At 44.7% G+C, this 144,179-nt stretch overlaps 1 protein-coding gene across 1 annotated transcript; it reads right to left on the reverse strand.

Moving 5' to 3' along the window:
• Nucleotides 1-7,200: 7,200 nt before the first annotated feature.
• LOC147633532 (uncharacterized) lies at nt 7,201-102,180 on the reverse strand. Its single transcript, XM_086806632.1, has 5 exons — nt 101,443-102,180; nt 58,745-58,912; nt 58,067-58,309; nt 8,442-8,598; nt 7,201-7,882 (listed from the first exon to the last, which is right to left on the reverse strand). Exons 1-5 carry the CDS (start codon nt 101,907-101,909, stop codon nt 7,829-7,831), a joined length of 1,089 nt encoding a protein of 362 aa, XP_086662758.1. The 5' UTR covers nt 101,910-102,180; the 3' UTR covers nt 7,201-7,828.
• Nucleotides 102,181-144,179: the final 41,999 nt, after the last annotated feature.

A 144,179-nucleotide genomic window follows, 5' to 3' on the forward strand; every position in this document is an offset into this window, starting at 1 on the left:
CTAGGGTAACACAAGCAAAAAACTCTAGCTCTAGTAAGGGTAAATATCCCATGGTAGAGAGACACAAGAATGTGTGACCCGAAAAGATACAATACCACAAGAACCATGGTGAAAAAAATCATGATACAAAAGAAACTCCCATAAATGTAGGTGAAGATAATACACTAACATCTAAAAGCCTGTGTTCCCAGATATAGCATATTCCCAATATAAATTGACTTGGAACGAACCTCTCAAAGAAAATCTCAATGGATGGATGTAAAAAAGTTACCTTCCACATTTGGTATGAACACTAAGAACTTCAAAAACTTTCTTCCACATTTGGTATGAAGACCATTAAGGATAAGAATTACAAAACTTGTCTTCACATTTGGTATGAAGACCATCAACAAGGACTAAAAATTGCAAAAACCTTGTCTTCCATATTTGGTATGAAGATCATCAAGGACAGCGAATTGCAAAAAAATGTCTTCGCATTTGGTATAAGACCATCAAGGACCAAGAATTATGAAAGCTTGTGTTCCACATTTGGTACGAAGACCATCAAGGACCAAGAAATGTAAAAAACTTGTCTTCCACATTTGGTATAAAGACCATTAAGGACCAAGAATTGCTAAAATCATACCTGGGAACAAAAAAATTTAAGTTATAGTGTACGTGTAAAACTCATATCGTACAACATACGATACCAATTTTAAGTCTTCCAAGTTTGTTTGTGGGAAGCATCAAAAAACACTAATAGATTGCCAATTACTCATTAACATCTAATCTTCACATTTGTTATGTATTTAATCACTCCATTCTTTAGAGTCTACACCATGGGGTACTTATTTGAGACTTAAAGTTCTTAGAAAACATGGCTCAATACTTGTATTCAATTGGTTCCCTTGCTTACAAATATCTTTCATTCTTCATCCCATCCAAATAAAAAGCTGTTTTTCATGTATTTTTCTTAAAGCATTCTCCAAACCAATTCTTGTACAATACACAAGCACGTAGTTTTATTAGCGGTGTGAGTCTATCAAAGCCATCCTACACCATTCGGCCTCCTAGGCCAACATCCCATGTGGATACATGAAAGTAATGAGCCTAGGCTACTCAACTATGGCTACTTGTAATGTGGGCCATACATACATGAACTAGACAGTGCTCAAATATTATAATATGAGGGTAGAGCATTGATATCCAACAAAATCTTGTTTATAAGCTATGCAAGGTATTTGTTTTTACTAGTCCAAGTTTGCTTTGCAATTGCAATCAGAAGATATTTATGTTCCTTTTGAAGCATCTACGTATAATTAAGAAATGTCAAGTGTATAGTTAGGCAAGCACAAGTTAATCTTTTGTAGTTAATAACACACAATGAATAAGATTCTCATGGATAGAAATTGCACAGTGAAAAGTAAGCAAAAGATGAAATTTTCCCTTTTATCTGTGAACATTGGCAGCACCCAATGAAAATGCAATGATGCACGAGGTTAAAAAAATTTCATGCAAAGAGGACAGTATCAAAGTGCACATCATGTAGAAAAAAAAATGGTGTACAGATGAGGTATGCATGGTAAGCAACATTTTACTATGAAGTGGTCTTTGCATGCAGATTTTAAGATTGCCTTAGTCAAAAGGATTCAAAGAGACTTTTGCCATTGAACATACTGTTACTTGCCTGCCCGGCCTAAGTTAGAATGAGTGTCGAGGAGGACTTATCAGTTATACCCACATTGAGCTGTGCTCCAAGATGGTTCTTCCATCTGGTCACTCACTCTCCTAGTTTTCTCTACCAGCTCAAGCACACAAGATGGCTGACTCTCTCACTCACTCTCACATATAAATGCAAGTGAATGATAAGCATAACATACAATGGATCTCTCTCTCTCTCTCTCTCTCTCTCTCTCTCTCTCTCTCTCTCCCCACATTCGAGCATGCCCGACCCCCCAACATCTCGGACGCCAGGCACGATCCCCTCATCAGCTCTAGATCCAAGACATGCTCCACCATCATTTCCATGTGACGTAGCTGAGGGAGACCTCTCAGCCATACTCATTATCCCCATGCTTGATATTTTGGAGAGTGGTATACTACCTATAGGGGGCTAATGCTCCTCTCATGTTCCATGTTCCTGGTATTCCATGATGAGATTACATGGACAGTCCCTAGTGAGATAGCATCCGTTTGAAAATGAATCATGGGCGTCTATAATAGAACTTTGCCTGGAAAAACAAAAAGAGACCATGTATCAACGAGGGCTCAGTGCTAAGCTTTCTTGTAGGCAGAGTTCACGTAAATAAGAAAGAACTACCGGTATGTGTCTGCGAGTGTGCGTGCGTGCGCGTTCTCTTCTTCTGTGTGTTAAGTAGTTGTAATCGCGACCCTGTCGGAGGTCTCTCTGCACTGCCCGCGACCTGCTGAAGGGGCTTTTCCCCTGCTGTCGAACCCCTCCTCAGGGTCCCTCTTGGCTCCCCCCCTTCCTTCTCTCGGATGGTGCCTCCCTCGTGTGTGTGTGTGTGTGTGTGTGTGTGTGGGGCCGGGGGGGAGGGGGGGCGGGGTAAGCTGTGTACAGCAATTTCCTGAGAAAGGTTTTCAGCTCCATCTTTTCCATGACTTCTTCCGAAGTGCAGAATTCTGTTGTTTACAGCAGAGATCATGAAAGGCGTGTTCGTTCTTCGAGTGTCGAAGCCAAGCGTAGGCAGACTATGGTGCAGGACAGTCGCCCTGATGCCGTTGATGCACAAATTGTTTTTGATGCCATGCATCAGGGGTTTGCTGATATTTGCAAGGCTTGGAATAAGGAGCTGAAAGTGTCTATTGCTTTGCCCACTATCATTTTGCCCGTCAGCGATTTGCTGAGAATGCAGTCATCTTATTCTTCCTGGGAAAATGCCAAATGCTAATGATGTGGCACAATGGTTGAATGTTGAGCTCAAAGCATGTGCAGTCGATGGTGTGTATTTTGGTTTTTATGAGGTGTTATGCTCTGAGCCGCGCTTTAAACAAATGCTATTGGAAAAATCACCCATGTATGTTGGTGCTGAAATGATACATGTTCTGCCTTGGTCCCCCACAAAAGACTATCAAGGTTTGATTTGCCATAAATTTCCGATCTGGGTGGACATGATGGAGTTCCCTAAATGCTTAGCGGATGCATTGCCCATGATCGCTACTAGCCTTGGCAAAGTCATTTTCCCTCAACAAAATGGGAATGGGAATAGGTTTTGCATTCTTTGGGACACGGATGTTCCCACACCTCCCTTGCTTATGTTGCAAATAGATCGCATTACAATGGGTCTTGCTTTTTTTTAGTTGAAATGGGGTATGTTTGCTGGAGCTTGCTTTAAATGCAAAACTTTTGGTCATATGGCTTCGGAATGCCCAGATGCTCGTTTACAGCCACCTGTTGCTGCCATGCACCCCTCACAAGCAACTCAACCCACTCAAAATCAGCAGCCTCAAAAAGGCAAATCCCCCTCCTCTATGGATCAACCCCTTGATAAGGGCAAGGGCAAGGGCAAGGTGGTTGCAACAACTCGTGTTTCTTCTCCTCCGGTTAAAACCACTGACAAATCGGATGCTTTTGCATGGCAGATGCCTGACACGTGGTTCCTACTCGTGACTGGAGTGCTTCCGTTCCTTTGACTGGTCGTTCCACTACAGCTGAAGTTAGTGGAGTTGGAAAATTATGGGCTGCAGTGGTAAAATCGGGCACTATTCATGATGTTAATATGTATGAGTTGGTACATGTTGCTATGGCCTCTGATTCGCTTACTCCTCTGTCAGGAGATACAAGGAGTCAGACACCTATGCATATCGAACCGTGAACTCCTTATCCTACATTGTAAATATGTACATACGGTTAAAATGCATCAGCTTTAATGTACAAGGCCTCTGTGATCGGAATTGGAGGCTCTTTTGGGCATATGTGACTATTATGCATCCGCATGTAGTTTGTGTGCAGGAGCACAATCAACACCTCTTTGCTGGACGACATGGTGTTTTTGCTGGTTATCAAATATTTTATGCTGGGCAACATGATTTTTCGGGCCCTTTTATCATGGTAAAGCATGAGCTGCAGCCATCTATTGCATATAATGATCCGTATCCATTGGCTCATAGCGCCATGTCTCATTAATGGCCAGATTTATGAATTTGCTCGTGTTTATGCTTCACAGACCTCTCTCAAACAGGCTGAGTTATGGCATTCTATTTGTGCTTATCCTTGGGTTGCTAATGCTTTTCTCACTGGAGACTTCAACAATTCTCCGGACTATGAGTGTAACTCCTTTCACCATTCTCACATGCTGCGGGCTGAGTGTGATCAATGGAATCGGATGCTTGCGGTTTTGCATGGTTCTGATTTATGGCGTCAACTTATGTCAACCACTCCTGGGTTCACTTTTCGGCATAACACTCTTACGCATTATTCGGCAAGACTTGATAGATGGTACTCGTTGAATGCAACTCAATATGATGCCTTCACATGTAAAATATGGATTGACCATACACTGTGTCATTCATATCATGCCCCGCTGTGGATTGCTTTGTACTTTGGGATGCACACTGATGATCTTCCATTGAAGTACAGAAGGTTGATTCTCATAAATAACAATTATCTTACGCATGCTTCTTTTGCTGACTTGGTCCATTCGGCTATCCAGCCTCTTCTATTACAAATGCATGACGACATAGACAATGCTTGGTGTAATTTTGTCTCTCGAATGCAATTGCTTATTCGTGATTATGGAAAATTCTATATGGGTGCTTTGCGCAAGCGTGTTGCAGAGGCCAAAAGACTTGTCCAGTCTTATATTGAGCTTAACCAATACCGCCTGTTGACTTCTGATGAGAATGTCTTGCTAATGGATGTTGAAAGCTGCCTCAAACAAAATGATATTCACAAGCTCGTGAAATGGCAAGTTCACGCCCGCCAAAAGCCATTGCTTGACAAGGGTTGCTTATCAAAAGCTTTTTTCATTGCTTGACAATGGTTGCTTATTAAAAGCTTTTTTCATTGCTTGACAAGGGTTGCTTATCTCGGCAGAAACAAAGCATTGTTCGCATTAAGCTTCTGGGATGATACTTGGACTACAAACAAACAGCAACTTGCTGATCAATGTCACGCTCATTTTAGAGCATTGTTTGCAGCTCCACAGCCTCTTTCGGATGATGCTTTAGCAGCCCGTACCCTATTACTGCATGAGGTCATGCCAATCGTCTCTCATGATGAGGCACAGACCTTGGAAGGCCTTTTACACTAAAGAGGAATTGCAGTCTGCTCTTACATGCTTAGGCAAATGGGAATCCCCAAGGCTGGGATGGCTTGACAACAGAATTTTTCCATGCTTTTTGGCCCACTCTCAAGATCCCTTTGTTGTGTTTGACACCCATAAGCTATGGGGGATGTCCTTCCTACATTAGGATTCCTCCAATAGCAAACCCATGTTACCCGCTTATTGGAAAGCAGGCTTGCTGAAATTATTGCCCAAAAAGCAACTCAACGAAATTCTCCAAGACTGGAGACACGTCTCGCTTATGCCTGTTGTGTACAAACTGCTTACCAAAATGATTGTCAATCGCATTAAGGGCATACATCACTCTGGCTTGCATCCAACGCAATATGGCTTTGTTCCTAGAAGACAAATTATGGACAACATAGCAAATGCTTATATGGGCATTGAATATGCTAAGTATATTGCGCAAGATGTCATGATCCAACAGGTTGACATTGCAAAAGCATTTGACATTGTCCATAGGGACTTCATCACTGCGGTCATGGACCGATGGGCTTTGGTCCCAAAATGTGGAATGTGATTTACTGGTTATATGAAGATGGCACATTGGTGAGCTTTCGGCCCCATGGTCGCTAGGTAGATCTGCGAGGCAAGGTTGTCCGCTCAATTCACTACTCTATGCGATTGCTATGCATCCTATGTTGTTATATATGGACAAACTTACGCAGCAAGAAAGCTTGCATGGTATTAGGATGCCCGACAGCTCTACTTTTGTCATTTTTGGGCTTCTGGGTTGTCCTTATGCCACTTCTTTGATTACAACTTGGCCACGTATCCTTTGTTATCTACATTGGTCTTGTAGGCCTCCAAATAAAGGTAACTCCTTCCGCACTCGGAGCATTCATTGGAGTCGGGCTTTTCCTTGACCACTTGCTTTGGATCATCCTCGACGAGCCTATCATTTATCAGTATTGGGTATCCATTGTGTGCACGATGTTGTGGATGAGCATGGCATGGTTTTGTCTTTTCCTAGAGCACTCCAGACTTGTCATTTCGGAATGCACCACCGTCTGATTTGGCATGAGATTATTCAGCTATTGGAGCCCTTTCAGCCAGTGCCTCCTCTTGAGACGGTTGATGCATTGCAGGATTGGTCTTTTGATCATCAGCAGCCGGGTTATCCAATTGTTCCATTTTATCTCCTCACTGTCTCAAAGGCATATCGCTTGATTATTCCTCCACCTTGGATTGTGGATCATGGGACCAGTCTTTGGCATATTGACAAGCCGTTGTCTTGGTGGCGACTTACATTAAAAAAGGTATATGGAAATCCAAGATGCCACTCAAACAACGGGTTTTCCTCTAGAGATGCATTACTGGCGTGCTTCCCGTAGGAGCCTTGCTTGCACGTCAGCATATTGCTCCAGCTCTTTGTCGTCGATGCTTCCACACTGCTGAGAGTGTACCTCATATAATATGGACATGTCAGCATTCTCGCGACTTTATTCACCGCCTCTCCAGCTCCTTACAGCTTCGTTTCCCTCGCCATCAATTTGGGCGCCTTTTTGGATCTTTGGTAGATTGACTTCGGACCTTTCAGAGTTCATGCTTTTCTTTGACTGGACGCGATTCTGGGCGTTGTGGGGGGACCATCTACTTCACCCAGAATCAGCTCCACTTTTGTGGTGACCCTGTTCCACCTTTTCCCCATTTCCATACTGCTCTTTTCAGGTCTCTCCGTGATTGCTTCGATCTCGGAGAGCTCTCCCTTCAGCAGTTTGAGGTATTTTCACACTGTTTTTAGCTCCTTATTCATAGCACCACCCACATTGGGCGGCTATGAATGTACAGTGGCTTCACACTGTTTTCATTAATATATAGTGGCTTAACAAAAAAAAAAGTACGTGCGTGTGCGCGCACGTGCAAGGTGGGTGGGTACCTCAATAAGCAACAAAAACCATGCTGAACAACTTGATGACTAAAAGAATTGATCATGATAGAATCGAGCATGAATGTTAAGAATGAAAGAATAACCAGAGTCTACATCAATGATGTAAAAACCCTTTCTGATGGATTGCAAAGTTTTTGTCTGTGCACGTCCGAACACCAACAAATTTTGACATTGGCAACCTGCAAGATTGCGCATTCATCTTCCAAGTACATGCCTTTCAAGCAGCATCATTACTACAAATCAAATGCAAACGCCTTCAACCTAACCATATGGAGGCAAAGACTGTAGCAGCTACCACTGCAGAAATGGTTCCAAGAATGGCAAACGTTCAATGCATGCTCTGCACCACACACGGTACTGTGGACCATAATTGAATGACTGAGATCATAATCCGCAGTTGCCCAACAGCACTTTTGCAGAAGCCGCAAGCAAGAAACTGTGACTGAGTAGCATCTTTTCCAAGCATCCATGCATCCCAGGAGTACCAAGCATATGATGAGAATGGTATCCTTCAGGCTGATAACTGTTAGGCAGCTTCTGTTAGTACATTACGAAGTACTGAAGGTCAGACTGATAACTGTTAGGCGGCTTCTGTTAGTACATTACGAAGTACTGAAGGTCTTGCTGACCAGTGCACAACTTTTCCACTTGACTAGAAAGAATCCTTGAGAACAGCAGGGACATCTTGACTTGCAGTAGGAGACAACTGCAAAACACAACCCCGTCCACTTTGTAACTGATTTCTAATCCATATGCATTAGCCATAGGACTTGGTCAAAAGTTGTTTCTTTGCCTCTTAACTAGCCAGATATGATGAATGCATTCAAAAGGCCAGATCTGATGAAAGCTTTTAAGAGAAATCAGACTGAATGCCAGAAATTGTGCATGCACATGTCCATGGGTACTGTGCACGTGTGCCTCCATGTGCCATGCATGCAGGTGTGCATGTTTGTGTCCGCATGCATGTACATATGGATGCATGTGTTTAGGTGTTGTAATGAGCCTGTAGGGATGTGCACATGTACCTTGCAGGTGAGTGTGCATGCATGTGTGCGCGCGCACATGCACATGTGCACAAGCGTGTATGAGAGTGAAAGTGTGCGCGCATGTGATGCTACTTGTGCACATGTGCACAAGTGTGTATGAGAGTGAAAGTGTGCGTGCATGCGATGCTACTTTTGGATCTACCCAAGGCATCTAAACTCAGTTTCATATTTATTTATTTTTTAACCAAAAAAAGAATGGGTGCTTCCTGAGTGTATTACAAGTATAGAGTTCTTTTTCTGCAATGCGCCATAATCCAATTGTAGTGCTTCCACCTCATCTTGCATATGCTTGATTTTATCTTGATACTGTTGCACTTCTTCCCTAACCTCCTTTAACTGAGTTTCCATCTTCCAAAAAGCACCTGGGGACCTCTCCCTAAAACAGAGAACATCCCACAATATCACTACTACTATCACAAGTCCCAACTCTTGAGACAAAAAAATTTCTGACTTTATATAAAAAGAAACGAGACCACCGCACTAAGTTCCAGATTTTTGCAACTCTTAAGTCCACCAACCAAATTCTCTTGCACAAAACCACATGTAATCTTATGAAAACACAATGAACTCAAATATTTATTCAAAATTTCTTCAAACTTGTTTGTTGTAATTCACATTGGAAAAGCAAAACACATCAAAGGCTCAATCTGATACAATGTCTTCATCTGAGGTTTGAAAAACTATCATTTTGATTTAAAAGGTATGTGAATGAGCAGTTGAATTGAGACATCCATGGGCTCTACTAATCCAGATTCTCTGGCCACACATGAAGCAAACCATTTCCACATGCAGAAGTTGATCCGGAACTTCTTATGGGCCGGCAGTGATGGGAGGCCTGCCCAGGCCAAGGTGGCATGGCCCACGGATTTAGCCCAGCTTTTGAGGGTAGATTTGCAGCCAGCTTACTCCGAGCTTGGGAGCACCTCAGGCCGGCCCTTAGGCAGCTAGCTCCAGTAGCCTCAGAGGAGCTTCTTCGGCAGCCACTGATTTGGAACCCCTGGTCCGTTTACCCAGTGGCTATATGTTGGGGGCCCAACCTCATGTATCATGGGGTGCATTGAGTACAAGACCTCCCAGGTCCCTCGGAGATTGGCTAGCACACAGGCAGCTTCCCCCACACGTTCAAGAGAGAGGCCTGGCAGGGATCTGGGGTAGAGACAGACTCGACCTCGGCATCGACTCTTTTATTCCTCAAGAGTGGCTGACATCCCAGACCCAACCCCCCCACGCTGGCTAGGAGGGTTTACTAGGCATGATATTCTATTGAAAGTCCATGGGGCGGATGAGGGTTGTGGTTTGCTCACTTTTTCTATTGGTCCCAATGGCAGATTAGAGACATCAGAGCCTCCCTTGGAGGATTTCAGTGGTTGTACCTTACAGAGGGTGAGGGTGAGGGTAGGCTCGAGTGGCACATAGACCCCCCGCCGGCAAAGGTGGCCAGAGAGAGACTCTGGCGACTATGGCATTGGGAGAGCCAAGCTCACACGCCTCCAGTGGGACCCGGGAGAGTGGACGTGGCGTGATCCTACTGATCGGGAGGAGACTCTGGATGCCCCCTTTTTCACATACGGAGCGTGGCTAGGCCGCAGGATTCAGATGCCAGAGATTAATGGCACCCCGGTAGCAGCAATACATTAGCAGTCACAGGGCCTCTCCCAACATTTTCTCACGGATTTTTGGAAGAGGCTCTGGGACAGTTTTCGGCCACGAAAGATCACCCTCTTTCGTTGGCTGATGATACACATGAGCTTGGCAGTTGGCACGTGGCTGGCCATTGGTGGTCAACCAATAGCTTGCCGAGGTGCAGCCACCCGCAGGAGTCTCAGCGACACGGCCTTTGGGATTGCCCAAAGGCTCAACAGGTTTGGCAATAGATTCTCCTTATCTTCACGATGGACGGGACTTCGGCCCCCGTATCATTACATGGGGCATTGTCGCTTGGGCAACAGAGACTATGGTTGTCAAGGCTTATGAGGAGGATGGTGGAAGGCTTGCCTTTGAGGTCTCTCACCTCCGCATTTCTACAGTACCAGTCATAGCCCCATCTACTGACCACTAGAGACCGGGCTCATGTCAAAGATGGGAGATTTCCAATAGCATTGCAACCTGGCACATATGGAGAACTAGATGCAGTGAAGCCATTGAGGGTACCCACACTCCACCTCTCTCTCTCTCTCTCTCTCTCTCTCTCTCTCTCTCTCTCTCTCTCATAATGTCTCCCAAGGGGTACCAAAAGAGCTAAGAAGGTGAACTCTTGGTCATGGTGGGATGAAGTGGATGTCCTTGAACAGGGTGTTGGAGGGGGAGCTAGGAGATGGAAATGTTGCTATTGCAACATTACCAAATTCACATGAGCCAACCGGGTACGAGGACATCTTCTTCATGAAGTTGGTCAAGAAATACAGCCTTGTGGAGCCATCCCTACCGAGAAAAAAAGGGAGCTTGAAGCCAAGCATAATGCTGTCCTTTTTCATGCTCCCCCTACAAGGACCCTTCACTCTGTACAGCTCCTTCCAATCCCTCTCAACCCATGAACTTCTCTGCATCAATTGCCTCCTCTTCCATGCATCAACCACCCCCAAGAGGCACCCAACGCACTCTTGGGGCAGGCAAGCTTCAGGAGAGCTTTCTCTACCACTGACCATGTATTCACTTTGAGATGTATGATTGATCAGGCCAGAGTGAGGAAGAGAAAGCTCTATTGCTGCTTTGTGGATATCCGCAAGGCATTTGACACAGTACCACGAGAGAGGCTCTTTCAGCGCCTGCAGTCTCTTGGCATACCAGCAGATATGACATGGGGCATCTATGCATTATATGAGCAGGTTTTTGGGCGAGTCAGATGTCCAGGAGGTATGTCCGAGACTATTGCTAGTACCATTGGTGTGAAGCAAGGATGCCCACTTTCCCCCACGCTATTTGGGTTATACATTGATGAGGTGGCTGACTTCATTACACGGGGAGGCGGAGATGGAGTTGATTTAGCAGGTACCTCAGTACATATTATGCTCTATGCTGATGATATTGTATTAGTGTCTGAGTCTCCAGGTGGTCTACAGCAACATCTACATGCACTCGATGATTTCTGCACACAGAGGGGTCTTACTGTGAACCTTGGGAAAACCAAGGTTATGGTCTTTCATACATCGAGACAGGGCAGGAGTCAGCTGACATTCACTCTCGCAGGATGCCAAGTGGAGGTGGTGACATCATACGTGTACCTAGGGGTTACCTTCTCTGCAGCAGCCACACGCTTCACCATGGGTTCAACAGCCAGAGCTAGATTGACACGGGGATATGCAGCATTGGCTATGCTAGAGAGACAGTGCCACCAGGCGCATTTTCAGGAGCCCCGGACGAAGGGGTGGCTATTTGACACATTAGTCACACGGGCATTGATGTATGGAGCAGCAGTATGGGTGCCAGGCCTTGCTACCCATTGGTGGACACAGATAGAGAGACCACAGGCCCTCATGATGGCACGCATGATACGCAACAAACCGTCAGTACCTCATGACATTATCCGAGCAGAGTTTGTTGCGCCTCCTATGATGGTAGAGGCCATATTTCAGACTATATGCCTGCTAGACAGATTCAGAGAGATGCCACAGGACAGATTATCATATAGAGCTTTTGAGGCATCTAGACAGTTGGCTGAGGCAGGAGACAGAGGATCATGGTATGCACAGGTCACACATTGGTTCTCACAGCATGGCCTAGACATGGATCATCTACCACCATTCCAGTATGACAGGGATGCACCACATATCCGTCTCTCTCATAGTGAGAGGAACAGAGTATTGAGACAGGATCTATGGCAGCTCTATACACGAGAGACATGGATATCGCCTACACAGCCTCTTCCACCGAAGATGCTATACTACAGAGATCACTTGATGAGTATCACTGATGATGGATTTATAGAGAGGCCTAGATACATGGAGGGCTTTTTACCACACGGCTCCCGAGTGGCTATTGGTCAGCTCAGAGTTTCATCACACCGATTGGAGATTGAGACTGGCAGAGCACCACGGATCCCCCGAGAGGAGAGGGTATGCAGATTGTGCAGAGAGGAGGTGGAGAGTGAGAAGCATTATGTATGCAGATGCAGAGCATATACAGCCATCAGAGAGAGATATCCCATTTTATTCAGAGAGCCACATTCCCTACGCCAGATCTTTGAGGCAGCAGACCACTGGGGAGATACATTCTAGACATACACCGCCACAGAGAGACATTATTACAAGCTCAGACAGCTCCAGAGGGGGGGTGACAGACACAGATTACTACATTTTTTCAGAGATCCATCCCCCTCCCAGCCCCTACACGGCAGGGAATTACTCTCCAGAGAGCAAAGACACTTAGAGCCCGCAGGAGACAGAGGACACCTGGCTTTCGGACACCACGCCTATACCAGAGAGAGATGACAGAGATCAGAGCTCAGTTTCACAGAGAGGGTGCGGAGCGACTGGCTCGCTTCAGAGCACACCTAGGCATGTTCTTCAAGGAGCTGTGGGACACCCCCTTCACTGATGTATACCATTTTATACCCCCAGTATGGTACAGGATGGAGCTAGCTAGGTTGCATATCATGATTGTATACTCCATGCATATAGCTTTGCATTCTCCTAGTAGTAGAGCTCCATCCCCTGCACACCCAGAGTCAGCTTTTTTATTCAGTAATTTTTCATTTTGTTGGGATGACAGAGGATACCCCATACAGGTACTCCGATTTGTCTCATAGGCCGAGTTCGGTCTTTTGGAAGACGTTAATAAAATCTTTCTTTCTTTCTTTCTTGCTACCTCTTGGAATCCATGCAAAAGAGAAGCAGTGGATGCACCTATTGCAAGGGCTTTTTTACCATGACCATATTGCATTCAATGTAGCAAGGTCTCCCTACTTCCAGGAAATGGTTTGCCTCATTGCTGAGGTTGGACCTATCTATACTCTCCTCTCCTCGGAGCAGCTCAGGTTGCTAAAGGAGAAAGAAGCCATTGATCTTGCCATGCAAAATGTCAAAGAAGGTTGGCAAAAGAATGGTGTCTCTGTCATTAGTGATGGATGGATTTAGATCTAGAGTTCTAGGGCAATGGGCAAGAGAGGGATAATGAAGTCTCTGAAGGTTGGGATCTTATTCTTGCGAGACTGGTTCCAGATGCTGTGGTACAAAGAGCAATTAGAAGCCGGCTCTCCTTGTATACGAGCAAAGCTAGAAAGTTCGGTTCTGCAGATGCACAAGCGGACATGACACGTGGGAGAGCCTCTTTGGTGGGAGGATTATGGAGCAGCAACTCTAGATCTTCAACGTCTTGCCATCCGCATTCTTAGTCAGAATGCAAATTCCTCTCCTATTGAGCAATTGGAGTGTCTTTAGCCATGTTGCCTCGAAGAAGAGGAACCGCCTATTAACAACTAGAACAAATGATTTGGTGTATGTGGAAACCAACTTGCGCCTTTTGGCTCAAGTTGCAAGTGGTAATCTTGACAATGAGAGAAGCATATCATGAAGGGAGATTCGGATTCAGATTTTGATAAGCTTCCAACTTCACCATCTCATGATGCAGTACGAATGAGAGTTTGGATGATATTCTAAGCTCTATTTGACATTCTCCTTTTTAGAGTGCCTTAATAGCTCTTTGTTCATTTCCTTAGTTATCCAAGCCCTCTGTTGTACCCTTGTTTTCTTCATGAGAAATCTATGAACATGGCTAGCTGCTGCTACTTTTGAAAATTGTTCTCTTTGAAGTTTTTCCCTGTTTGTGCGCTGTGAATTTATTGCATTCTTTACTCTATTTGTCTATCTTGTAACTTGTTTGCAACATAATTAATGTCTCATTCCTATCTAAACTCTATCTCATGATGGCGTGTCGTTCACGTTCCCATTTCGAGTCCAAACGTCCCCGTTCCCCGTTCAAAAGTCTGGGCCTCGTTCCTGTTCCCGTTCCCGTTGCACATTCCATGTGACTATGGGCCTCTCTCCCCCTATATGAAAAAGCCTTCTCCTCATAGAGCGGCCAACCGGAGGAGAAGTGCATCTTTCTACACCTCTTGACTATTTGTTCCCGCCCCGGACATGGAGGCAAGTTTGTATCTAGCCCTTTGTGGCTGTTTTTATTAAATAATAGAAGGATCTTTTTCCTAGGAAAAAAAAATTTTTAAAGCTCGGCTCTGATACCACTGTAACAGGCTCTGATACCACTGTAACAGGCTTTTCCCATAGATCTTGATAATTGACTAAATTAAAAAAACAATGATGTAGATGGAATGCAAGCCCAATTTGCATCTGTGATTAGTGTGTGCTCTTTTACTGACCTAAGGACCAAAGATGGGCTTACGACCCCCCCCCCCCCCGCCCCTGGCAGCGCCTCAAGGTTAGTGTGGAAGGTTATACCCTTTTTTCTTAGCAACATTAACTATGAGGTCCCTATCCTATCAAAACTGTTATAAGGCATCTAAACGTTGTTGCAGTTCCTGTTGAAAGTGTAATTGAAGCACTACATCATCTGCATAATTGCCATGGTCTCATAGACCCTTGTGGTCTTTTATAAGACGATTTTTCTTTCTTTCTACTAGTATAGAGGTAGCCCCTCCAAAAGAGGTAATAATATCAGTCAATTGCAAAAAGTACACTGGAGAGTCAGCCACCCTGTTGTACAATGAATTCCTAAATTGTGCATTCTTCAATTGACCTACTCATATAGTGTCATATTGGCCCATAACAATAGCTCCTCTGCCTCTAGCTCCCTCAGTCTACTGATGGATCAAACATGAATCTGTCTAACTTTGACTATCTAACTTCGTGTAATTATATTTTCAGGAAGGTTAGATATTATTTAGTTGCTTTGTGGATTTTGGTGCTAGCTTTTTGGCTTGTTTGCTGCCTTGCAATGCTTTATTTGGGATCCTTGCTATTAAATGGGAGCAGTACTACTAGGTGAGCCTTGCTTTTGAATCAACATCTTTCAATTGATTGTCAGTGTTAACCTTATGTACATGCCCACAAGGTATTATCCTAGTTGCCCAATCAAGAGATTGTGGGTTCAAGCTTATGTACATGCCCACAAGCTATGTTCCTAGTAGTCCCAATCAAGAGATTGTGGGTTCAAATCCTATTGGATGACATTTCCCTCCTGATTCTAATTCTCGTTTCTGAAATGGAAGCAGCATCACGAAGTGTGTTGCTTTTGGCTTGTTAGAATTTCTCATAATTGATTGATATTCCTACATGTCCTCGAGGAATTAATTGCATGCTTAAGGCTCACATCTTCCAGTACGGAGATTCTGGGTTTAAACCCTCTTGGAGGACAAAAATGGCTGGCAGGGAGCATGAAGAACCCTAATACTTGACAAAGTAGCTTCTTAGCTACTTAAATTGGCCTCATCATTGAGTACCTCTTCTAATTATGCACCACATGGCCCTTCTTGGCAGCAATACATTAAGCCCCATTAGTAACATTTCGTCTTTGTACTCTCTTTGATCAACAAAGTTTGAAGATTGCTTTCCTTGATTGGGAAAGTTTCTTCCTCTTTCCCTTGCTTGTTGCTTGATATGGCAATCACTTTTAACGTGTGCTTATTTTCCGCAATAAAAAGAAGGATCTTTGCTTTAAAATGCATGGTCAAAACTTCCTCTTTCTCTAGAGGCGTAAGATAAACTGTATCTTTGTCGTTGACCTTGATAACCAAAAGAGTGTTGGATCAATTGGAAGGATTTTTGAAATTACCTTTTCCACGGCCTCGACCTCCTCTTCCTCTTTGAAAGTTTGATCCCACATTGCATGCTTTTTCACTCCCTCTTAAACTCTTGGGGTTCATCTACATAGAGCTCACTCTTCTTGGAGTACAATGCCTGAAACTTCTTCAAAGGATGGAGTGTGCTGATAACATTAGAGCCCTACACAAACTTTTATAACTGGGAGGTAGAGCATTAAGTGTACATGTTACATGTTCACATCAGAAACTCCATCTCAAATTCCAAGCAAGTCATCACATACATCTTTAAGGTTTGTCAAGAAAGACACCGCTGTCTCGTCCTGTTTCATCATCATTATGAAGATGTTGCTTCAAGTAAAGCAACTGGGTTGTATTCATTGCTTCATGAATGTTGTGAGGGGTATTCCAAGCCTCCATTCAGGAATTGGCTAAATCTATTTGTGAAATGATATGGTCCTGCACAAACATACTAATCTAACATGATGCTCTTCAGGCTCTTCAATCAAACTTTTGTTGAAGCTCGGCCCTAAAATTTGCTCTCTTCGGATGTAGGCTCATCCCCTTCTACTGAGATCCCTTCTTTGATTTCAATCACCCCCTACTTAGGTGTCTTCCAAACGGGCATCAAAGGTCTTCTCTCTAGACCTGTGGTGATCTCCAAAGATCCCTCAAAACCAACAAGTTTTTTATTCTGAACTTCCATACTTGATAATTCTTACCATTCAATTTACTATTATTAGGCAACATTGATGCTTTCATCCATCTTTTTGACTCTCTTCACTAGAGCGAAGGTGCAAACGAATTCATCTTCCCAACAATATTTTATGAACATCTTGAATATCTTGTCCAGTAACAGGCCGACCAGCACCTCTAGCATGTATATAAGAAAAAGTCATCATTTGCATTCATTACATATCACCTTTTGAAGAAGTTAGAAGTCAACATTAGCATGTAGAAGGCCAGAGGTCACCCCTTTGGGATAGACCAACAGCCTTGAAGATGTCCAGATGTTTTTGTCACCTTTTTGTAATATAATACTAGAAAACCTAACACCAACTCTCTCTCTCTCTCTCTTCTCACCTCTATCTCAATCATGTTTAATTAGCATCTTGTTCTTAATCAAGCTTAGGACTATGGATTAGTACAACAAGGATTCCGCACATGTAACGTTGGTATCAGAGCATTCACACTTAGCCACTAAGCATAGTCCCAAGGAGGTGCACAGATCCAACAGAAGAATGCAGATAGGGTAGCATATGGAGTGGTCCACAACAGGTGAAGCTAGAGGAAAGCATTCTTTGGGGATATGTACTCATAACCAGTACATCATTAAGCTCTCAGATCAGTTCCGAAGGCCTAGCGACAAGCATGATCAGTTCCAACAAGTGACCCGCCATAGTGTTAAGGGAAAGGGATAGCAAGCATGGGGACACTAGTGGAACACATGCTCGATTCTTCAACAAGACTTGGAAGTGGAGACCACAAGTGGAAGGTATTCAGACAAAGTGTCAAAGCAAAAGGTCAAAGTCAAAGCATTAAGTCAAAGTTAGTAGTCCAAAGAGGAAGGATGACAATGTCCACCCTGCATCGAGTTTAACAAGAGGAGATGTCACGTGCACACCCATGCCATGGCTTAATCCTCAGCATGAACAACATAATCCGTGTTTAGGACAACATCAGCATTGACATCATGGAGGGCATGGGAACCCAATCGGCACCCATAAGAAGGCTATCATACAGCAGTCACGACAGCCATCAGGGGGACCCAAGCCAGCATCATCTAGTCAGCCAACAGTTGGACCCTACCGGAAGCTCACCATTTAAATCGGACCGAGGGTGGTCAAGACCTCGGCCGACCTTGCTACGCGAGACGTCCTCCATTGACTCTCCATTAGCTGTTGCAACTTTATCTGATTAGGTCTCCACGACCTCATTCACAAGACGGTCAAAATGCTTCCCCAGCATTCTTGACATAAGAAAATCATTTAGAAACATGTCATAAATACAGTTTCTATGACGAACAATCGTCTTTCCATATTGTTCCACTTCAATTCTCATTTATTTCATATGTATTCCCATTCTCATCACATCATTTTCCATCTCATCACATCTTTTCTCATTTATCCGCATCAGATCTCATCAACTCGCATCTAGCAAGGAAGTAAGCTCAGCATTTAAAGCGATATTTTATGAATATCTTGTCCAGCAATAGGCCGACCGCAATCTAGTAGGCCGTTCAGCACCTCTAGCATATATCTAGATAAATCCAAGAACATGCCCAATCCAGTAGGCCGACCAGCACCTCTAGCATGTATATAAGCAAAAGTCATCATTTGCATTCATATCATATAACCTTTTGAAGAAGTTAGAAGTCAGCATTAGCATGTAGAAGGCCAGAGGTTGCTCCTTTGGGGTAGACCAACAGCCTTGAAGAGGTAAAGACATTCTTGTCACCTTTTTGTACTATAATACTAGAGAACCCTGGCACCAACTCTCCCCCGAGAGGAGAGGGTATGCAAATTGTGCAGAGAGGAGGTGGAGAGTGAGGAGCATTATGTATGCAGAGCATTATGTATGCAGATGTAGAGCATATACGGCCATCAGAGAGAGAGATCCCATTTTATTCAGAGAGCCACATTCCCTACGCTAGATCTTTGAGGCAGCAGACCAGCGCATACTGAGGAGATTCATTCTAGACATACAGCGTCACAGAGAGACATCATTACAAGCTCAGACAACTCCAGAGGGGGGACAACAGACACAGATTACTACATTTTTTCAGAGATCCATCCCACTCCCAGCCCCTACACGGCAGGGAATTACTCTCCAAAGAGTAGAGACACTCAGAGCCCGCAGGAGACAGAGGACACCTGGCTTTCGGACACCACGCCTATACCAGAGAGATGACAAAGATCAAAGCTCAGTTTCACAGAGAGGGTGCGGAGCGACTGGCTCGCTTCAGAGCAGACCCAGGCATGTTCTTCAGGGAGCTGTGGACACCCCCTTCATTGATGTATACCATTTTATACCCCCAGTATGGTACAGGATGGAGCTAGCTAGGTTGCATATCATGATTGTATACTCCATGCATATAGCTTTGCATTCTCCTAGTAGTAGAGCTCCATCCCCTCCCCCACTCATTGTACTTATTGCACACCCAGATTCAGCTTCTTAGTTCATTACTTTTTTATTTTGTTTTGATGACAAAGAATACCCCATACAAGTACACCGATTTGTCTCATAGGCCGAGTTCGGTCTTTTGGAAGACGTTAATAAAATCTCTCTCTCTCTCTCTCTCTCTCTCTCTCTCTCTCTCTCTCTCTTAATCATGTTTAATTAGCATGTTCTAATTAAAAAGGCTTAGGGTTGTGAATCACTACAGCAAGGCTTCCGCGCATGCAACAAAACTTGGCGCCAATACACACGGAATACGTATCATGCGGGCTTCCTCTTGGGGATTCTCTTCCCTTTGATTCCCATCTTCGAGCTCTTGGATATGCTCGACCAACTTGTAATTGAGGGCAAGGACTCTTTGTCAGAATGCACAACAGAAAATGAGACTACTGCTGTGAGAAAGAAAACGCAGAAGTGTAGAGAGAGAGAGAGAAGTTGTATAAACTCTGCCATAAACACAGATCTGGTACAAACTGGAAGTGGAAGGCAAGGGTGGCATTTATACCACCCTATGCTGCTGGTCGGCCAGCCCAAAAACAGCCGACAACAGCATAAATGTCCACGACTAGGATAAAGCTAGTCAGCCAGCACATATACAGTCGACCAGGACAAAAAACACAGTTGGCCAGCACAGAGACAGTAAGCCAGAACCAGACAGCCCCCACGACCAAAAAATAGGGAAAAACATAGAAAAAAGGGGAAAAATGGAGAGAACTCCAAGGCAAGCACACCACAACAGAGGCCCTCACTAAGCAATATGGTACAGACAGGAGATGATTGCTAACACCCCCTCTCAACTCTTGGATGTGGAACCAACCCCAGTGAGCTGGAGTGCTGAGGTAGACTTTTCGTGAAAAGGTCTGTCGCATTGTCCTCCATTGAACAATAAACAAGCAAGATGTCACCAACCAAAATCTTCTCACGAACAAAGTGATATTGTATCTCTATGTGCTTGGTCTAGGCATGGAAGACCGGGTTCCGAGCAATAGCTATACAGCTTTGGTTATCGCACTGGATGATCGTGGGTTCCTTCTGTGGAAACCCAATCTCGCCAAGTAACTTCCTTAACCACACAACCTCGTAAGCAGCACCATAAGCAGCCCGATACTCTGTCTCTGTAGAAGACAAGGCAATAGTTGACTGCCTCTTGCTGCTCCATGAAATAGCTCTTGAGCCAAGGGTAAATCTGTAGCCTGATGTAGATCTCCTCGTGTCTGGATCTTCTCCCCAATCCGACTCACTCCAACCTTGAAGTCTGACTCGTCCCTTCATTCTCTCTCTAGTGTCATAGAAGAGTCTAAGATCCTTCGCTGCGTCCCAATGAGTCTTCAAAGGTGTCTGCATAAATGAGCTCAACAGCCCCACTAGAAAGCTCAAGTCCAATCTGGTGTTCAGCAACCAAATCAATGAACCAACAACCTTCCGATACAAGGAGGCATCAACTTGCTCACAAGATCATTAACTGTAAGTTTGGTGTTTGGGTCCATTGGTGAAGAAATAGGCTTGCAGTTCTCCATCCCAAAGGTCTCCAGCAACTCATGAACATACAAGTGCTGAGAAACAAAGAACCCCCTCTGGGTCTGCCAAATCTCCAATCCCAAAAAGAAATAGAGTAAGCCCAAGTCAGTCATCTCAAACTCCTTTGACAAGGCATCTTCATCCCAGCTATGTACTCCACATGACCGCCAATGAGAATGAGATCATCCACATAAAGGATAAGCAACGTGACCAAACCGCGTTCCCGAAAGAGATACAAGTTAGGATCTGCAACTGATATCTGAAAACCTGTCCGTAGAAACAAGGAATCAATCTTCTGATTCCAAGCCCTGGGAGCTTGTTGAAGGCCATACAAGGCCTTCTGTACCTGTAAACCATCCCCTTTGATCCCGGAACCTCAAAGCCTGGAGGTTGCTTAACATACACCCCCTCCTGTAAGTCACCATTAAGGAACGCAGATTTTACATTCATCTGATACACCGACCACCGCTAAGAAGAGGCAAGGGCAAGAACTGTCTAAATCGTGGTCATCCTCGCTATCGGTGCAAAGGTATCTGTCACCATTTGGCCACCCAATTGGTCTACCCGTGCTTTCTCATCATGTATGTACATTGGGCTGGTGTCCATGGCAGTTGTATATGCCGGGGATTGATGCCACTCATGTGATACTGTGGACTTGGCTTTTCGTTGGAACTTGTGCCTCCGTATACATGCCCAGAAATGCTTGGTGGATTGGTGTTCCAATGGGTCTGGTACTTACATGTACTTGCCTGGAGCACGTCTATTTTGGTATAGTCTCATGAACGGAGATTGTCCATACCAATGCTGCATTGCATAGCATCTTTATGTGCTTGCTTGCAATTGAAATTGCATGCTGTTTTCATGCTTGCTTGACCAATGTGTAGTTCCGGGTAAGGGGACGCCCGCCCGCGAACCGTGCATGTGAAACTGTCTGCTGACATGGTTATGTGGCATGTGACACGTGGTAAGTATTGGTCATAAACCTAGCCTTAGGGGTTAGCACTAATTTATAAGTGAGTTTGTACACACTTCATTAAGTTTTGGGCGACATACCCAATGTCCACCGCCCAAACCTTATCCCCTTTGTACAAAGGGAGTAACCAGCCATGTGTCCACTCTAGCTTGCTCCACACTCATTGTGGTTGGTGTTCCGCGGCCAGAGTTGGAGGATGGGGAGCTTTTACCCTCTACTAGGAAAGAATGGGACGCTTAGGCACAGTTATGGGATCGTGTCAATGCCTGCGTGCGTTCTTTCATCTTCCTTAATTGCACATCCCAGGTGATTAATTATATCAAACACATGACGTTGGCGAGAGGGATTTGGCAGCACTTGGCTTCTCTGTATACCACGGTATCACCCATGAACCGGATTTCCTTGGAAGTGCAGATGCGAGTGATGAATCTTGCAAAGTCTTCGACGATGCCAGAGCACATCAACAAACTCCAGGCTCTTCAGTAGGAGGTTCTTCAGGCTAGGAAGGAGATATCTTCAGAGGACATGGCCATCACTTTGCTGTCTCATCTGACTTCTCAGTACTCAGCTTTCTATTCCTCTTTGATCACTAGTGGGAGGCTCAACACCATCACATGGGAGGAGCTTGTGTCTACGGTCTTGGACCAGGAAGAGCGTTTTACGAACCCTGCACAGGGTGGAGGTTCTGAGGCCTTGACTGGCCAGCGGTCCAAAGGCCACAACAAGGGCAAAGGGAAGTCTTCACAGGCGAAGTCTTCCGAGTAGGAGCCCGTCTCCGATCGTGATGCCTTGAAGGCAGAGTGGACCTGTAACGATTGTTGCGAGAAAGGTCACTATTGGAGAAAATGTCCTCAGCGGAGCACCGAGAAAGGTGCAAATTCCTCAGCTGTAACTGTGAAGACTCCAGCTTTTGTGCACTTGGAGATTTATGGACCCTGGAGTTTCATCTTGTTCGAGTAGGGAGGCGGTTGGACTCACCGCTAGGGATACTCGGGAGTGGATTCTAGGTAGTGGTGCTTTCAGGCACATGACTCCTTCCCGAGAGTCATTATAGGATCTTCAATGGCATACATGTCACATTCTTATTGGTGACAAGTTCACTATCCCTATTCATAGTGAGGGTAGGTTGGAGATCGTTTCCGATGGCAGAGGGGAGAAGCATTCCTCCCATGTACTTTTTGTCCCATCCCTTGGTTTTCATCTTTTGTCAGTGCATGAGGTTTGCAAGACTAGCATATGGGTGGAGTTTGATGAGCATTTTGTTGCTCTCCGGGACAAAGCAACATGCCAAGTTGTATGGGAAGGAGGAGTGGAGAATGGGATTTATAGACTCTTAGCACTCTCTCTTACAAGTTCTGAGTTAGGTGATTTGTTTTAGTTTCGTCATGACCACTTGAATGTGGATACGTTGCGGCAAGCTTTCTGGGACCAGATGGTGGATGGCTTGCCAGATGTTGGTAGCAGGCAGAGACATTCTTGTTCTTGTGTTCGTTAGTCAAAGGAGCCTTTACAGGTAAATTATGCTTTGATGTCTCTTATCATTCGGGACAAAGAGCCCACTTCTGTTAAGGAAGCTCTTTCCCAGGAGACTTAAAGGAAAGCCATGCAAGGGGAACTTGAAGCCATTGAGAAGAATAATACTTGGGAGTTGGTTCTGAGGCCATCAAAACGGTCAGTCATTGGTGTCAAGTGGGTCTATAAGACCAAGTATACGTCTGATGGGTCGGTGGACAAGCACAAGGCCAGACTTGTGGCTAAGGGCTATGCTCAGCGGCTTGGCATCGACTATGAGAATATTGTAACTTGGTTGAACACAATGCTAATCAATACACTTAAATACACTAAGATTTGATGGACACTTTCTCAAATACAAGAAGTAAATTGCTGAATTGACAAGAGACACACAATGAGCCGGAACGGCCGACCCCTCCCTCAAATAAAGTATATTAATCTTGGGAGAATCAAGTACATAGTGTCATGGGCTTTTCTGACCAGATTTCCATACCAATGCAAATATGAATACAGTATTGCAAACAAGTGGTTGTCGATGTAGACTTGCAATCCACACTACCCTCTCAAGTGCCCATGTTCCCTACCATCTGCTCTCTATTGTTCCACCAACACATGGTAGCAACAAGCTGCAAGAGAGCACGCAGGACAAGAGAACACCACACAGGGTATGTGGTCTTGTAATCCGGTTCCTCCCTCTTGCTACTTGCTCCCATATTTAAGCATAAAAGCTTACCAATAGTAAGTAGAGTCGATGACAACAGAAGTCTTCGCGATGGAAGTCGTTGGAGTGTTGAGATCTTCGATTTGTCGCATTTCTTCACTTGCGACAAAAGTCTTCAAGAGGATGAAGGGAACCTTGGGAAAGCTTCCCCTATGGTTCAGCTTGAGAAAGGAGGGCTGAAATTAGGGTTTTTAGCAAAAAGACCAGAAATTACAGCAATAAAGATAGCTGTTTTGCTGAATTTCAGTCATTGGGAGTGTGTAGGAGAGTGATTAGCATCCGGAAACACTCTTGGAAGCCTGAAAAACACCTTAGCAAGCTTGGAAATGGACTAGGGAAGGAGAATTTGCAGAAAAATTAGCTCAACGGCCCTCATGAAGGAGGCGCCCATCTCTAGAGAGACAAGGAAGGGTGAGGTGGTGAGTTGTCCAGTGGAGCCAATCGGCCAGCACATATACAGTCGGCCAGGACAAAAAAATACAATCGATCAGCACAGAGACGGTCGGCCAGAACCAGACAAACCCCACGACCAAAAAATAGGAAAAAACATGGAAAAATTGGGAAAAAATGGAGAGAACTCCTGGGCAGGCACACCCACAACAGAGGCCCTCACTGAGTAATATGGTACAAACAGGAGATGACTACTAACACGCTTGTCCTCACCTCAACTATGCCAGTGTTCCACGCCACAGAGCTCAATATAAAAGCTTATGTAAGAGAAAGAGAACCAAAAACCTAAGTCCAAACTTCAAACACAATGATGGTGAAACCATTGAAAGAATTTTTACAGCAAAAAAGGTGTAAAATCAAAGAGAAAAAATGAAATACCTCAAATGGCATAATAGGATGTTACAGGTAAACATTACTTATTTAAGGCCCAAAAACTGAAATTTCTGTAAACTTGCACCTTATTGCAAATCTTAAATCTCCGAGCTCCAAAATCATAGGCAGCTCAAACTTTGTAGACAAGATGTCCTCTACAACTTTGTAAAAGAAAGATTCTTCAAAATATACACTGTTTGAGAGTAATACACCTTTATTTTGTTACCTATTTTTTGGTATACTATTTCACAAAGAATCTTGAGGTTAAAAAAGGTGACGAGCTTAGCAATAGAATGGGGAAGGTCTTTCTAAAAAGGGTTTAGAAAGATGTTGAATAGATAAAGAAATCCAAGCTTTCTACTAAAGGCTAGTCCTCTCCTACAACCTAAAACTATCAAGGAAGCAAGAAACTCTAACCATCTACCCAAGATCACAAAAAAGATGAATACCATGCTAAAGCTCTTCTTTCATACAGTACCCATCAAGCTCTTATACCAATTTGTTGGAAGGGGCTCATCAAATGAATACCATCACACTTGGCTCACTCAATCTCGTCCACAAATATTTTTTGAGGGCAAGGATCTGGACACTGCCATATTGATATGCAGAGGTGTGGCCCAACATTGCATGCTAATGGATATTCCTCATACATAGTATAGACCACCTCTGTAGAGGATTGATACTACCTGCGAGATCAATGCCAATATCACAGCTTGGCAAATTTGGAGGGCTAGATGCACAGAGTGTCACCATTTGGTCCATTTCCATTTCTGGAGCCACTTCTATGGGATTGTCACTCCATAGAGCGGCCAGATTTGTGCCATGTTCACATGGGGCCAAGCCAGTGTCCCATGTGAAAGGGCTAGTTTTATGGTGACACATGGACGGGAGCCAGATCAGTGCCACCTGTGTGTGACCAGTGCTGCGTCACATGGACGGGAACCAGCTTCGTGCCACCCGTGTGTGATTTGCTTCGTGCTGTATGGACGGGAGCCTGTTGGTGCCACCCATGTATGGCCAGGATGGTGTCTTATCTATGGGACTGTCACTCCATGGGAAGACCAAGACATATTTATTTATATCTATCGCGCCAGTTTTGTGCCCGACAGGAACCTCTTTGTACAAGTTTCATGAAAGGGAGATTTCGCCCATTATTTGTGCACATGCATTTAAGCTTGCATGCATAAATTTGTTTTTGCATGACTTATTTGCGTGTGTCTATCTGTTATGCCATGTCAGTACACTGGACGGGGACGCCCCCAGTGTACCATGGAGTGTTGTTTGCTGACTTGGTGGTGTGGCGTTTCATTTTGGTCTTTTAAAATGGTAAAATCCATCAACTAGAGTGAACCTTAATATTTATAAGGTATAGTGTTCACACCCATTTTTAAATAGGGGGTGGACATTTGCTTATGACCGGGGGGGAGGGGGGGGGATGCAAAAGATGATAAGTTGAATTAAGGTTTTTTTTTTGAAGGCGACAGCTGCCCATTGGTGGATCACTGAAAAAGCCCACCAAAGACCCCATTTGCACTTGGAAAGAGTTTAAGGACAGATTTTATGCCCAATTTTTGCCACCAAATGCAGAGCATACACTCACATTAAAGTGGGATAGACTTGGTCAAAAGGATAATGAGAGTGTGCAGCAGTATGTGAGCAAATTTTGGAAAGTTTTGCTCGAGGTTACTCCTTTCATGCTGTCACCAATTGGCCGACCATTTGGTCCATCTCCAGTATGTGTCTCGTTCACTTGAGGCCAGGCCAATGCCTCATGTGAAGGGGCCAGTATTTTTGCTTAACATGGACGGGAGCCAGACTAGTGCCACCCGTGTGTTAGCAGGATGGTGCCATATGGACGGGAGCCAGACTGGTGCCACCCGTGTATGACCTGGACTATGTTCTATCCATGGGATTGTCACGCCATGGAAGAGCCAGTATTTGTGCCGTGTCTTGCCTATGGGACTGTCACTCCATAGGGAGGCTCGTGCCTCGAACTGTCTTACCTATGGGACTGTCACTCCATAGGAAGACCGGGATTTATGTTTTCTGTCATGCCATTTTTGTGCCCGACAGATGTATTATACTTATTCCATGAACGGAAGATATGTCCATGATACTATTTGCACATGCATTCATGTTTTGCATGTTTGGAACTGTTTTCGCATGACTTGTATTCTTGTGTTTGCCTGTTTGACGTGCCACTTACTGAGCGGGGACGCCTGCCAGTGAGTCGTGAGGTTTGCCTGGTCTTCTGACGAGTTTTGTTGCGTGTGAACAGGTGGTAGGTGTATTGCACTTGTTTGTTTAATAGCTTTCTTTCTAACCTTTAATTTTATAAGGTTGTAAGTTCACATTCATTTAAAAGTGGGCACCCACGTGTGGGCCAAGGTGGGGAGGAAAACCCCACACTTAACCCTTTATGTGTGGGGGTGGGTGCATGGCCACCTACCCACACCCCACCTTGAGGCTGGCCGCCCCCATGCAAGCGTGGGGAGCCAGCCAGCTGTGGTCGTGTGCTTCCTCTCCAACACCTACAAAGAGGCGACCATCCTTCTGCTCACCATCAGACGACTGTGCGCTTCCTCCTCCTCAGGCTGCGCCACCTCCACCTCCACAGCAGACGGCTGCCCAACAGGCGACTGTGCTTTCCACAGCAAGCTGCTCCTCTCCATAGGCGGCTGCTCCCTCTACTCCCCAGGCGGCTGAGCCACCCCAGAGGTGGCTACTTCACCAGGCGGCTGCTCCCTCTACTTCCCAAGCGGCTGTGCTCTACCAGCAGGCTGCGCTCGTCAACTGGCGGCTGCGCCTCCTCCTCCTCCCTTGCAGCAGGCGGCTGCGCCTCCTCCTCCTCCAGGCTGTGCTTCCTCTCCAGCAGGTAGCTGTGCCTTTTGCAGGCGGCTGCGCTTGCTCTCCAGCAGGCTGCGCCTCCTCCTCCTCCTTTACAGGCGGCATTATCTCCTCCACAACAGGCGGCTGCGCCCTTTTCTATAAGCGGCTGCGTGCGGCTGCGCCCTTTTCTGTAAGCGGCTGCGTGGGGCTACGCTCCCCTCTTCAGGTGGCTACACCTTCTACACATTGTTTGGTACTGTATTCATCTCAGTTGTACATGGACACCATCTGGTTCATTGAACCCATGGAGCATTGTATTTGTTAAATACTCCCAATAATATATCATATATTGAGGGGGGGGTCAGCCCGTTCCGGCCCCAATGCTGGTGTCCATCTATCAACATTTTATTTCATTTTAAGTTTCAGTTGTTATTAAGTTGTCCATTCAAATTGTGATATTTAAGTTGTGCTATTACGCGTGTGGGTGTCCAACGGAGTCTATTCCCACTTGACGGGATCGGTTTCACATGCAACTCTCCGAGGATGAAAAGAAAAGAAAGATTCTTTCCGGGTTGCAACCAGCCTATCGTTCGGGCATTGAATTGCACCCGAAACACACTCTTCAGCAGCTTATAACATCCGCTCTTGCTACGAAGCAATTGGTACTCAAAATCAAGCAAGATCAAGGTGGTTCCAAGGACAAAGAGAAGGCTGTCCCAAACCTGCAAAAAGGTGGACAGCCACCTAAAAAGAGCTTCCGGGATGTCCAGAAAGGAGGTAAAGCTGAAAATACCTCATCCAAGGATCATGGGCCAAAGAAGAACTAATTTGGCTTGACCCCGAGCAAAGGGAGCAATATGCAAAGGAGGGGAAATGCTTTTCTTGTGGCAATAAAGAGCATATGCTTGGACAATGCCCCAACCGCAAACAAAAACATCAGAACAAGCAACCCAAGGTAAATGTGCATGCAGTTTCCGATGTGCAGGGAAGCACGCAACATGATGGAAAAGAGAGGATGGTATGCAAAGCATGGGGTCAAATCAAGGATCAGCCCGCTCTATTTATGTTTGATGATTGCGCAACAGATAATTTCATCTCTACCTAGATGGCAACCGCCTTGGGCATCGAGGTTGAGGACATGGGGCCTCAAATTGAAGCAAAAGCTGACTTTGTTGGTAAAGAGGTGCAGGTTACCCCACTTATTGGGAAGTTGCGCATACATATTCAGGGAATCTTGATCATGAGCATTTCTTGGTTGCCCCACTTAATGGATGTGATGTATTGCTTGGCAAGCCATGGCATCATAGGCTTGAGCCCCGCAAAGAGTACAAGACAAACAAGATTTCCTTTATGCATAGAGACCGCATGCATGTTATTGATGCTAACAAGGAAGGGGATTCTATCCCAGTTGTATCTCACATCCAGATTAAGAAAGCAATAAAAAAGAGTCTTTCTGCGTACTTGGTTTTTGTTCGTGATAGCATTGAACCAAGTCATGAAAATGTGGATGTTTTGACTCAGGATAGACTGAATTTTCTTCATGCATACAAAGATTGTTTTGCTGATGCATTGCCAAGTGCATTACCTCCTCAAAGGTCCAAGGATCATCGCATAGATCTTGTGCCAGGTAGTTCTCTACCTAACAAACCCGCATATCGTGTGAGTGCCGCACAAGAAGAGATCATGAAGCAGGTTGATAAGCTTTTGGAGAAAGGTTTGGTTCAACCAAGTTCCTCACCTTATTGCTCCCTCGTGCTTCTTGTTCAAAAAGAAAGATGGGTCATTCCGCACGTGTGTGGATTATAGAGCTCTATATAAGCTCACCATCAAGAATAGACATTTTGGATAAGCTTGATGGCTCGGCTTGTTTCAGCCATATTGATTTGAAGAGTGGTTATCACCAGATACGAGAGGTCCCACAGCATGTCCACAAAACTGCATTCAAGATGGCTTTTGGATTGTATGAATTTTTGGTGATGCCTGCCTTCTGAGGGCCTAGGCGATGAGGAGCGCCTGAGGCAGCCATTGATCTGGAACCCCTTGATTCGACTTCCCAGTGGCCATATGGTTGGATCGCAGTCTCACGTGTCGTGGGGCCCGTTGATCTCCGGCCCAACCCAGTCCCTAGACTACTGGATATGTTTTCAGCAGCTGCCTCTAGAGGCTCACGAGAGGAGACTCAGTGGGATGAGGGGCAGAGAGTTGATGAGACAGGACATTGAGGCGGCCATCCCCCAGGAGTGGCGGACCCGAGTACAGGACCCTCCACCTCCGCAGTGGATGGGCGTCTTTACTCGGCATGAGATCCTTCTAGCGGTCTGCGGCACAGCGGAGAGAGTCGCCCCACTCACTTTCGAGGTGGGAGAGGGTGGCCAGCTTCAGAGGACACGACTAGATTTGGATGAGCTCCAGGGTTGTACTTTTCAGAGGCTGCGGGTGGTCGGCTTTCATCAGAGACAGTGGCATGTAGACCCCTCACCCGCCTCGATAGGGGAGGACTGTTCTTGGAGATTATGGGCTTGGGACAGCAGGCCTCTTATTCGCCTTCAGTGTGGTACGAGAAACAACTATGCTTACTGAGCGGGGACGCCTGCCAGTAAGTCGTGAAGTTTGCTCTATCTTCTGACGAGTTTTATTGCGTGTGAACAGGTGGTAAGTGTATTGCATTTGTTTATTTCTTAGCATTCTTTTTAACCTTAATTTTTATAAGGTTGCAGTTTCGCACTCATTAATGAGTGGGCACCCTTCCCAGTATTTCATAGTACTTTTAGAAGGGTGGGCACCCATTTTGGGCACCCACGTTTGAGTCATGGTGGAAAAGGGAACCCCTCATGTGAGTGGGGGTAGGTGCATGGCCACCTACCCACCCCCCACCTTGGAACCTCTGGAACTGGCCGCCTCCATGCAAGCTAGGGAGGGCCGGCCAGCTGTTGGACGTGTGCCCTTTCCATCATTCATAGGTGATCCTCCTCTTGCTTATAGACGGCTATGCAGACACCACCTTCTGCCGGATCGGACTGCACAGGCGACCTCTCCATCGCTTACATATAGGCGACCTTGATCTTGCTCACCAAGCGGCTGTTCTCTTGCCTTGCGGGTCCTCCCACTCTTCTCTGGCCAATAGGCAGCTGCGCCCAGACACCTTTCTCTGGCCAGCAGGCGGCTGCGCCCAGACACGCCACTCTCTGGCCGGCAGGCGGCTGCGCCCAGACACCACCTTCTTCATCTTGCCCTGCAGTCGGCTGTCTTCTTGCCCTGCAGGTGATCGCGTGCAGAACCTCGCTCCTCTCTGGCCAGCAAGCAGCTGCGCCCAGACACCACCCACTCCACTTTGCTGGCGGCTGCGCACAGGACTTCTCTCTCTCTTGCCAGCAGGCGGCTGCGCCCAGGTGTCCTTCTCTAGCCCTATGCAGCTGCACTTAGGCGCCTCTGATATTTGTTCTCCCACTAGTGAGCTACAGGCGACTCTCTCACCTACAGGCTGGCAGCAACAGCTGTAATAGAGACTTCTCCTTTCATACGTGGGTGCCTACAACTTCTGAAGGCCATATCCATTATTTTGCAAGGTAAGTGGATTGAGATTTAAGCAAAGGTCTTTGTGTAAATCTTATAAGGGATACTCTCTGTTGCTAACACCCGTTCGGTGCCGGGTAGTCCAAGCTTCTGGAGAACCACGGTCCATGGGTGCCGAGATCGGGAGAGCCAAGCGTTAGTACGGGAGCGCATGTTTGTGCGTGGTCCTGGAACACGGACAAGAGTTAATAAACTAGCCGGACAAGAGTTAATAAACTGGGCCGGACAAGAGTTAATAAACTGGCCGAACAAGCGTTAATAAACTAGCCAGACAAGAGTTATTAAACTGTGCCGAACAAGAGTAAAAATTGGGCCGAACAAGACTATTTTGCTAAAAACTAATGGGCAGCAGCTTTTTTTCTGCACACTGGTCTAAATTTGGAGGCAGTCCACACTTTTGATTATGCTGAGACTGGTCTTGAAGCAGGCACTTGCAGGCTGTTCAGGGGCTGCGTTGAAGATCTCTCTCTCTCTCTCTCCCACGTGTGTTTGGCAAGGGTGGCTGATCAGCAGTTGACAGGGCACCAGGCACAGCTCTGATTATTTTCTCTCTCTCTCTCTTTCGTGTGAGCATTGGAGGGCTGAGGACTGGACAGCAGTGTGCAAACTGAAGATCTCTATTTCTCTTTTCACCAGCTTGCGACTGTTTTAGAGTTGAACACTAAGGGTTTGGCAGTTTGGAGGGTGGAAACAGAGCAAGATTGTGTTTTGTTCCTTGTTTGAGCTTGAGGCTATGATCACGAGTCAGCTAGATGCGTGGCCAAGGCTTTTCTATTGCACTGTCTTGGCAGATTAGAGGAGACAACAGTGTGTTGCTTTTGTGGGTCACAAATCTATGTGTATCCTCTATGCTAAGAGGTCCAGAGGGTTGCCAGATTGGACATGCAAGCTCTCAAGCCATGACTGGCTATGTTGTACTCAGTTAAACTTTTCTTTTGAAATTGAATAAAGAAATACCGAGAGGGGCGCCAAGCTTTGGGGCCAACAGGTGCGCCTCACTCTAGCTCCCCAGTGTCTTTGTGTTTTAGCTTGCTGAATTTACAGTTTTGAGAGAGCGTGTTAAATGTTTGCTTACTGCCCTTGGGATTCTTCTGAAGGCTGGTTACAAGGATCCGTTGCCGGGACATATCATCCACTTCTTCAAGAGGGTGAGCTCATGGTTGTCTCAGGATACACGCTGCTGTAAAAATCAGCAAGATGTCAAGAAGCTATGAGGACTGGGAAGATGAGGAATAGGACTCCTCTCTTGTAAGAGAAGTTGAGCATGAACAGACTACTAAAGATGAGGAATAGGACTCCTCTCTTGTAAGAGAAGTTGAGCATGAACAGACTGCTAAAGATGTAGCGCAGTCAGATGACTCCGGGACGGGCAAGAGTGGATATGCAAAAGAAAGCAACCGATAGTCACGCGCTCTTTGGAGTTTGCATTGGGTGACTAGATGCTTTTGTAGTGAGGTAGCCTCTTGTTGGCAGTTACCAGTAACCATATCACTGAAGGATTCATTGTGCGTCATGTGAGTCTACTTGGACCTTTCTGGGATGAGATGTGCTTACGGATGTATCAGATGCAATCCTTATGGTAGTGGAAGAACGTCATGCGGTTCTTATACCAGGAGCAGATACCGGCACATGAGGAAAGGAAGGCTCAAGGCAAAGTTTCCTATCACTAGCCCATGAAGTTTATAAACTTTTCATTGATGGATGCGATATGGATGGAGGAGGGTGACTTAGCAGATTCACCTTGCAACTTTGTCTTCGAGGCTTTTCGGTTGGAGCCAACTCTTGTCAAGGCTCCAACCGAAAAGCTTGTCGAGCCAACTCTTGTCGAGGCACCAGGTAATGCTTTTCGGTCGAGCCGACTCTTGTCGAGGCACCAGGTAATGCTCTAGACCCATGCTCAGCTGAACCTGTATGAGCCGACTCAGGGATTGCAACTTTGTCTTCAAGGCTTTTCGGTTGGAGCCGACTCTTGTCGAGGCTCATACAGGTTCAGCTGAGCATGGGTCTAGAGCATTACCTGGTGCTCACGAGGAGGGTGGACAAGCTCAAATTGATATCTATAAGTTGCTTGGTGTTTCATTGCGTATTCACCCAGGGTACTGCATAGCTAACACTATATCTGCTTGTTGGAACTTCTATGATATTGTGTTCTAGACACATGAGATGGTGGTTGAGTATGGTTCACAGTCGCGCGCACCCTGAACTATAGCTGCAACTATAGATATCTCTGCTGACAGGAATGGTTTGCAGAGATAGTGTTTGCCTTGAGAACTAGAGTATGACTGAGGAAGATTGGGACGCTAATCTTTTTCATATGGTTCTGGCACAGGGTTGGTCAAACACTTCGAGACTCCACGGAGGGCGTAAGTCTTGCGAGCAGCTATGGAGTTAGATCGAACTATATTTATACATGTATACGTACACTTCCTGTGGTAGTATTGTATTTTGCTGCCATTGGATCTTGGTATCAATGAGAATACATGGGGAATACTCCGGATTGTGTTGTATGAGGAATATATGTGGTTATGATACATCAGGTACTTTAGTATGTTCAAGGTGTACCACTAGTTGTGGGTCCTGCGGGATGGCCATATGAGAAGTGGATAAAGCATTAGACTGGATATATGTATTAAAGTACCTACTGGATGTATGTTTGGATGCATTGAGTGCTTTCAGATGCTCATGATGTACCACTAGTCGTGGATCTTGCGGGATGGCCACGGGCGTAAGGCTTGCGAGCAGCTCTTAGATAGTGGGTAAAGCATCTTGAGGAGCATGTTGCTTGTGAAAGTGAAAGCATATGTGTGTCGTAGACTCATATGTGGAATGATACCTGGTTTTGTTTTTGGCTAACTCAGGTTATATGTTTCCACTTGGTTTTAGACTTTTACTGCAGGTTTTAAAGAACGTAGCAAGAGACCTATGTCACTTGGCAGTGACAATGTGGCCATATTGTGCAGGATGATTTGGTGTCATCGTATGGGCACAATTGAGGGCTCGTGCTTTTGTCATATGAGCAGTCTTTGCTTGTGGGATCCTTTGCCATGCTTTTGAGTGCAATCGGGGAATGCCGTCACTCTGTGTATTGTCGGCAATTATATGTTTGCACAGATCATGGCTATGGAAGGGCAACAGGATGGAGCAATGGCTTTATGACAAGGACTGCTTTTGGGCAGTTTGTTACAGCTTGCCAGGGCTCATGTGTTCATGATCATGTAGGATTCGGTTGTGCACATGAGTTGTGGGCTATTGTATATGCTGATGTTGTGGGAAAACAGCTTTGTTTTGGGACTCCTTATGGGCTGTTTTGGTTGGCTGCAAGTACAGCTGTGTGCATGGGTTTTTGGCCGCATGTACAGGGTCACATGGATGTGTTTCTTGGCATGGAGGTGATGCAAGCTCGTATGGGTGGCATGTACATGGGGCATATTGCTTTCTTCCTGCTTGAAAGGAACAGAGGGACCTCCAGTTTTGGGCATACCCATGTATCTCAGTTTTGGGGCAGAATTACAGCCATACATATTCAGTTAGAACTCTCTTGTTTGTGTACCGTGTTGGTACTATGTTTAAAAGGGTGCTATGGATGCTTTCACGTGGGGGACAAGACAAAGGTTTCATGCTGGGTCAAACCAAATGTTTCATGGGAAACAGGTCATTGGATGCACGCTGGAACATGTCTTTGCTTCGCGTGGGAAACATGCTTTTGGTTTTTCCAAGAGATAGGTCACATGCAAGCAGTGGTTACACGCATGGACACATGTTTGGTACAGCCTTGCTGCTGATTGGACAAGGGTCAGGGAATCCATGGTTAAGATGGATAGTACCCTTGGAAGGCAGAGATGGATGGTACAGGTGTGTCTATTGTATGATATGTTGTGCTGTGATATGAGTTCTCTTTTGGAAACAGATTGAAGTCCTTTTTGCTAGAGATAGAAGCACTCGATGTCTCACGATGTATGTTGTCCATAGGGTGACAAACTATGGACAGTCGTGGTATCTTGATCGTGGGAGAAAGCTTCTGTTTGCAGGACTCAATGCATGAGAGTCTTTTGACTATGGGTAAACTATTGTTCAGCAGGATGCAATCAGGGATGCTTGCTATTTTTCAAGAGGGGGGTATGTCAAGACCCTGTGAAAGTGTGCAGCATAAGTGTGTTTGGGCCGGACAAGTGTGGACAGAGAAAGTTATTAAACTGGGCCGGACAAGAGTTAATAAACTGTGCCGGACAAGAGTTTATAAATTGGGCCAGACAAGACTGTTTTGCTAAAAACTGATAGGCAGCAGCTTTTTTGTGCACGCTGGTCTATATTTGGAGGCAGTCCACGCTTTTGATTATGCTGGGGCTGGTCTTGAAGCTGGCACTTGCAGGCTGTTCAGGGGCTGCGTTGAAGATCTCTCTCTCTCTCCCCCCCGCGTGCTTGGCAAGGGTGGCTGGCCAGCAGTTGACAGGGCAGCAGGCACAGCTCTGATTATTCTCTCTCTCTCTCTCTCTATCTCTCTCGTGTGAGCATTGGAGGGCTGAGGACTGGATAGCAGTGTGCAAACTGAAGATCTCTATTTCTCTTTTCACCGGCTCACGACTGTTTTAGAGTTGAACACTCTGGCCCTTTGTGAGAGGAAGGGGGTGGAAACAGAGCAAGATTGTGTTTTGTTCCTTGACTGAGCTTGAGGCTATGATCATGGGTCAGCTAGATGCGTGCCCAAGGCTTTCCTGTTGCACTGTCTTGGCAGATTAGAGGAGACAACAGTGTGTTGCTTTATGCGACACAGATCTGTGTGTATCCTCTATGCTAAGAGGTCCGGAGGGTTGCCAGATTGGACATGCAAGCTCTCAAGCCATGACTGGCTATGTTGTACTCAGTTAAACTTTTCTTTTGGAATTGAATAAAGAAATACCGAAAGGGGCGCCAACCTTTGGGGCCAACAAGTGTCGCCTGAGTAGGAGCACTCTAGCTCCCCAGTGTCTATGTGTTTTAGCTTGCTGAATTTACAGTTTGAGAGAGCGTGTTAAATGTTTGCTTACTGCCCTTTGGGATTCTTCTGAAGGCCGGTTACATGCACCTTCAATCCATATATAAGTAGAAGTTATCATTTGCATTTGCAACCTTTTGAAAAATCTTAGAAGTCAATAGAAGCATGTAGAAGGCCTTCGGTCACCCTATTGGGTAGACCAAGGGCCTAAAAGCTGTACAGACATTTAAGTCACCTTTTTATACCATAATATAAATAAAACCCTAACACCAACTCTCTCTCTCTCTCTCTTCTCTCCTCTATCTAAATCATGTTCACTCAGCATCTTGTTCTTAATCAAACTTTGGGTTGTGGCTCAATACAACAAGGTTTCCGCACATGCAACACCCTCAAAGAGCTCACCCAATCCTCCACCTTCTCGTGGCCATTCCAAATAGGCCCACTCTCATTGTGGGAAAAGCTGACATAGTCAAAAAAAGGTCCAGGAGCCCATCTTCTTCATCAAGCCTTTCATCTTCCTCATCTTCTTCTTCTTCTTCCCCTTCTACGTCACCCTCTCCACGGCACGGAAAGAAAGGGAAGAAAGGTAAGCGAAAAGCTAAGGAGTTCAAAGAAGGAGGACGGACGGTGCGGTTTACACCATATGATGGAGCATATGGTTACACAAACAAAGTTATCTACCAATTTGATATTGCTTTTGGTTCCGGAGTCATCCAAGATTCACATGCCTAGTTTACATCTTACGGAGATAGCCAATGCATGGTGGGGTACACTCATGGTTGAGGGAACATCTCCCAAGAAATGGAAGGACTTCAAGAAGCCGTTTTATGATCAATTTTCACCTAAGAAGTTTGAAGATGATGTGCATCTTGCATGGGAAAGATTGCAAATGGAAACAGGTGAGACGGTTGATCACTACAATAAGAAATTTTGAGATGCATATCTCAAGATTACTCCTTTTAAAGAGATTTCTCACAAGTCTTAAGAAAGTATTGGGCCGGTTTACATGACAACATTGGAGATTTTGTGAATGTACGTCCGAATGATACCACCCAAGATTTGATGCATTCAACTTCAATTGCTACAAGGGTCTACATGGTAGATGAATCAAAGAAAAAGACAAGTATTGGAGATCAAAAGTCTTCGGTACTCGAGAAACTGAGAACTCCAAGAATAGGTTTTAGCCTATGAAGCCGAGGGGCATTCCAAACTCCTACAAAGGAAAGCACAACTTAACCAATGAGCAAATAGAGGTCTACCGCAAGGAAGGAAAATGCTTTAGATGGGGAAAGAGGGGCACATGTTGGCCCAATGTCCGGATCGTCCTAAGGAACCTAGAGAGCAAGTAAAGTCCAAAGAAAAGTCCAAGCCAGTGATTGGTGGGATTCCCGATGTATTTGGAAACACTTCAAAAATTGAGGCTAGAGAGTTATGCCTCTCTTGGGACAAAGTGCCAGATAAGAATGCTCTAGTGTTTTTTGACATGGAAGCCACACATAATTTCATTTCCATATAGCTTGCGGAATAGTTGGGTATCAAACCCAAGGAGTGTTCGATGTGAAAGGAGATGCACTGCACAGACTCACAGACAAAATAGTCAATGCCTTCTCTCTGCGACTAATCGAGCCTTGTACCAATCAACGGAGCCGTCAGGCTTCCGCTTTAGCTTAAACACCCAATGTTACATGCGGAAGCTCTGGGAATCTTCTTTCAGCCTTAACACATCCTAGAACAAGCTGATGCAAAAACACAAACAAGAGAGAGAGAGTGAGAGAGAGAGAGAGAGAGAGCTAAGTATTCAGTATATCATATGGTACAAAAAGGTACAACTGTTCTTGCAGCCCTTGGCTGCCTTCTTGAAAAGGTAGAAAACCCTAAATCTAAGATCCTACCCTATGACCCAGCCAAACAAAGGGCTGAATGAGTCAAACATTGAGCAAACATGCCTTTTTATAGACTGGAATTGACACCATCAACTGGCCGAGTGCTGGCCGGCCAGCTAACTGAACAAAAACCTGACTTATGCTACAGCCGATTGGACATCCACTTGTAGATCCTGGCCGACAACCCGTCCATGTCCACAACTAGTCAATCCCCTGCCAAATCAGCAACACCTGCTCCTAATCTCTGGTTCTAATCAGTCTTTATCTGTTTGCTCTCCTTAGGATTGGATCTGGGCTCAGCCAGTGCATGTCTTGCACATGACATCCCCCTCTGGTAAACTTGATGATGGGATTCCAATCCATATTCTTGGATGATTGTCATCATCCCATTCTATTCCCGAAGTCCCCCTGTCATCCTGCCTACTCTGGCAACCTTTTCACTAAACACTCGGCCCAGTCTCCAAATCCACTCTAACTCTGATGAAGATCTATGCATCTGTTCCATCCAGTCTCCATTCCATTTCTGCCTTGTCCCTAAATACTGTCTTTGGTCTTCTTTCCTGAGAAATGAGTCTAGCACTCTCACTCCACCCCTTGGAGGATCAACCTCCCCTAGAACCGTTGCCTGAATGCCTTTCCTGGTGTGTCCCAAGTGGCACCCGACTCACAGGACTGCCATCCCCTTGGGCTTTGTGGAACACCACCAACCAACCTCCTGGGAGTTCTTCCATGTCTTGTGGTCCTTGCTTTGGGCCTCGTACATGTGCACTTTCATGTGCCTTGGGCTCGTGCACCTTCATATGGGACTGAATCAATGTTGAGCCTTGCTAAGCTTGATGCTCTGATACCAATGTTACATGCGGAAGCTCTGGGAGTCTTCTTTCAACCCTAAACACATCCTGGAACAAGCTGATGCAAAAACGCAAACAAAAGAAAGAAAGAAAGAAAGAAAGTTATGTTAACGTCTACAGAAGACCCCAAGGGCCTATGAGACCAAAAGTAATACAATGGTACCATGGATATACTGAGCCATGGAAAACTGAAAGAAAAAGTAAAATGAAAACATCTGACAGTACATGTGATCAGCAGATGATCCTGTGTAGAGTGAGATACGCCGTGATCAGCTAATGTCAATACCGTCTCAACCAGAACCGATCTGATGGTGGAGTGAATGTCAGGCAGCGTGACATGTCGGCAAAGAACCTCATGAATCCGTCTCTGTGTGGTAGGGGTTCGTGATGCTCTGGGTTGGGGACGTCTGGCTCACAGAATGGATCGAGCTCTCTCACTAGGAACTCCTCTAGGGCGTGGAGCTGGAGCGTGGGAACGGGTAGTGGACTCTAATGTCGTAGTAGAGGAACTGTTGTGGGCAGTAGATTCCGATGTGGATGTATGTACCAGAAAGAAATCTGTGATGGCTCTCTGTGAGGTGTCCTATCAGAGCCGGGGCTGTCTCTCAACATGCTGCCTCAACACTACATCCCTCTGTCATCTGAGCTCCATCAAGTACATGCCCAAGCACCTCTGATCCTCAAACTGTATCACCCGTGTCAGCTCTCGGAAGAGGCAATGGAATCTCCCCCGTATCTCATAGTAAGCCGGGCAATTGAGCATATAATGGGCCTCATCCTCTACTGCTCCTGTGATGCATACTGTGCATGTCCTCTTCTCATGTGGGATATCCTCAGCTCTGCTAGGAGGCGGTGGGAGGATACCTTGAGCTAACCGATCGTGATACGCATGGCATGTGACATGTGTATCTGTATGTATCCCGGGATCTCAACAAATCCATCCTCGGAGAAATAGGTACAATTGTTCTTGCAGCCCAAGGGCTGCCTTCTTGAAAAGGTAGAAAACCCTAAATCTAAGATCCTACTCTATGACCCAGCCGAACAAAGGGCTGAATGAGTCAAACGTTGAGCAAACATGCCTTTTAATAGGTTGGAATTGACACCATCAACTGGCCGACTGCTGGTCAACCGGCTACCTGGACAAAAACCCGACTTATGTTGCAGCCGACTCGACATCCACTTGTAGATCCTGGCCGACAGCCCCTCCATGTCCACAACTAGTTAATCCCCTACCAAATCAACGACACCTGCTCCTAATCTCTGGTTCTAATCAGTCTTTATCTGGTTGCTCTCCTCAGGATTGGATATGGGCTCAACCTGTGCATGTCTTGCACATGACAAGCATGCTTGCTGGCAGGCAGATCACATAACTCCCATGCATCATTTTTGGCAATGGAGTCGAACTCCAAATGCATGACTGAAACCCAATTGTTATCTTCCACGGCATCAAAGTGAGAAAGCGGTTCCTCATTCAGTGTGGTAGCGACAAGGGCTGTGCCTACAAAATGAGATGCATATCTAAAGGCAGCTCGTGTCCGTCCTGGCAAAGGTTCAGCAGCTTGCTGTCATGCAAGGTAGCCCATAACCAACACGGAATCCGCTGTCAATCACAAATAGCTGCATCCTCTTCAATTAATGCATTACTCAAGGCGTCCAAATTAAAGGGTTGTTGATCCGGAGTAATAGGGATATTGTTGGACTGTTGAATCTGCAGATGGGCAGTAGCAACAATGGGCTCAGTCGGAGCCAAGGCGAGCTCAAAGGAGTCAACACCAATACCAAACAAAGGCAACAATGTATCAAATACATCCAGAGCATCAATGGATGGCTATAGCCGACAAGAAAGCATAGCTTTAGATGCATATTCATCAAAGCCATCTCTGGATACAATCAGCTTCCGATTGGACGGAACATATAGCCAATATCCTTTGCTCCCACTGCTATACCCCACAAAGATACATTTCAAAGCCTTTGCTTGTGTTATGTAGGTACATACACATAAGCCAAACAGCCAAAAACGCGCATGAGTAATGACTGGAATTCTACCATTCCAAGCTTCATAAGCTGTGATAGATTTCAAAGCCTTAATCAAACAGCGGTTCAGTACATAATTGGCACACATGACTGCTTCAAGCCAAAACCTAGAAGGCAGATCCTTGCTTTTGAGCATACATCTGGCCATTTCCATGAGTGTCCGAGTCCGACGTTTAGCCACAGCATTCTGTTGTGGTGTATAAGAAGTAGTACACTGATGAGAAATGCCATGGGATAGCATGAAAGCAATAAACTCATTTGACAAATATTCCACCCCTCTGTTGATACGCAATGTCAGCAGCTTATTATTGCAAGCGTTTTCAGCAAGAGGAAGAAACTAACGGAAAGCTGAAAATGGATCCGACTTGACCTTAAGACCATACACCCGGCAAAAGCATGTGTAGTCATCAATGAAAGTCATGAAGTACAGATGTCCGCCGAAAGAGGGAGCCCTCATAGGACCACAGAGATCACTGTGCACTAGCTGCAATGGGCGAGTAGTCACATGCGACGCGAAATGTGGACGGGGAACGGAGACAGAAAAGATTGAGACTGGCCATTCCCTATGACTATAGAGTGACATGGGCGGAAATGGGAACGAGAAGATGCTGCCATCTCCAACATTCCTGAGTCTAAAAATACCCATTCCATATGACTATGCAGACAGTGGCATCTTTCGGAAAGGAGTCAAGACTAACGATGCATCTTTCCCAATATACATCGCTCGCATACATGCTTGTGGGGGAGCTGCATAGGCAACAGCTCATGAACCATAGCTTGACATTGTAACCACATAAGAGAAGGAAAATTCAAGTGACCAAACCGAGCATGCCAAAGCTCAATGTTACGTTGAATCTATGGCGTGGAAACAATCAAGGCATCTGCATGAGGATTAGTACTCCTCTCATACATGTCAAGCCTATACAGGCCATTGTTCAATGTACCGGACAAGAGAAGGGCATCAGAATCAATTCTGTCGTGAATGGAATAACAATGATCAAAAAACTAGATCTTCAAGCCAGCTTTGGGAAGTACTGAGACAAAAATGAGATTCTTGCGGATTCCGGGTACATACAAGGTGTCCGCAAGAGTATAGGGATCCCTAGAACATGAATTCAATTCCACATTGCCAATGCCTTCGATGGTATAGGATGCATTGTTAGCACACAAAACTGTTCCACCAAACAGAGCATCTCTCAGGGTAGTAAACAGCTCCTTGCAGGAAGTAATGTGCTTAGTAGCACCGGAGTCAAAGCACCAATCAACATCCGACAAGGACAGACAAGAGGCAGGCAAATCACTGCATGTTACTGTCAGTGCATAGCCATCATGTGCAAAATTTGCTTCCTCTGCATTGTCACTTGTAGTGGCAGCTAGTCCTAGCTGCTTCTTTTTCTTCTCTCTCCTTTCGCTTCTGGTAGTCCTCTAAAACATGGCCAAGTTTCCAACAATAATTGCATCTCTTCTTCTTCTCAGCTGTCTCCACTTCGGACTTAGGGATATCCGATTGGACTTGTGCTTTGCCCTTAGGCTTAGAACGAGATGGAGCCCCAGATTTACCTTTGCCACAATGAGAGGTAGCAAATGCCTAATCGGAAGCAAGCATATTGTTCCTATTGGAACGAGACAGCTCTTCCTATAAACATGAGAGCCACCAACTCATCAAAAGTATACAAATCTAAATTGCTCTTGATCAAGAGGCGGAGTGTGGTAGCAAATCCCTAATATGATTCAAGCAGGCCATTGAGAACGGAAGAGACAAGACCAGAATAACCTTATCAATATTGATCAATTGTTCCCTCACATCCTTGACACATGTCAGAAATGCATCCATAGATTCACCCTCTATCAAATGCTCAAGTCAAGCTTTTTTCGGAGATAGGCAACTCAGGCTTCATTGCAGATATGATATAGAGAAGCAAGGACATCCCATGCACTCTTAGCGGATGTACATGATCGGGTCTGAGGAATAACTTGCCGTTTGTAGGAGAGAACAATAAGTGCATGCGCCTATGCATCTTTGGCATCCCATCTAAGTTGTTCCGATGTAGGAAGAACAGGTGCAAGCTGTGTTGAGAAATGTGGTGCCATGGAGCACAAGGAAGGTAGGCAGTGAGTCACATGAGCGAGAGAAGAACCATGCACATTAGAAAAAGGAATAGACTAAGGGTCTAATGTCAAAGGTTGATTTGTATAGTCATTTGTAAAAGGTGAAGTCAAAGGTCAAAAAGGTAGCACATGGAAAGTGCAAGGAAACACATGTAGTGTGAGCATTTATGGACACATGGTTGGCACTAGGGTGCACATCTTGTAAGATGAGAGCTCCATGAGGACTATATAATGTTGTATTTGGATTAACTCTATGGAATGATATTGTGTGATTTTCTTATGAGCATTGTCATTGTGTTGCTAATATCTTAACCATCTTCTTAATTATCTCATTAGTCCTTAAACATGAGTTAAATCACTTGCTATGAGCCACCCTAGATCCATGCTTTTTAACATGGTATCAGAGCTTGGTTGGGCTAGCTCATTAGCAGGTAATTAGTTTTTTTATTAGTCACAAATTGGTAGTTAAGTAGATGCCAGTATTACAGCCATAGTCACCAGAAACGTTTCTGAGTTTTGAAACATTTCGAGTTTTGAAGGGTTTTTTTTCGTTCGTCACCTACAAAACCGTAAGTTTTGGAAATATATATATATATATAGTGCAACATTTTAACAGTATTAGTACCTTCAGGATGATATTTGTCGTACGCCGTGACCCCATTGTAATCCTCAATCCAAGATAAATGACCTAAGAACTAAGCTGGATCCAAAAGCTGAAAAATGTATGTTTATTGGGTATTCCCTTGAGCAAAAGGGATACAAGTGTTATAACCCTGCTACACGTGAGTTGAGGGTAAGCAGGGATGTTGTTTTTGATGATGAGATGATCAGCTGGTATGCTGATATATATATATATATATATGTATATATATATATGCATGTATATGTATATATGTATGTATATGTATATATGTATGTATATGTATATATGTATATATATGTATATATATGTATATATATATATATATGAAATTTTAATTTATCTATACATAGTAGAGGAAAGAGAAGATCAAGGTAAGGAGGGCAAAGAGAAGGAGGAGGAGGAGGAGAAGAGGAGGCAACACTGGAAAGTGCTCATTGCTTAGAGGGCACAGGGGACAGCAGTCGGCAACAAGGGACACAAGGCGCAGATGTGGGGCAGATGTGGGGCCTGGGCACATCAACGTGGAGACTTACAGTAGACTCGCACGAAGGTGAGGTGGTGACAAAAGCGCGCAATGAGCAAATCAGGGACAGTCGACAGTTGTACGCGTTTTTGGGAGAAAAAAACGAAAAAAAAAATGACTTTTTGTTTAGCCAGACCAAAATGGGTTTTTTGGTGACTATGAAATTTACAGCTCTGAGTAATTTTAATGTTCCACAACACAAATGTTGTGTGTGTGAAGCTTTCCATCATAACAACAGTCATGGCAAAAATTTATGCGATAACAAAGAGAGTAGCAACCACTATCATGAGGTCAATGCCAAGCAGGTACCTAAGCCAAAGAAGAGGCTCACAAGCGCTATAGTTCAAGCAGCAGCTAGGGCCTAGGCCCCGCCATAGCAACGCCAACAGCTACTATGTGGCTACAAGAGGCCGACTGTCGCCAGCAACAACAGAGCCGGCGAAAGGCAGCATCACTAGCTTGCGAGAACGGGAGGTTTGATCAAATCCCAACCCGCCATAGTCCCAGCAGGGCTCACTGCTACTACTACGATACATGAGAGGAGCAACAAACAGCTTAAGCAAAGCTCAAATTGCAATCAACATAAAAAAGAAGCATCTCTCCAAGAAGCACATAACAGCAAGCAGGTAACAACAGTCGAGAGTCACAGTCTTCAAAGAACAATGACAAGCGGCAACTACCCAGCAGTCGTGAAGAAGAAGAAGGTAGTGAGAGGGTGGCTGCAGAGAAAGAGACCCGGCCATCACATGAAAAACCAAAAGCTTCTTTTTGAAACCCTAAGGGTTATCCTTAGCCTCTCTACGTTGTGGTGTAAAAATGCCTTCTCTAAGAGGTGTTCGCATGTATTAAAAATCATAAAAATGGCCTTTAATGAGATCGCCATCTTGTCATCTGCACCTTGGGCAACATGGACTTCCATACCAACATTGGGCTTCACCAAGAGCTACAATGACACCAACATGGGTTGCAACAACGACATTATCATCATTGGCAAATTATTTTCATGTAACCCTTGTAATTTTTACCGCCAAATGGGGCAGGGGTATGTCAGTGACCATAAGTCAAAAGTGGATGTAAAATGCAGCCAAAGGAGCATGCAAATGTGTATGAGAGTTAAAAGATTGCTCTTACGTAGAAAGCGTTGGTGGACAAAGGCCACTGAGCCAAAGATAAAAGGACCAAGCTAGATAAAGCCTCTGAGTCCAAGGTAAAGAACAAGACCAAGTCAAGTTACATTAACAAACCTCACTACCCAAGCCAACATTGTAAAGGCCAAAAATCATTTAAAATGTTGTAACACTCGACCACAATAGAGTAGCCAAAGTAGCACCCTGGGAGAGTGAAAATCAACTCAACCATCTCTAAAAAACCTTTGAGCTAGAGGGTAACCAAGCCAAAAGAGCCTATGAGTTACCGTGCTAAGTTAGAAATAACGGGTGGTGATAAAGCTGTTGTAACCTCGCATCTGCCCACCTTGCAGTAGCCTAGAAATATGGCACCCAGAAGGGGTGTTGAGAAATGTGGTGTCATGGAGCACAAGGTAGGCAGTGAGTCACATGAGCAAGAGAAGAACCATGCATATTAAAAAAAGGAATAGACTAAGAGTCTAATGCCAAAGGTTGATTTGTATGGTCATTTGTAAAAGGTAAAGTCAAAGGTCAAAAAAGGTAGCACATGGAAAGTGCAAGGGAGCACATGTAGTGTGCTCCCTTGCACTTATCGAGCATTTATCGACACATGGTTGGCACTAGAGTACACACATCTTGTGAGATGAGGACTATATAATGATGTATTTGGATTAACTCTATGGAATGATATTGTGTGATTTTCTTATGAGTATTGCCATTGTGTTGCTAATATCTTAACCATCTTCTTAATTATCTCATTAGTCCTTAAACATGAGTTAAATCACTTGCTATGAGCCACCCTAGATCCATGCTTTTTAACATGCTATACACTACCACTAGAACCAGATTCATTGGTTCCAATAGCAGATCAATGGACAGCATACCAAACAACTCATTGGTGTTTCCGGACATGTTGCACAACAAAGAAATATACAAACTGAAGTATATCTGACACACTGAGTACCTACAAGGGAGTCAAAGTACTTCAAATGTCTGTAGAGGGTTGTGCAAACTTACCAGATCAGCAATCTGGAGGTTGCAGAATTAGCAGGTGTGGAATCCAATGGGGAAGCAACAAGTGAGAATTTGCTGACGAGGATCAACTAACCAGAAGCTGACGTGGAATCAGCAAGACGGAAGCTGACATGGAATCAGCTAACCAGAAGCTGACGTGGAATCAGTAAGACGGAAGCTGACATGGAATCAGCAAGATGAAAGCTAACGTGGAGGCAGCAAGACCGATACTGACATGGAGACAGCAGATCCGAAGCTGACAGGACAATAGATTTCCAGCACTATTGGTGTGAAACAGGGTTGCCCTCTATCACCCACTCTTTTCAACCTCTACATTGATGACATCTCAAGCTTCATTGAAGGATTAGGCGAGGCTGGTCCCACACTGGCAAGCATATTGATCCCCATACTACTTTATGCAGATGACATCGTCCTCCTCTCAGACTCAGTCGAGGGGCTTCACAGAGTTCACATCTAGATTGAGCTTCACATATAGAGGGGATCTTGTGGAGATTGTCTCATCCTATGTCTACCTTGGTGTCACTTTCCGTGGCCCACGCTTTACCATGGTTCCCGCAACACATGCCAGAGTGACGTGGGGATATGCAACCTTGAGCTTACTTGAGTGGCAGTGCTTTCAGGCACATTTCCAAGAGCCCAGGACGAAGGGCTGGCTTTTTGACACCTTCGTCACACCAACCTTGATGTATGGAGCAGCCTTCTGGGGACCAAATTTATCCGATGAGGATTGGCAACGAGTTGAGAGGCCCCAAGTCATGATGTTCTCCCGTATGATCCGCAGCAAACCATCGGTCCCACACCAAATTATCCAGGCAGAGTTTGCTGTAGCCCTGATGGTAGTGGATGCACTATTCCACATAGTCACATACCTCCATCGCATCAATCAGATGGATCCCCAGAGGTACCTGAGGCTTGCCTTGGAGTCCTCAAGACAGCTAGTGTCACATGCACTCTGCACTCACTGAGACAAGATGACTCATCATCAGAAGTGCAACAGTTGTACAGTATTAGAACCCAGTAGGATGATATTTGTCGTACGCCGTGACCCCATTGTATATCCTCAGTCCAGGATAAGTCAGGCACGAGCTACGTAGGTCATTCCTCAGCCTTAGCGGGTCAGTCAGTCAGTCAAGTCCCTTAACCCACTTGGAGAGAATCATTCATGCATGTAGAGTCAGTAGAAGCCTGAGGGTTTGCATCAGAAAGCACTCTGCATCCTGCATAATATGCATTCATATGCATGTGCATCATTTAGAACATCCCAGAAGCCTTAGGGAATTTACTAGGATTTATCTGGTATTTTTCCCATATTTTATAGTATTTATTTAGCATTATTTGCATTATTTGTCATTTATAAATATAAACTCTATTAAATGACCAGCCAACTTGACCAACCTCCAGTTAATATAAATAGGAAGAGCTTTCCTCCTCAGCCCTAGGAGTTCCCTTGCCTTCAACACTAGACTAGTCTCATCCAGCCCTTGGAGTGCTTGAGGTTGCTTCAGCCAGCCTTGTTCATCCAAGACCTGCAGTTCAGCAGTCCCTACAGCCCTAGGCGCCTGCATCCAGCATCAAATCAGCCCTGATTCAGCATACAGTCCAGCCTCAGTTCAACGCCGGACTTCAGCCAGCGTTTTCTGCATCTGTCCAGCCGTACACCTCTGCGTTTACAGTTTTGTCCAGCAGCAGTACACGCCTGTGTTTCCTGTCCAGCAGCAGCCGTACAACCAGCGTTTCTGTCCAGCAGCAGCAGTACATATATGCGTTCTGTCCAGCAGCAGAACAGCCTGCGTTTCAGTCCTACAGCCAGCGTTTTCAGTCTTGCATCAGTTCTACAGTAGTACCCCGCCTACTGTGCATCATCCATACATGCAACAGTCATCTGGTGAAGGTAACACGGCATTCATAAGCATTTACAGCATTCTAACATAGCTTAGAACAGTCCACCATCTTCTTTTCTCAGCCTCAGGTGTGCAGCCCTTCCTCATGCCCTTGGGAAGAGTGCATAGGCTCGAGATCAGGTCATCGAGGTGTTTCTACAGCCGTGTACAATTCAGCCAATCTCCGATCCTCCGAGATCTTACGTTTGGCTTATCTACAGTCCACAGTCATTCTCTCTATAGAAATAAAGCAAATACTATCTCGTTATCCCGATAGGGGGCCCTTCAGTGGGTAATTCGGGACCCAATCTGGTGTACAGTTCTCATATCTCTCTCTCATATCTCTTTAAAGTTTGAAGTATTAAAGTGGATTGCTAAACTCACGAAACTCAGGATACAGAAGACGGTGTGAGCATTTGTGTGACAGGATCTTCCAATACAAAGACTTCCGCTGCATATCACAGCTAGCACTTGAGGGCTAGCTGTGGAGTATGGTATGCACTAGTTTCCCACTTGGTTCTCAGTATATGGGCTCCCCATGGACCGCCTACCCCCCCCCCCCCCCCCCCCCCTTTAGAACAGTTTGGACTCCCCTTTTCTACGGCTGTCTCACGAGGATACCAACCGAGTTATCCGGTTAGATCTTCTCAACCTCTACACCCACTGCACATGGATGAATTGATCACACCTCCGGAGCTCCCCACGAAGATGCACTTCTACACAGATCACTTCCTCACACTCACTGAGGATGGATTCATCTAGCAGCTGGGCTACTTGAGTGTCATGTCCCATGCCATGCGGATTGCGATTGGCCAGATACCGGTTTCATCCCACTGCCTCAGAGTGGTGACAGGTAGAGCTAAGCGCATCTTCAGAGCCAGGAAGCTCATACGGAGACCCAGAGAGGAGAGGATCTGCTGATTATGCCACACAGAGGTTGAGACGGAGGAGCATTACATATGCCACTGCCCAGTATACTATAAGATCCGCGGGATGTCTATTTCGTGAGGGATTTGGTCCACTCTCCAGGATCATTGACTTCCAGGACCAGCGTTGCCTAGGCCTCTTCCTACTTGAGCTCCACAGACACAAGGACACCTTCTTGAGAGAGCTTCGGCCCCAACCACCCTGCCCCCTCCCTCGCCAGTCAACCATCACCAATTTCTTCCGGACCCGAGAGGAGGTGGACACCGATATACTGGATCTTGTGGACCCTCCACGAGCTGCTCTGGCCCTACCTCGCCCGAGAGGAGTTACCTTGGACCAAGCCTCCACACTCCAGCGTGCCCGAGCCCCCGGCCCCCCCATCAGCCACGATCACCTCATCAGCTCCAGATCCAGGACATGCTCCACCGCCATCAAGCTACCTTTTCACGTGACATAGCTGAGGAGACCTCTCGGCCATACTCATTAGCCCCATGCTTGATATTTTGGAGAGTGGTATACCATCTTAGTCGGAGCTGATGTTGCTCTCATGTTTCTATGTTCTTAGTATTCCATGGACAGTTTTGTATCACCCCAGTGAGATAGCTATGTTTATGTTTTCTTTCTGTTTTATTTTCCATTCCATGATGAGATATGCGATGGACATTATTGTATCAAGTTGGTCTCATAGGCCCATTGGGTCTTTAGTAGACGCTTAATATATCTTTCTCTCTCTCTCTCTCTCTCTCTCTCTCTCTCTCTCTCTCTCTCCATCGAGCTACCTTTCCACATGACATAGCTGAGGGAGACCTCTCGGCCATACTCATCAACCCCATGCTTGATATTTAGGAGAGTGGTATACCATCTACTCGGAGCTGATGTTGCTCTCATGTTTCTATGTTCTTAGTATTCCATGATGAGTTTCCATGGACAGTTTTGTATCACCCCAGTGAGATAGCTATGTTTATGTTTTCTTTCTGTTTTATTTTCCATTCCATGATGATATATGCCATGGACATTATTGTATCACTTTGGTCTCATAGGCCCATTGGATCTTTAGTAGACGCTTAATATATCTTTCTTTCTTTCTTTTCTTTCTCTCTCTCTCTCTCACCTTGTTCCCTGCTGCACCTTGTTCACTGCACTGCTGTCTGCGCCCCCCCCCCCCCCCCCCCCCCCTCTCTCTCTCTCTCTCTCTCTCTCTCTCTCTCTCTCTTAAAGAGTTCATTTTGAGTTATTTTTTTTCAGTTTTATGCCTCTTTGGCATTGATACCCAGAGTGGAATGTAAATGGATGTACCTGATCTGTCCCATAGGTCGGATTCGGCCTCAGGTGGACGTTAATCTCTCTCTCTCTCTCTCTCTCTCTCTCTCTCTCTCTCTCTCTCTCTCTCTCTGCAATGGCGTGAGCACCCTCGCACCCTCCTCTGTTCGTGCTGCGCGCTGGTAGCCCTTGGTGTGCTGCGCCCCTTCGATCGCCTCCCTTGAGAGCACTGTGCACACCTGCAGGCGGCCGCCCTTGCGACTGTGTGCCTGACTTTCTTTTCCCACCCGCCCTTGCTCAGGCCCCCAAGGCAGCAACTAGGGGAAATCGCCACAATGAACCTACAGGAGGAGCTAGAGGCATACATCAAGACAGTGAAGGACAATACCAAGAAGTTATTAGGCGAACAAAAGAAGGTGCTGGACAGGGTTCTGAACCAACACAAAAAACAGTTGGAAGGCCTCCGCAAGAAGATACAGGGAAGGAACAACAAGATTGAAGAACTGACAGCCAGGTGAACCACCAGGAAGAGGTGATTCAGATGTTGAAAGAGACCCAGCCGCAACAAACAAGAATGCCAGAGGCTGCCCCAATGAAAGGGGAACTCCGGGCAGAAAATGGAAACCCTAAAGGCTACGGTCAAGGACCATACAGTGGAGGAAGGCGAACTGAATATTCAGGAGGGTCTAAGGACTGACTTGGAGCAGTTGAAAGCTGCGAGTGAAAAGCTGCGGGAAGAACTGCAAACCACTAAGAAAGATTGGATGGTGACTGTTCATGAGGCCCGCAGAGCAGGCAAGTGGGCTATCTACAGAGATGGTAGGGTCATTATCACTGAGCACCGTACCAAATAGGGACGTGGGGTCTATGAGACCAAACACCTGAGGTTGGCAGTATGGAACTGCAATGGCATGTTGTGGTTGAATCCAGGAGGCTTGAACAAGATTCTCACAGGCAGGGATGTCATTTTTTATACAAAGACACATCACAGCCCTGAGAGGGGCTTACCATACATAGCCGGGTATGAGTGGGAGTCAGCTTTTCGAGGCAAGACCTGCACATCATCAGGAGTACGTGGCTCTAGGGGGGTAGCTGTCCTTTTTAGATCCCATCTCCGACAGATTCTCAGCATCGTCCAAAAGGACGAGGATGCACGGTATCTTTGGGTGCGGCTGCAGCTTAGCAGTGACAGAGTCATCCACATTGCTGTGTATTATTTTGCACCACGCCACTCCCCTTATGCCACACAGCATGGCCAGTCATCGTACTTATCATTATATGGGGATATCATGGAGTTCTCACAGCTGGGGGGGGGGGGGGGGAGTCCTCCTGCTCGAGGATTTCAATGCCAGGACAGGAAGTCAGCAAGTCCCACTACTCCATCTAGACGACCCTATCAGACTACATGAGCTGGACATCACTGACATAGGCTGCAGCCATCATCACAGGACCATGAGGAGGTCACAGTGTATGGGAGATATTTCTTAGAGCTTGGAGCTGCACATGATCTCGTTATCTATAATGGGATGTCCTAATGGCCCTCCTCCAGCGCCCTCACCTCCTTCCCTCACTCAGAAGGTACTAGCACCGTGGACTACCTTATGGGGTCTCCGGCTTTGGCACACCTTCTCCCCGCCTTCTCCATTCCGGCACCCCTTTTTGAAGCTGACCATGCCTACCTCTCTTTCACTCTTACCTGCACACCACCCGTCCCTCCGCCACCACCACCCATCTCACATTACACTCAGGTCCTTTTTGATCACGAGCTTGACCTTGTTTACTCCAACCACATCTACCGCCAACTCCACGATGTGGAACCTATTGTCCCCCTATCCACCCTCACAGCACAGCTCACCACCATACTCCACACATCCGCCACTGCTTCTTTCATCTGCACACGGCAGTCTACCGCAAAGCCACCTTGTGGTTCCATCCCCCAGAACTGTTGGTATGATGATGAATGCCGGGCCACACGCTCCCGTCTTAAGCATGAGGTACGGATTGGGCAAATCACGAAGCGCCAAGCGCAATGGAATCTCAACGGCTCACCCAATGCAAGAAACGGGAGTTCTATGCTCGGAAAGAGGATGAGTTATACCGTCTTTTCTTAGGGCCGAACTGCAAAGACGCCTGGAGGAAACTCCGAGAACATCGCCCTCCCACACCTATCACCTACCCGGACACATGGCACTCCTATGCGTGCTCCCTCTATCATATCCCCCATCAACCACCCCAACCCCCACCACCAGATCCCCGTCCCACCACCTCCACCTTCTTCACAAAGGGCATGGTCCTCAAGGCCATTCATAGACTACGCAATGGGCAAGCCCAAGATCATGAGGGACTCACTGCCGAGTACATCTCACATGCCGATGACACCCTGGTGCCCCTACTAGCCTACATGTTCAATAGAGCCCTTTGTGAAGGATTTCCACCCTCTTGGTCCACCAACACCATCACCCCCATCCTCAAAGCCGGAGATCCACTTGATCCTAATAACTACAAGATGATCATGATTGGCCACACATTGGCCAAACTCTATGGATTAGTGCTAGAGGCGGAGCTCAATTCATTTGCAGAGAGCCAGGGATGCAAAGCCTTAGGACAGGCTGGCTTTCGGAGGAGCTACTCTACCCTTGACCACATCTTCACCCTCCGTGCCATCATCGAGGAGGGTAGAGCACGACATCAGAGGATTTATTGCTGCTTTGTGGATTTCCGCAAGGCTTTTGATACTGTACCCCGAGCCCGCCTCCTACACCGTCTACAGGAGATCGGAGTTCCATCTGACATGGTTTGGAGCATCATCACCCTCTATGAATCTATCACCGGACCTGTGAGAGCCCCAGGAGGTACATCGCAAGAGATTTCCAGCACTATTGGGGTGAAACAAGGCTGCCCTCTATCACCCACTCTTTTCGGCCTCTACATTGATGAGATCTCAAGCTTCATTGATAGATTAGGCGGGGCTGGTCCCACACTGGCAGGCATACTGATCCCCATACTACTTTATGCAGATGACATCGTCCTCCTCTCAGACTCAGCCGAAGGGCTTCAGAGACAATTGGATGCCTTACATGACTTTTGCACTCAGCGGGACCTCTCTGGTAACCTTCGTAAAACCAAGGTAATGGTCTTCAATACCTCTCGCCCCTTCACATCCAGATTGAGCTTCACATATAGAGGGGATCCTGTGGAGATTGTCTCATCCTATGTCTACCTTGGTGTCACTTTCAGTGGCCCACACTTTACCATGGTTCACACAGCACATGCCAGAGTGATGCGGGGATATGCAGCCTTGAGCTTACTTGAGCGGCAGTGCTTCCAGGAGCCTAGGACGAAGGGCTAGCTTTTTGACACCCTCGTCACACCAGCCTTGATGTATGGAGCAGCCTTCTGGGGCCAGATTTATCCGATGAGGATTGGTAGCGAGTTGAGAGGCCCTAGGTCGTGATGTTCTCCCGTATGATCCGCAACAAACCATCAGTCCCACACCAAATTATCCAGGCAGAGTTTGCTAAAGCCCCGATGATAGTGGATGCACTCTTCCAGACAGTCACATACCTCCATCGCATCAGCCACATGGATCCCCACAAGTACCCGAGGCTTGCCCTGGAGTCCTCCAAATAGCTAGCACTTGAGGGCCACTCTGCAGTATGGTATGCACTAGTTTCTACTTGGTTCTCAGTATATGGGCTCTGCACGGGCCGCCTACCCCCCCTTCAGTATAGTTTGGACTCCCCTTTTCTCCGGCTGTCTCACGAGGATACCAATCGGGTTATCCGGTTAGATCTTCTCAGCCTCTACACACATTGCACACGGATGATTGGATCACACCTCCGGATCTCCCCACGAAGATGCACATCTACAGAGATCACTCCCTCACACTCACTGAGGATGGATTCATCCAGCAGTCGAGCTACTTGAGTGTTCACATGTCCCATGCCATGTAGATTGCGATTGGCCAAATAGGGTTTCATCCCACCGCCTCAGAGTGGAGACAGGTAGAGCTGAGCACATCTTCAGAGCCGGGAAGCTCATACGGAGACCCAGAGAGGAAAGGATCTCCCAACTATGCCACATAGAGGTTGTGACGCAGCAGCATTACATATGCTGCTACCCAGTATACTATGAGATCCGCGGGAGGTTTCACTATCTATTTTGTGAGGGATTCCGTCCACTCTGTAGGATCATTGACTTCCAGGACCAGCGTTGCCTAGGCCTCTTCCTTCTTGAGCTCCGCAGACACAAGGACACCTTCTTGAGAGGGCCTCGGCCCCAGCCACCCCACCCCCTCCCTCGCCAACCAACCATCACCAATTTCTTCCGGACCGAGGAGGTGGAGGACACCGACATAGTGGATCTTGTGGGCCCTCCATGAGCTGCTCTGGACCTACCTCGCCCGAGAGGAGTTACCTCGGACCGAGCCTCTGCACTCCAGCATGCGCGACGCCCTCGGCCCCCCTGTCAACCACGATCACCTCATCAGCTCCAGATCCAAGACATGCTCCACCGCCATCGAGCTACCTTTCCACGTGACATAGTTGAGGGAGACGTCTCGGCCATACTCATTAGCCCCATGCTTGATATTTTGGAGAGTGGTATACCATCTACTCGGAGCTGATGTTGCTCTCATGTTTCTATGTTCTTAGTATTCCATGATGAGTTTCCATGGACAGTTTTGTATCACCCCAATGAGATAGCTATGTTTATGTTTTCTTTCTGTTTTATTTTCCATTCCATGATGAGATATGCGATGGACATTATTGTATCACTTTGGTCTCATAGGCCCATTGGGTTTTTAGTAGACGCTTAATCTCTCTCTCTCTCTCTCTCTCTCTCTCTCTCTCTCTCTCTCCCCTGAGGGTATGCAGCGTCATCTGGATGCTTTACATGAGTTTGCACATGATAGTGGATTGTCTGTCAACCTTGGCAAAACCAAGGTTATGGTGTTTAACACCACGCCACAGTGGGTTAGGCGATCAGCTTCCACATTTACATATGGGCAAGAGATTGTGGAGTATACAGATGCATATACATATCTTGGGGTAGTATTCAGAGGGCCAGTGTTTTCGATGAGGAGAGCAGCAGAGACTAGATTGACTAGAGCACATGCAGCCCTGGGTGGTTTGGAGAGGATGTGTTCGCAGGTTCAGTTTCAGGAACCTCGAACTAAACTTTGGCTTTTTGACACTCTAGTGACATCAGCTATGCTTTATGGAGTGTTAGAGCCAAGGCCGTGGTACCTCATGAGATTATTCGAGCAGAGCTGGCGGCTGCCCCTCTGGTGATTGAGGCTCTTACGAGATCAGTCTCCTACATACATGGCTTGTGGGATCTCCCCCGAGACAGATATGCACGCCTCGCCCTGGAGTCCTCCCGACAGTTAGCTTTACAGGGAGACATGGCTTGTTGGTATGGACAGATGACATCTTGGTTCCAGGCACATGGTTTTAGCATGGACAGATTGCCTCCCTTCCAGTATTCTCTGGAGGCACCCTCTCTCACTCTCACACGGACAGAGATTACCAGACTCATCCGTCAGGATTTAGTTCAGCTGGACATTAGGAGGACATGGATACAGCCGACTGAGGAGCTGGGCACGAAGATGGCTTTCTACAGAGAGCATTTTCTTCAGCTCACAGCAGATGGTTTTGTGATCAGACCCAGTTACATGGATGTACACTTGTCTCATGCAGTACGATGCGCTATTGGTCAGATTCGCACATCCTCACACCAGCTTGAGATTGAGATTGGCCGATATAGAGGTATACCAGCTGAGGCCAGGATATGCCGAGTATGCCATGGGGAGCCAAAGACAGAGCTGCATTATATATGCCATTGTACTGCATACTATGAGATACGTGGTCGTTTCCACTGTTTATTCAGAGAGGGTTTTGGACCACTTTCCAGAGTCATGGGGTACCAGGACCAGAGGTGTTTGGGATTGTTCTTGCTGGAGCTGCGGAGACATAGAGATAGCCTGCTTAGGCGCACAGAGAGCCAGACTCAGAGGCACATTACAGATTTCTTTAGTCCAGCCATCACTGCGCCAGATGGACCACAGCAGCAGCAGGACATGGATACCGCCCACACCAGGGGTACACTGATTGATCGTGCGACTGAGCTTGGGTGGTTTAGACGCCCACAACTACGGAGGAGGGCATCCCAGCATAGACGGAGGTTGCAGCGGCAGATTCGGATTATTCTTGCGAGGCATGCCGGACACCCAGTCAGGGTGTTGACCACAGAGGATATTGAGGAGATCCGCCAGTGTCCGATGCGGCACATATTATGAGATGGAGGCACCTCCATAGTGTACCCCTCCGTCCCACATGATATTGTATCCCCTCACTATATTCCACTCACCTCCATAGCGTACCCTCCCCTCACTATATTCCAGTTCCAGTTTCATTTTCTAGGTGCCAGTAGTATCATCTTTATTTTTCATTTTCTGGGTTTTTTTATCCAGACATTGTATCAGATCCACCATGATGTAACTTTTGGTCTCATAGGTCATTATGGCCTTTTGAAGACGTTAATATAACATTTCATTTCATTTCATTTCTCTCTCTCTCTCTCTCTCTCTCTCTCTCTCTCTCTCTCTCTCTCTCACACACACACAATATATAATTAATGCATCACTAATCCCCATAAGTAAATTCCACTACACTGCATGTAATAGTACAATACAAGAAATTAAAATCAAGTACTAAATACTTGATGGAGAAAAAGTGTCAAAGTAATGACACCCAAGCAGATCTGGCAGTTGGTTTGAGTCCACTTACCTTTACCTCAGGTCACCCATAAATATAAGAGACTTACCACCATGATCAGATCAAGGGTTCGATTTCAAGTGACATTTTCCACCATAGTAATGACCTTGAGAAGGTTTGTTTGGAACAATCGAGGCTTAAGGTCCCCAGTTTGAAAACCAAGGTGTGCAAGCTAATTGTCATGTGCACACAGTGTATCTATCGTGTGCAACACGCACACAAGACTAGCTTCAAGGCTTGGGGAAGCTTAAAGCTAGGCAGGCTGATTGGCAAGCTAGGCTAGGGATAGATCGACGGGTGGGCACCCAAGTATGGACGAGCTGGCGCCCAAGTGTGGCCGCCCGATGATCGGCCAAGAGCCTCTAAAAGGGTGGCCAAGGTTAGTCAATTGGTTCATAGTCTCGCAAGTCTTTGCAAGAGCTCTACGGTCAGGAGCCTAGATCTAGTGCAGACGTGCACTTGCTCCATGCAGCCGAGGCCGACAGCAATCTCGAGGCCCAGGAGGGTAGCTCCGTGGCGGTATGGAACGTCACGGCGTAGAGATTGGTCAGTGCGTCTTGCTAGTTAGCTCAGCTCGTGGCTCGGAGGGGACAGCCAAGATTTGTGGGTTTTGCCCACAGCTTTTATGGTTGGGTGGTGAGTCAGGCCTGCACTCCCTTCACGTTGTTTGGCTTTGTTTTGCAGGTTTCGAGTCGTGTTTCGGCATTGCTCTACGAGGAGATCCGTGGGGATTTGACACTAATAAATGCAATACAGGCTAGAGCAAGCAAGGGTTTGGTGCATGTTTCTCCCTTCATGTGTGAATGCCCTTGCAAGTAAAAGGAGAAGATCTCATGGACTCAGAAACCTCTCGAGAAAGTATTGGTGATGACAAAGCCTGGGCTAATGCACTCTCTGAAGTGTAACAGAAGTCAAACATATTCACCTCTAGCAGGACGAAGTACTAGAAAAATATATTATTAGTTATGTGATAAATGTCCCACTATACCTTTCATGCTCGCTAGGTGACCTTCTAAGGTCTGCATTAAACCTCTCTAGATAATTAGCTCGATTGAACAAGGCATTGTAGGTAACAACACCATTTCTGGCCCAAAAATAGTAGAAAACTGCACTTGCTACAGCAGCAGACAAGAAACAGCGACCCACAGGCTCGTCGTATGCACGTGTCTGAAGTGTGACCAGAGAAAGAAGGCCCAAGAACAAGGAAAATATCCCCCCTCTTCGAATCAACCTACAAAAAACACAAATAAACAGTTTGCTTCTAGATATCAGCATGAAGATAGAATCCTCAAGTCAGTGAAAACTTGCCCAAGTGACTAATGCACTCCGTTGCCCAGTAGGATGTGTCGGTTCAAGCTCAACAAATAAATATGTATCTATGTGTGTGTGTGTGTGTGCGCGCGCGCGCACGCTTGTGTGCTTGCATGCATGCAGTTTATTTATATACATATACGAACATATGCACACAAGAATGAAATGAGTATGTACGTAAGTATGTATTTATGTAAGTTCATGCAGTGTATTTATGTACATATACGAACGAACGCACACAAGGATGAAGCGTGTATGTACGTAAGCATGTATGTGTGTGTATGGTATGTATGTATGTAGCACATAAGAAAAAAGGTAGAGTACTCGATTGCATAAGGATACTCTGCCTACCAACCTGAATTCATTATATTGAGCCATAGCATTTCGAAGTTTGAAAGCAAAACCAAGAAAGACAAGAAAGTAAATGAGCAGCAGGGCTATCAATCCGTATGCCCATAGAGTTCCTGGAACAAACTGGCAATCTCCTTCAAGATTGCCTTTTCCTGGCGATTCTAGTTTGAACCTGAAACATTTCAAATTAAAAGGATAAAGATACCAATTTTCATTCCAATTTCACAACACTAAATGTTCATATAAAAGCACAATTTGATCTCAGCCAGAATACAAGCATTCAGCTTTCAATAATAGCTGAGGTGCAAGAAACTCCCACCCCCCCCCAAAATAAATATTTTTATATAATTAAAAAAAACCTTTTTCGATCTTTCCCCTTCATGCAGATGAAGCCATACTCCTGTCTCGTTTACAATACAAAAAAAAACGTTTTCATGTGTTTGCACTGGCTGCGGTTGCGTTTACGTTTTTACTTTTTGATAACTATGCCCTGGACAGGGCCATGGAGGAGATCAGCTTTTATCTCTAGACAACTGCTCAAGACAGGCTTTAGACCTTCAGAGAGAAAAAGCAAAGCCTCCATTACAGCCTAGCCTCACTTCAGCACCTCCAAGAGTAGAAACCAGACCTACTTGTGATGCAGTTGAGGGGACAAAGAAGCTAAGTGGGTGGGTCACTGATGCAACCACTAGAGTTGGAAAAACCGCTTCATTGATGTCTGTATGATGAAGCAGGTCTGGGCCGAATACTGCCGAGTCTATATATTCCACGTCTTCTATGAGCTGTGAGCTAATGTTGCTTATGTGGCAATCTGTATAGATGATCAATCTGCTTCTGTTCTCACTTTACCAACATGCTCCAGCGCCTGATTGTTTGCTTCTGTTCTCCTACAGTTTGATCTATGCTGCTAGCCGCCTCTAGGGATGCTAAAGCAAAGGGCTGCTCACAGTTATAAAACTGCACATTGTAACTGTATACTTATAATAGATTCCGCCAATGCTGCCTTTGCTGCAAAAAAAAATACTTCAAACTACTATTGCTGTAGATGGGGTACTTTTGAATAGTGAAAAACTTCATTATTGGGAGATGAGAATGATTAAACTTCATGATTGGGAGATGAGAATGATTAAACTTCATGATTGGGAGATGAGAAAGATTACACTAGGTTTGAAAATAGCACACTATTTATAAGACACAATCTCATAAGATTCTCATTAATCGAGCTCTCTTAAAAAGAGCAATGCATTACATCAATTTATAGGCCCATAGAGAGCATCTAGATCCACTAATTTCTCTCCTTGCTTATCTCCATCAAATCCCCTAAATTCTCTCATGCTACCCTTGATTCTTTCAATCACCTCTATTAATCTCTCAATTAGCCCATGTGGCTCCTCGAAAGCATCATTGCTCATATCACATGAATCTACACCTTTTCACTATTCTCTAACTATTTTACATTCACCAAATAACCTAAGTTTTGAAGAATGCACAGGCGGAAGCATAAACAAGACGAGAGAGTGTAGAGAGAGCTTGTGGACAAGATCACCTTTTATATTAGCTTGAAGCTTTACAATGGCAGTTGGCCAGCAAGAGAATGTTGAACTTGTGCAAGGGATTGGATGAGAAAGTGAACAATGGGGAAACTCCTTATATCGTGACTTGGGAACTAGCCGGCTGCTCCTAGAGCTGGCCGACTGCTCCACGACCACATAAATCAAGGAAAAAATATATAAAATGCCCAATAATACGCATAGCCCAAGTACACTAAGATGCATAAATTCTAACACCCCCTCTGCAGCTCATAATGCGAAAGAGTCGGAAGAAGATAAGCCGATGAAGATGCAACCATGGACCCTCCAACACCATGGATACTGGAATCACCTCGGAGAGAGCATCCACCAACCTGTTTCCTAAAAACAAAATGCCACCACGAACAGCAAGGAACTTTGCTTGGCCACAATTTCCCACACAAGTGTGCAGTGAACTCCAAGAATAGATGATGAGCTCCTGGACACACCGCGCCCATAATTCCCAACAGTGGACGGAATACATCACGTCCCAAAAGCCTCGAACAATGAACCCGAAACAAATCCAGTTCATAATCTCTGCTATACAAAAGATAACCATGTTTTGCCAGAAGTCTAATGCTTGGAACTCTGAATCACGGTCCCCATGCACCAATAAGTGGAGCTGTAATCAACCCCCTCTCCCGCCCACAAGCCCCCTCTGGCTGGAAGCACATAGGGGGAAACTGCATGTGTACTAGAGAAGTACACCATCTGGATCCTCCTGAGCCGAAAGCCCCCTGGAAGCCCTAGATGTGGTACTAGAATCTGTATCACTATCATGTGCCGTGTCACGTGCACCCTGCACTGGGGTACACAGTGACACACTGGCATGATCTTCAGTGCAACATTTGTACAGAAGTAGAGCTTTTCTAGGATTATTTGTCGTACGCCGTGACCCCATTGTGAGCCCTCAGTCCAAGGACAGTCAAGCACGAGCTATTTAGGTCAGTCTCTAAGCTTTAGAGGTCAGTCAGAAGTCAGTACTCTTAACCCGCTTGGAGAAAGCATCATTCAGACGTATGTAGTGTTATCCTTAGCATTACGTTTGCATTAGGATCATTTAGTTTGCCTTGGGCTAGGCCATGGCATGGCCAGCCCACAAAGGGGCCTCATCCAAGCCATTGGTGGGCTCGGGCAGCCAGTCAGCTGCCCCATTGGCTGACGGCCAGCCCAACAGCCTAACCAGGGGCTGTCGGCCAACATGACAGCATCCCTTGCTGTAGTCAGCTAGCACTAATGCCTTGGGACAGCAGTCGGCCAGCAGAGCATGAAGGGATTCAGTCGTCGGAATCATCAGGTCCACCAGCACAAAATGCAGTATTTGTCCATATGGGACTGGCCGACAGGGTATGAAACCAGCCGACTGCATGCTTTGTAGATATAAAAGTAGGCGCATCCCTCTCTCTCAAAGATTCAGGTATTCAGCAGAGACGACTTCAGTTTTGTAGCACCCTACTCCTCTCTAGGCAACGAGGAAGAATCTCTTACATCTCAGCCAGCATATGTGCAGTCCTTCAATCGTCTGGACTTGCATCAGTGACCAAGGAGAGTCTTCAGCTGAGCCTCGGGATAGTTGGATACTCCGCCAACGTTTGGACCTCCTCGTCCTTGCATTGGGCATTCATACCATTTGTACTCAGCATTGTACAGCATTTCTCCAAAGAATAATATAAGCAAATACTCCTGCTTGCACGTGGAGAGGGGGGGGGGGGGGGGGGGGGGGGGGGGGGGGGGGGGGGGCTTTCAGTGGGTATCGGGACCCAATCCGGTGTCGTCTTCTACATTCTACATTCTCTACTCTCTCCCTATTCTCTAAAGTTGACGCTACATATTCTCACCACATAAAGGTGAAAAGAAGGCCCTGTTGCACGTTATCACGATCAACCTCGGTGCATGTAACAATGGTATCAGAGCATCAGGTTGGTAGCCCAACTCGGCTACCTAAAGAAGTGAGCATATCCAGTGGATGGTTATACTTCGGTCGGGAAAAGAAACCCACGCCTCTACCATGTCAGGAGAAACATCACATCATGAAGAAAGCCAGCAGGAAGGAATGGAGGCACAAATATTCCAAACACAAAAAGCGCTTCCGCCAAGCACAGAAGAGCTCTTGAAAACGATGATGGAGCAAATAAATTCTCTAAAGATGCAGCTTGCCGCCGAAAAGTAGAAACCCAAAGAAGGCATCTCAGATCTAGCACAAGTCCTGCTACATATTGAAGAACAACGAAGAAAAGACGACGAAGCAAAAAGAAAAGCAAATGAAGAAACAAAATTGAGACATGCAGAGGAACACAGGGATAGGGAAGCCACACGCAAATTTGAGGAAGACCAACGCTACAGAGAGAAGGTCGATCGAGAGTTCCAGCAAAGACTCGACTGGGAGGCTGTGCAAATCCAGAATCAACAAACCATGGCACAAATTCTAGTGGCTCTCCCTCATCAGGCAGCACCTTCCTCGTCCTCCACCACCCCTACCACCACCGTCATACGAACCTCTCGAAATTTTAGTGGGTATGATGGTTAGTGTGATCATGCTGCACTTACTCAATTTATTCATCAATTTGAAGCACATTTTCCAAAAGCTAAAATCACACATCCACAAGACAAAGTCCATGTGGCCACCCCCAAACTAACTGGGAAAGCTGTTACTTGGTGGCAGCATTGGTCACAACTTCACACAGACCCCATCACAGGCCAAGTCCGTTTTCATTGGGACACCTTCGTGGCTAATCTCAAAGCCCGTTTTCTTCCACCACAATACATGATCAATCTTGAGGATGAGTTTTACAAACTCACTCAGTGTGGTTCCCATGTTTTGACCTATTCAAACAAGGTCATTACACTCGCCCAACATTTCGACATATCGGAAGAAGATAAGCTCAAGCAGTTTATTCGAGGTCTAGACACTACCATTAGGTACCCAATGCGAAATTCTGAGCCTCAGACTTATGCACGGACACTGTCCCTCGCTCACAATCAGGAGCTGATGCTGAACAGAGGTAAGCCCAAGCAGGTACAGTCTACCCCAAAGCCCCAACAGCAATCATCTACCCAAGGTAAGGGGGCTCAAAACAGCAAAGACCAAAAGGACCAAAAGAAAAATTCTTCGAGTCAATCGGTGTCACCAGCCTGGACATTTCCCTGTATAAAAGGGGTCTGGTGGACTCCGAAATGCCTAAATATTTGGAAAGTACAAGCTTTGGGAATGGGGGATTATCCTAGAATACAAAGGACCACACTCCTAAAATTTAGGAGAGTTGCTATTTTTGGCCCGACTCCGATGGAAATTCTATTCGCGTCATTACATTTGGAATTGAGCAGATACCAAGAGTTGGCAAAGTGCCTATGGCAGAATGTCTACCAGTTGGGATATTTTTAGAGATAAAGTTTATGGAAGGACCCATCTCTTAGATTGGGACATGTGGCAAGGAGGTGGACCAAAGTGAGACAAGTGGCCTGACATTTGTTAGAAAATGGATCAAAGTGAGACAAGTGGCCTCACACTTGTCACTTCAGCTATTGTGTGGCTCTCCACTTGTCATTGTAGCCTTCTCTTGCCATTTTAGCTCATGGGAGGCCCAAATCTATAAATTGGAGCCCTCTCTCTTCATTAATAAAGGCTCTCTTGCTGCACACTAGCCTCTACCACCGTTACAGGCTGCCCTAATGATGGCTACTCTCTTTCTCTCTCTTGAAGGCTGCCCATGAAGAATACCGGCTGTTGGGGACTGTTTTGGAGGCTTCCATCGCGAAGAAATACTGAAGGCAAGGGTATTCAATCATTTATTATGATTTCTAGCCATTGTATGTGTTGTACCACCATTTGTACTTGCTGTACCTGCTGTACCAACCACCATACCGGCTGTACCAGCCACCGTACTTGCTGTACCAGCCACCGTACTTGCTGTACCTGCTGTACCAGCCACCGTACCAACTATACCAACCACTATACCGGCTGTACCAGCCATTGTACCTACTGTACCGGCTGAATGGAGAGTTGTACTTGCTGTACCCTCTATTGCATGAAGACCCGTGGTTTTTGGGGAAGAATCAGTACCCACACGGAGGTATATGGATTATATTGTTGGCTCGGCATTTCTACAGCCTATGTTCCGGCTTGGTTGCCTCGTGTTGGGCTGTGTTATGGCATTTGTATATGGATAATCCGGCATCTCCCGTGGCGAGAGTAAGGCCCTCAAAGCTTGTACATGATATTATTCTCCTTAGGTAATAAAATACTCCAAGGGGGGGGGTCGGCCCATTCCGGCCTCTATGCGGTGTCACACGTGCAAGCTCCATTTTCAGCATTTGTGGATGTTTTGTCCAGCTTTTATGTTTTATGCAAAGTGATGATGGATATGTATTAAGGTTGTGGCCATGTTTAAATGTTTTAATATGCATTGATGGTATCAACAAGTGTGTCAAAGGCCCTAGTCCCTGGGGCACCGCCCACCGCCTACAAGTTTCATTGGTATCAGAGCATAGGCTTTCTTGGAAGCGGAGGTTTCCTTCTATCAATAAGGAAGAGAAAAGATCTCAAGTGGGAACCACACTTACCATCATTGCTGTTAAGCATGGCCAGCTGCTTCTTAGCTTATGAAGCAAGAGCATGAGCAGTAGACAGCTTGTTGATCTAAGGATTTATGAATTCACAAAATTAATCTTGGAAGTATGGAGTTGGCTTTATGTGCACACGTTTAGCACTCTTTCCATATGGATATTGTGGATTATATTATCAAGCTTAAAGGCAAGCTATATGGAGATATATCTCGGGATATCTTAAGGATATGGTGAGGAGATATTTATTTTGGCTTCATGACCAACCTGGCAAAGAACAGCTAAGTATACTTTGAGTTTGCAAAGTTGGTGCTTTTGCTATTTACTATGCAGTGTTTTTGATGTTCACTAACCCTTGTATAACTATGCAAGGAGAAAGGTGTTGTTGTTGGCCTTGAGATGGTTTCAGGGAAACATTGTTTATGGCTCCCTTTTAATGGGATGAATTCTTTTCATGGCCCCCTTTATTGGGATGGATTATATCCATGGAGATTTCTTTCTTGGACGAGATTTATATAGATATTGGGCTTCACAAGCAATTTCTATGGACGAATCTGTCCGAGTTTATAGAGAAGAAATCTTTGGATATCTCATGGATATGACGCTTTTATGGATAAAGTCCACCTCTACTCCAAGGTGTGTGGTTAGCACGGAGTATGTGGTAAGAGTTATGGTATACTTTGGGATGCATTGGACTTATGAAACTCATGGTTCACATACCTTGTGTAGTGTTCTCTTGTCCTACGTGCTCTCTTGAAGATTGTTTCTACCATGTGTGGGTGGAACAATAGAGAGCAGATGGAAGGGAACATGGGCACTTGAGAGGGTAGTGTGAGTTGGTGGCCGAAATGCCTATAAACTATGTGTAGCAGAAATGCGTATGGAACACCAGGTCATCTATGCCTGCGAGTGATTGTTTTCAGGACTCCTTGTTTAGCCTCCCTGTGTAGTATTTCTCTTGTCCTAAGTGCTCTTCAAGATGTTGCTACCTTGCTTGGTAGAACATAGAGCCAATGGTAAAGAATATGGGCACTGAAGTCGGGCCGGGCATCAAGGCAGCTCCTTGGTGATCTACATCGACATACCATTGTTTTCTAAATGCTGAATTTCATATGCATTGGCATGGAGGATTTGGCAATGGATGCCCGTGAAGCTATGCATTGAATTTCTCCAATAGTAATACAATTTACTCAAGGAAGGGGTCGGCCGTTCCGGCTCATTGTGTGTCTCTTGTAAGCCCACCTCTCATCCAAGGTGTGTGGTCAGAGTACCAACACGGAGTGCAAGTGGTAAAGTGGACATGATACTTGGTTGGCACGGGACTTATGTCTATGCCAAGGGTCATGTGGACCGATGCCTTATTGGCACGATACTTATTTTGTCTCGCCCATTTACTTGGGACATGGATTATGATATCTAGACTTATGGGACTGATTTGTCTCGCCCATTTACTTGGGACATGATTATGATATCTGGACTTATGGGACTGTTTTTGTCTCGCCCATTTATTTTGAGACATGATTTTGATATTGGTATTATGGAAACTTATTTAGTCTCACCCATTTCTTTGGGACATGGATTCTTAGGTTATATCGGATTTTTGAGACTGTCTCATCTCGCCCACTCGATGGGACATGATTATATCTTGAATATATGGCTTGAAGCTTAAAGTTGCGGACAACTTTTAAGAAGTTGAGGAGGATGTCACCAGCCTGGACATTTCCCTGTATGAAAGGGGTCTGGTGGACTCCGGAATGCCTAAATATTTGGAAAGTACAAGCTTTGGGAATGGGGGATTATCCTAGAATACAAAGGACCACACTCCTAAAATTTAGGAGAGTTGCTATTTTTGGCCCGACTCCGATGGAAATTCTGTTCGCGTCATTACATTTGGAATTGATCAGATACCAAGAGTTGGCAAAGTGCCTATGGCAGAATGACTACCAGTTGGGATATTTTTAGAGATAAAGTTTATGGAAGGACCCATCTCTTAGATTGGGACATGTGGCAAGGAGGTGGACCAAAGTGAGACAAGTGGCCTGACATTTGTTAGAAAATGGATCAAAGTGAGACAAGTGGCCTCACACTTGTCACTTCAGCTATTGTGTGGCTCTCCACTTGTCATTGTAGCCTTCTCTTGCCATTTTAGCTCATGGGAGGCCCAAATCTATAAATTGGAGCCCTCGCTCTTCATTAATAAAGGCTCTCTTGCTGCACACTAGCCTCTACCACCGTTACAGGCTGCCCTAATGATGGCTACTCTCTTTCTCTCTCTCTTGAAGGCTGCCCATGAAGAATATCGGCTGTTGGGGATTGTTTTGGAGGCTTCCATCGCGAAGAAATACTGAAGGCAAGGGTATTCAATCATTTATTATGATTTCTAGCCATTGTATGTGTTGTACCACCATTTGTACTTGATGTACCTATTGTACCAGCCACTGTACTTGATGTACCAACCACCGTACTTGTTGTACCTACTGTACCAACCACCGTACCGACTGTACCAACCACCGTACCTGCTGTACCAGCCACCGTACCGGCTGTACCAGCCATTGTACCTACTGTATCGGCTGAATGGAGAGTTGTACTTGCTGTACCCTCTATTACATGAAGACCCGTGGTTTTTGGGGAAGAATCAGTACCCACACGGAGGTATATGGATTATATTGTTGGCTCGGCATTTCTACAGCCTATGTTCCGGCTTGGTTGCCTCGTGTTGGGCTGTGTTATGGCATTTGTATATGGATAATCCGGCATCTCCCGTGGGGAGAGTAAGGCCCTCAAAGCTTGTACATGATATTATTCTCCTTGGGTAATAAAATACTCCAAGGGGGGGGTCGGCCCATTCCGGCCTCTATGCGGTGTCACACGTGCAAGCTCCATTTTTAGCATTTGTGGATGTTTTGTCCTGCTTTTATGTTTTATGCAAAGTGACGATGGATATGTATTAAGGTTGTGGCCATGTTTAAATGTTTTAGTATGCATTGATGGTATCAACAAGTGTGTCAAAGGCCCTAGTCCCCCAGGCACCGCCCACCGCCTGCGAGTTTCAATCGGGCCATAAGAAAGATTCTACGCCCCAGAAGACTCCCAAGGAAAAAGCTAAGGAGGGCATAACTAGAGGTTATCTCCAGCCTGATGAACAGACACGGTACCGGACAAAGAACCGTTGTTTCTTCTGTCACACTGTGGGACACGGGAAGAAAGATTGTCCTAAATTCCAAGCTGAAAAGTTTGCTAAGGCATCCACTAACACAATAGCCACTGTAGAATCATGAACACCTACGCCATCAGCCTCAAATGCCGTTCAACTTTTACCCTCTTTGAATTCAGTGCCACCAGTGGTATTTGATGATAAGCAGGAGAGTGAGGTTGAGGGCAGGTTAAGACAAAGTCTCTCATCCATGCCTATGGCACTTCAAAGGGACAACAGTTCATTGTCCTCTTCGACATGGGCAGTTCTGAGAATGCCATCTCTCCGCAGTTGGCTACCAAGTTGAGTTGTACCTTGGTTCCTTATCATTTGGATGTGGACGGGTTTACCCCTTGTCTAAGTACGCACATTACTCATAAAGCTCTACAATTTGAGTTTCAAGTTCAGCGGGCCACATTTCAGCGGGATTTCATTGTCTCCCTCTCTTAGGGTGTGACATGATCCTTGGGATCCAATGGTTTAGACAGTATGCACCCATTCTTGATTGGAGGCAGAACACTTTCACCATCATTTGTGATATGCAGCGGAAGTCTTTGTATTGGAAGATCCTGCCACACAAATGCTCACACCGTCTTCTGTATCCTCAGTTTCATGAGTTTAGCAATCCACTTTAATACTTCAAACTTTAAAGAGATATGAGAGAGAGATATGAGAACTGTACACCAGATTGGGTCCCGAATTACCCACTGAAGGGCCCCCTATCCCGATAACGAGATAGTATTTGCTTTATTTCTTTAGAGAGAATGACTGTGGACTGTAGATAAGCCAAACGCAAGATCTCGGAGGATCGGAGATTGGCTGAACTGTACACGGCTGTAGAAACACCTCAATGAACTGATCTCGAGCCTATGCACTCTTCCCAAGGGCATGAGGAAGGGCTGCACACCTGAGGCTGAGAAAAGGAGATGGTGGACTCTTCTAAGCTATGTTAGAATGCTGTAAATGCTTATGAATGCTGTGTTACCTTCACCAGAGGACCGGTGTATGACTGGATGATGCTGAATACTGATGTAAACTGCTGTGGGACTAAAAACGCATGAAAGGGGCTGCTGGAAATCTGCAAACGCAGGACTGAATGGCTGTTTTCTGACGTAGAACTGAGGCTGGACTGAAACGCTTGCTACGGCATTGCTGCTGGGCAGAAACGCTGAACTGGAGGTGCTGCAGATCTGTAACCGCAGGACCGCAGGCTGATCTGTAGGCGGCTGATTCACATGCAGAAAACGCAGGTGTTTATGCTGACTTGGGGCTGATCTGATGCGCTTATTGCTGTAGGGACTGCTGAAGATGCATGCGTTGGAGAACCAAGATTGGCTGAAGCAAACTCAAGCTCTCCAAGGGCTGGATGAGACTAGTCTAGTGCTGAAGGCAAGGGAGCCCCTAGGACTGAGGAGGAAAGCTCTTAGCACACTGAAGACTGAATGAGAAACTAAGTCCTATGATGCAAGCCTATTTATACTAATTGGAGGGTGGTCAAGTTGGCTGGTCATTTAATAAAGTTTATATTTATAAATGACAATAAATGCTAAATAAATACTATAAAATATGGAAAAAATACCAGATAAATCCCAGTAAATTCCCTAAGGCTTCTGGGATGTTCTAAATGATGCACAGGCATATGAATGCATATTATGAGGATGCAGAGTGCTTTCTGATGCAAACCCTAACGCTTCTACTGACTCTACATGCATGAATGATTCTCTCCAAGTGGGTTAAGGGACTTGACTAACTGACTGACCCACTAAGGCTGAGGAATAACCTACGTAGCTTGTGCCTGACTTATCCTCGACTGAGGATGTACAATGGGGTCACGGCGTATGACAAATATCACCCTACTGGGTTCTAATACTGTACAACTGTTGCACTGCTGATGATGAGCCATCTTGTCACCATGCACTGAGTGCAAAGTGCATGTGACATTCCCTCCTGCTTAGCTTGGCGGCAGGTTCATGGCTTCCAAGTAGTCCGCCAATAACTGGGGTTACTCCTGGAAGAACTCCTCGTCTAGCCATACGGGTCCGTGGGTGCCTCGATCTCGGAATTTCGTATAGAACTGACATATCCGTCAACCGGAACCATGCTTCCATCGATGAAGAAGGATCTGCTCAGGCTCAATAGCTCCTGCTTCGTCTACCACGTTTGGCTGATGTTCATCTGAAACATCAAACACTTCTGGACCAACATATGGTTTTAGCCAAGAAACATGGAAAAGGGCCAAAACTACGGAATGAAAGCTTGGGACAACGTTTGCCCACTTGTTTCAATCTCTATTTCATGATACGCAAATAGACCGAATCCCCTTCCTTGAAGTGGACATCTCGTCTAGACTTATTTGCCTGTCTGCTATATGCTTCCTGAGCTTTGGTCAAGCGGTCCTTGACTGACTCAATGATCTCGAAAAATGCTTCCGTGGTTTTATTAGCCTCTAAAGATGGAGACACCATTCTCGTCAAAAGAGAAGAAAAACGGCGACCAAAGGCTGCTTCATATGAAGTCCGTCCGACACTGGATGAATGAGTGTCGTTCAAGATAGCTTGGACCAAGGGAAGATAATGTTCCCATTTGGACTGCTGGTCATGACAGTATGACTTGAGAACATCGAAGGCCAACTGGTTATAAATTTTTGTCTGGCCATCTGTCTGGGGATGGAATGCACTAGACAACTGCAACTTAGTTCCGAAGTTTTCAAATACACTCTCACCCTCCTGCTTAGCATCAAATACCACGGATGGCATAGGATGCATGGAAGGTAAAAGTTGAACTGCATTTAAGGTAGTAGGCGGGGCTGGAGGAGCTGGGGAGTGAAACCGATCCCGTCAAGTGGGAAGACTCCGTTGTGCACCCACACGCTTAATAGCACAACTTCAAAACCACAATTTGAAATGGACAACTTAATTCAACTTGAAATTGAAAATGAAAATGAAATGGAAAGATGGACACCAGCACTGGGGCCGGAACGGGCCGACCCCCCCCTCAATATATGATATATTTATTGGGAGTATTTAATAAATACAATGCTCCATGGGTTCCAAGAACCAGATGATGTCCATGTACATATGAAAACAGTACCAAACAAATATGCTCGAAGTCGGCGTTCGGAGTAGACACTCGAAGCAGAACTACCACTAGCGTGGTCCAGTCTCTACGGTCCTGTGCTTTCACTGGACTCCGCAGAGAGCGCCTCACTGGTGTTCCGAGACCACGCACAAACAGGCGCTCTCGTACTAACGCCTGGCTCTCCCGATCTCAGCACCTTTGGACCGAGGTTCTCCAATAAAGCTTGGACTACCCGGCACCGAACGGGTGTTGGCCGTATAGGGAGTCGGGAATCCCTTATCAGATTTAACACAAAAATACTTTACTTAAATCTGAAATTCACTTACTTGTGGATGGCTGAGGAAGTCCAATATCCATGTGTGCAGCTACTTGAGAGAAACACCAAGGCACAGCATGTCGAGAGAGGTAGCTGCTGTATGAAGGTGATGTTAGAAGTCATCTCCTGTCTAGATTTATACACCAGGGCCTTTGTTGTGGGTGTGCCCGCCCTTATGAGGTGTTTTCCCATTTTTCCCCACTCTCCGTATTTTTCCCCTATTTTTTCCCATTTTTCTGAGGCTTGGGAGGGCTGCCAGAGGGTGCCAGGAGCAGTACAGTGCTGGCCGACTGGATGTTTATCAGTCGTGGGCACTCTTACTGCTGGCCGACTGGTTTTGATCAGGTTTTGGCACCAGATAGCTGGCCGACTGCATTTATGCAGTCGTGGACTTCTTTTATCAGTCGTGGGCTTCTCTTATGCTGGCCGACTTCCCTCTAGGGGAGTATATATAGGTCCTCAGCCCCCATACCTCATTTGTATCATATTCGGGATCTTCTTGTGTATATCAGAGCAGAGTTACACGCCTACATCTCTCTCTTTTTGTGCTGTTTTTTCTGCCTGCGTTTTTGCTCTTGTGTTCCCAGATTTGGTCATCATTTCCGCTGCATATTCTGACATGGTATCAGAGCCTAGGCTCTAGATAGGTCTTGGGATTTGTGTGAGCAAGAGGGGGGCTGTTTTGTGGCTGATTGGTGGACTGTTCTGGACTGTTCGGGAAGAGGAGAAGCAAGAGGAAGGCGGGCTGATTTGCTGGACAGCCACTTGCAGGTATCAGTTCTTCTTTGTTCCCACCCACCCACCCTTTTCAGAGTACATCCCCGCTATGGCAGATCTGTTTGAGATGGCCGAGAGACACGTGAAGATTCCGACTCTCCCCACGTTCCCGGTGGACCGTCAGTTGGACGGGAGCAACTACGGCATATGGAAGGTGATGATGGAATCCGTTCTGGAGTCCTACGATCTCGCCGATTTCGTCGTTGTTGGTGTTCCACGGCCGGAAGTAGAGGAAGGGGAGTTACCGTCAACCCGAAAGGACCGGGAGGCCCAGACGCAGATGTGGGATCGCGTCAACGCCAGGGTCCGTTCGTTTATTTTCCTCAACTGCACACCACAGGTAATCAATCATGTAAAGCACATGACGCTGGCCAGAGGTAAATGGCAGCATTTGGCCTCACTTTATAACAGGGTATCGCCCATGAAGAGGATTTCCTTGGAAGTACAGATGCGGGTTATGAGCCCTGCAAAGTCGTCGACGATGCGGGAGCATATTAACAAGCTGCAGGCTCTTCAGCAGGAAGTTCTTCAGGCTGGGAAGGAGATATCGTCAGAGGACATGGCCATCACGTTGCTGTCACATTTGCCCTCTTCGTACTCAGCATTTTACTCCTCTTTGATTACCAGTGGCAGGCTCAGCACCATCACGTGGGAGGAGCTTGTGCCCATGGTCCTGGACCAGGAGGAACGATTCACGAACCCTCCTCAGGGTGGAGGTTCGGAGGCCTTTACTGGCCAACGGTCGAAAGGCCGTAACTCGGGCAAGGGGAAGGCTTCATCGGAGAAGTCTTCTGAGAAGATGTCCGACGCTGACCGCGAGAAACTAAAGGCAGAGAGGACCTGTAATGATTGTGGCGAGAAAGGCCACTACTGGAGGCAGTGTCCCAAGCGAAAGACCGAGAAGGGTGAAGACTCCTCAGCAATCATGAAGACTCCGGCTTTTGTGCACCTGGAGGTGATGGACACCGATGCTTCATTTTCTTCAGGCAGGGAGGAGATTGGAGGATTCTCCGCAACGGATACTCGGGAGTGGATTCTCGATAGTGGTGCTTCCAGGCACATGACTCCTTCCCGTTCCGGTTTACAGGATCTCTGCAGGCTTTCTGGTCATATTCTTACTGGGGATACGTCCACTATCCCAGTTCACAGTGAGGGCAGGATGGAGATAGTCCCCGATGGCAGAGGGGGGAAGCTTTCCTCCCAGGTGTTGTATGTTCCGGCACTAGGTTTTCATCTGTTGTCAGTGCATCAGGTTTGCAAGACTGGCGTACGGGTGGAGTTTGATGAGCATTTTGTTGCTCTCCGGGACAAAGCAACAGGCCAAGTGGTTTGGGAAGGTGGAGTGGAGAATGGAGTCTACAGGCTTTCAGCACTCTCTCCCCCAAGTCCTCAAGATTGTGATGAGTGGCAGTATGGTAATAGCTACTCAGGTGTGGATACGCTGCAGGTGCGGGCTTTCCGGGACCAGATGGTGGATAGCTTGCCAGTAGATGGCAGCAGTTGGCAGGAACTTTCCAGTACTGAGGTTGGTAGTTCTTGTGTTCGTGAGTCAGAGGAAGCTGAACAGGTCACTTATGCTCTGATGTCTCGTCGTGTTCGGGACATAGAACCTCCAGTAGTTGAGGATGTTCTTTCCACGGGGACCTTTCGGAAAGCCAGGCAGGTGACAGGTGCTTACTTGCAGAAGGAGGTGGTTTCTCCAGGCTTTGTGGTTCCGGATTCAGAGGGGGTGGTTGACAGGTTTCATCAGGTTTCCAGGACTTGCTTGTGCAACGTAACAGGTGTTGATCCTTGTGAGCAGTGTGATGTCTCTGTGACTCAGAAGCTGTATGGTTCATTGATCTGGTTGATGGACACCGGATTGGACGGGAGCTTCCTGATGAGGCAGTTGAGCTCTTGGTTGCAGATGTCTCTTTGGGAGGCAGGATTGCGTTTCCTGTGGTTTCTGCGGCATGCGAAGGATCATGGACTCTTGTACACAGGAGGGGGATTGTTGGATGGAGTCCGACTCCACGGTTGGAGTGACTCAGTTTGGGGAGGAGATCCGGACACGAGGAGATCTACTTATGGCCCAGGAGCAGTTTTATGGAGCAGGAGGAGGTTACATTGCAGGTTTGGGCTTCCACTGGAGGAACCCATGGTCATCCAGAGGCACTTTGTTCGTGAACAGATCGTTGCTGATGACATCTTGCTGGAGTTCTGTTCGACGGAGGACAGTACGGTGGACCTCTTCACGAAGTCGCTCTCAGGATTTGCTCAGGCGGCACCCCAGCTCCCAGTGGTTGGTCACACAGCCAGGAGCTGAGAGGGGGTGTTAGAAGTCATCTCCTGTCTAGATTTATACACCAGGGCCTTTGTTGTGGGTGTGCCCGCCCTTATGAGGTGTTTTCCCATTTTTCCCCACTCTCCGTATTTTTCCCCTATTTTTTCCCATTTTTCTGAGGCTTGGGAGGGCTGCCAGAGGGTGCCAGGAGCAGTACAGTGCTGGCCGATTGGATGTTTATCAGTCGTTTTTATGCAGTCGTGGACTTCTTTTATCAGTCGTGGGCTTCTCTTATGCTGGCCGACTGCCCTCTAGGGGAGTATATATAGGTCCTCAGCCCCCATACCTCATTTGTATCATATTCAGGATCTTCTTGTGTATATCAGAGCAGAGTTACACGCCTACATCTCTCTCTTTTTGTGCTGTTTTTTCTGCCTACGTTTTTGCTCTTGTGTTCCCAGATTTGGTCATCATTTCCGCTGCATATTCTGACAGGTGACACATAGCCTGTATGGTTGCCAAGCTACAGTGGAGAAGAGATGACAGCTTGCAACCACCGGCCTTTAGCACACTGTTGGAGAGGACATACAGTACATAGCCGTCTTGTTGAAAGAGGATGGAGGCGCCTGGAATAAACAGAAGAGGCAGCGCCTGTAAGAGTTATGGTACCAGGCTGCAGTCTACGCAGCTGCTTGCTTGTGTGGTGGGCAGCCCACAACTAGCGCAGCCCACAGCAGCAGGAATTACAGCCGCCTGCAGAGGGTGCTGAGGTGCAGCCGAAGGATAGATGTCGCCTGCAGTCTGCGCTGGCTGGAGGTACACCCGCCTGTAGAAAAGCAGGCGCAGCCAGCAGCAGCATAAACAGCCGCCAGCAGAAAAGCATGCGCAGCCAGCAGTGGATTCAACATGGCTTGCTGGTTCGAGAAGAGCGGCCGACTTCAGCACAGCAATCGCCTGTAGATGGTGGACAGCCGCCTGTAGGTAAGCTGCCGCCTGTAGGAGCAGTCGCCAAAGGCAGAGAGTACAGCCCGTTTAAGGAGGATATACAGTAGCCTGCGCAACCACCTGTAGCCTGTGGAGTCGCCAGCAACGGTGGAGAAGGAAGGGCCAATCAAGAGCTTGCGCCGGCAGAGCACAGCCGCCGTTTGATTTTACTCCTCCGTCAGCAAGCGTTGGAGCGCAGGGTGATGGAGGCACCAAAACTCGTGAATCTCCAAGGTGGTCGCCGTTTTCTTTTATTAAGGTTTGGAGAGAGAGTTTAACACTTTGATTTGGCTGCCCCCCCCCACACTTACATGTGGGTGACCAGTTCCAAAGGGATGTGGTAGGTAACCATGCCCACCCCCACACACACTTAAGTGGGGCTCCCCACCTTGGCCCCTAAGTGGGTGCCCAAAGTGGTGCCCACATTTAAGTGTGTGAACAAAAGACCCTATAAATCAAAAGGGTTAGAAATATGAAACATTAAAATAACATGTGCGATATACTTACCACCTGTTCACATGCACCAAAACTTGTCAGAAGACAGAGCAGACTTCACGACTCACTGGCAAGCGTCCCCGCTCAGTAAGTAACACGTCAAGCAGGCAAACACAAAAATACATGTCATGCAAAAACAGTTTCAAACATGCAAAACATGTGTGCGTGTGCAAAAAGTAACATGGAAATATCTCCCGTTCATGGAACAAGTACAAAATATCTGTCGGCACAAAACTGGCACGACATAAAAACATAAAAACCTGGTCTTCCTATGGAGTGACAGTCCCATAGGTAAGACACAGTTCCAGGCACGAGCCTCCCTATGGTGTGACAGTCCAATAGGCAAGACACGGCACGAATACTGGCTCTTCCATGGCGTGACAATCCCATGGGTCGAACACAGTCCAGGTCATACACGGGTGGCACCAGTCTAGCTCCTGTCCATACGACACCATCCTGCTAACACACGGGTGGCACCAGTCTGGCTCCCGTCCATGTCAGCAAAATACTGGCCTCTTCACATGAGACACCGGCCTGGCCTCAAGTGAACAGACGCAAAAACTGGAGATGGACCAAATGGTCGGCCAATTGGTGACAGGGAGGCTGTGGCAACTGTGGTAGAAGGAGCTTTGGCGGCTTGTGCCGCTTGCCATATGTGGCAATCCTTCTTACCGTGCCCTATAATATGACAGAAAAAACATCTATTTTCTGACTCGTACTTCCTTTGCTCCTTTGGAGGAAGATAACCTCCAGTAATGCCTGCTTTAGCCTTTTCATAAGGGGTTTTCTTAGGTTCATTCTCTTTCTTACCCCCTGAACTGGAGCTATTACAGCTGTCCTTCTTAGCATCTTTAGAAGACGCGTTATCTTTCCATGTCTGTGCAGCTGATTGCTACTGCTGGGGTTTGGTACTGGACTGAGATGACTGCTTGGGCTTGCCCCCGTGAAGCTTCATTTCTTCATTCTGAGCGAGAGTCAGAGCCCGGTCATATGTACTTGGTTCAGAGTTACGAACTGTGAACCGAATGTTCAATCCACGAATGAATTACTCCATCTTAGCCTGCTCAGATAACCCTAAGTGCTGTGCTAAAGTAATAACCTTACCGGAAAACTGAAGCACTGGGGATCCGTTCTGTCTGAGTCCATAGAACTCGTCTTTCAGACCGGTCATGTACTGGGGCGGGAGAAATCTGGTCTTCAAGTCATGGACAAAGATGTCCCAGTCAAAGGCTGTGACACCTGTGGCCTGGTCTGTATGAATACTAGACCAATGCTGCCACCAAGTGACTCTCTCCAGTGAGATGGGGAGCCGCTAAGTGGACTTTGTCTTGAGGGTCTGTGATCCTAGCTAATGGAAAATGAGCATTAAACTGATGAATAAATTGATTAACTGATGAATGATCACGCTTACCATCATACTTACTGAAGTTTGGTTGATTGCGAATGATGGTGGTTGATGCTGCTGCGGACTGCTGGCTGGTGATACCTATGACTGGGGAGACTGAGGAGAGTTGCTGATACCTCAAGTGTATGGCCTCCTTTTCCCATTGGTGCTCGAGTAACATACGTTCTCGATCAAGCTCACGTTGGTGTTCCCGAGCGGCGAGTTCAGCCTGATGTCGGTCTTCGTCGATCCTACGTTGGGCTTTCTCATAGTCCCGTCTTTCTGCTTTTTCTCTTTTCCTTCGGGCCTCATCCTCTCTCCTTTGTTGTTCCATCTGAAAGAAGAGGGAGATGTAGTCAGGTACTGCTGGGGGTGGAGAAGGACGTGCTGCTGCTGCTGCCTCCAAGAGTTGGAGACGCTCCATGAGCAGCTGGTTCTGAGCTCTAAGAAGAGCTATGGTGTCTGCTGTAGGCGGAAGAACATGGTCTCCTTCGGGGGAGACGTCTTCCGACTGATGAGTACTCTCTTCTGTAGACATGATGCTGAAGTCGGTGGTCATGCCGGAACGCAATCTAACCATCCAAGGATGCCCCCACGCTAGGATACGGTGTGTGTGGACAATCTGAATCTGATACCAATGTGATATGCAGCGGAAGTCTTTGTATTGGAAGATCCTATCACACAAATGCTCACACCGTCTTCTGTATCCTCAGTTTCATGAGTTTAGCAATCCACTTTAATACTTCAAACTTTAAAGAGATATGAGAGAGAGATATGAGAACTGTACACCAGATTGGGTCCCGAATTACCCACTGAAGGGTCCCCTATCCCGATAACGAGATAGTATTTGCTTTATTTCTTTAGAGAGAATGACTGTGGACTGTAGATAAGCCAAACGCAAGATCTCGGAGGATCGGAGATTGGCTGAACTGTACACGGCTGTAGAAACACCTCGATGAACTAATCTTGAGCCTATGCACTCTTCCCAAGGGCATGAGGAAGGGCTGCACACCTGAGGCTGAGAAAAGGAGATGGTGGACTCTTCTAAGCTATGTTAGAATGCTGTAAATGCTTATGAATGTTGTGTTACCTTCACCAGAGGGCCGGTGTATGACTGGATGATGCTGAATACTGATGTAAACTGCTGTGGGACTGAAAACGCATGAAAGGAGCTGCTGGAAATCTTCAAACGCAGGACTGAATGGCTGTTTTCTGACGTAGAACTGAGGCTGGACTGAAACGCTTGCCACGGCACTGCTGCTGGGCAGAAACGCTGAACTGGAGGTGCTGCAGATCTGTAAACGCGGGCTGATCTGTAGGCGGCTGATTCACATGCAGAAAACGCAGGTGTTTATGCTGACTTGGGGCTGATCTGATGCGCTTATGGCTGTAGGGACTGCTGAAGATGCATGCGTTGGAGAACCAAGATTGGCTCAAGCAAACTCAAGCTCTCCAAGGGCTGGATGAGACTAGTCTAGTGCTGAAGGCAAGGAAACCCCTAGGGCTGAGGAGGAAAGCTCTTAGCACACTGAAGACTGAATGAGAAACTAAGCCCTATGCAAGCCTATTTATACTAACTGGAGGGTGGTCAAGTTGGCTGGTCATTTGATAAAGTTTATATTTATAAATGACAATAAATGCTAAATAAATACTATAAAATATGGAAAAAATACCAGATAAATCCCAGTAAATTCCCTAAGGCTTCTGGGATGTTCTAAATGAGGCACAGGCATATGAATGCATATTATGCAGGATGCAGAGTGCTTTCTGATGCAAACCCTAAGGCTTCTACTGACTCTACATGCATGAATGATTCTCTCCAAGTGGGTTAAGGGACTTGACTAACTGACTGACCCGCTAAGGCTGAGGAATGACCTACGTAGCTCGTGCCTGACTTATCCTAGACTGAGGATGTACAATGGGGTCACGAGACATATGACAAATATCATCCTACTAGGTTCTAATACTGTACAACTGTTGCACTGCTGATGATGAGCCATCTTGTCACCATGCACTGAGTGCAGAGTGCATGTGACATCATTGAAGACTTTCCTGAGCCTCTCATGATTCGCGAGGATCGGAGCATTCCTGGCATTCCACTCATTTCCCACATTCAAGCCCAAAGAGCCATCAGAAAAGGAGCATAGTGTGCGTTACTGTACGTCCGCTCCTAGTCTAATGCAATTCAAGTAGCACCCGTAGGGGAGAAGCGGATGGCTAGTCTTTTGTCTCAATACAGCAACATCATGTTGCAAGACGACCTCCCGCCCACTCTCCCACCCAGTAGACCTAAGAACCATCGCATAGAATTGGTTCCTAGTTCAGAACCTCCCAGCAAGTTTCCCTACAGCCTTTCTAAGGCATTGGAGAGCGAGCTCGAACAACAGTTAGCTCAGTTACTCTGGTCCGGTTTTATCCTACCATCCTCCTCACCATTTGCCGCTCCCATTCTGTTTGTCCAAAAGAAAGATTGGTCTCCACTGAATAGGAGAATTAGGGTTAGGTTTTCATATGGGAGACATACACACAGAGACAAGAAGGGGGAGAGAGAGAGAGAGAGTTGTGGGGATAAGTCAACTCAAGCATTGAGTGTGTGACTCCCCTATCACACATGTATATTGCACTAGTACACATAGTGCACTTAGTACATTAAAAGTACTAAGTGTACTATGTACTATAAATTATGGGCTAGTACACACTATAAGGGTGGGCATAATGCCTTTACCCCAACAACCTCCCACTTAAAGGCAAAGTGCCCTTAAATGAAGGAAAAGAAAAATCAGCATGTACATGATAATATACAAGGCCATATCAAGGCTGAAACTGGCCTCATCCAATGCCCATCTAGTGTCTCCAATGAGCAAACCGCTCCGGAGGCAAACTCTTTGTCAACAGATCAGCCGGGTTGTCATCCGTATGAATCTTAACAAGCTGAATTTGCTTGTTCTCTATCACCTCTCTGATGAAGTGATACTTCACATCCACATGCTTCGTCTTTGCATGAAAGACAGGGTTCTTTGCCAACTGGATGGCACTCTGACTGTCACAATGCAACAATGGAATATCCCCTGTATAACCCAGATCAACCACTAACCGAGATAGCCATAATGCCTCCTTCCAAGCCTCTGTGGCTGCAATATACTTGGCCTCTGTAGTAGATAAGGCAGTGCACTTCTGCATCCTGGATATCCTTGACACACCACCTCCTGTGAATGTAAATACATAACCAGTAGTAGACTTCCGGTTATCTGGATGACCGGCATAATCCGAATCCGTGTAACCATGCACTAATGCATCCTGTTTGCCAAAGCAAATGCACATATCCTGTGTGCCCTTCAGGTATCTCATGACACCTTTCACTGCTTCCCAATGCTTCTTGCCAGGGTTGGCCATGTATCTAGAAACCACTCCCACTGCAAATGCAATGTCCGGCCTAGTAGCAACCATGGCATACATGAGACTGCCACAAGCTGAAGCATACGGAATCTTGGCCATATCAGCCCTGCCACTATCTGACTGTGGGCTGTCCATATCCGCATAACCAAAATGTGATTTGCATCACCCAAATCCTTCATATCAAAGGTCTGATGCAGCCTCTTCTTCAAGGCATCCATCTCTTTACGAGATTTCCCGGCAATCAACATATCATCAACATATAAGATGAGGATCAATAGACTGCCATCCAAAGCTTTTTTGGTGTATAAGCAGTGATCTATGTCACTTCTCCTGAAATCCTGGGATTTCATGAATGTATCAAATTTATGATACCATTCCCTTGGTGCCTGTTTGAGCCCATAAAGACTCTTTTTCAGTTTGCATACAAGCTTCTCCTTTCCATTTACTGCATAACCCCCTGGCTGTTGCATATATATCTCCTCATGGAGATCACCGTGAAGAAAAGCAGTCTTCACATCCATCTGAATCAAGTCCATACCATCATGAGCAACCAAAGCTAATACAGCTCTAAGTGTGGTCATTTTGACCACTGGAGAGAAGATCTCATCAAAGTCCACACCATATTCCTGCTTGAAGTCCTTAGCCACTAACCTGGCTTTGTATCTTGGCTTTGCATCTGGTGCAACTTTGAGCCTGTAAACCCACTTGCAAGGCAAAACCTTCTTGCCTGTAGGCAAATGCACCAACTTCCATGTTCCATTTTTGTGCATAGAATCCATCTCTGACTTCATAGCACGCTCCCAAAGAGCCTTGTCTGCCCTCTGTAAAGCCTCCTTATAACATGAGGGCTCCCCACAGTCAGTGAGCATCAAGTAGTCAACCCCTGGAACAAACCTGTCAGGGGCTCTGGAGGATCTTGTGGACCTCCGTACCCAATGACCATCATTTGCAGGTTGCTGTCCAGCCTGCATATCACCTATTGGTGGCTCCTGTTCCATGCCATAAGGCTGAAATATCATGCCCGGTATTTCCTCTAACTGTGGTATATCCAAAGGGATATCTTCTGCCATCTCTGGCTGTCCATTTGGACCATTTTCAGCACCATTTAAGGGCTGGTTTTGCTGCTGTAATGGCTGATTTACAGCCCTTGGTTGTTGTCCATGATGTCCATCATCATCAAAGATGACTCTGCTAGGCTCCTGTTGCCTTGCAGGCTCCTTATACATGCATGTTTCATCAAAAATGACATCATTGCTGCGTATAATCTTTCTATTCACGGGATTCCAAAGTCTATACCCCATTTCACCTCTGTCACCATATCCTAGGAATATGCATTTGTGAGACTTAGGATCAAGTTTGGTGCGCATTTCCCTGCGTACCATATCCTAGGAATATGCATTTGTGAGACTTAGGATCAAGTTTGGTGCGCATTTCCCTGCACGTACGCAATGCAACCAAACACTCTCAAGTGCTTGTATGACGGATCTAGCTTTGGCTGCTGAACCCATGGTGAAGCGTGTGGCTGCTGCAGAGAAGGTAACCCCTAGGTACACGTATGATGTCACCACCTCCACCTGGCATCCTGCGAGAGTGAATGTCAGCTAACTCCTACCCTGTCTCGATGTATGAAAGACCATAACCTTGGTTTTCCCAAGGTTCACAGTAAGACCCCTCGGTGTGCAGAAATCATCGAGTGCATGTAGATGCTACTGTAGACCACCTGGAGACTCAGACGCTAATACAATATCATCAGCATAAAGCATAATATGTACTGAGGTACCTGCTAAATCAACCCCATCTCCGCCTCCCCGTGTAATGAAGTCAGCCACCTCATCAATGTATAACCCAAATAGCGTGGGGGAAAGTGGGCATCCTTGCTTCACACCAATGGTGCTAGCAATAGTCTCGGACATACCTCTTGGACATCTGACTCGCCCAAAAATCTGCTCATATAATGCATAGATGCCCCATGTCATATGTGCTGGTATGCCAAGAGACTGCAGGCGCTGAAAGAGCCTCTCTCGTGGTATTGTGTCAAATGCCTTGCGGAAATCCACAAAGCAGCAATAGAGCTTTCTCTTCCTCACTCTGGCCTGATCAATCATACATCTCAAAGTGATTACATGGTCAGTGGTAGAGAAAGCTCTCCTGAAGCCTGCCTGCCCTGATGAGCGTAAACTTGCTCGCTCAGCATATAAGCTAAGCTCTTGCTCCAACGCTGCACCATAGAGTTTGGCCAGCACGTGGCCAACCATAACCATCCTGTAGTTGCTCGGATCGAGCATATCCCCTGTTTTGTGAATCGGCACAATGGTGTGCATCGTCCACTCCGCAGGCAAACCCTCTGCTAGTGCCCTGTTAAACAGGTGTGCAAGAAAAGGAGCCAAAGAATCTACTGCATATATGAGATGCTCACCTTGCATGCCCGTATGGTCGGCGGCCCATCCATGCTGTAGGCGGCGGATAGCTTCCTGTACCATCGAGTGGGTAAATAAGCTAGCTATGGTAGGTCGAGGCTCCTGTGGCTGAGGTATAGGTGGCTGCTGTGGGGCGTGGTATAGGCCCTTTGCATATGTGTGCCATGTCTGTGGGTCTGCAATAGGTGTCGGTGTCCGGGGCTCTCTGAAGTGCCGCCTTGAGATAGGGCTATCTCTACTCATGAAGAAATGAAAGATCTCTAGCTCCTGTATCTCTGCGAAGGCCCGCCTTTTGCGGCGAGTAAGTCTCCTCATCTCTCTCCTCGACTCCTGCTTTGTGATGGCTCGCAAGGCTCTCTGTATGCGCAGCCGTAAGTATAGGGCTCTGGAGTCTGCACTCGTCATCATACCATCTGATCTGGGGCATAGTCCCAGATCTCGCAGGCTCTCTTGAGTGTACACGATGTGGGAAGCTCTGTAATGCAGCCGTGTGTAGGAGTGATGCCAGCTGGGCTGTAATGGTATCCATAGGTGCCAGGGGATCCATGAGTAGGAGCCCATCCTCTACTCTGCCAGTGTATATGTCTGCCATGTCATGTGTGAAGTAGATGGTAGTGTGTGGCATCGGTATGTGGGGGGCTGGTGATACTAGTGATTCGGCTAGTGAAAATGCCAAGTATGTATGATCTGCCCCAATAGGACGAGGTGGAATGGAGAATGAGGTGACAAGCTATGATGCCTCCAAAGACCCCATAATGTAGTCTACCACCGTGCCTCCGGTCCATGTATGACCCCCATGTGGGAAGCATGTCAACCCTCCTGATCCCGACCACTGTAGCATCCCGTTATGAATAACGAGACGATGCCTGGCTCCCAACTCTAGTAAGTGGTCCCCATAATGTCCTCTGTCTGGTCCAGTGTCCTCTAATGCCCGACTAGCCCCTATCTCCTCTGGATCCACAGGGTGGAGGATCTCCATGTCATCATAGTCATACACCTCACACTGTCTGCTCTGTGTGTGGGCATTGAAGTCGCCCATAAGAAATACTTCCCCTAGTGTAGAATAATGCATAATCTCCTCTGACAGACAAGTGTATGGCGAGGCTCCTGTCTCCTCCTCCTGTGGCATGTCCTCTGTAATGACATAGGAGGATCCTAATGGAGAAAAGTAACATAGAGCTGTGTACATAACCCTGTCCTGTGAGAGTTGTAAGCTGATCCACATGTATCTGGCCTCTGGATCCTGTGCTACCACTCTCAGTCTCCCCTGTAGCTCCCGTCTGAATAGAACTGCTACTCCCCCCGACCCTCTCGGGGTACCCTAGCGTGTGGTCCTCCTGTATGCTGACTCCCACTGGAATCCCTCTACTCGAGGCAGGCCTCTCTCTGGGCTCTGATGTGTCTTTGTCAGAAGTATGATGTCTCTCCCCACCATAACATGCTCCAGTCGTCCAGGCTACACCCATAGTGAACCATTACAGTTCCATACTAGAGTGTTGTCATTGATCTCCCTTCTTCCTTCTCAGTATTCTTGATGGCTACCATTTCCACTTTCAATGCACTCACCTCCTCCTTGAGTGCCTTGTTCTCTTGTTCGAGGTTCGTGACCCGTGCTTCGAGAGCCATGATGTGCCGGTGTAGTTTGTTCTCCACCTCATTGAGGTTGGAATCGGATGTCTTCTTGTTCTCCTTGATTAGTGCCTTCATTGCCATCTCGAGGGCCTCGAGTTTCTCTTGGAGACTCGGGGCCATTCCTCCGGATCACTCTGCAGTCCTTCCCACAGGCAAGGAGGAGAGAGAGAGAGAGAGAGAGAGAGAGAGAGAGAGAGAGAGAGTTATGTTGCTGCCTTGGGGGCCTGAGCAAGGGTGGGTGGGAAAAGGGGGCCAGCCAGCGCAGCGAACAGAGAGAGGGCGGAGAGTGAAGCGAGAGCGACGGGCACAGGGCCGAGGGGCCAACCAGCGCAGCGACCAGAGAGAGCGCGGAGAGTGAAGCGAGAGCGACGGGCATAGGGACGAGGAGAGAGGGGGCGGCGGAAGCGAACAGAGAACAGTAGCGAACAAGGAGAAGGCGGCGGCGAGCGAGTGGGTGGGGTAGCAGGCGGGTAGCAGCAGCGCGATGGGAGAGCGCAATGCTGGCAGCGCGATGGGAGAGAGCAGTGCGGGCAGCGCACAGGGCACAGGGCGACTGTGTGAGCGGGCGGCGAACAGGGCGGCGGCGCACAGGGCGGCGGCGCACAGGGTGGCGAACAAGGGAAGGGAAGGCAGCAGCAGCGAACATGGCAGGGAAGGGAAGGCGGCGGCGGCGGCGGCGGCGACGGCGAACAGCGAGAGAGAGAGAGAGAGAGAGAGAAAGCCAAAAGTGTGGTATCCACAAAATGCACGTCAACCCTTGCATGTGTGCCACATCCATATAATATATAAGTACAAAATATTATATGTGTCCCTTCACACTTGATGTCCAAGGGGAAAAACCACATGGGAAAAAGTGCCCTTGGTTAAGCCCTATTCACACATAGCACTACCATAAGTGAGCATATGCCTACAAATCTCCCCTGTAGTGGAAGTGTTAACCTGTACAAGGTAGCAGATCACTCTCTGCATGAGAGTAAGCCCAAAGCTTTGCGGAAAGCTTCAAACTTTTCTCGAGGTAAAGCCTTTGTGAATAGATCTGCAACATTATCCTGTGTAGGGCAGTAAGATAAACTGATCTCCCCTGCATGTAGCCTCTCTCTGACATAGTGATAATGAATCTCAATGTGCTTGGTACGTGCATGAAATACTGGATTTTGTGCCACGGCCATAGCACTCTGGCTATCAGTGAGAATGGTAGTGGGTGTCTGCTAACACTCACGAAGATCAACCAATCGTCTCCTCAACCATACACAATCTACTGTAGCTGTAAAGACTGCCCTATACTCAGCCTCACAAGTAGATGTAGCAACAGTGGGTTTCTTTTTACTCAACCAAGATATGCATGAACTGCCAAGAAAAAAACAATTCCCACTGGTGGATTGCCTGGTATCATAATCACCAACCCAATCTGAATCACTAGCCACAAGTCTTGCTTTGTACCTGTCAATAGTACCATCAGACTTTCTTTTGACTTTGTACACCCACTTTGTTCCAATGACATGCTTGCCTTTAGGCAATTCCACAAGATCCCATGTATTGTTCTTCATTATAGAAGAAATTTCAGCTTGCATAGCTTGCAACCAATGCTCATTCTCATGTGCTTCTTCATAAGAAGAAGGCTCTTCTCAATCAAAGAGAACACTTATTGCTAATGCAAACTCCCCACGATGTATATTTAAAGCATGGCTGAAACTAGCCCTTGTTCTACCTGTGAGTGGAGCTGCAAGTTTGCTTTCTTGCAAAGTTTTCAGCAACCATCTTGGCACTGACTTGGCTGTGTCTATGGCTGTTTGCTCTTCCCTGACAAGATCATCCACTTCTTCCATAGAAGGGGGCTGAATGGCTGGCTGTTCCACATGTTCTACATGAGGATTTTATCATTGTTTTTATACAAGCTGCACATGGGCTGTTCTGAATTTTCAGCAAATACCACATCTCTACTGACAAAAATCCTTCGTGTAGTTGGATTATAAAGACGGTATCCTTTGCTCTCATTGCTGTAGCCCACAAAAATGCATTTAAGTGCTTTGTCATCTAGCTTTGTTCGGAGTTGTTCTGGCACATGTGCATATGCCACAAACACCCAAATGTACGCATATAATCCACTGTTGGCTTTCGGCTATACCAAGCCTCAAATGGTGTTATGGTTTTCAAAGCTTTTGTTGGACACCTGTTCAACACATGAGTTGCACACATTATAGCTTCCATCCAAAATTTGTGAGGCAACTTTTGTGCTTTCACCATGCATCTTGCCATCTCCATGAGAGACCTATTTTTCCTTTCAGCTACACCATTCTGCTGCGGTGTGTAAGGCACAGTACATTGGTGTTTGATGCCCTTTTGAAGCATATAATCCTTGAATGCATTTGACATGTATTCTCCACCTCTATCAGAGCGGAGTGTTTGGACTTTACATCCACACATATTTTCAGCCATTGCTACAAAGTGTCGAAAGCATGTAAACACATCTGCTTTCGCTTTCAAGGGGTAAGCCCAAGCAAACCTGGAGTAGTCATCAATGAATGTGACGAAGTAAAGATGCCCCCCTATGGATGGTGTCCGCATTGGACCACATACATCACTATGTATGAGCTGTAATTTACTTTCAGCTCTAACAGCTCCATCTTTGGGGAATGGTTTTCGTTGCATCTTTCCCAAAATACACCCCTCACATACATGTCTTGGTGGAGACTCAAGAGGCGGCATATTATCAACCATATGATGCTTCTGCAAAAGCATTAAACTCTGAAAATTTACATGCCCAAAACGAGCATGCCATAGCTCTGCATCATGCATAGCAGGAGTGTGGGCAGCCACTGTATTTGCATCATAAGTACGCTTGTCATAGCTGTCCAGCTTATACAAGCCTTTGTATCGTGTTCCAAAAGTGACTATTCATAACCCTTTGATGGGTCTTTTACCAAACACTTCCCGTCTTCAAATTCAACCTTTAAACCTTGGTCATTTATGGCTGAGACAGAGAGCAGATTTTTCTTTATCCCTGGAACATATAATACATTTTTCATACATATATTGGCACCATTGGCTGCAATAAGTATGACATTACCGATTCCCTTTACTGGATATGTGGTATGATCTGCACATGATACAGTGCGGCCATTTGAAGCATAAACCAAGTGCTGAAATACATCTTTGCATGAAGTGATGTGGCTTGAAGCACCACTATCAAAATACCATGATGCATTCTGTCTGTCAGATGCAATGCAAGACATATCAGTGTCTGAAGCACTTGGTGTGTCACTAGTGCATGTGACCAAAAAAGTGTACTCTTCTTGGATTACATTAGCTGATTGTTGTGCTTTGTCATCAGAAGAGTCTGCTACTGCATTGCCTGCTTCTTTCCTTTTCTCTTTTGCAATCCGCTTCCTACATTCACTGATGTAGTGTCCAGGCTTATGGCAGTAGTGACATTTGCCCTTCTTTTTGGGCTTGTTTGCATCCCCTTTGTCAGACTTTTCACCACCAGAAGAGGGCTGTCCATGACCAGCCTTGCTAGACTGTTGTCCCCCACCAGAAGAGGGCTGTCCATGACCAGCCTTGCTAGACTGTTGTCCCCCATGCCTAAAGCTCTTTGCTTTACCTTTATCCTTGGCTGTAAATGCCTTGTCTCCACCACGGTTGCTCGATAAGTTTGCTCTTGTTTGCTCTTCCTGCAAGAGTAAACCCACGAGCTCTTCAAAAGTGACGGGATCACCACCTCTTCTCATTGAGAGGTTGAGAGAGGTGTGAAAGCCCAAGTAGGAAGGTGGTAAAGAATGAAGAGTGTTGGTGACCATCTGTCTGTCTGGGATAACCTCATCAATGTTGAGCAATTGTTCCTGCAAATCTTTCACTTTGGTGAGATGATCTGCCATGGAGTCACCCTCATCCATAGAAAGAAGATCAATTGCCTCTTCAAGTAGGCAACTCTTGCCTCGTTGCGTACCTGATACATTGCTTCCAATGTGTCCCATGCAAGCTTCGATGTCTTGCAAGAATGAATGTGCGGAATAATAGTCCTTTTCACTAAAAGGGCTATCAATGACATGGCCTGTGTCCCATCTCTTCTGCTCTTGTGTAGGAGCAGGTTCTACATCAGGAGCTCTTTGAGCACCTCCCCTTTGAGGCGTGGCTGGCTGTAAGGTAAGTGGGCGTGTGTGATCACCACACACGATGCCCCAAAACCCTTTGGCTACCAGCAAATTACGGATCATGAAACTCCAGAGAGAGTAGTTAGATCCATCTAGCTTGTCCTCCTGGGTCAGCACACCAAATACATCTATAGCATTCTGTGCCATGTCAACAAAATATACCTGCAAGCAAACCAAGCACCAATGTGCACTGCCAGGTAACCGAATGTCCTGTGCAAATGTATGCCTACAAATCAAAGCAAGTGTAAACCTGCACCAAATTGTCCAATTACACACAATGTGTATACATACGCGACAAATCGCAGCTGTAATGCCCAATTACATGCTCCAATTTGAAAATCCCCAATTTTTATGCACTCCAATCGCTTCAATGTGCATCTGATTGGCCAATTTTCACAAAAGCTCCAAATTTCTGCAAATGAAAGAGGTTCAATTTGCTAATTTTGACCTTAATTTTGAAAACCCCCAAATTGCAATTTTCAATTTTTCTTCAAATTGAGAAATCCCCCAAATTGCACCTGCAATTTTCCTTTGAATTTGACTTGCACAGAAGTGTCTGCAAAATCTGCATATGACCTGCACTGGAATGGCTGCAAATTTTGTATTTGTGTTTGACCAAAAATTTGTACAGAGAATACCTTTGGCAGCACGTGTGAGGAAGCAGGTGCTAGGCGGGGAGCAAACAGTCGAATAGAGGTAACGGGCCAGCAGCCTGGCCAAGGCGTGCAGAACAGCTATTGGAGGGAGCCATTGGAGCTAGAGACTCAACGATGAGGACACGGAGCATCAGGCGGGTGCGTGTACCTGGCAGCCAGATGGAGGTGTGCAGAGTGTCGAGGAGCTGCAGGTGTCAAGGTGGGCGTACACAGCTAACGAGGCAGGCTGAGGTGCGCCGACGAGCTGCCTGAGACGGAGAGCAAGCGCTAGCGCGCGTAGTTGCAGCACGACCCAGCGGCCTGGAGTCGTGCACGGCACTGGAGAGTGTAGACGGGCGTTGGAGGGAGCCAACAGGCTGTCGACAGGTGTTAGGCGCCCAGGTCGGAGGGTGCGAACAGCGGCGCTAAGCATAGCTGCACCAGGACCCGAACGGGTGCAGTCGTGAGCAGCGACGGCGGGAGTCTCTGGCTGGCCGGAACAGAACGGCGAGGGCGGGTGCTACCACGTGCCGGGATGGAGCGCTGACGGCAAGGGTAGCCGGAACCGAACGGAAGCGCGACGGAGCAGGGGCTGGTCTGGGCGGCAACGGTACTATGCGCCGGTTGGAGAGGGAAGAGCCGCCAATGGGCTGAGTGGCGGTGGTGGGCTCACCACTAGTGCCGCCCGTTTCTGGTGGCTGGACGGTGGAGCAGCGACGGAACCCGACGGACAGAAGCAGACAGTCCGACAACGGAAAAACGCAAGCGACGGAAATTCCCAGTCGGTCGACAAAAATTCGCAAGTTTTCTTCCAGCAGCAGAATTTCAGGGCCAGCTCCCAGCTCTGAGCTCTGATACCAAATGTTGGGTGTTGGACTCACACACTCACACACACAAACCTGCACATTAGGGTTAGGTGCAAGGTAGAATAGCTCACACACAGAAATGAGAGAGAGAGAGAGAGAGAGAGAGAGAGAGAGAGAGAGAGAGAGCCAAAAGTGTGGTATCCACAAAATGCAAGTCAACCCTTGCATGTGTGCCACATCCATATAATATAGAAGTACAAAATATATTATGTGTTCTTTCACACTTGATGTCCAAGGGAAAAAACCACATGGGAAAAAGTGCCCTTGGTTAAGCCCTGTTCACACATAGCCCTACCACAAGTGATCATATGCCTACACAGAGCAACATGAGCGAGATTTGGCACAGGTTTCAACATGAGTGAGATTTGGCACAGGTTTTGGCAACTCTTGCAAGACAATGAGTTGTTTATCAATGCCAAGAAGAGTGAGTTTGGAGTACAAGAAATCCATTACCTGGGATACATCATCAATTCTTCAAGGATTAGCCTTGACCCTGAAAAGATACAGGCCATTCTTAGTTGGGATGTTCCCGAATCCCACTACAGGCCAGGAAATCCGCTCATTTGTGGGTCTTTGTCAGGCCTACAACACACATATGGACAAGTTTTCTAACCTTGCAGCACCTCTTACTAACTTGCTCAAGAGCGTGAAGACTCGTCGTCAGAAAGTGTCCATCACCGGCAAGGCTCTAAAGGCATTCCAAGCCATGAAGAAAGTTGCCTCTAAGTCTCCAGTTTTGAAGTTGGCGTCATGGGATGATCCTTTCGAGATGATAACCGATGCCAATAATCTTTCCATTGGAGGTGTTTTACAGCAAGATGGTAAGCCAATAGCTTATTATAGCTGCAAGTTGAATAACGCCAAGAAGAATTATTCGGTGTATGACAAAGAGCTATTGGGGGTGACGACCGCTCTTAAACATTGGAAGCACTTCCTTTACGGAGGGACTTCACAATTAAGACAGATCACCAAGCACTTAAATGGTTGCAAACCATGCCTAGTGCTCAATGGAGTGACAGGTAGTCCCGATGGAGTCAATTGTTCCAACAGTTTGGGGGAATGATTAAATACGTTTCGTGCAAGCATAACCCCGTTGCCGATGCTCTTAGTCGCAAGGGCACTATTCAGACATTGCAGGAGTCCACTGTGCTTGAAATTCAAGGCAAAGACTTAGACAGTATGAAGGCACGGTGTCCGGATTCGGCAGAGTTCGGGACTCAATATGAGTTGGCCCTCAGCTCCGACCCAGGCGATTACAGTATACAGGATGGTTGGTTGTTTATCAAGAACCGCCTTTGTGTACTCAAAGACGAATGTCAAGTCCTTCTCCATGATGCCCATGATTCTCTGGTTGGAAGTCATAGGAGTATCAACAGTACCTTGGAGAAGTTAGAGAGGTCATTCTATTGGCCTAAGATACGCCGGGATGTCTAACATGTCCAATCATGCCAGATATGTCAAAAAGTGAAAGTACTCATACCAAACAAGCAGGGTTGCTACAGCATTTGCCTATTCCTGAGGGACCCTTTCATGACATCAGTATGGACTTCATAGGCCCTCTTCTCGCCTCAGCTGCATCTAGAAACACAGTGTATGACAACTATTGATAGATTCAGTAAGTTTTGCATGCTCATTCCATGCAAGCAGACAGCCACAGCCGAGAACATAGCTTGCTTGTTCATTCGGTTTCGGTACCCCATCGGTGGTTTTCCACGGACTATCACATCAGATAGAGATCCAAAATTTACATCCCACTTTTGGAGAGCATTGTTTGACAATTTTGGGACTAAGTTGCAGTTGTCCAGCGCATTCCATTCTCAAACAGATGGCCAAACAAAAATTTACAATCAATTGGCCTTCGACGTTCTCAAATCATACTACCATGACCAGCAGTCGAAATGGGAACAATATCTTCCTTTGGTACAGGCAATCCTAAATGATACTCTCCTGGAGTATTGGCCGCACGCCATACGAGGTAGCATTTAGACGAGACAGGTGTCACCATCTCTTGAGGCCAATAAGATCACCGAGACATTCTCGGAAATCATGGAGTCAGTTAAGGAGGACCTTGCCAAGACTCAGGAAGCATATACCTGGCTAGCCAACAAATCCAAACGAGATGTCCACTTTAAGAAAGGGGATTGGGTATCTCCACATCATGAAACAACGGCTAAAGCAAGTGGGCAAGCGTTGTCCTAAACTCTCATTCCGAAGTTTCGACCCATTTCCAATCATTCAAAAGTTAAGTGATGTCTCTTTAAAGTTAAAGTTGCCGAAAAGTTAAACTATGCACAATGTCTTTCATGTTTCTTGGTTGAAGCCATATGTAGGTCCAACATTCCAGGCAATTAAGAGAGAGGAGAAATAAAATATCACATTATTTATGAGTTTAAAACTCATTCAAGCATGTGAAATATGCACCTCCTTTAATGGACTCCCCTTCCTTACATATGTGTCAAAATGGAATCATTATACCCAAAATATCTCATATTTTTAATATTGCTCATAGTTTTTTACTAATAAACCTTGTACATTTTCAACTCTTCATCTTATGTGAGCATTTACTCATTTTTGGATACCCAAAATATCTCATATTTTTAATATTGCTCATAGTTTTTTACTAATAAACCTTGTACATTTTCAACTCTTCATCTTATGTGAGCATTTACTCATTTTTGGATACCCAAAATATCTCATATTTTTGATATTACTCATAGTTTCTTACTAATAAACCTTGTACATAGTCAACTCTTCATCTTATGTGAGCATTTACTCATTTTTGGGTATCATCTTTTACAAAATTGGATTTATCTCCTCCCCACACATGGATTGATCTTATTGGTCCATAGGAACCTTAATTGAACCATAATGTGTGTAGACCCCCTTATATACCCATCAAAAAAAGATTCACAGCCAACGAGTTCCACGAAAGACATGCTCGTGACTCACATTTCATTTACAACTTTTCATACTTTGAGCACAGCGATTTTGAGCCACTGAATCAACAACAAAAAAATATATGCTTACCACTGTCCATGCATGGCAAGCCATTCCAAATCCTACAATTAATGCCACAGCTAGATTTCGAGCATAGCACTTTTGAGCGACTCAATCAACACAATGAAACAATATATGCTTACCATTGTCCATGCATGGCAAGCCAACCAGATATGATTGATGAAGCTGAAGTTATAGCACCAGAAGAGATTCTCCTCCACATATGGAAGCATGGATCTGGTCGAAGAATACGACAATTCTATACGAAGTTTAAGAACCACGGAACCCATGAAGCAGCTTGGTTCGACGAAGAGTTCTTTCACGAGTACCCCCAGTTGTTCGCGGACTACTTGGAAGCTCTAAACCTACCACCAAGTTAAGCAGAAGGGAATGTCACGTGCGCCCTGCACTGGGGTACACCGGGCTGTTGGCCAGCATGACAGCATCCCTTGGTGTAGCCGGCTAGCACTAATGCCTTAGGGCAGCAGTCGGCCAGCAGAGCATGAGGAGGGGATTCAGTCGTGGGAATCACCGGGTCTGCCAGCACAAAATGCAATAAAATAATATTATTCGTCAATATGGGACTGGCTGACAGCGTATCAAACCAGCCGACTGCATGCTTTGTAGATATAAAAGTAGGTGCATCCCTCTCTCTCAGAGATTCATGTATTCAGTAGAAAACGACTTCAATTTTGCAGCACCCTACTCCTCTCCGGGCAACGAGGAAGAATCTCTTACATCTCAGCCAACATATGTGCAGTCCTTCAATCGTATGGACTTGCATCAGTGGCCAAGGAGAGTCTTCAGCAAAACCTCGGGATAGCTGGATACTCCGCCGACGTTTAGACCTCCTCGTCCTTGTGTAGGGCATTCATATCATTTGTACTCAGCATTGTACACCATTTCTCCAAAGAAAATATAAGCAAATACTCCTGCTTCCCGCCAGGGGGGGGGGGGGGGTCAGTGGTTATTGGGACCCAATCCGGTGTCATCTGTTAGCAGTCTTCTCTTGTCTGTACACACTGTCTTGGCCTCTGTTGTGGGTGTGCCCGCCTAGTTTTGGTGTGTCCCCATTTTTCCTCACTTCCATGTATTTTTTCCCATTTTTTCTAGGTGTGGGAGGGCTGTCGGCTGTCTCCTTTTGCTAGCCGACTGGTTGTTGATACCAGCCTTGGCTGACTTCAGATTCGCTGGCCAATTGCCCTTCTACTGACCGACTGGGCTTGTACTGGTCGTGGGCTGCTGTCGGCTGTCTTTGGGCTGGCCGACCCCCAGCAGCCTGGGCCCATATAAAATGGCCCCTTGCCCCCACACACTCTCCATTGTGTATTCCGGGATTTATTGGTGTATATAGCAGAGTTAAAGTAGCTTCTCTCTCTCTTTCATCTGTGTATTGCTCTCTACAGCAGTTGTCTTCATTTCCGCTGTGCATTCTGACATGGTATCAGAGCCCCAAGTGGCTTGAAGCTTGGAGACAGCAGTGGGACGTCGAGGGTTTGCTGATTGAGGTGCTAATTGGAGACTGTTTTGGGCTGTACGGGACTTGGAGATCGGGAAGAAGGCGGCCATCACCGTTGGACAGCCACCTTCCATTCTATTTGCAGCCTCTTCTTCTTTTTGCCCACCCACCCTCCCTTCACAAGACCTTGTGAACCCTTGAGATGAAAGATTTGCTTGAGATGATTGAGAAGCACGTGAAGATTCTGACACTCCCCACGTTCCCGGTGGACCGCCAGTTGGACGGGAACAACTACGACATATGGAAGGTAATGATGGAATCTGTTTTGGAGTCCTATGACTTGGCTGATTTCATTGTTGTTGGGGTTCCACGACCGGAGTTGGAAAAAGAGAAGTTACCCTCTATTCCGAAGGAACGGGAGGCACAGGCACAGTTATGGGATCGTGTTAATGCCCAAGTCCGTTCTTTCATCTTCTTCAATTGCACACCACGGGTGATCAATCACATAAAGCATATGACACTGGCCAGAGGGATTTGGTAACATTTCGCTTCTCTCTACAACACGGTATCACCCATGAAGAGAATCTCCTTGGAAGTTCAGATGTGGGTGATAAACTGCAAAGTCGTCGACGATGCGGGAGCACATCAACAAGCTGCAAGCTCCGCATTCTGTTCGAGTACTCAGGTGGTTAGTGGACACCCTTCGGGAGCCGGATGGAGCTTCCCTCCGAATGGACCACAGAGGACGAACCTCGAAGATCGCACAGAGTCTGTGATAAAAGTCATTCTGCAAAGCTTTTACAGGTAAACTATGCTTTGATGTCTCGTATCATGCGTGACAAAGAGTCCACTTCCGTCAAGGAAGCCCTTGCACAGGATACTTGGAGGAAAGCCATGCAGGTGGAACTGGATGCCATTGAGAAGAACAACACTTGGGAGTTGGTACCGAGGCCGTCAAAACGGTCAATCATTGGTGTCAAATGGGTCTTTAAGACCAAATATGCGTCAAATGGGTCAGTGGACAAACACAAAGCCAAACTGGTGGCTAAGGGTTATGCTCAGCGGCAAGGCATGGACTATGAGGATACCTTTGCACCGACAGCGAGAATGACCACAATTCGGACTGTTCTTGCCCTTGCTTCTTTTCAACGGTGGCCCGTGTATCAGATGGATGTCAAATCTACATTCCTTAATGGTTGGCTTGCCAGATGTTGGCAGCAAGCAAGGACGCTGTAGTTCTTGCATTCGTGGTAAGCAGCACAGGGAATCTTTTCCGAAGCAGGCTTCCAGGCAGGCTTCAAAACCTTTGGAGTTGGTTCACACTGACTTGTGTGGACCTGTGCAGACAGCATCCTTGGGAGGTTCTTTGTACTTTATGCTGCTTGTTGATGATTGTAGTAGATTCACATGGGTTTATTTTCTCTCACAAAAGGACCAAGCTTTTGCTCGGTTCAAGGAGTGGCATGTGATGGTGGAAAAAGAGTCTGGCTTGCAGATTAAGACTCTTAGGGCTAACAAAGGAGGAGAATTTTCTTCCAATGCCTTCATGCGGTTTTGTACGGAACATGGCATCAAGCGGAAGCTGGCCAATACAGGTTCGCCGTCAGAGACTGGAGTAGTTGAGCGTAAGAACAAGACTGTGGTGGAGATGGCGAGGACGATGCTGGAGCATCGTGATCTTCCTCGTCCACTGTGGGAAGAGACTGTGGCTACGGCTGTCCATATCCTCAACCGTTCTTCGACAACTTCAATACCGAACATGACTCCCTTTGAGGCATATTTTGGCAAGAAACTTCATGTCTCCCATTTCCGTGTGTTTGGGAGCGATGCATATGTTCACATTCCGAAGAAGCAGAGGGGGAAGCTCGACTCAAAGTCCCAAAAGCTTATCTTTGTGGGATATAACTCTCTTTCCAAGGGATACAAGTTGTATGATCAAGAGAGGAACGAGGTTGTCGTCAGCAAGGATGAGCATGTTCCGATTTCCACTGTTGATGAGCCGCCACTTCTTGGAGACCCAAATGATTCTAATGATGATTCCCAATCGATTGTTCCAGCTGGACAGCCTCAGTCAGTTGAGGAGGTTGAGCCCGCAGCTGGAGATAAGCCCCCGCAGCAGCAGGAGGCTCCGCGTTCTGTTCAAGTATCCAGGTGGTTAGTAGACACCCTTCGGGAGTCAGGTGTCGAAGCTTCCCTCCGAATGGACCACAGAGGACGGACCTCGAAGATCGCATAGAGTTCGTGATATAAGTCATTCAACGAAGCTTTTACAGGTAAACTATGCTTTGATGTCTCGTATCATGCAGGACAAAGAGCCCACTTCCGTCAAGGAAGCCCTTGCACAGGATACTTGGAGGATAGCCATGTAGGTGGAACTCGATGCCATTGAGAAGAATAACACTTGGGAGTTGGTTCCAAAGCTGTCGAAACGGTATGTCATTGGTGTCAAGTGGGTCTTTAAGACCAAGTATACGTCAGATGGATCGGTGGACAAACACAAAGCCAAACTTGTGGCTTAAGGGTTATGCTCAGCTGCCTCGCATCGACTATGAGGATGCCTTTGCACCGACAACGAGGATGACCACGATTCGGATCGTTCTTGCCCTTGCTTCTTCTCAGTAGTGGCCCGTATTTCTGATGGATGTTAAATCTGCGTTCCTTAATGGTGACCTGCAGGAGAAGGTGTATGTTGAGCAGCCTCCAGGCTTTGAGGTTCCAGGATCAAAGGGGATGGTTTATAGGTTGCGGAAGGCCTTGTATGACCTTACGCAAGCTCCTAGGGCTTGGAATCAGAAGATTGATTCCTTCTTTCTACGAACTGGATTTCAGAGATCAGTTGCAGATCCCAACCTATATCTCTTTCGGGAACGCGGTATGGTCACATTGATCATCCTTTATGTGGATGACCTCATTCTCACCGGCGGTCATATGGAGCACATTGCAGTGACGAAGGCTACCTTGTCAAAGGAGTTTGAGATGACCGATTTAGGCTTACTCCACTTCTTCTTGGGATTGAAGATATAGCAGTCCCAGAGGGGGTTCTTTGTCTCTCAACAACGGTATGTCCATGAGTTGCTTGCGGCCTTTGGGATGGAGAACTGCAAGCCTATCACGTCACCGATGGACCCGAACACAAAACTTACAGTGAATGATCCTTGTGAGCTAGTTGATGCCTCTCTGTACCGGAAGCTGGTTGGTTCATTGATCTGGTTGCTAAACACCAAATTGGACTTGAGCTTTCCTGTGGGGCCGTTGAGCTCATTTATGCAGACGCCGTTGAAATCCCATTGAGACGCATGATTGTGGATCTTGCGGTATCTGCAGGGTACGAAGGATCTTGGACTCTTGTACACCACTGTAGGTGAAACGAAGGAACGAGTTCGACTCCAAGGTTGGAGTGACTCAGATTGGGGAGGAGATCTACATCAGGCTACAATTTTCCCTCGGCGGAGGCAGCCAACTATTGCCTTGTCGTCAACAGAGGCAGAGTATCGGACTGCTTGGGGTGTTGCTTGCGAGGTTGTGTGGCTGCGGAGGTTGCTTGGCGAGATTGGATATCCACAGAAGGAGCCCCGGTCATCCAGTGCGATAACCAGAGCTCTATCGCTATTGCTCGAAACCCGGTCTTCCATGCCTGGACCAAGCACATAGAGATACAATATCACTTTGTTCGTGAGAAGATCTTGGCTGGTGACATCTTGCTTCTTTATTGTTCGACGGAGGACAATGCGGCGGACCTCTTCACGAAGTCTCTACCTCAGGCTATGCTCCGGCGATACTCCAGCTCACTGGGATTGGTTCCACATCTGGGAGCTGAGAGGGGGTGTTAGCAATCATCTCATGTCTGTACACTATGTCAGGGCCTCTGTTGTGGGTGTGCCCGCCCAGCTTTGGTGTGTCCCCATTTTTCCTCACTTCCATGTATTTTTTCCCATTTTTTCTAGGTGTGGGAGGGCTATCGGCTGTCTCCTTTTACTAGCCGACTGGTTGCTGATACCCGACCTGCTGTACAACCCTGGCCAACTTCAAATTTGCTAGCTGACTGTCCTTTTGCTGGCCGACTGGGCTTGTACTGGTCGTGGGCTGTTGTCGGTTGTTTTGGGCTCATCTTCTACATTCTACATTCTCTACTCTCCCTATTCTCTAAAGTTGATGCTACATATTCTCACGACATAAAGGTATAAAGAAGGCCTTGTTGCACGTTAACACGATCAACCTCGGTGCATGTAACATGTCGTGTCTTTGCTCTTTCTCTGAGATGAAGCCTTGCCCTTGGTCTTGTCCTTCTTCTTGAACAAACAATCCTTGGATAGATGTCCTCTTTTTTTGCAAAAAAAGTAGCAACTCTAACCTTTCTTATGAACTGAGGAAAGTGCCTGGTCAGAACTGTTGACTGACACCTTCAACTTACCTTGTGAGACGAGAACGGACTCCTCCAAAAGTAGGGAGCTAAGATCATCAAAATCCAACTGGTGGATGTGACCTGGCACCGCAGAGATTGAGAAATCACATTATAATCCGGGGGAAGCTTAGTGAGGATAAGTGCAACCAGATGAGCAAAGGACAAAGCAGCACCCATAGCCAGTAATTGGTCATGGATAATCTTGGCCTTCATAAGAAACGATTGCATGGAACTACCTTCAGGAAATAACAAACGTAGAGCTACCCTTGCAAGGTACTACCCTCATCGACAAATATCGAGCAAAGAGATCCTCCAATTTAGACCATACCTGATGAGCACTGGTGAGAGTTTGCACGGCCGATGAGACCTCCTCTGTGATGGTCCGCACAGGCACAGAATGTGCCTTCAAGTCTCGATTCTCCCAATCTTGTAATTCCGCAACAAATTCATCCTCCTGATCTTGAGTCCACCTCCTAGAGTTTTAAGGACGCTCGGGCTTCCTCTCAGTGCCCTTAACAATATCCCACAAACCCTTGTGGATGACCCAGATCCACATTTGAAGCTTCCAATGGACATAGTTGGGTCCTTTCAACTTGTCATCTTTGTTCGAACAAGGGGAAGCCATATCCATAGCAACAAGAACCACAAATCTCAACTTTCAAAGACTTCTCTCAAGTGCTTTCCAACGAAGCGAGGCTCCAGAACCAATCAGCCCCCTCTCAAACCTGAGAGAGGAGGAGGCTGGACAGCAGCAAAACAGTCCGAGAAACCACCGGGAACCGCCTACAGGAAGGTAGGAACTCGTGGAGGAAGAAGGAGATGTACAGCCACTTGTCTGGCAACTCCACATGCAAGAGAACTCACAACAACTGATGCTGGAGCAGAATTTGCAGCCAAAACTCCAGCGCTTGCCTCTGTAGAAGAAAACGCAGCCAAGAACCTAGCTGGCTTGCCCCTGTACAAGAAAACGCAGCCAAGAAACTGGCCAGCAACAAGAGAAGGGCTGGCTGGACCAGAAAACGCAGCAGATTATGAAAACGCAGCCACTGTTTGGGACTGATCTCCAGCCAGGAGGAGCTAAGAGAGAAACCCCCAAGGCACAGATGCGAAGGCGGGCAGATTTGCGGAAGATGGAGCAGCCTGAACCTGAGCGAGTGATACCATGTTGGAGAATGCACAGGCAGAAGCATAAACAAGACAAGAGAGGGAGCAGAGAGAGCTTGTGGACAAAATCAGCTTTTATATTAGCTTGAAGCTTTACAATGGCAATTGGCCAGCAAAAGAATGTTGAACTTGTGCAAGGGATTGGATGAGAAAGTGAATAATGGGGGAATTCTTTATATAGTGAGCTGGCTGACTGCTCCACGACCACATAAATCACGGAAAAATATATATAAAATGCCCAATAATAGACATAGCCCGAATACACTGAGATGCATAAATTCTAACACTAAGAACCAAAGAACTATACAAATGAATATTAAATTGGATGAACCCTTCCCATCCCAAGCATCTGAGGACCATGCTCTCCCTCGCAACCACAACAAGTGCCATCACCACATGTCTTGACATTCTACATGCCTCTATTACAAAACTATGTCATGGGTCCCTACATTTTATCTCTAAAGTCCCAAATCATACTACCCATTACCCTCCCTCTTTTGGAAGCTGATCAGAGTTACACTAGCTTATGCATCCTTTGTGTAGTCCCTCAGCAGCCCCCTACACAGCATGCAACAGCCCCCCCCACACACACACACACACAATATTTTTTATCACAATATGGAAGGGTTTTATGATGACGACCTATATGATGCTCTTCATACTATGCACTACCAATCCTTCCTTGAGAACCGATTTTTCTCACCCACAACCCATCCACCAGGCAGCCCTCTTTACCTCACAGAATCAAAATCAAAGCCTAGATCATACCCCTAAGACAATTGATATATGAGGAATGCAAAGCTCAGCAAATGTAGGCAACACAAGCATCCACAGAGATGATATGCTTTTTCTTAAGAATGCCTAAGAAGGCATCGACACACATGGGTCTTGAAATTTCTTCTTCTATTTCCTTCATTTTTCTTTTCAAGAAAAACTGACAAAATTAAAGTGGGGAAGGTGCTTACGTGATTTCCTTCTTGACAGAGGCGGCGATGCAGAAGGCGATGGTGGGCAGGAGAAGGGGGAGGAGAAGAGGATAGTCGTACTTACGGGTGTCACACTTGCATACGAAGATGCGGTAGAGGGTAATGAGGCGGAGGGTGAGGCAGTTGAGCCAAAGGGCGTAGCCAAAGCAGGCCTGGAGCCAGTAGGTCCAGAGCGGGCAAATGTCCAGGCCGGACCCTTTGCGCCTGGCGAAGTGATCGTTCACAACAAGGGTTGCCACGATCCATATGAGACCCCCCAGCGAGCTCAGTAGCGTGAGGGAGACGCTCTTCGTTTTGATGGGCCGGTAATGCCTGTTGCACAGGATGACGATGTTGCCCAGTATCATCAACAAGCCACCAACAGCAATCAGAGCCACGACCACGTAGTCCAGGGCGTTGGTTGGGCTGGGGAAGTGTTCGGCGGTGGAGGGTGTCCCATAGCTCATGGTGGGCGAGGTTGAGAGAGAGGGAGAGGGAGAGGGAGAGGGGGGCGGGGGCTCTTAACGTTCGAAGTCGACTATCGTGCTTGAAAAATTCAAAGTCCTATTAATCAGCCGTCATGGCCGAGACAAAGAGAGACAGAGACCTGATCCTGGAGGAAAGAGAGAGAGGCAGAGACCTGATCCTGGTCCTCCTTATTTGAAAATTCTCTTTTCGTTGTTGGGACTATCTATTCTATAGAAGATAAAAGATAAAGACGGGTGCCTACCCATTTCGAGCAGGACCCGTTTCCAAAGATAGGCTTATATTTTTGATAGTGGCATGACCCGTCTTCGACGGGTAGGCTCTATGCACCCCAGTTAAAGACAAAGCATCTTTGCATACAAAAAAAACCTCATAAACATCTATCACACATAGATACTCACATTGGAATCAATGAATTGAATAAGACATGTATGGAAGAGTAACACACTTGCACATCGAGTGTAGTCCGAAGCACAAATTGTCGACTACTCATGTGCTTCCACAAACTTTTCAAAACTTTTGCAAAGGTCGATGCATGTAAAGAGTGGCTTGACCAAGTCACAAACACGCAAAAGAAAAAAGAAGGTTATATTAAACTTTGACAAATAGACATAATCCCAACAAATCAAAGAATTGAGACCTTGCCCTTGGTGGGCATATCCTCTAATGAGTGCAGTCCAAGTGAGTACATCCCTGCTCATATGCATGTCAAGAAATTCATTTGCTTTTGCAAGTATTGTACCCTGCTTTCGAGATTCATGCAAATGTGATTGCATTGGGAGAGACTCATGTGACATCTATTTAAAAAAATTTAGAACATCCGGGATTTGCCCTTCCTGGGCATAAACGCACGAGAGAATACATCATGCATCTGGATAGAGCCCACGTATTCCATCCATTTGAAACAATTTAGTGCTTGCTCATCTTGGCCCTATTCACCATATTTTGTGATTAGTACACTCCAAGAGACACCATCCCAAGAAAGGAGCTCCTCAACTACTTGTCGTGCTTGGCGACCATGCATTTGGCAAACATTAACATCAACACACTGCCAACAAAAATATTAATTCCTCCATGAGCTTCTATTTAGCAATCTTATCGTGAATTTGTTCCCCCTTGCTAGCTATTCCTATGTTGCCACAGGCTTTTGACATGCAAGCAAAGGTTACTACATTTTGAAAAGAGACCCTTCGAGCTTGGTGCTTACTCTACTTAGTGCTGTTGGACACATTTAGCAAATACTGCATCCCAAAGCACGATATTATTTCTCGACAACCCTTGCCTAGTAATATCATCATGAATTTGTTCCCCTTTTTAGCCGATTCTGTGCTGCCCCCACAGGCTTTCAAAATGCAAGCAAAGTTCACTCCACACAAAGAGAGGCCCTCACCCTGCATCCGTTCAGAAAAGTTGAGTACACCATAGCCCTATTGGATATAACCTTCAATTTCATTCCAAGAAACAGCACTCCTCAGAAGGGACTCCTCAAACACTCGTGCTTTTGAGAGAGCACTACACTTGGCATATGTATCCATGAGAGCATTGCCAAGCACATTATCATTTCTGTGAGCAACCCTTGACTTGTGAATTTGTTCTCTTTGTCAACTCCTCTTGTGTGATAAAAGCAAAGGTACCACATTTAGAGAAAGGCCATTGTGCTGCATACATTGAGAGCCCCACTCGACACACACATCACCCAGATACATACATATACTCTTATAGATACATACACACATACATATATGTATGTATGTACATATACTCTTATAGATGCATACACACATACATATATGTATGTATATATGTATACACACATACATATATACATATAATCTTATAGATACATACCGAAAAATACTCATATAGAATTACTAAAAGAAATTCAAAGTTAGACCATATACATGCATATATGTACATGTTTGTGTATGTATGGATGTCTAAGCTTATGTATGTGTATGTGTATGTGTATGTTTGTATGTATTTGTGTAATCATGCATGTGTGTGTGTATATGTACGTACACATGTGATCCCATGGCTCTTGACCCCATATACTTTACTGTTGAGGATGGGAGGGTGCAATAGTGATAGAAAACGCTTAGAGCGAAAGAAATGTGCCCTAATACAGAAGTAGTACTACTACTCATTATTAAGAGCTCCATAATCTACATGAAAGAGAAAGATAATATTACACGTACATCTATCAAAACTCATCATACTAAGATAGAGGCATACATCTCTCTCTCTCTCTCTCTCTCTCTCTCTCTCTCTCTCTCTCTCTCTCTCTCTCTCGCGTGCGTCAAAATTATAGGGAGTATGCATAACGGAAGCAGTAATTGATGTGGCAAGATAGAGCAACATATATGAGAGAGAGCAAGAACACAAGATGTATAGAAAGCTTCTATATTACCTTATATTTCAGCCACTCAAAAGTTCGCTTAACCTTCACCTTCATGTGTTGGTTGTGTTGTGTTGTACTACAAAAAATGAGGCCTCTTGCCTTCACCTTCATGTGTTGGTTGTGTTGTGTTGTACTACAAAAAATGAGGCCTCTTGCCTTTAATACAGGGTCTACCAAGGGCTAGGGTTGGGCCAACCCTAGATCCCTTTTCCACCCACATGCCCACTTTATTTAGGTTGTGTTCACACCTACATGACCTCTTTCTCTCACCATGTACCACTTGTATATCATATATTTCAACACCCCCTCTCAATGCCACCATGGGACAATGCCAAATATGGAGCAAGGTGAGCATTGGACATACAAGAACAAAACAATCCCCTCTCAACCATAGGATAGATGACAAGGTAGGTAACCTTTATAAATTAGGCTTTTACAAAAGTGATGAGTTATAAAGTAATGTAATTCACTCCCAATTCTAGTAAACATGCTTCACTCCTCAACTAGAAGAGTTGCTTATTATCATGTGAGAAACTTACAAAATTTTCCTCAACCTTAGTAACATCTTTGGTATCATCTCTTCCATAGTAGCTTCGTGCTCCACCCTTGTTGCTTCTATTGAAGGGAAACTTCGCCTTTGCAAGGCTCTAATACCATGTCAAAATTATGGGGAGTATGCACAACGAAAGTAATAGTTGATGGTAAGATAGAGCAACATATATGAGAGAGAGCAACAACGCAAGATGTATAGAAAGCTTCTATATTACCTTCTATTTCAGCCACTCCAAAGTTGGCTTAACCTTCACCTTCATGGGTTGGTTGTGTTGTGTTACTTGTGTTATGTTGTATTACAAAAAAATAAGGCCTCTTGCCCTTTATATAAGGTCCACCAAGGTCCAACCCTAGATCCCTTTTCCACCCACGTGCCCACTAACAGTGAGTCATAAAAAACGACAACGAGTCATGAGTTGTCGTTTGCAACAAGCTATCTTGATTTTTCACTAGTCTTAAATATTGATCAATTTTACACTTTTTTAAAGACATTGAAGAGAAATATTTTTAGAAATTTTACAAAATAAACATAGTTTTAAACTTTTTTTTTAATGTACATATTGCTAATTTAAAGGTGATTTTTTTTAACTTTTCATGTCAAATAACAAAATGGAAAAAACAAGGTCAATACAAGATCTAATGTTCTTTAAAACTACTAATAATTAACGTATGTCTATGTAATGTATAATACATTCTTTACTTAGAATTACAAAAATATACTTTTTTTTCTCCAAAAGTTTAACTAACTTCATCCTTATCATTGCACCTCATCTAATCATTAAATTAGAGCATATATTGGATGTTAAGATAAGTAGGTATATGGAGTCCATGGCCATAGAAGAGGCTTATTGAAAGAAACGATTTCTCTAGATTTAGATAGAAAACCAACAATTCAAATGATCAAATTTTTGATGGTAGTGAGTGCTACAATTTATCACGTTACTATATTTTGATCTAACAGTTCAATTTAGAGTTATCGTCATTGCAAAAACACAGTTTTTAGTTTATAAGAGTTAGATTTTGAGCCATCAAAATGACAACAGCTGTGGTTTTGAAAAATTGATGAAAATTTGGATTTTAGAATCCACTTTGTTGATAAAAATGGATTTTAGAATCCAAAATTTCGGACACACTAACATTTCTATCGTGAGAGTGAAATTTTTGTCTGAAAAAAGAGAAATTTTGGTCCATAACGAATGAAAATTTTACTTTTATTGGATGAAAAATTTAGTCCGTCGACACAAAAAATTACCATTGAAAAATTTCGTCTCAATGGAAAAAATTTCGTCAAAAAAGTGTTCGTCGATGGGGAAAAAATTCCGTCAATGAAAATTTGGATACTAGAATCCACTTGGAGTTTGAAATTCAAATTTCCATTGACGGAATTTTTTGAAGGAATTTTTTTTTACAATGAAATTTTTTTACAAAATTTTTTTTCGTTAACAGAGTTTTTTGATGGACTAAACTTTCCATCTAATAAAAGTGAAATTTTATTCATTATGGACCAAAATTTCTCTTTTTTCGGACGAAAAAATCGATGTCACGATAGAAACGTTAGCCTCAATGGAATTTTGAATTCCAAAATCCACTTTGTCAACAAAGTGGATTCTAGAATCCAAATTTCCATTAATTTTTCAAAACAACAATTATTGTCATTTCATGCCTCAAAATCTAAGTGTTATAAACTAAAAATTGTGTTTTTACAAAGACTATAACTGTAAATCGAACTATTAGATCAAAATAAAGTAAACTGATAAATTATAGTACTCACTATCGTTTAAAATTTGACCGGTTGGATCGTTGGATTTCTATCTAAATCTATAGACATCTTTGTTTTCAATAAACCTCTTCTATCTATGGTCATGGACTCCATATAGCTACCTGTCTTAATATCAAAACATGCTTAAATTCAACCATTGGATCAACTTTGTATACAAAGAAAATTTATTTTCTTACACAATATTGAGTCTAAAAGTAACGTCAGTTTTATCACCTATCAGCTTGTTGATAACACGCTACATACAACATGCAATGTAGAAATGTGTATTGGTACATAACTTATTAATGCTCAAGGAAAAGAATGATCTAAAGATGCTTAAATAAAGCAAAAAAGGAAAGAAAAGTGAAATTTGTCGATGTGTGGACATGCTTATTTTGCATGATATAGAAATTGTTGTGTATGGATTTGAGTTAAAAAACTTCTTGACACTTGCACCAAAAATAATTGATATTTGTAAGCAAAAGGTCTAATGACTCTCCATAAAATGTAAGAAATGATTGAAAGGGTTTCTTCTCTTTTGTAATTCTTTTTTCAATTAGATGTTTTTGGGTTTAGAGTAAAATGTAAGTAATGTTTTATGCATTCTTTTTTCACAAAAGTAGTCTTTTTTTTAAAATCTTTGACATGAAAGTGTGTCCTTTGTCTCCATAAATTTGAAAAAAGGTATGTTTTTTTGTTTTTTTCAAAAAATGGAGTTGAGTTGTTGTTTGCATGATTTTGTTGTCATTTTCATGACTCGATGTTCACTTTATTTGGGGTGTGTTCACACCTACATGACCTTTTTCTCTCACCCTTTACCACTTATACATCATATATCTCAACATCTCTCTCTCTCTCTCTCTCTCTCTCTCTCTCTCTCTCTCTCTCTCTCTCTCTCTCAAAAGCTCAAAACTAAGCATACTTCTTGTCTTTTTTGAGTTGTGCGTACTATTTAGATACCTGATGGTTGATCTCTTTTGAGAGAGATACAAAAGCATGTAGGATCATGAACTCTTCTCTTCTTAGCATGTACTACAATTTTCTTCTCACAATTTTACACTTCCTACTTGCCATTAGTATGGTCCCCTAATACAGAAATAGTACTACTACTCATCATTAAGAGGTTGATAATCTACATGGAAGAGAAAGATAATATTGCACATTACATCATCAAAACCCATCATGCTTTTGTCTCTCTCTCTCTCTCTCTCTCTCTCTCTCTCTCTCAAAAGGGACGGCATACTTCTCATCTTTTTCAAGTTATGTGCACTATTTAGATACGTGATGGTTGATCTCTTTTAAGAGAGACAAAAAAGCATAAAGGATAATGAACTCTTCTCTTCTTAGCATGTACTGCAATTTGTTTCTCACAATTTTCCACTTCCTACTAGCCATTAATATGGTCCCCTAATACAAAAGTACTACTACTACTCAATAAGACCTTGATAATCTACATGGAAGGGAAAGATAATATTGCACGTAAGGTGGCAGCTTTGCAGATGCAACAACGGAGCCATTGCAAGAAGATCATCGCACCATTGTGTCTGGTCCCGAAGTGTGTGCTGTGACTCGACATTAGAAGAAGGGTAAGGGCTAGCTATTAATTGGCAAACATAAGCCAAAGCCCAGGGGAAATTTCAAGAGTGGATTGTTTGAGAAGAAGGGATGCCACTGATCGTGTAGGTAGCAAAGGCTGCAGATTATCCCGAGACATGCCAATAATATGGGCGAGTTTCTCTCACCTTTACACACATATCTTTTTTTTCTTCTTCGTGTAAAACCAGACCACTAAAAATTTATAGTGTCCTTTGGAAATCCAATAAACTCAATAAACTTGAGTTCATATGTGCATTCATTTGATTCATACGAAACAAAAAATCATCTCCATGTTCATCTTCAATGAAGATCTTAACTTCACAAAGAAGGACCCTATATAAATGTTGACCTCAAGCAGCTATGTAGCAGAGTATGGCCATACATCAAACTCGGACCTCTGCAAAATAAGAAGGCTACTTATCTATAACACCATGGAAAAGATTCCATGTTACATATGCCTACAAAGGCATACCTAGACAAAGTTCACATCAAACGAGATGATGTGTTTACACTAGTGTTTTGAAGGTCCATGATCGCTTTGGGAGGGGGGAATGGCCTAATTTGTGTTTTTTTTGGAGGAGGGAATGCCCCAATTTGTGTTTTTTTAAGAGGAGGGAATGGCCCCTTACATATAAGGCGCCGGTCTTGTCCGCCAAAGTTTAAATTCAAATGGAAAAGGTGTCGAGACACGAACCACATTTGAATTTCAAAGGCCTTTTATTATTTTTTGAATATAAAATCCCCATCGTCCATATGATAATAAATCTAAAAATACGTCGGGATATAATATTAATGGACATTATTTTTGACATTTTTACGAGTAATATTTTAGATGTATTTTCCTAGGTTATTTTCAATGCTTATTCCAATGGAGTTAAAATTTTACAGCGTCGAAAACCTGCATACTGGTTCACTTTCTTATAGGTACTTAGAAGCTCTTGTGGTGGTGGAGGTGAGTTGCACCTGCATCTCCCCCTTGTGCGACATTGTGATGGTTTAACTCACCCCCCACACCCTTCCTTCTCCCCTTCGGGTTTCTACAGTCTGCTATTTTCCTCTTTTCTACGCTCATATACAAAATGTTACATGTAGGTCTAACCTAATTTTTTGGGGATTTTGCAGGTCTTAGCTCACAACCATCTACTTTTATTCTTGAAAAGGTAAGCCCTTTTTAGCTCTCCCTAATCCTTGTTTATTTGCATGATTTTGTCATGTACTCTACAACTTTCCCCATTCGCTATTAGAGGTAAGCCCTCTTATCTTATGCTTTTTTTTCCTTATTTCTTTTTGTAAATATATGGCCACATGGCCTTGGGTGTCATGTTATAGGTACATATGCAAACCCTAAACCATGTCCATGCATGTATGTATGTAGATCATGGACGAGGGATATAGCTCGACAATGACCCCCGAACATTACCCCCAAACCAACCGTCCCGCCTACTCCATGTATTGTGATCCCCGACATAATTTTCTCTTTCATTGCAGAAGCCACTCTTGAGCAACAAGCCATGGCTCAAGCCTACTTCACCCAAAACGAGCCGGCTGGCCCAGCACAGCAAACCACGGTATGGTCACACCTATGCCATCCCCTACTCACACCCCACCCTCAGGCTGTTACTCCAACTATAGTAGATGCTCGTGCTGCAATGGTGGTGGTGGTGGTTGTAAACATTGGTTCCACGGTTGCATGTACCCCTCCATGAGAGCGGCTACCCATAGATAGTGTGGCCAACTCCCCCATCTCATCATGTTTCTCTAGTCCTCATGCAAACGAATCTCTTTACACGATGCGAGAAGGGCATGCAGTTCTTGATGAGGTAGGATAGGAGATATGGAGTCGCATAAGGCAACTATGTGGCATAGTGTTTGCCCACGACACTATGACCACATTTCCCCACCTCTCATCTCATAGAAGAAAACCTAGATATGCAATCAAATCAAGAATGAGTTCCAGCCAACCCTAGGTAGCGAGGAGGTACCAAATTAATGGATCTATAATCTCATAAGAGATTGTATGAAGCACAAGCAATCTGATACACGTAAGCGGTGAAAAGAGGGGGAGAAAAGCCTTGGCACATGGACCAAGAGAAATGGGATGAGGAGGTGAGGAAGCACGCCGATAATCTTTGATGGTGCTTCGCAACAACAAGAGGAAGCAGTGGTGAAGTGGATGGAGAGCGTGGGGAGCTTGCAACTCAGGAGCGGTGGATGGGACTCATTCTATGAGTATTTTGTAAGTATCCATGCTTCTTGTGGCCTTTCATGTGTATGTAAAGTGTATAGTTGCATGTTTTTATGTGTTGTTTGCATGCATGTAGGAGAGGGTGATTGGACACCAACCTACTCATCTAGAGGAGCGCTATATGTTTAAGCATGGCACCTATGCCTTGTTTGAGTGAATAGAGCGCCAGATGGAGAGAATGTGAATTGGGTAGATGTGGTTTTAGTAAGTACTTCATACCTTTGAATCTACGTTATGAGCTTGTACATCACTTTAGTTTGCAGGGGGGGCTGATTTGTGGGTATTGCATTGTTTTTGTAGAGAGCAATCCTTGAGCTCCCCCAGAGGGGGGGGATGCTTTCTAATTTATATATATATATATATATATAGAGAGAGAGAGAGAGAGAAGGAGAGAGAGAGAGAGAGATCTTTTTATATATACATGCTTACATACCTATAAATACATACATAGTATATATGTGTGTATGTGGAGGAGTGGGCACTAGGAAATTTGCTTTCTAATGTATTATATCGATATATATATATATATATATATATATATATATATATATATATTTATTTATATTTATATATATTTATATATATAAAAGAAACTCATTCAACGAGAAAATTGGAACCGGTGTAAGTACCAAATCTCTCGGACCACATTGAATTTGCCAACGACCATGTAAAAAAGAACAATATATTTTCAATTGAGCATCTAAATGCCTTACTTGGTGTTGTGAATATGCACCCTCGCAATGATGAACTAATTTACTTCTTGGACCTTCGACCCGAGCAAAGTAGACGGGACGATACAAGCAAGTACTACTCAGTCTCATGTTGAAGAAGAAACTATGGTGGACTCTCCTGCGTCTTTGGATCAAGACATGGAAGATATGATAGATGCCCTACATGACACAAGGGATCTTAAGCGATAAATAACACATGAAATGGGAAATGTCCCATCGACGCATGGAGAAGGCCTCAAGAGAAGAACAAGAGTTACGTAGGTTGGCTTGTACGCCTCTTTATCGTGGTGCACGTATATCTATTTTGTGCACATGCCTCGCAATGCTAAACTTCAATCAATATTTGGATGGTCTGATACTAGCATATCAAAACTTTTTACGTAAGTACTTATCTCTCTTTCCATTTTTATTTCTTTATTTTACCTTTCTAATCATCATGGCCAATATGATAGGTCATTGAGATATCAAATATTGATTGAGGGTAATGAGATGCGTGCATAACATATATTTGCAAAATCCATCTTACAATCCATTGGTATGGACTATAATTCTTACCATACTTGTCTAAATGATTGTGTTCTCTATCGGCATGAGCAGTATTGCAGAATGTCCACGGTGTGGAGAATCCAGATATAAGAAAGATGTACAAGGAGAAGAATTCTTGCAAAAGCACTGAGGCACTTCCCTATTATTCCACGCATTTAAACAATGTTTAAGTGTAAAAGAGTAAACTCTATGCTTGTCAAATTAGAGGCCAAAGAAGTGGCCTTTTAATGCTTTTATATTACTTAAATTATGATAATAGGCGAAGAAGTTAGCTCAAAGAAATAAGGCGTTGCACGACGTCACACCCTCTAGAGAATATGCAAATATATTGAGAGAAGCCCTCCAAGACAAAGATAAGGCCAAGGATTAGGCAAAGGAGTACAAACAAAGGCTTGAAAGGATCCTAAATTTCAAATAGACACCATTAATGAATGCACTGGTATTAGAAATGCAGCATTGCATGGAAAATTAGAATCAACTCAGAGAAGAAGGGCCGAGAGATTGGGAAAGTTACAGAGCCACCCTCCAAATGCAAATAGAGGAGGCAAAGCAGATGGCAGAAAGGGCGCAGTAGACCTAGAAGACAAGACTACAATGGAAAATAGAGCTCAAAGAAGCAAAGAAAGAAGTGGCCAGACTTCAAGTAGAATTAACAAAGGTAAAGGCCGATGCTGAGTTAGCCATTGAGAGCACAATATTACTGTCACCCAAAGTTCCTATAGAAAGGACAGAGGAGAGCTATTGGTTGAGGTCCGAAAAGTAGTTTCCAAAGTGGACTCATTTAAGGGAACACCTTGCACGTGCATCGGTGTTCACAATTATTTTTAGGGGGGCTACATATCCATAATCATATTCTTCCTTTGTTAGGGATTAACAATCTCCCTCTAAAGAAACAATAAATTAGAAGATCAAATTATATTTAAGAGGAGTAAAATAGAAGACTAAATTAGATTAATTGAAAGAGAAAAATATACACTTACAAAGTGCACATTGCAGGAATAGTTTCCTCCTGCAGACCCAAAGTGAGAAGCTCCTTGCTTCTGTAGTCTTGAAGCACTTGCCACTACTTGTTGTTTGTATGCATCTAGATTCTTCTTCACAAAGCACCACGCATGCCTTCACTTCTTCATAAAGACATGGTTGCCTACACAATACATATAATTATGTATATGAGACATGATTGTAAAGCCTCATGAGCTTCATATAAAGCCGCACACATGAGCTTCATGAGTTTCATGCAAAGCCTCATGCAAAGAGTCTTAATGACTTCTTGCGCCACCTCTACACATGAGACTCTATGCATAAGCTTCATGCAAAGCCTCTATGAATAAGGCTTATACATAGAAGGTATAATGCTTAAGCATCATGCAAAGAGCTACATGTATGCAAAGCCTCATGCATAGATGGAGTGGTCTTACCTTAGAGGCTTTAATGCATGATTCTTAATTGTTATGACTTCATGCACGAAGCCTATATGCAAAAGGCTTAAACATTATGCTTAAGCCTTATGTATAGAGGCTTTATGCTTAAACCTCAAAGCTTTATGCATAGAGGCTTTATGCTTAAGGCTTATGCATAGAGGCTTTGTGCATAAATGCTACATGCATAAATCCATAATGCATGTTGTAGAAGGCTTCATGTATTAAGCCCTTTTGCATAAATCCCTTATGCTTAAGCCTCTATGTGTAATGCTTAAACATTATGCTTAGGCTATGCATAGAGGCTTTATGCTTAAGCCTCAAAGCTTTATGCATAGAAGCTTATGCATGAAGCTATAATGCATATTGCATTAGTGTCACAGGACCCTTTAATATTCTTGAAGAAATAATTAAATACTCATAAAATACATCAAATTTTTTTAAAACAAAGACTTGAATTAAATTGAAAAAACAAATCACATATCATAACATAAAGTAAGAGAGAATTAATAACATCACCATCAAGACAAGATTGGGTGCAATCTCCCTCCCTCCCTCCCCTCCCCCCTCCCCCATGCTATGTAGCTCCACTTCCATGACATGAGTATTTAGAGAATTTTATTTCATAAAATTAGCGCAAGGAGCTAAGAATAGACGAGCGTAAAAATTGGGCTTCCTTTTCCCACTTTTGGGGTATTGCTTAACACATTTTAACCATATGAAGTCTTCTAAGATTTGTACATATAAAAACCTTTGCCCAAATAAAATTGCTAATGGGCCTTGTAACATAAAATGACTATGTGCACATTTACACCTATACATTAATCTCGTGTCCATTTGCATATTTCATTAAACTGAATCCTATACAAATTAAATTAAACATATTTTTGTAAGATTATTAATTCATTAAAAATATGAATAAATATATAGACCTGTAATAACAGTCCTCCCATTTGAGAAAGCAATTGTTCTCAATTGCGTAAAAGAAAATGCTACAACAACAAAAAAATCTCGTGCGACACCAAAATTGGTGATGCTCGCACCATCATCAAATCACAAATTTAAAAAAATATATTAATCCTAATATGATACATTGATAGGCACAAACACAACATATATTCACCACTTGTTTCACTATGATGAGAGTATCGCTATGTACATATCATCTAGCATGGTGTGAGCTGCCACTTGTTACACTCCAATGAGCATGGCACATCAGTTGCATAAACCACTTGTTTCACTTCGACCGTGTGCAGTTGTCAAGCATAGTCCCCTTGTTTCACTTGACCACAATATAGTTGCCAAGCATGACACTACTTGTTACACTTTAACAACATACACCTGTCAAGCATGGTCTCAAGCTATGCCAATACCACTAGGTAATCAGTATTTAATGTGAAGTCGTCCACGATAGCAATTCACTAGGATGGCACACTAGCGTCTGAGCATCCCCGTACAACTAAAGGATGGACATTATGTAACATCCCTCCTGCTTGGGTAAGCAACTGAGCTCAAATGCTTGTTTGCTTATGCGAGAAAAGGAGATCAATTGTCATATACTATATAAATTCAAGTATGTTCCCTAACAAAATACATTATATCAAGGACTTCTATGTGTAATAAATTCTAGTGTCCCATACCACCAGAAATTATCCCACAGAGATGTAGAGATAAGTATGCATCAGAATCCTTCACACAGGATTATTCTCGTGTGCCATACCACAAGATTAATACATAGTGAAAAATCATAAAGTATAATTCAAGATGGAAGAGCCAGTTCCTTCAAGAAGTTCTACTTTTGATGCAGAAAAACTCTCCTTGAGTTTACCAAAAAGTAATCAAATGCAATAAATATGTTACCTCAAGAGTCAGAGTAGTCGTCTCGTGGTATTCTTCTTCTTCATTTTCATCGATCATATTGAGTCCTAATGAAATAAACTTTGACTTCCGTGGACAATTTGATGCGATGTGTCCAATCTCATTACACCTATAAATCTTGGAATCATGTTTATTAGCCTTTTGTGAATTATCTATCTTAGTGTTAATACCTATGTTATGGTCATTAAGAGATGTGTCAAATGATTTTGGAGAGGTTTTAGGATTCAAAAATGTTGATGCCGACGTTTGAGGATTCATTGTTTTCTTAGAAAAATCATTTTTTTTTTCACAATTCAAAGCTAGAGAAATAGCTGAGCTAAGAGAATGTGGTCGAAAAATATTTACCTCAGATGGAATTGTAGGTTTCAAACCTCCTACGAACTTTCTTCTTTGATCCTTGGTGCGAACCTTCTCGACTGCCTACATTTGTAATAAAGTTTGCCAAAACCTGTCTACATAAGTTGATACATTTTCTGTGTTAAGCTGTCTATAGGTAGACCATCGTTTTGTCGAGTCTTAGCTTTGTATTGTGAAGGTAAGAAATGTTTCTTTAAGAGTTTTTGAAACTTTTTCCATGTTGAAGGTCTATGTTCACCTTGTTTAATCACATTCCACCATAAGGTAGCACTTTCAATCAAGTGATTACAAGCACATTTAATTTTATCTTTTTTGGGGAACTTCTCACCAGAGAAATAGTCACCTAGTTAGCTAATCCAAGCAATAAGAACTTGTGCATCCTTCTTGCCATCGAAATTTGGGGAAGTGAATGCCCTTCAACTAATTCATGAGTCCTTAGAATTTTGAGCACGCGATGTAGCTTTAACAGTGTGTCTAACTTGATCGCTTTCCTCCTCTTTTGAGTCGGAAGAATCAGAAGCATCGCGTTTGCATTTGTTACGCTTGACTTGACACTCTAATTTGCGTCGGAGTTCTCGTTCATTAGCAATTTATTCTTGAAGTGCTAAGATTTGTTCTTGAACCATGGGCAGAATGGATAAAGCAGCCATTGCAATTAAGAGAGTTTTAACTTATAAATCATGAAATGATGGGTTCACTTCCGTCTCTAAAAGATTTGAGAGTTCTGAATTGCTCGTTGAATTGTTGCACTTTGTAAGGAGTGATAAGAATAAAAATTTTAAATCTTTTTAGCAAAAACTTGCTCTAAAAGGAGCTATGGGGTTCCTCTCCTCTCTAAGAGAAATGATGAAGTTTCTCTCTTGAGTTTTTGGGTCTTTGTGGGTTTTCTCTCTTCAAATTTTTGGTCACAAAAATGCACCCAAAAGGAGAGAGAGAGGTAGGTGGTAATGGGATAAAGTGTGTGTGTATATATATATATATATATATAAAGAGAGAGAGAGAGAGAGAGAGAGAGAGAGCTTGTTGTAAAGGGGGTTTATCAAAGCTTTAATATTAAAGCTTAAGAAATCTCTTTAACTAAAGCTAAAGAGTGTAGCTTTAATAAAAGTTTAATAAACTTTTGGAAAAAGAAATAGCCCTGTGCAGAGCATTTGTAAGCTTTATTAATTAAAGCTTCTAAAGCTTTTAATTAAGCTTACTAACTAAAGCTTAAATTGCTTTTTATGAATTAATCCCATCGTCAGCCTAATCACAAGCTTAGGTGAAGCAAATGGACGCAATTAGGCCGTCCACTGATCCTCTTGAGCAATGTTGGTATATGTGGTTCTGTGGAGGACGATGTATTAATGTCAGTACCAGTCAGCGTCAGAGGCTCAGGCAAAATATTTCCTTAGCCATGATTCTGATAAGGCTAGGACTTGTTCAGCATGTACAACTCTTTAATCATTCACCTAGGAATGTCAGAACTTCATGCCGAGTTTTTAGGCTTCTTAGCCACTTTATCCCTAGAGATAGAATTACAGCATCTCTTTTTGTAATGAATCGTGTGTACCATGGCATGTCTCCTTCACAATTTTGCTTCTTCATGCGTATACGATTGAGACAGTGATTTTGGGGAGCCGTGATGCTCTATGTATGTATTGAAAACTTTTGATAATAAATGATGTTTTGTAAAAAAATTCCAAATTATTTTCATGATTGTGAATATGGTTAATCTTGTTCCATGAAGTATGATGAAATAATTATCTGTTTAAAGAATAAATCATAAAAATTAAATAATCATAAATTTGTTATCAAAGTTAAGTTGACAAAAATCTCGTTTTGTGTCAGAATCATGAGGCGCACGGCCCGTGCAAGGCAACCGGATCCTCTAACCAATGAGACGAAGAGTTAGATCCGGATGTTCAAAAAGCCCTGTACAGATCCCAACCTGGTCCCTTCAAGGGTGAAGGGGAGCAGTTAGGTAAAGTAGTGGAAAAGTGGATTGAGGCAATGGAGGAATACTTTGATGTAACTGGCTACAATGAGAGAAGCAAGATGGCTCTCACCAGGTTAAAGATTGTGGAAACGGCCAAGGTGGTTGCTTGGAGGAATCACTGCGAGGCTAACTGTTTCGATCGGAATACCGAGACCTAGACCGATCTTAAAGCTTACCTCAGAAAGAGGTTTTGTTCTCCGGGCTTCCTTGAAACTAAAATGAATGAGTTCTTGGAACTAAAGCAGGATAGCCAGACAATTGAAGATTACCATCAAGCTTTTACCCTTCTCCTCAAATATTTCCCTCAGTTGTTGGATGAAGAGCAGCTGATGGGCTAGGTTCATTCAAGGAATGAACGAGCCATTGGACACCTTAGTAAAGAATGCCAAACTTGTCTCAATGGCCGAAGCAGTAAGAATGGCAAAGGACTTTGCCAAAGCCTTTGTTGTTAAGGTCCCGCCAAAGCTTGCACCCTCTAACTTTAAAAGATTCCAAACCCCGGGAAGTACTTCAAACTTTCCTACCCCTAAGAGGCATCAAGGCCGCCCAATTCAGAATCAGGATGCGGGAAGATTCAGAAGTGAAGGAAGACCCTTCCCCCAGAACACTTTTTCAGGAGCCCCACCTATTTCAAGGATTCAGAGGGATGAGCTCAGAAGTGAGAAACAGTGTTTTGGATGCCAGGGTTTTGGTCACCAGCTGAAAGACTACCCGACTCTTGCCATGTCAAGGCGACAGGGAAGTCAAGGACCGAGAGTGCAAAGACCAATCCCTTCCTATCAGTCAAGGTCCATCTCACCCAAATCAGGGAAATCCCAGGAGAACTCCAGCCAACCGTCTGCCTCTGTCTAGAGTAGCCTCAGAACTCCTTTCTAGAACTGGGACAACCAAAGAGAAAGTTCCGTCTGAGACTGCAGCAGCCAGAGCAGTCATAATTGCAGAAGTAGTGGAAGAGAAAAGAGGACAGATTTATGCTGCAATTGAAAACTAAGGGCCAAATCGCCAATTCTCTGTCATTCATACTCCAGCTGAGTATCACGGTAAGCCTTTTAAACTTTTGATTGATTCAGGCAGTACTCATTCTTTCATTTCCCCTGGATGCTTGCATAAGCTAGTCTTAGATCAGAAATCAGGAAAACCTATGCAGGTTGAATTGGCAAGTGGGGAGATTCTTTTCACTCACCTTGAGACAGATCGTATTCAGTTCAATCTAGATGGGAATTTAACTGAGTGTCAGTTCAGAGTTATACCTTTGGGAGTTTTCGATGGAATCCTTGGAATGGATTGGCTCCACAAAAATCAAGCTGACATTCACTGTCATAATGGAACCATTTCCATCCGTGACCTTCACGGAAACAAGGTTCAAGGAACTGGAATTTCAGGATCCCCAAGTTTGCAGTTAGTAAAAGCTTCTAAGTTACTAAAAGGACTTAGAAAGAAGTAGCGCATTTATCTTATCAAAATAAATCCGATAGACTCAAAGTTAAAAGCTAAAGAACCTGAATGGTTAAGCAATTATGATGATTTATTCCCAGCAGAGCTAACAGAGATGCCTCCAATTCAAGAAGTAGATCATGTGATAGAAATTACCCCCGAAGCTCAACCAATAGCCCTGCGCACGTACAAAATGTCAGTTCGTGAAGCCATCGAACTCAAGAAACAGCTTAGACAGCTGTTGGAACAAGGGTTTGTAAGACCCAGTGTTTCACCTTGGGGTGCAACAGTTCTCTTTCAGAAAAAGAAAGATGGAATGCTAAGACTATGTGTGGACTACAGAGGTCTCAATCAGCTCTGAGACGGTTAAGAATAAGTATCCTATCTCTAGAATTGACGAGCTTCTAGATAGGCTAAGTGGAGCCCAGATCTTCACAAAGATAGATCTCAAATCAAGATATTATCAGATCAGGATTAATGAGCAAGATATCCCAAAGACAGCCATCAATACTCGGTATGGGCATATGAATTCATTGTCATGCCGTTTGGATTGACAAATGTCCCAGCAGCTACATTCAATCGCTTAATGCAAGACATTCTCAGAGAATACTTGGATGATTTTGTTCTTGTTTTCTTTGAGGATATTCTGATTTACTCAAAGAATGCAGCTGACCATGAAGCTCATGTCAGAAAAGTTCTTGAGATTCTAAGAAAGCTTCAACTCTTTGCAAAAAAGTGCAAATGCACTTTCTCTGCCGACCATGTTGAATACTTGGGCTTTCTGGTATCAAAAGATGGAATTTCTCGAGATTCCACAAAAGTCCAAGCAGTTATAGATTGGCCTAAACCAAAGACAGTCAAAGAAGTTAGAGGATTCTTGGGATTGACTGGTTGGTATAGAATTTTTATACCAAAGTATGCTCTCATAGCTTCCCCCCTGACAAATCTTCTCAAGAAGAATATTCCGTTTCAATGGTTTGCCAAAGGTGCCAGAGTGCTTTTGATAAGCTGAAGACCGCCTTGGTAACCAATCCCATTCTAAAGAGCTGCCAGATTTCTCTCTGCCCTTTGAGGTAGTAACTGATGCCAGTGGTTTTGCCCTGGGAGGTGCACTTATGCAGGAAGGTCATACAGTGGCCAACAATCCCAAAAACTCAGAACGCATGAGAGGAATTATGTTGTCCACGACTTGGAACTACTTTCAGTAGTTTATGCCTTGAAGTTGTGGAGACATTACCTACTGGGTCAAAGATTCACTTTGATGAGACAGATCATGAGAGCTTAAAGTGGATCTTCACTTAGAAGGATCTCAACATGTACCAAAGAAGGTGGATGCAGACTCTGCAAGAATTTGATTTTGAAATCAAGTACCGCCCAGGCAAAGAAAATGTGGTAGCAGATGCCCTCAGCACCAAAGCCTCCTTGCTTGCAATTACTGTAATGTCAAATCCTTTGATTATAGAAGCAAATGAGAAGATCATGCAGGATAGATTCTTTGGCCCTATTGCTACCCTACTTATGCAGGAAAGCAAAACTCCACAGGAGTTAAAGCGGGTTCAAGGATACAGCCTGGATGATGGAATTATGTATTATAATCGCAGGCTATGCATTCCCAATGATGAGGGAACTAAGGGTCAAATTCTGAATGAAGCCCATGACATCCTTATTGGCAGGACATCCAGGTTTCATCAAAACCTACATGTCTGTGAAGAAAAGCTTCTTTTGGCCTGGTCTAAAAAAGGATGTGCTTAATCATATACGTCAATGTCTGACCTGTCAGAAAGTCAAAGTCGAGAGAGAAAAAATGCATGGAAAGTTACATCCATTAGAGATCCCCCAAATGAAGTGGGAATGCATCAGTATGGATTTTATTACTGGATTACCTTCAGTGTAATCAGGTTACAACTCCATCTTCGTGGCAGTTGATAGACTAACCAAAGTTGCCCATCTGATTCCAATAAAAGAAACCTACACTACTGCAGTGGATGTGGCCAGAGTGTTCCTCAAGGAAATCTTCAGATTGCATGGCCTACCCAAAAGAATAGTAAGTGATCGAGATCCCAAATTCACGTCAAGATTCTCGACTGCATTTTTTAAAGCAGTAGGAACTTTCTTGGATCTCAGCACAGCTTACCACCCTGAGACCGATGGTCAAACAGAAAGGGTAAACCAAGTAATCGAAGATATACTTCGGTCATGCTGTGGGGCAGGGAACCCAAGAAGTGGCTAAGCTATCTGCACCTAGTCGAGTTCGCCTACAATGCTTCTTATCACCAAAGTATTAGGATGAGCCCTTTCAAAGCTCTGTATGGACAAGATTGCTTAACTCCATTAACTTGGTCCGACCCATTGATTAGGGTCGAGATGTCTAGACAGATGCTTGACGACATGGAGCAGCACATGCAGTCAATTCGCAAAGATATAAAAGCTGCCCAAGATAGACAGAAGCAGTATGCAGATAAGAAGAGGACAGACAGAGAATTCGAAGAAGTAGATATGGTCTTCATTCGAGTACGCCCCAAAAGAAGTTCTCTATCTCTTGGGAAGTACAAGAAGTTATCCCCCAGATATTGTGGGCCATATCTGATTACAAAGAAAATAGGTGACTTAGCCTACGAGCTTCTTCTGCCTCCTCATCTCAAAGTACATAATGTATTTCATGTCAACCTTCTTAAAAAGTATGTACCAAGCCCGAATCATGTGCTTGATGATGAAATCTCAACTTCTTTAACCCAAGGGAAGATGGAACTCCAACCTTAAGAAAACCTTGATGTTCGAGAAAAGGTTCTCAGGAACAGAATTCTGAGAGAATTATTGGTCAAATGGAAGTTCTATCCTTTTGAAGATACAACTTGGGAGAAAGAAGCTGAACTGTTGCGGGATTACCCCCAGTTTGCAAGATGAGGACATCTCGCGTTTTTCAAGTGGGAGAGAATGTAAGATTCCTCCCCAGCCTCTCAAGATGTCCAGCATCTTCCCCTATAATCAAATCTCTCTTCAGAAATATAAAAGATCTTGTTTCTACCTGTTTTGGCCTAGAGAGAGAAAATATTCTAGAGAGAGATTATTCAGATTTTGAATATTTTTGGATGAAAAATATATCTTCTTATTAAAATAAGTTCCCCCGAAACAAAAGTTCAAACAGAAGGTGCATTAGAAATCAAGTATAATCTGTTCAAAGAGGCCTTATCCTAGGGGTCCAGATTTTCTAAAAATTTTAAATTAAGTTTTTGAGGGGCCAATCAGATTCATCCAAATGTGTGGAGAAGATAAATAAAAGAAATAAAAAAAATCCCCCCCAAAAATGAGTAAATACTCACATAAGATGAAGAGTGGACTAAGGACCAAAGGAAATACTAAAAAAATGGATTTTTCACACCTCACAACAATGGAAATTTCTCCCTCATGAAGGAGGCGCCTATTTCACATGTGTGGTGGAGTTTTAAATCATCAAAAATTGAGATTTTTTATCTCTCCTCTCTCCTAATTCAAGTCTAGTTCCAAAAAGTAAGCTAAACTGACCTAAAAATGGTCAAAAATTGACCAAAGTGATCTGGAAAATTCTAGAATCAGTTTGCTTGTTGTTTGGGAAGGGCTTTTTCACGTCGTGAAATGGGATATCTCACGATTTTTTTCACCACGCGGACCTTTTCATGACGTGAAAGTACAAGAACTTTTCACGTCATGAAATGGGTATTTCATGAATTATTAGTCTATAGGAAAATTCGAGTTTCTTTGTGTGGAGGGAATATTTTTTTAATTTTAAATTGGAAGGAAATAGGCATTTTCCCAAAAAGCTACATGGAAATTAAAAAAACACTTTTATGACACCCCCTTACACCCTTCATAAATAACTCCCAAAAGTGGCCATTTACCAACTAAGGGGCATCTTTTCATTCAATGCTCATTAGCTTTAATGAGTTATGAAAAAAGTGCTTAAGAATTAATCAAAGATTGATCCCTCCACTAATCTTTTCTCCTTTTGAACACACTATTAAGCACATCATTAGATAGATCCTTAGATTGCTAAGCATTATGCTTAATCTAAAGTGTAAATTAACTAACAATCAAAGATTAATTAAGCCCTTAATTTTGGCTCTTTTCTTTATGTAAATTAGGCCAAAGAGAGTAAAAATCCTCTGATTGGTGAAGAAATTAATGCAATTAGATGTTTTGATGCATCTAGATGCTCCCTAAATACCCAAAACATTAATTTTGACACCAAAAAACACATTTTCTAAAATTTCCACCTCTTGAACTAGATTAATCACCCCTTGATAATGAAAACCAGTCAATTAATGTAGATTAGTCAATTTAAAGAGTTTTTAAAAGTTTTTGTATAATTTTTTAAATGATTAAGCTGCCCCTAATACTTGTTGCTATCAAACAAAAAACACATAAATGAAGTAAAAATTAATGATTTTAGCTCTATGTTTAATTCTAAAGAGAGCTAAAAATCATCAAAATTAATGATTTTAGCTCTATGTTGAACTCTAAAAAGAGCTAGAAATCACAAAATTACTATCCATTGCATTGTTTGATGCAATAGATGCAAATTTTACCTAACACACTCTATGTGCACACTTAACAAACACTAAAAACTAGATTAAAACTAACAAAACAACACATTTAAGCCAAAAAATCATTCTTTCAAAAGGTAAAAAAAGAGAGCTATTTCTCACAAAATCACACACAAATCTCCATATTAACCACATCTTTTTAGTGGGAAACCACTAATCAAGACAATGGGAAATCAATTTGAGCAGATTAGAGAGCAAACAATGGAAAAAACCAAGGGATGGCTCCTTCGGAGCAGCGGCACCAAAAATGTTATGGCTCACCTAAACCCACGTCGAAATACATCCAACAAGAAGATTACTTGGTGAACCACAACTATCATGGTGGCAATCTTTTTAATGGCTGAGCTCGTAACCCTTGAGGTCTCCAAGCTCCACAACAACTTGAGAAGTAATTCCATTGTGCCTCCCGCGAGCGTTGTCACACTGCCGCGTTGTACTACGTGTACTCATCCCTCCTCTTACCTCAATTCACTCACACACACACACACACACACACACACTCACTAGCATGGATTAGAGAGAAACTAGCAAGAGGATTAGCAAGAGCAAGACTCTATTGCACAATAGGAGAGTTTTTTGTCTTATGAGAGATTTTCACTTATATACATGGCCATAAGTGTTTACACTCACTTAAACTGTGGCCGGGTGGGCACTTTAGGCTTATAAGAGGCCTAATGCTATTAAAATGACTACTCTTATAATATATCCATGAAGTACATCACTTGGGCTTTATCCTAGCTTGCTACCACACGCTCTTGAAGTGGAAATCATCATAAGTATTCTGTCGGACCATTACAAGATCCCAACCAAGTTGTAGATTTGGACACCATTGCTTCATATCTTGAATGTATGACCTTTTGGTGTGTCTAACTTGACTCCTTGATGTAAGATAATGGCAGTAGCTCTTGTTAACCCTAAAAAAGGGTTAACACACATTAGCACATACGCACAATCAAGACACTTGCACAACGCATACATGAAGTCGACATTACACAATTAAGACACTTGCACAATGCATGCATGCATGCATGATGTCAACATTACATAATGACACACACACGTGTACGTGCACACACAATCACACACATATGCGTGCAAGTTTGTGTGTGGGTGTGTGCGTGCAAATGTGTGTGTGGGAGAGAGAGAGAGCTTCTATGCGTATGTGAGGGGGTGTGAGAAGAGAGAGTGCATGTGCATGTGTATGCATGAGAGAGAGAGAGAGAGGGGGGTGTGTGTGTGTGTGTGTGAGAGAGAGAGAGAGAGAGAGAGAGAGGGGAGGTATTTTGCACGTGTATGTGCGTGCATTTACGAAGAGAGAGGATGTTTGTGTGTATTCATTGGAGATTGTGTATGTGTGAGGGTGTGAGAAGAGAGTGCATGTGTATGTGTGCATTAGAGAGGTGTGTGTGTGTGTGTGAGAGAGAGAGAGAGAGAGAGAGAGAGGGAGAGAGAGGGGGTATATTTCACAGGTATGTGAGAAGAGAGAGGATGTTTGTGGGTGCATGCATGGGAGATTGTGTGTGTGCACGTATGAGAGAGGATGTTTGTGTGTGCATGCACATAAGCATAAAAATATACACACATACACATGTTATGTGTATACACACATATACACATACATGGGAGATTGTGTGTGTGTGTGCATGAATGAGAGAGGATGTTTTGTGTGTGCATGCATGCACATAAGCACATACATATACACACACTCACGTACACAAGTACATGTGTGCACACCCACACATGCATGTGTACATGTATACATAGATGCACACGCATACACATTTGCATGTGTACATACACACATATATATACGTGCACATTCACACACAGACACAAAGATGCGCACATGGACACATTCACATGCTCGCATACATACATGCACACACACTCTCACATATGGACACACATGAATACAAACATACACACGTACACACACTCACACCATATACACAAACACGTGCAGATACACACACTAGCACATACGCACAATCAAGACACTTGCATGATGCATGCAGGCATGAAGTCAACATTACACAATGATAGACATGTGTGTATATACACACAGTCACATAGACGAGCGTGCAAGTGTGTGTGTGTGTGTGTGAGAGAGAGAGAGAGAGAGAGAGAGAGAGAGAGAGAGAGCATTTCTATGTGTGTGTGTGAGGGGGTGTGAGAAGAGAGAGTACATGTGCATGTGTATGTGTGTGAGAGAGAGAGAGGTGCTTGTGAGAGAGAGAGAGAGAGAAAGAGAGGGCGGGTGTATGTGTATATGTGAGGATGTTTGTATGCACGTGCATGGGAGATTGATTGTGTGTGCATGGGAGATTGATTGTGTGTCTTTGTGAGAGACATATATACACACATGTACACATGCAAACATACATGCATGCACATGCATACATGCACACATATAAATACACACACATACACACTTGCACATATAAACACATGTGCATACACATGGCATGCACACCACATAGAGTACATGCACACACACTTAGAGGTACACACACTCGCTCACATGTACACACATGTATAGACACACACTCGCTCACATGTACACACATGTATAGACATACACTCACCTACACAAACATATGTAGAGAGTTACCTGTTTATATATGCATACATACACATGTACACTCACCTATAGAAACACACACACACTTGTATGCATGGACACACGTGCACACACAAAGATATGCGCACTTACACACACATACACTCAAGCTTGCACATACACATACATGCATATGCACGCACATAAGCACAAACATATACACACATACACACACTCACATACACAAGTACACATGCACACATATGTCTGCGTAGATGCACACGCATACACATTTACATGTTTACATGCACACACTCTCACACACATATGCATGTACACATGCAAATGCATTTATATCTATACAAGATAAACCATGGGTGCCTAACCTATAAACCTAGCCTTTACGTGGAGAAAGGAGAGGGTGAACTCTTGAAAAGGAGAAAGGAGAAGAGAAGACGGTCTTTGGGGGTTTCTTTCCCACATGCCTAGATGTATTAGGGCTCATAATTAATTGTCACCACCCACCCATCAAAGTCATTAGGAGAAAGGACAAGAGAAGATGGTTTGGGGGTTTCTTTCCCACACGCCTAAATGCATTAGGTCTCATAATTAATTGTCAGCATCAAGTCATTTGCTCATTGAATGAGTTTCTTACATACATACATACATACATACATATACATACATACATACATACATACATATATATATATAATACATTAGCAAGCAAATTGCCCACCCCTCCCCCCTCCTCCACACACACACACACACATATATATCTTCTAATATTATATTATGTGCATGTGTAAGAGAGAGAATATACATGCCTGTCAGGATCTTTGTATCACTTGAGTTGAGATTTAATAAACTCATACGCTTAAAATCCATTAGCTCAAGACTCTTCACAAATTAACAACAAAAGCATAGCATAAACAAATAATTAACAAGCATGGAAAATAACCATCAGCAAGAGTATTGGGTTGACCCCTTGTGTGAGAATCTGGCTCCCGTACCTTCTCACCCATATTTTTTTGTGTTCATTATTTACGGTACCCCTTAAAAAAATTAGCTCCCTTACAAAAATAGTTCAAGGCTTACAAAATTAGAGAGCTTGCACAACATGTGCACAAAAATAGCACAAGGGATAATAATAACGTTTGATATTATATAAAAAAGGTAAGCATACCAAAATGATATATACAAGGACATTGGCAAAGCCAATAAATACTAGAATTTGAATATGCTAAATGGGTGTCACGCACTTTTGGAGATCCCATTGCAGTCCAACACATGTCTCGTTCGAACTAATGTCCGCCACTCAAATATCGCATGTCCATAAAATAAATATCACTGCGCAGAGCTAATTAATAAATTAATATTGACCATTTAAATTGAGCACACACAGCATGGAATTAAATAATGGCATCACCCACATTAGTCCTCAAAGACATTAAGCATAACCCAAACACAAAATGTACCCCCGATAAGCATACATCACACATGGAATTAAATAATGGCATCACCCACATTCCAATGTGTGAGTAATGATTGCATAGGCATCCCCATTTAAACATAGAGAAAATAAGCACACAGCATGGAACACATCAACAATGCCTATAAATACATAGATAAAATGCATATACACACACACATACACATATATTATATATGTATCTATAGGTATGTAAACATGTATATATAAATAGATCTATATGTATGTCGATGCACACACATGTATCTACATGTATACACATGCACAACACACACACACGCACATGATACGTGCACACAGACACACGCTCATGATACGTGCACACATGCACACACACACACACACACACACACAATCGCACGCATGGACACACATGCACACACAGAGATATACACACTGACATGCACACACACACACACACACACTCAAGCTTGCACATATCTATATATTTAAAAGTGAGCACACCTTACCACCCATCTCCACACATTAAAATTTAATCAAAATTAATTAAAATTATGTCTGTGTGTGTGTGTGTATGTGTGTATTTATATTTTTTTTAAGCACGTATATATGTATATCTAAGTATATGTGTCTATGTATAGGTATATGTGTCTATGTATAGGTATATGTATCTAAAACGTAATATTGTATATACCAATATTTACATGTGTGTGTGTGTGTGTGTGTGTGTGTGTGTGAGAGAGAGAGAGAGAGAGAGAGAGAGAGAGCTTCTATGTGTGGGAGAGTGTGAAAAGAGAGAGGGAGTGTGTGCATGCATGTGTGCACATGTGTGTGTGGGGGGGGGGTGAAAGAGAGAGAGAGAGAGAGAGAGAGAGAGAGAGATGGTTGTAGGGAGGGAACGGATCCTTTTCTAGAACCTTGGTCACCGTAGCAACACACGGGTCTAATACTAGTATTAAGTCGTTAAGTGTCACTTGAAAAACCTTAATTTTCTCTCCTTGCGGAGACCCTCTAATAATAGTGACTTCAAAACTCTAATAATAGTGATTTCAAAACTCTAGAAAAGCTATGGAGGAATTTTCTCGGTCCAGAGACCCATGCACCTATAAAATCCCTAAGGTGGTATGTGTCAGAGTCTCCTTCCTCCTCCTCATAATAAATGAGCAATATTAAGTTACATAGATAAATAATAATGAACAAGTTATCTTTTAATCTAATCAAAATCCACTGCTTGAGCTGCATGAGGGTTAAAAACTCTATTATTCCTCAATGTCCAAATTTTCCACAAGTAAGTGAATTTGATCAAAGTTTATATATAGCAGTGTCTCCTCCTTCCTCCCTCAATATTAATGCAATTGGGCAGCATATAAGTTATATAAACAATGAATAATTAATCTTTACAAATGAAGAACAAGTGATTTTACAAAACACTTTAATCTGATACTTGAAATGCATCAAGGTTAAAAACTCAATTGTTCCTATATGTCCACAAGCAAGTGATATATGATCAAAGTTATTAGCTCAGTTAAGTCTCCCTTGTTAGTCTCTTCCTTGACTATGAGCCAATTTGACCAAGTTAGTATAATGCCTAAAGTTTTTCCAATCCATCTATTCTTTGCCTCTCAAAAGGTCTAACCCCTCCAAGTATGTTTTTCCCCCCTAGCTTCTCAGATCTAAAGGTCCAAAGCTTAGTTATACCAACTCATGAGACTACTAGTCAAAAGCAAAGCACCAAAATTTGGACCTAAGACCCAAAGGTGGTTCAAAAAAACCAAACAACATGTTTACACATTCTTCTCTCTGATGGAATATGATGAGATATTGAAGGAGTACACTCCTAAAGGTTATACTACATAAGTAAGGCTAGCCTAGACTTGGGTTATCATCTGAGGCGGGATAAATATTCTTTAAATGTGGGATAATGTATGCAAATTATTGAACTCCACATAGTTGGTTGGATTTGTCTATTTAGACGATATAACAGGAATACTGATCAGATTATGGTGTACTCACAGGAATACTGATATAACAGGAATACTGATCAGATTATGGTGTACTCACAGGAATACTGATATAACAGGAATACTGATCAGATTATGGTGTACTCACACAAGTGTATCTGTTGATGTAATTTTTCACACACACACATATACATACATACATACATACATACATTTATTCCCCCAAAAAAGTTCCTAAGGTGGTATGGAGGACATGCACCCTTCACAAAGGAAAAGGGGGATTAGGCCTCCCCAATATTGTAAATATGGACAAACTATCAACAAAATAGATCATTAGAAGTATGCAGATTCTAGAGGAAGACTAGGTTGTTCTCCTCTTGAAAACTTGTGGATTTTGCCATTTTAGAAGGTCCCAGATGGAAACTTATCACTCCCCTAACTCTCTATTTAGGCAACATTTAGATAAAACATGCAAGTAGTTTTTTTATGAAAGCCTTGTGGAATGCATGGATGTGCGCTTTTGCCGCACAGGTCGTAGCTGGGGACTTGCCAGACACCGTATGCGAGCCACGAATGGCTACAAGCATACAACCAGGGAAGGAAGCTCAAACAGAATGCCAAAGGGTGTGTCACTCACCGCTTAACTGCTGCCTTGAAGGATTCCCGCGTCGCAGCCGTGAAGGAGGAGCCGCCGTCGCCGCTCTACCGCCTCTCCGCCGTCTCGCCGTGCCGCTACACAGTGCGCTCGATCGCTCTCTCTCTCTCTCTCTCTCTCACACACACACACGCAGGAGAAGGAAACCAAGGAGATAAGGCAAGAGCACTCTTCTATTCACAACACATGAGAATGAGGATTTTAGGGTTACATTTGACTCATATAGGTGACTTGGCCGTTCACACTTGGGCGCCCATACATGGCCGGCCGACCCTAACCCTTATCCTACTGATATCCAAGGTGCGCCTCTCATCGGCGATCACCCAATCCCTTCATCCTTAACATATGGTGCCGACAAGCCCGGCCCATGACTCAGAATATTTAAATTAATGACGTAAAATATAGTATGTCGCAATGTCCGCCATGGGTTAACATGCCCCCCTTCCTGATGTAGATTCCGTCCTCGGAAGCTATGGTATGGTAAGCTCGAGAGGGTTGTTGTGGTAGACCGTCTGCAAAACAGGGAAGTAGAGTGAAGGTATGCTGGAATTCAAAAGATATAAAGTGTATAAATTCAAGCGTGTGAGACCACAATGGATGTTGCTATTAGAACTTAGTTTAAGGGTACATGAGTGAGCTAGTGTAGCAAATTAATAGGAGTTTAAAATTATTGAAAGGAGTTAGCAAGGTGTCAAAGGTTAATCAAGGTTTATAACTGGCCTAAGTCAAGGAAAATAACCAAGCTTAATAAATAAACAAATGACCATACTGTGTCTACTCTAAGAACAAGTAGTTACAACGAGCCTAGGGACACAAGAAACATCAGAGTTACAGGAGCCTTTTGCCTTTTTTTTTTTTTTTTTTGCACATGACAATTTTTATACACAATGGCGACCTTCCTAAGGCAAAACTAACATCGATCTTGGTACCATGTCTAACACAAGGCATTATCCAGGAATCTATTAGCTCACTTTAGGCAAGGCTACCCCCTACCAACCAAGGCATCGGTCTGGAGTAGAATACTCCTCGCTTACCAAGTATCAATAAGGCGATAGGCCAACATTAAAGCACATCATAGACTTGTATTGCCATTTATTGTAGGCTTTTTTTTTTTTAAAAGTTTGTTTTGATCTTCGCTCCTGAACTAAAATGTGTTCTTACATCTTTTCGACAAGGGGTAAAATCTATGTCCTAGAGGTCAACACACACACAGCCAGGTGTTCAAACATTAAGATGGTTTGACCCTAGACCTAAGACAATCGTATTCCAAGGTTAACTAAAGACGTCATGCTGCCTAGGAATATTTCCAATAAAGTTAAGCTCATTAATGATTTACACTAGCATGCAAGCAACTTCAAAAACTAAGTAGTACATTGATAATTTCCATGTGGTCATGCATTATAGTTTATGCAATTGATTGAACAGTAAAAACGAAAGAGAGTGGGTATGGAAGAATTACACCTGTAATTGGAGATCTCCTTGATTTGACGAGACAACTTGCAATTTGATGTAGATATATTTTGATGAACTTTGCGGCAGTCTCTGGACTTGGAAGCGAACCCACCTCAAACTTTTTAACCTGTACAATCAACTAACAAGCACTATACCTCGAGAGGCACATGAGTGTGAAAATTCAAGACTCGTTTAAAGAATCTAAACTAGAAAAAACTTGAAAACACTAACCTACCTACCAGTCACCACACTACTACTGAGGATACGGTAAGAGGATGTTGTAGAGTCCTGGCTCTAGCCCTAAGGCTAAGCCTCTATCCGCATCATCCAAATAAATAAAATCAACCTCAGTAGTGCCATGAGTTTCATCCGTCCATTCATCATTGTCAGATATTTCCTTTTCATTTTCCCATCCACATAGACTCATCAAGAATGTAACGATGCGAGGATAGTCATCTTGTGGAAAAGGAAAGCATTGGGCTATCGGGGATATGTCCTCTACGGAGTAGGGGTCAGTCATGGTTAATAGGCGAATTAGCCATTCTAATTCCTCAACATTTTCCTCTCTGGCTAATACATCTATATGATCCCATTCAGTTTCAATTACAGGATAGCACATGTGAAATATCTGAGAAAGGTACAGATGATACCTCTCATCAAAGGCGGGAGTGGATGAAGTGTATGATGATCGTGCATCTGCCATATCTGCAAACACAGATATAGCATCAGTAGGTTTGTGAGACAGGTCAATCTAGTTCTTGATTGTATACGGATATTTATCCTATTTTTGTGCTCTTGCTCTTTTTACTATTTTTTGTTTTTCTTTTCTTTGTTTTGTTTTTTTTTTGTTTTTTATAATGTATGAAGCTATATATATACATCCCCTTGAATTTGGCAATTACATGGTCAGGGGAGAAGGTTAAGGAGGAAGCATTAGAATGTCGAGCGTGAGTACATGCTCCCCCTTTCCTTGGGTAGATCATATTATTTGCAATGATGTTGCAGCCTCTTGGAACCAATTTGTCCAGCGGGTCATAGGTTGTGATGTGGGCAGATAGCTTTTTATGACCCTTGTGGCCACATCCAATTGCAGAGATGGTAGTGTACGCTCCCATTGACGAATGGAGGAAATGGTTTCCATCGATACTATTACAAGGGGAGATGTAGGCTCATCGGTTTTTTGTTGGGTGTTGACAAGAGTAGGTGTAGAGCATGTAGAAACTTCTATATGAGTGTGTGCCTGGCACGAGGAGCTAGAAGCTTCATGTGGCTCCCCCCTTCCTGAGCTAGGTGGTAATGATCGATATCGTTTGGGAATCCAAACTAACTCTGGAAGTGGTGCGGAGCACTCTGTTACCTTTCCCTTACCACGGTCTTGAATTGTCATTGGGGTGGCAACAATTGGTTTGCAAGGTTTTACAGGTGATGTAGAGGGATTCACCTTATGTTTAGGGACCCAAATCTGGTCATTCCCCTCGTAGTACCCTTGGGCTACTAATAATTTTTTAGGGATCCATCGCGATGTTACATTGCCCTTTCTCGGGTGGGTAGCTGCTTTCCTTTTACGAGGCTTCTTGGTGGCTGAACGAGATTGAGCAGGGGAAGTAGCTGTTAACGAAGCTTTGGGGACCCATTTGTATGTACTCTTTGGCATAGTAAGTAAAGCTTTAGGGACCACCTTTCCTGTTTCCACTCTTGGCATTGAAGCGTTAGAGGGGTGGCCAACAATCGAAGATGGTTTTGCCACTGGACTTTGTGATTTTTCGTTATCTAATATTTGAGTGGATGACTTAGGTGCGGGATTTTGAGCGGTCAGACCTAGTGTTGGTTCTTGCGTTGTGACTTGTCTGGTTGCCCAATCGATATTGCACTTGGTGGCCATCATCCATTTGCGCCCTAAGATTACAGTCCCTCCCATGGTACCAGTAGGCATAACCAAAAAGCTTTGAATTATGGTTCCCTTGTCATAGGCAACCGGAGTGTGCAGAATTCCTGATACAGGGGTTTTCTTCTTGGTGATTCCTTGAACTTGGATAGAACTCTTGGTTAAAGGTGGTTTTCCCAGTTGACACCACACGCCATATGATAGCAAATTATGTTGAGCTCCTGTATCCAATAATGCATTATACAGCACCTCCCCGTAAGGACTCTGTAACTCAATTGGGTATCTTAGAGGTGGGTCAGATTCCAGTGCATCCTCCTCTGCTTCCTCGAAAAATACTTGCGTAATTCCCAAGTTGGCTTCTCGTTGTCGCCTAGCACGCTGTTGACGTTCTTTGGCTTCAACTCTCGCTTGTATCTTTCTAAGCTCAGCTTGTTCTTTAGCTGCCTTCTTTTGATGGATTGCGTGTAACTCCTCCTGGCTCAGGGGGTCATAGTATCTTTTGAATTTACTCCCATTAAGGAATCCAATGGTTTCAACTCCGTCGAGAGTCTCCACTCTGATGGTACCTTGCGGTGTAATTTCACATACTCTATACGGTCCCTTACCAGCATATTTGAGCTTCTTCTTTTCGTTTCGCACTCCATACATCAAGACTTTATCCCCAACCTTGATGTCCTTGTCCTTTAGATGGCGATCAAACCATTTTTTCCTTCTATCCTTCTCCACAAGGGCATTGTATACAGCCAATTGTCTTTCTTCGTTTAGCCGCTCAAGGATATACAGACGTTCTGCTAAGGGATTACCATCCCAACCCTCTTGAGTAGCAACACGAAGACTTGGAATGACAAATTCCCACGGCATGACTGCTTCTTGGCCATATACCATTTTGAATGGTGTGCAATTAATAGCCACTTTGTACGCAGTACGATAGGCCCATAAAGCTGTCGTAAGCTTTAGATCCCAATCCGTGCGATAAGCTTCAACTGTCTTTGTCAAAACAGAGATTAATGTCTTGTTTGTACTCTCGGCTTGGCCATTCGCTTGCGGATAGTAAGGAGTAGATTTATGATGGGATATCATGAAATTTGTTGTGAGCTCCTTAATCACTTCATTTATAAAATGCGTACCATTGTCGCTCACAAGTTCAAAAGGACAACCGAATCGTGTGATTATATTTTCAAAGAGGAACTTGGCTGTTGTCCTTGCATCTGCCTTACGTGTCGCTTTCGCTTCAGCCCATTTGGTCATATAGTCAGTGGCCACAATAATATAGCGAGATTGTGTGTTTCGGGCCGCTGGACTAATTGGACCTACAAAGTCTAAACCCCACTTTTCAAATGGTTGGTTTACTTTGATCGGATGTAGGGGCATCTGATCTTTCCTCTGCGGTTTCTTGTATCGTTGGCATTCATCGCAACCCTTCACAAAGAGTGATGCATCTTGGAACATAGTGGGCCACCAATACCCTGATTGTAAGATCTTTCGCGCAGTTAAGTCTCCTGAGAAGTGACCACCGGCTACGCCCATATGTGCCTCTTGTAAAATGTATAGATACTCATCCTCTCGGGCACAACGCCTAAGAACGTCATCCTTTCCTCTTTTATAAAGAGTCCCAGCTATCAGGCAATAGGGTTCGCATTCTTTGATCAGCTTTCGAGCTAGATCTTTACGAAGCTCCTTGGGTGGAAAGCCATTAACCAAAAAGTTAACAATCTTCTCACTCCATTCAGGCATTGTCTCCACCATGAACAGGGAAGTGTCAGGTAAGTCATCATCAACCCCTGTAGGAGCCTCACCATTGGGTATGCGAGACAAATGATCAGCCATAACATGTTTCTTGCCAGGTCTCACAACAACCGTGAAATCAAACTCAAGAAGAATCAATAGCCATCGTGTGATTCTTCCTGTGGAGCATGGTTTGTTTACCAGATACAACAATGCTTGATGATCCACATAGAAAACAAACTTGGTGGCAAGGAGGTAATAACGAAATTTCCTTACTGCATATATCATTGCCAACCCTTCTCGCTCCGTAGTGGTGTAGTTCATCTCAGCATCGTTCAACTGGCGACTGGCAAAGCTAATGGGGTAGTCTAGCTTGTGTTCTCCAGGTTGAGTTAACACACACCCAATAGCAAAGTTTGATGCATCAATATGCACATGGAAGAGTAAATCCCAGTTAGGCATTCTCAAGATTGGAGCACTCGCCAAGGCCTTCTTTAATAGCTCATAGGCACGGTCACATTCTTCGGTCCAAATAAACTCGATGAGAAGCTTATACAATGGTCGAGCTATCTCGGCGAAGAAGAGAATAAACCTTCGATAATAACCAACGTGGCCCATAAAGCGTTGGACTCCCTTGTAGTTGGTGGGTGGGGGTAATTCCAGAATGACCTTGATTTTACTCTCATCAGTGGAAATCCCATTTTTGGACACTATATGCCCTAAGATAACTCCGTGTTTAACCCAGAATTGGCATTTGAAAGGATTCAAGGAGATGCGATATAATCTACACCTTTCAAATATTTTTCGTAAACACATCAAGTGCTCGTCCCAAGAGGAATGAACACAAAGATCATCTAAGAAAGCTTCACAGAAGTCCCTTAGATATTCCTTAAAGGCCGTGTTTATCAATCGTTGGAATGTTGCAGGTGCATTGGTCAGGCCAAAAGCCATGACGCGAAAGGCAAACACTCCAAACTCCGTGATAAATGCTGTTTTAGCTTGGTCCTCGTCTGCAATTGTGATCTGATTGTAACCCGAGTACCCATCTAAAAAGCTATATGCCTCCTTGCCTGCCACTCTTTCAAGCACATGTTCAGAATATGGCAAGGGGTAATGATCCCTTCTGGTGGCTGCATTAACCTTTTTGAGATCAACGCACACTCTGAGTTTCCCATTCTTCTTTGGCACGATGACTATCGGAGAAACCCATTCTGAGTGCTCAATTGGGTATATGAATCCACATTTTACCAGCTTTTCAATTTCCTCTTGTACAATCTTTGCGTACTTAGGATTCATTGGGTAGGGACGTTGCTGGACTGGTTTAGCAGTGCTAATCATTGGAATCGTGTGTTGCACCACCGAGGGTGGAACACCCTTCATATCATGATATGTCCAAGCAAATATGTCCTTGAATTCTTTAAGAAGCTTCGTAAGTGCAGCTTCTTCCGCCTTGGTGAGGTCTTGAGCAATATAAACTGGTTTAGACTCCTCACCTGGATCTGCTAAGTCTATCTCCTTAACTACCGCAGGGCCATCGTAGACACCGCTGCTCCCATTGGTAGGCGTTCGTTGGGCTTTTGTGTAGACTACTTTACGTTCCCCTGTGGTGAATGATTTGAAATGCTCGGGTGCGGGGTGTAAGTCTACTGGTTCTTGTTGTGCCCGGTTTTTTTCTTTTAATTCCGCCTCCTTTTGTTGTTGAGCCAACTCTTGGTTTTGCCGCCTTCTTGCAGTACGACTTAGTTTCGGCTTCTCTTCGATTTCTAATTGGGCGACGTCATGAGTTTGCGGAATACACCACATGACACTTTGGAGGTATTGTCCCCAATTATCCGCTATCTTCCGATGAGCATCAATGGCTCCTACATAACTAAGCCATTCTGCAGTGGATCTTTCCTTGTTTATTGCAGTTCGTACATTAGCTCGATAGCGTTGGCGCTTATGTCTCGTTTTCTTCTTACCAAGTTTTTGATTTTTGTTTCTATCCGATTCGGACTCACTTGGTCGATCTTCACTTTCGGATGAACTGCAGGAGGCCACTGTCCTAGGCCTTAAGCACCTTGCTTCCACATTTGGGTGAATATTTGATTCATTTTCTCCATCAGGCTCAGGGTCAGTTTCTTCTTGAGATTCATACTCAGAGTTGCATTGGTCAGAGTCTTCGCTACTTTCAGTGTCGGTGGAGTTTGCCACGTTCTCGCCATCAGGAGTCATGTGCATAACACCTATCATGTTTATTGGCACTAACGGTGGCATATCTTGCCCCTCAGGTGTTACCCAACTTGTGCCTCTATTTCCCCATGTGTCTATGGTTGCCGCTAGGTGTACCCAATCCACGTTATCCGACTCAGTCATACCCGGTAGGACATCCATGTAAGGAGAATCTTTTCCATCATCAGTCTCTTTTTTGCATGTATAGCAATACCTTAATGGGGCGGAGTGAATAGTGGTATCTGATCGATTATCAATGATAACCTTGCTTCCTAAAGGATGCGCACGACCATTCTCAAGATCAACTCGAATGACAGAGTCCTGGAATTGTAGATAGACATGGTTTTTCGACCAATCATGCACCATTTGTGCTTCCCTCATGAAAGGACGTCCTAAGATCATTTGATATGACATAGGATGCTTGGAGAAATCCATTACAATGAAGGTATGTTTTACCTTGTATCCCAGGACCTTGATCTTGAGGTCCCTTAACATTCCAATAGGTTTGGCTATGGTTCCGTTTGCCATCTTAACCACTATGTTTGTGACTTCGAGGTGAGGCCTTCCCATAGATTCCCAACAGTTTTTAGTCACAATGCTCACTCCAGCACCACCATCAAGGATTCCCTTTAGAGTTAATCCCTTGGTAGTAATGGGGAGGGTGGCATTAGATTCGTCACCTTCAAAGTACTGTCCCAACTTGTTCACAGGTATTTCAACGACCGAATTTTCATCTAGGTTGGGTTGTAGATCCCAATGCTCCCCTTCATCTTGAAGCTTGTCGGGTCTATCCATATTTGCAAATTGTGGTAGCCCCGCCTTTAGTTCTCCATTGAGAAATGCCCGAAGAGCTAAGAATAGCTCAGGATCTCCGTATAATTTGGATATGATCGTGGTTCTGATCTCGGAGGACATGAAATCCATTAGCTTGGACACATTCAGCGGTACTTTTCGAGACATCGCCCCTTGACTAGGGACTGGTGAAGATGGAATCACTTCCTCTTCGATGGGGTCAGGCATTCCCTCACTAAACATTCTTTCAAGCAAAAAGGGTGTTTGCCCACTTCCTGATGTTCTATCCTCACTTTCTTCTCGAATGATACTCGGTATAGCTAACGGTTTATGGTTCCTGTGAGGCTGAACTTGCGTAGGAAACACTGTGTCTGGAATTTTGATTTTTCTCGGGTTTGGCTCCAGTTCTCTTTGTGTTTCTTCCACCAAACCCCTTAAGTGTTGCACTTGTTCAATCTCCTCAACTGGGTTTGGGTAAGTTCCAATCTTTTTCTTGAGGGTTTTTGGCCCACGTGGCTTGTCTTGGGGAGTCTCAGTCAGTTTGGGTGGTCGAGAGGGCATTAACTGACTTGGTTGTGGGGTCGAGGAAGTTTCCTTCTGTTTCCCCTTATTTTTGTACTCGCTTGATTCTCCTTCGTTGAGCTCCCGAGTGGGTTCTTCTTTTAAGGTAGTGGCTTTGGTCCCCATGGTTTCTATTGAATCGGAATCATCTTCAGGATCATTCATATACACGGGGTCGTCTCCCGTCCCTATGTTAGTCTTTGAACTGGGCTTGGAGCTCGTGGCATTAAGCGATCTCTTTCGCCGTGTTTTCTTTTTCTTTGCCTGAGCGATTGATGCAGTATCCCTCTCTTCAAGAATGTAGTTTTGATTTTGAAGCATTGACCGTGTAACTACATTTGCGGGTACAACGGGTGTGGTTCTTCGTGCTTGGTTGGTGACCTCAACCAAATTCAATGGCGTAATCTTGGGTGCATTAGGATTATGTGGACATTGAGCGATCAAATGATCTATGCCACAACGATTACATGTAAGTACCGGCATTCCCGATGTGCTCCCTTGATTTGGTTGCATCTGAGTAGCGATCTTTTGTAACCTATTAGGGCACTCCGCTACACGATGCGGTCCACCACACTCGTAACATTGAAGAGGTGGTCTCCTCGCCATGGTATTAAGGTTTTGCCCTCTTGTGGCAAGAGCAGCCGCTTGATATACAGGCTTGACTTGCCCGAAATGATCCTCCATGTAGTACTGGGGAATCATTTCAAACGTATCAATCCCGTATGGAGCAGTGGGGTCTATCTCCTCTTCATAATCTCCACATGCACTATGTGACTCACAACCCATCTGGTTTACAGGGGTAATCCTTGGATGTGGAGGTTGTGGTCCTAGCACTGGCGGTGGTAACGGCACAGACTGGACTACATTCGGATTCCTTGGAACTATGTGCTGTGACGGTTGCTCGATAGGTTGTGCAGGCATTAGCGCGGGTACTTGAGGTGTGTTTGACCAAGCTAGTGGTGCCTGGTTTGCCAACATTCGCTTAAGTGTTAGGCAATCTTTAGATTGATGGCCATACTTACCACATGCATTGCAATTCCCATTGAATTTGACTCTAAATGTGGGACATTCACTCGTGCTATGTGGTCCTAAGCACACCGAACACCATTGTTGCTCTCTCCTTGGGTACATATGGCTATTCTGAGGAGCTCGATTACCCCTAAAGTATTCTTGGAGAGCCTTAGTAAGGTCGGTCACAGACATTTCAGATATCTTGGGCTCCTTGGCAATAGGTTTTACCGTCATTGGCTCGTGCCCAGATACTTGCGAACCAACAGATTTTGTTTCTGAAGACACCTTTTTACCTGCAATCATCAAGTTGTCTTCTAACTGGATTGCATTGGCAGTGACTGCTTCCCACGTTGTAAGACCTCTAATGACTAGGCCATTGTAAATGTCCTCGTGGCGCAATCCTCGGATGAATCTATCGAGGAGTTGGTTGTTATTGAAGCGTTCATCGGGAGTGCAGCGAGAATTTAGATGTTTCAATCGACTTATAAAGTCTCTCACTGACTCCCCTTCCTCGCGTTCAGCTTTTTGGAGTTGAGATGCTACCCCCCAAAGCACACCCTCGCGTATGTATTCTTTCAAGAACAATCTCTTGAGAGTGGGGTAGTGAGTGCGCTCTTCAACCCTTAAGGTTCGATACCAATCTCCGGCCTTCCCACTCAAGGTTAAGCCTAAGGCTTTACACTTGTGCAGCTCATTGTGCTCTTCCAAGGAATCACACACGTGTTCAAAGACTTCAATGTGCTTCCTAACATCCTCGTTACCATTGAAGTTTTGAGTGAGCTTAGCCACTTGTACTGCCTTGCTTCTAGGTTCTCTCTCAGGCATACCCCGCATGTTTTCTGCAATGGATCGTCCGATCGTCTGAGCAAATGCTGCGAGATCACCTAAGTGAGCAGGCATAGTTGGTGGAGGCACTTCTGGGATAGCCTGGCTGATAGGAGTTGGCGTTGGTCTGAGTAAGTTGGCAAATGACGTAGGATATGATATGTGGCTAGGCCTAGCTCCCCTTGGATAATGGTTATGATAAGGCAGTCTTGGAGCATACGCCATTGGCATACTAGGAGGCGTAGGAGCTACATGAGCATGAGTAGCAATAGGTACATAAGGCCGATAGGCACTGCCACGCACTGTTGTAGGTACTGTTCCACTAGGTAGTGGTGTCGTACTAACTACAGTGGTAACAGGTGCGCTTTCTGTCATGCTCATCATTGGGGTAGGCATTGCGGATTCCTTAATGGAAAGTTGAGCCAAGGTTGGAAAACTAAAGTTACTACTCGTGGGCTTAACCTGCATTGAGACTCCAGGCGAAACAACATATGAAGGGTCTATGGGACTCACCGAGGGAGTCTCCAATTGTGATAGGGTTGGTTGTTTGGCCTTGCCCGTATCCAAAAACCTCATAGGGCCAGTGGAAACTAGGTCCACTCCCCTATTTTGCCTCTCAATTTGGATAATTCTATGAATCACCTCACATATCATGTGTTGTTGCTCCTCTAGATTAGTGGCGCTAGATGTAGATCGTAGGACTTCTAACCAACCTACATGGTATGTGTAACCCGTGTATAGGTCCGTTAGAGTCTCTGTGTGTAGATCATATTCCCAATTTTCATTGAGAAATATCCCATCTAGACTTGGTGTGCCAAACGGTTCTCTTGAAGTGGACGCAATGTCACTTCTTATGGATTGGCTTATAGGGACCTCTACTTTAGGAAGAGCATCGGAATGTGGTAGCTCAGTAGGGCCCTCATTAAACGAAGTGGGTAGAATATCCACATGGACACTCTTTGGGAGGGTAGGGTCCACATAAGATGTGAATGGCGAATCTACTACCCCTCCTTCCTCATTTACTTCGCTTGTCGCATGCTCAGAGCGTGTAGCTCTACTAAAGGTCTCTATTAAACGACTAAACATGCTAGATCCGGGCTGTGGGGCCCACACTGGCATGTTTTGGCTTGTCTCCTTAGGGTTCTTGGTAGGGTGCCCTTCCATGGCTTCTGAGTCGGAGGATGAGTCACTATCCACTATTCGTGGATCTTGGGTTGCACTCCCTTGGGTTCCAGCCGAAGGCCAAGATGCCAACGTGGAGGGATGGTGTGAGCTTGCGTAGACTGAAACGCTTTCTAGTGGTTCAGGCTCTAGCACCCGACCAGAACGTAGATGCATGTGACGTAGGTACCCTACGTGCGTTGGTAACTACCCTTGAAGCCCACACAAGTGGTTTCTTGGGTATTTTGCACCTCGTTTTTACTTGTTTTTAGATTGTTTTTAACTCGTTTTTGACCCCCTTACCTACGGTCGAACTTGGACTAGGACGTGTGATAGCTCGAAACGAGCGTATCGTTTAAAGGGTCCTAGTGTGCTTTACAGCACCGTGTTCGCCTATCTAGAGCTCCTGTAATCCTCAAAATAGTCCGTTTCCTTTGGGGGAAAAGGGCAAAAGCTTATTTGTTTGTGGAGGAAAGGGTGAGGGCTTTATCCCACATGCTCACTTTACTCCTTGGGGAGTGGGCTACATATAGGGCACGACTTCCCATAAGCTCTCACTTGAGAGAAAGCTATGGAGGCTCACTCTCCTATATATATATATCAAAAGACCGAGACCGAGACCGAGGCCGGGGCCGGGGCCGGGGCCGGGGCCGGGGCCGTGGCCGTGGCCGTGGGTCAATTGGGGTTCTTTCTTTTCAAATTTTTTTTCTCCAATTAGAAAATCTTTCCTCTCCACATGTTTGGTTCTTTCTTTGAAAATAAAATTTAATTTTTTTTATTTTTTATAATTTTTCTTATTTTTTATTTTCTGTTTTTTTTTTGTGAGATAAGTTTCCTAGGGTTTCCTCAGGGTTCAGCCTTGGCCGCGGTGCAGTTCGCACACACAGCACAGATCTGGGGATTCAGAAATCCCTCTCACACGCAGAAACCAGATAACAGAACGTACGCCCACACGCGGAGCGAAAATATAACAAAAGAAACAGGAATGCAGAAGAAAACTTGCAGAAACAGAGATTGAAAACCACAGAAACACCACAACAGCAACACAGACGCCTTTCCTACAGTAGTGTAAATTAAACTTCACGCAGCAGCAGCCGAGCTGCAAACTGGAGCTTGGTGCAGGGCAACTCCCCGGCAGCGGCGCCAAAAATGTGCGCTTTTGCCGCACAGGTCGTAGCTGGGGACTTGCCAGACACCGTATGCGAGCCACGAATGGCTACAAGCATACAACCAGGGAAGGAAGCTCAAACAGAATGCCAAAGGGTGTGTCACTCACCGCTTAACTGCTGCCTTGAAGGATTCCCGCGTCGCAGCCGTGAAGGAGGAGCCGCCGTCGCCGCTCTACCGCCTCTCCGCCGTCTCGCCGTGCCGCTACACAGTGCGCTCGATCGCTCTCTCTCTCTCTCTCTCTCTCACACACACACACGCAGGAGAAGGAAACCAAGGAGATAAGGCAAGAGCACTCTTCTATTCACAACACATGAGAATGAGGATTTTAGGGTTACATTTGACTCATATAGGTGACTTGGCCGTTCACACTTGGGCGCCCATACATGGCCGGCCGACCCTAACCCTTATCCTACTGATATCCAAGGTGCGCCTCTCATCGGCGATCACCCAATCCCTTCATCCTTAACATATGGTGCCGACAAGCCCGGCCCATGACTCAGAATATTTAAATTAATGACGTAAAATATAGTATGTCGCAATGTCCGCCATGGGTTAACAATGGAACAAGTTCAAATAGAATATTAAGCTCACTGAAAACATTAGATTCTTTTTAGGTATATTCCACATGGACCTATGGTATTCGGCAACAACATCAATTCATTGATCCCATGAACTTACCAAAAAGGGGTCCAATGTTGTTGACATGCGGTGTAGACCTGTGCAAAGGTGGATGCATGATGATGAGTTGAAAGTCAACTTCAGGTTTAAACACTTAGGGCATATGCGTATTTGATTTAGCAACCCAAAATGCACTTTGGGACACCCTAACCTAGCTCAATACATTAAGATCAGAAGATCCTTCAGCTTCAGAGCCATCTCTTAGAAAAATAGCCAAAGTCTCCTCCCCATCCCTCCCTTTCCAAATGTTGTTCCCCATTTGCATTAGTGCAAACTAAACCAAAGTTGACATATTCTTTGGTATAGGAAATTGTGGCATTTCAAATTTGACAAAATTTGGTCCCAAGTTAATATTAAGCTCACTAAAAACGTTAGATTCTTTTTAGGTATATTCCACATGGACCTATGGTATTCGGCAACAACATCAATGAAGGTGACTTCAAAAGATCCCATAAACTTACCAAAAAGGGGTCCAATGTTGTTGACATGCGGTGCAAACCTATGCAAAGGTGGATGCATGATGATGAGTTAAAAGTCAACTTCGGTTTAAACACTTAGGCATATGCGTATTTGATTTAGCAACCCAAAATGCACTTTGGGACACCCTAACCTAGCTCAATACATTAAGATCAGAAGATCCTTTAGCTTCAGAGCCATCTCTTAGAAAAATAGCCAAAGT

The sequence above is a fragment of the Cibotium barometz genome, chromosome 12 (assembly GCF_041138505.1).
Source record: "Cibotium barometz isolate CiBa-2024 chromosome 12, ASM4113850v1, whole genome shotgun sequence".
In the NCBI taxonomy this organism is placed as follows: Eukaryota; Viridiplantae; Streptophyta; class Polypodiopsida; order Cyatheales; family Cibotiaceae; genus Cibotium; species Cibotium barometz.

Coding starts and splice junctions, on each gene's coding strand:
- LOC147633532 (XM_086806632.1), bottom strand. CDS start 101,909: ATGAGCTATGGGACACCCTCCACCGCCGAACACTTCCCCAGCCCAACC. Junction 58,310..58,744: donor GCTCAATATAATGAATTCAG/GTTGGTAGGCAG, acceptor TGTTTTTTGTAG/GTTGATTCGAAGAGGGGGGA. Junction 7,883..8,441: donor AGAAAAAGAACTCTATACTT/GTAATACACTCA, acceptor TGTGTTTTGCAG/TTGTCTCCTACTGCAAGTCA.